We start from the raw sequence: 144,179 nt of genomic DNA, 5'->3' as shown, positions 1-144,179 counted from the left end.
TTGGGTTAAATAATAAATATTATTAAATTCCTTTCACATGTTTCTGCTTTTTAAAATGTGACTGCTGGAAAATTTAAAATTATTTATGTATTCCCATTGTATTTATATTGCATTATACTGATTTAGATATTCCACAGAACATTATTTTCACTGTATTTGATAACATCATACTAATAGTATTGAGGGATCAGGAAGTGAAAAGTACTTTGGATGTAGTGTTAAAATATATGTGCTCCAGGAAGTAAGACATATTATATTAATACTTAGAGACCTGCTACAATGATGACTTATATAGAGGTCCAGTGTCCTGTGGCTTTGTGGTAGGCTTTTAAAAACAGATGATAGAAGTGGAAAATTCCTGGCCCTGGTTTATGGATAAGTTAGCTAAGATAGGGGCATGTCTGTAAGCAATACACTTGGTTTGGTTTAGACAGAGAACTGGCATGAGATAAAAAATATATATGGAATATTTGGCTATGACAAATGCTTGTCTAGTCAGAAGTCTAGAATAAAAAAAAATTGGGATATTTGAGAGAGACAGTTTATCAAAGGATGGCCTATGGGAATGGGCTCAGACTGTGAAGTATTTTGCATCCACAACAATGCTCATGACAGACATTCAAAATAGAGGTGGTGCTGAACAATCAGCTGTACATGATGTTTTGTCCAGTCTCTGTCCTTGCATATCCCAATGTCTGTGTTATAGGACCTTGAATGGAGTGATTATGATTAAGGTTGGAAATGTTTCCTAGGCTCTAAAGCATGAGTCTCCTATCACAAGGTTAATTTAGCCTATTTCTGTAGCCGAATGCTGGACCTGTCAGCACTAGAGACCAGTAGTGAGTTTAGGACACCAGTCAGCCTTCTGTGATATTGAGACCTTGCTTACATTAGAGGAAGCAGATATTTGTCTTGTTTGTGATTGACATATTTTCTGGCATAAGTTTAGTTTCTTTGCCTTCAGCACCTCAACCAGTACTGCTAGCTGAGGGCTCAGACATTCAGAAGGCGTTATTTTAACGTTTTGAGTCTACACATGACACTGCTTCAGATCAAGTGACCCACTTTGCAATAAAAGTCTAACAAAAACTTATGACCATTTTCGCATTACTTAGGAGTTTCAGAACTGATAAAATATTGGAATGACCCCTGAAAGGTATAGAGAAGGATCCAGCTTAGGCATATATTTTGAAATAACAGCCATATAGGGTGCTGTGCCTTTAACAGGTAAAATACATTTGTCCAGGTACCAAAGGGTGGAAGTAGGAATCTACACCAAATAAGTGAATACCGTAACTTAGAATCCACATATGTGAGGACTTTATCAGATCACTGTTCTAGTGATACCCTTGCAGAATTTGTGTTTCACATCCCTGAAAATTTCAGCTCAATAAAACAGAAGTTTCCCAGGGAAGGATGCATTTGCCAGCAGACATAATAAAATTACAGTTTGTCCCTTTCCTGTAAATACAGGCAAAGAAACAAGGAAAGGGATCATTCTATAATGCCAATGGTTATAATTCAAAATCAATATTTCAAAAACTGATGCATTTAAAATGTGGCATAAATATTTATAAAGTATCATCTATTGGAATATATTATTTAAAAAGCTGACTCCAGAAGAAATGGAAAATACAGACATTATCATAAGAAAGAAGTTTTAATTTTTATTAAAAAATGTTGAATCTGAATTCTCTCATTGGTTTGACAATAGAAACTAGTTTGGCATTTTAGTATATGTGGAAAATATTTTTGAAAAACTGAGTCAAATAATTTTATAGTTTCAAAGGTTTGACAAAAATATTTAAATTATATAAGATACTTTTAAAAATAAAATCTATTGTATTTGCAAAGGAATAATGAACCATGAAATACTTTGATTTTCCCAATTCTTCATTAATGTCAGATAAAATTAGATATCTATAAAGGAATATAGAACAAGTATAGTTAATAGTTATCTAATAGAGCTTATCCTCTTTTTGTATTTCAGAAATTGTGATAGCAGAGGAGTCATGCCTGAACAACTAATTCATTTACCCTACAAGTAGAGTATTTCTGTCAGTCTTGGATTGTCTATGTAGAGATGGCTAGTCAATTAGATGATATGATAAAAAATTTTATGACGGAAAGGGAATAAGCAAAGAGTCAAAGATTTTTTTTTCCATACTCCTCTTTCTCCCAGTATTAGTAGTAAAATCAAGTTATTTAGACCCAGTTTAAAAATACTACAGTTCAGTTTGAAATAGGCTTAACCTGCTTTTTAAATAAAAATGTATGAGGTTTAAACTTCTTTTGGAGAAAACGCATAAAAATATAGTAAGACTTCAATACTTGTAATTCTCAGTGTTAAAAATTTTGATGCCTATGTTGTAATTTAAAACAACCATAATTTACCAGAAAATTTTATGAGCAAATATGTAGTAAAGGCCACATTTGATTTAAGGAGATTATTTTTCAGAGCAGTTAAAACTAATCTCACAAGGATAAATCCTTCAGTTTTATAGCTATGTCTTTAATATATGATTTTATAATTATTCTATTAGATAAAATTACTCCTTTAAGCCACATGAATTTTAAATTTATATTAATAAAGGGTAGACTACTTACTAATTATGCCATGAGACAGTTGTTTTCTGGGATATTTGTGTATCACCCTTCTGAGATTGAGTTATGAAAGAGTTATTGAAATGAACATAGATAATAAAGGAAAAAATATAAACAATCATTTTAGTACAGAACCTACAGAAAGAAGATGGTATTTTGTGTTTAGTGTTGAAGGCAGGAACATTCATTCTCCACTCCTCATGGAAAGAAGAGGAAATCCCTTTTTTTTTTTCCTTGGGACAGGCAAGTATGAGGAAAATATTTCCAGCCTCTTGCAGCTCCTTCTCCTACTGTGAACCAGAAAGGGAGAAGTAATATTTTTGGCTGATGAGTTAACAGAAGGAACTGAGATGCTGAAATCCATAGGCAGATGGATATAATATTAATACAAAGATGGCTAGAAGTGTGGCCACTACTAGTTATCTTTGCATTAATCTGCCTACTGGGAATGTACTATGGTCAGTACTCTACCTTTATACAAAATGCCTTTTTTTTTTTTTTTTTTTTTGAGACAAGGTCTTGCTTTGTTACCCAGGCTGAGTGCAGTGGCATGATCACAGCTCACTGCAGCCTTGTCCCCCGGAGCTCAATGATCCTCCCACTTCATCCTCCCAAGTAGCTGGGACCATCGGCATGCACCATCATGCCTGGCTAATTTTTTTTTAATGGGGTTCTCATTATGTTGCTCAGCTGGTCTTGAACTCCTGGATGCAAGAGATCTTCCTGCCTCAGCCTCCCAAAATGCAGGGATTATGGATGTGAGCCACTGCACCCAGCCTTGATTGCCTTACATTATGCTAGGCACTGGGAGTGTGAAGGGAGGGTGAAGCATTAGTAAGCCCTTTGTTACCACTAAACATGCTTGCCATTTTCATCTTTGATACATATATTTCTCATTGTTTCTAAACTTGGAAAATAAATAGTGTTATTTATTGACTGTGAATCCTTCATTGTGGAGCATGCTTCACTGTCCCACTAAGAACGTTGTTTTTTACAAGAAATAAGTGATGACTATAACTTGGACTCCATGTATCTGGGTATTTTGCAAGATTACTGTTCTAATGTGATTTGGGGTGTGATTTTATGTTTATTCTCAGTTGAAAGGGTTAATTGATTTTAGTGCATTTGGGGACCTTCAATCTGATCTAGTAAATCATTGTCTGATAAAAAGGTGAAAATAGGAAAAATAAAAAAAAACTCACTGCAAATGGAAAAATACTGCAGTAATCTGACTGACTCATAATGGGTCAGCAGTGTCATCTTCAGGATCAGGACATTGCATTACTTTAGTATTTGTAGAGCTACTTCAGGGCAGAAGAATGGATGTCCTACTTTCTTAAGATTTCTTTTAGTCCTTGATTAAAGGAAGAATGATATTCACATTCATATCATATCTAAATAATTGACTGTAGGACTTTGAATTTTCTTGTTTCCACAGCTTCCAGCTGGGATATTAAGTAACAAAACAACAAATCTCATAACATTATTAAATATTAATTGGCAGGTTAAATTATCTAAAATATATGTTTTAGTCTAATGGCTAATGTTCATTTGTATATTAATTCATCATTTTTATAGTTATGATTTTAACATTTACCTTTCTATGGTGCAGATTTCTTCCTCAAGCAACTTATAAATAGAAGAGCTTGTTATATAGCATGACTTTGAATCAAATAGTATGAATACACTGTAATTATTTTCCAGACAAATGTACATTTCAGAGAGTATGTTGGAAAATACAAGAGCTAGTGATATGGCAGTGGTGAGTGTGAGGTTGCCCTAATACAATAGTTAACGCTGTCTTTACAGAGTATCATAGTAATGGATGGATAAAGATATGCTGAGAATGGATTCAGGAATTTGGGCATACATTAATTTCAATATTAATTAAAAGGAAAAAGACTCGATCCAAGTTTCTTATTTCATAGAATGATGATCTAAACTATAATGTTAATAACTATATAATCTCTTTAATTTAGACAATTTCAGTTATTTCTATAGCATTGGTGGGGTAGGGATTCCTCGTGGCTTATTTTAATAGAACTTAAAGATCTACAAAAAAAACCTCACTTTGAAGAAATAGACATGAAGTCCACAAACTTGATCTTGACACTGTCTTTAGGAATTGGAGGAGAGGAATGGTGAAATGTATTGTACAATATATATCACTCAAATCAGTGTTAAAATTATTCCAACAAACTACAACCTGAACCCTCAGGAAGGGATATAGTAAACATATAAACACATACATTTCTGAAAGACAGGAATCCAAAGTTAATACTATTTTATAACTCCTGCTTAAAAGTTGAGCATGTTGTTATTGAGAAAAGAGGGAGAAATTGTGACAGGTATTTCCCCCCTTTGTCATCGCTGCTAAAACCCAGAATGGATAATAATTTTACGAGCATAAGGCTTAACCATAATCTTTGGACATGATAAATAGTAGTAATTGTAGAAATAGTAGTAGTAGTATCATTTGTAGTCACTAACTCTTTTATGACACGTTCCATATACAGACTCAGCTCTAAGCTGTTCGGTAAAGCATATTTTTATGGACAAGCCTCAGAGCATTAAAAGAAAATAGTTTTGGCAGCCTTCAAATGACTGGAGGACTCAATGGCTTGGAGTTACTTTAGGCACTTAACACCTCACCAGAAGATACAGATTAAGTAAAAGGAAAATGGTGGAATCATGATGTAGCTGAGTGAACTATGTGCATGAGCATAAGTAAAACATTTCCTGAAAACTTTTAAAAGCAGTTATTGATAGTGACTCTGAAGAGATGGGTCAGAGATGCTATTAGGGTGAGTGAACATTATTTACCCTTATGTTTTTAAGACTGAGAGATAAACATTATGTGAAGAAAAATGCTAGAAAAATCTTAAGAGCCAGACACCAACACTCCATTTCACTTGTCTACAATGTCCATTTCTCTATCCTTGATTTAGATCTGGAAATGTTACAACACAGGTTGAGGATTTCATCTAGGTTGCTTTAGCCTTGTCATTTTCTAGCTCTAAGTAAAATAATGATAATTTTTATGATAAAGGAAAATAAGTAGTTCACATTTATTTTTATTTACATTAAATATTCAATAACAAGTGTCAAATACTAATGCTGATAATTACCTTTTTGGCATCTCACAGTGATCAGCACTCTAGAAGTCATCTGCTATTTTTGAGATGTCTTCCAGAACCTCCCAAAGTCTTATTTCAATGTACTGTGTAGTTTATATTTAAGATAACATATTTGAAACTTAAACTCTAATTGGAAATAATCTGAACCATTTCCTAGTAACAGTTTAATGCATAATAGAAAATAATTTATATATTAACTACATATAAAACTTTATAAAATTAGATGACTTACAGAATTACACGAATTTACAGGATGAATTAAGCATTAGAAACCTGGATTTCTTGAAATATCTGAAGAGATGTCAGCAACATGGTTGACTAGAGTTCCCTAGTGCTAATCCCTACCACGCCAAGGAAAGAGATCAAAACAATGAATAACCAACTCTCTGTGCAGCAAAGAATCTCTGGATAGCACCATAGAGATGGAAGTGAGGCGCTCAACCTCTGCCACACTGTCTCCCCAACCGGGATGGGCACAGAGTTGGGGGTACTTCTCACAGGGGAAAAATTAAGCTGAAGATCCTCAGTAGTGCCTGTTGCTGCCACAAATACCAGCAACACCTGCTACAAGAGAGTTACCCAAGTCCTCACAGGCTCCAAGACAGTTTGTTATTAGTTGGGAGTTCATGCAGCTGCACAGCCTCAGAGTAGGAGCTATGGCTTGGCAACATCCTGCAACTGCATTTATTAGCAGAGTGCATCTAATCCTGAGGAATAGTAGCAATGGATTCTCTCAATCCCTGAGACACATGATGATTTTATCACATTCACATTAGTGCCTGCAGCACTATAACCCCAGTTGCCTGAAGTCTATGTCATACCAAACAACTGAAATCCCAATGTCCAAACCCATACAGCAGCTGCCAACCCAGGAAATAGATAGACCAGCACAGCAGCAAAGCCACTGATCAGCTGGCCACCTGCCTTACCTGTGTGTGCATGTGCTGCACAGCCAAATGGCTGGTCTAGCCTACATGTGTCCATACCTGGTCTAACAGCTGGTCCTGCAGTACCTCCACTTCCCAGACACACTGCCATAGAGCTGCCTTGCCATACTGCAATCATATACAACTAGTCCAACATCCAGTCCAGTGGCAGTCCCACCTCCCGAGAGAGAGACAGCTACACAGATGCCCAGCCAGCTATGCCCATGCATAGCACATGTCTCTCTATGCACATGCCTGTTTGCACCTGAGCCTGGCCTGACATCCGGCCCAAGAGTGGCCACTTGCCTCCCAGGAGAGCTCACCAGACTGCCTGACAACTCTTTGCCTCTGTATGTGCTTGGCCCAACAATCATCCGAGTGCCCACACCCACAGCAAGACGGTGCCAATGCTATCTCAAGCTTCCATATCCTAGGCCACTGAAGCAATCACAGGTATTGCTGATAAGGATTTCAGGCAAAGACACTTTAGGAAGACTATGCTACTGAGGCCACCCAGAACCAAAGCTAATACACTATAGATTCTGACACCCTGACAAACTGACACATAGGAAAACTGTTAAAAGAGATAAAGAAGATTATATAATAACAATGATCAATTTAATTAGAGGTTATAACAATTGTAGATATATATGCACTCGACACTGGGGAATGCAGATATATAAAGCAACTATTACAGACCTGAAAAGAGAGATGGACTGCAATAAAATAACAGTAGGGAACTTTAATATCCTACTTTCACTAATGGACAGATCATCTAGAAAACCACATGTAAATATTGGACTTAAACTTCACCATATACCAAATGGAATGAATAGAAACTTACAGAACATTTTATCCAGCAGCTGCAAAATACACATTCTTCTCAATTGCACATAAAACATTTTCCAGGATAGATCATATTGTAGACTACAAAATAATTCTCAACAAATTTAAGAAGAGAGGCTAATCAAGTATCTTTTCTGACAACAGTTGTACACAACTAGAAATTAGCAACATGAAAAACTTTGAAAACTTTACAAATACATGAAGATTAAAAAACATGCTCCTGAACGACCAATAGGTCAGTGGATAAATTAAAAATTAAAGAAAAATTTTATTGAGACAAATGCAAATGGAAATAGATAATAACAAAACCTAAGAGACAAAGCAAAAGCAGTTGTAAGAGGGAAGCTTATAACAATAAGCACCGCATCAAAAAAAAAAAAAAGATTTCCAATAATATAATGATACACTTTAAGGAAGATAAAACCCCAGAACAAATTAAAATTCAACACTGGTATAAACAATAAAACTCAGAGCAGAAATTAAAGACTACAATATTTCAAAAATTAATAAAACATAGCTGGCTTTTTGAAAAACAAAATGAATGTGTTTTTAGCTAGACTAAGAAGAAAAGAGAAGACTCAAAGCCAGAGATAAAAAAGGAGACAACGATATCACAGAAATACAATCATAAGAGCCTATTATGAACATCTATAGGTTAACCAATTTGATAACATAGAAGAAATGAAAAATTTTGGAACACATACAACCTGCCAAGATAATTATGAAGAAAATCTAAATAGACCAATAGTGAGGAAATTGAATCAGTAATAAAAAGTCTTCCATCAAAGAAAAGCCCAGAACCCAATGACTTCTGACTTCTACCAAACATTTAAAGAAGAACTAATACTAATTATCATAAAATATTCCTAAAAATTGAAGAAAATGGAGAACTTGCAAACTTGTTTTTTTGAGGCCAGTATCGCCTTGCTTCTAACACCAGAAAATAAGAAAGAAAATTACTTGTCAATAATCTTGATAAACCTAGATGCAATAGTTCTCAACAAGATGTTACCAAACTAATCCCAACAGCACATTCAAAAGATCATTCACTATGATCAAGTGGGATTCATTCCAGGAATGCACAGTTGGTTTCACATATGCAAATCAATAAATCTGACACATCACATTAACAGAAAGACAAAACCATATGATTATATCAATAGACACAGAAAAAAACATTTGACAAAGTTCAACATCCCTTTATGATAAAAACTCTCACAATAGGTATAGAAGTTATGTACCTCAGCATCACAAAGCCAATATATGACAAGCTCACAGTTAATATACTGAACAGAGAAAAGATAAAAACACTTTTCCTTTAAGATCAGGAACAAGACAGAGATGTCTAGTTTCACCACTTCTATTGAATGTACTAAGTAGAAATACACCTAGAGGAATTAGGCATGAAAAAGAAGTATAAGGCATCCAAATTGGAAAGGAAGAGGTTAAATTGTCCTTGTGTACACATGAAATGAACATGTATGTATGTATGTGTGTGTGTGTGTGTGTGTGTGTATCCCTAACCAAAAATAGAATTAATAAACAAATGCAATAAAGTTGTAGAATATAAAATCAACACACAAGAAGCAATTGCATTTATATACACTCATAGTGAACTAACTAAAGAATAAATGATAAAAAGACTTTCACTTACAATAGCTTCATTTAAAAAAGAATTCCTAGGAATAAATTTAACCAAGGAGGGGAAAGATTTCTACATGGAAAAGTATGAAACTTTGATAAAGAAAACTGAAGAAAACAGAAATAAATGGGAAAATATCTCATGTTCGTGGATCAAAAAAACTAATATTGTTAAAACAGCCATACCACCCAAGGGGATCTCCAGATTTAATGCAATCTCTGTCAAACTACCAATGACCTTCTTCACAGAAATAGAAAAAGCAATCCTAAATTTCATATTGAAACACAAAAGGCCCCAAAGAGCCAAAAAAATTCTGAACAAAAAGACCAAGTGGGAGTTCCTGACTTCAACAAACACTACAACGCAAGAGTAACCAAAACAGCATGGTGCTAGCATAAAAACGAACATATAGACCAAAGGGACAAAATAAAGAATCCAGAGATAAATTCACACACCTATAGCCAACTAATTTTAGACCCAGATGCTGAAAAGACACAGGGAGAAAACACAGTCTCTTCAGTAAATGGTGCTGGGAAAATTAACAATCTACCTGCAAAAGAATGGAACTAGACCTCTCCCTCTTACCATATACAACAATCAACTGAAAATGGATTAATGGCTTAAATGGAAAAAACCCAAATTATAGAACTACTAGGAGAAAACATAGGGGAAACACTTCATGACATTGGCCTGGGCAAGCATTTTTAAAATAAGACGGGGGCATGGATGCAGCAAACCACCATGGCATGTGTATACCTATGTAACAAACGTGCACCTTCTGCACATGTACCCCAGAACTTAAAGTATAATTTAAAAAAGATTAAAAATAAATAAAATAAGCCTTCAAAAGCACAGACAACTAAAACTAAAACAAACAAATGAGATCACATCAAACTAGAAAGCTTTTGCAAGGCAAGGGAAACTAACAGTGAAGAGACAAGTGACAAAATGGGAGAAAATATTTGTACACTATACATCTTTACAATATGTAAGAAACTTAACTCAATGACAGAAAAAAAAAAACATTTAAAAGTGAGCAAAATACCTTAATAGACATTTCTCAAAAGAAGACTTAATAAATGTCCAACATCACTAACCATCAGGGACAAATCAAAATCACAATGAGATACTAAAGAGGGAAGAAAACAAATGTTGGTAAAGAAGTGATGTGTAGAAAAAGAACACTTACACACTTTCTGTGGGGTTGTAAACTAGTACATCTGTTATGAAAAACTATGAAAATTTCTCAAAAAATTAAAAATAGAGCTACAATACAATCCATCAGTCTCACTACTGGGTTTACATAAAAAAGAAAGAAGTATGTCAAAGAGGTATCTGTGCTCCCATGTTTATTGCAGCACTGTTTATAATAGCCAAGATATGGACTACATCGAATGAATGGATCCAAAAAGTATGGCATATATACACAATGAAATGCTATTCAGTCATGAAATAGAATGAATCCTGTCACTTGTGACAACATGGATGAGCCTGGAGGTTATCACGTTAAGTGAAATAAACCAGACCACAGAAAGACAAATACCACATGATCTCATTCTTATGTGGAATCTCTGAAAAGATTAAGGTGATATTGTAGAAGCAGAGAGTAGAACAGTAATGACCAGAGACTAAGGTAAAGAGAGGGGAAGATGAGGACAAGTTGGTCAGTGACTACAAAGTTGTAATTAGAGAGAAGAAATAATTTCTGGTGTTCTATTACATAGGAGGGTGGCTGCAGTTAATGACAAGATATTGTGCATTAAAAAATAGAGGCTTTTGAATATTGTCACTACAAAGAAATAATGTATAAAGTGATGAATACATCAACTACCCTCACTATAGAACATAGATGTGTATCAAAACATCAAATTGTACCCCCTAAACATGTACAATTACAATGTGTCAGTTTAAAATAAATTAAAAACTAAGAAGAACTGAAAAAGAAGTCCATCAAATCAAGTTACTACAGATCTAGTCAGGATGAAGTATAATGCAGCTCTTAGAACAGGATGGTAGATTTAAAACATTTAATTTTTTTCAGTCCTAATATTTTTGCTGAAAAACTTGCCGAAATTATATTTTTAGTAGTCAAAAAACCCTGAATTTCCTTGTTCTTTAGAAATTTTTGTTAAATTTGCATAAATGACAATATATAAAAACATTTTTAGAATTATCATTCTGAGACTTAGAGGTTTCTTATTAAAAAAAAAAAAAAAAAAAGCAACTCCAGTGTGACATTAACCTTCTCATTTGCCTCTTAGGTTAAGAAAATGATTCTTAGAAAAAGTATAATGAAATGATGAGTAGAAATGAAGTACTACATTAGAGAGAAAATAAATTAATGAAAATAAAATTATACTCATATTAAGGTGCAACTTAAATGAATGTTCAGTTTACAAAATTATAATGCTAATGACCTTCTTAACTAGAAGGTATTTAAGCTCATAAGTGAGCATTAACTATGTTTCCTATCATTCTCACAAAGAAAGATTATTTGTAATTTTAGGGAAGTATTTGAATAAAATATTTTCTGCTTGTGTTAAAGGACTCCTCCTAAAGTATAATTGTTTGTAGCATCATTGGTTTAATAGTTGGACAGGTTGATTTGCTCTGCTTATACGTGAACTTCGCCCCAGCCACAGGGGGACACATAAAATCTTCAATCTTTTCTCTTGTCACTTTCCTTATTCAAAATTCTCTTTTCCTTAATCTTCAAGAGGCTGCCTCCATCTCATCATTCAGCTTTCAACTCAAACATCAGCTTCTCTGCCAGGCTTCTAACTCTTCCATCAAAAGTAGCAATTCTAGTCATTCCATTTCTTTAAACTATCTTGGTTTCCTTCATTTCATCAACTACTATTAATATTTAGTTAGCAAATAATTTTTTTCAGTACCTACAATGTTTCAGGCATTGTTGAAGGGGCTAAAAGTAATGTAATGGTAAAAGGAGAGAAATCTCTGCTTTTATGGAACTTACATTCTGATACCCTTTTTAGTTTGTTTACTTTTACTGTACACATAACTAGAATGTAAGCTCCATAAGAGCAGAGAGAGACCTTGTCTTTCTTGTTCTCCATTGCACAGCCAGTTTCTAGGATTGTGTAAATTAGTAGGTGCTCAATACACTTTTGTATGAATGAGCTCATTTTGTAAAGTGCCTGCAACTTCAGTATGCCTCTACCTCATGAACTTACCAGAATTCAATGCTGTCCTTTTACTCTGAAAGAAACAATTACTGAGGGTTCTGATTGCACCATGGTAATGAATTAGTCCCTGGTGTATCAGGCTACTCTGCCTTTGTTAGTTGAACTTATCCAGACAGCTTCCTTAAGAGTTACTGAAATGTGGACCTTGGTTTCTAGCTGGCTATTGGATGGAGTCCACTCTTATTTCATTTGCCATGTTTGTGTCTCCAACATGGCAGCTAGCTTCATCAAATCACATAAACCAAGAAGGCAATGGCATCTGAAAGCAAGACAGAAGTCATTATTTTACATATATTAATACATAAGTGACATCCCATCTCCTTTGTCATGTTCTATTGATTAGAAGCAAGACACTAAATAGCTCAGACTCAAGGGGAAAAAATTATAGAAGTAATGAATCCTAGGAGACTGGAATAATTGAAGGCACTAAGTCTGCCGGTCACGACAGTTGTATACACACTAATTTAATCATTTGGATTAATAATGAAAAAGGATAATATATAAGTGGAAAAAGAGTTGTTGGCATAAAAACTGTATATGCTTTGTAAAGACATGCAACAGTCAATTTACTATAAAAACATTTTTGAATTACGTGGTCTTAGAGCACTATAAAAACAACATTCTCTAATTCCATATAGAGGTTTCTTATGAGTGTCTAATTTTTTGTACTGCTTTAAAGAAATGCAAACTGAAATTATAACTGATTCATTATAGTTGTGACTTATGCAACGGAGACAATGCAAAAATTTTATCAATCATATTCACAAAGGCCCTGCCATGGCAACAAAAATATGGCCTAGATGTTAACAAATTGAGTTTGATATAGATGCTGGGAAAAAACAAAACACATGGAATTCACATATAAAATGCTAACTGGGGGCAATTATCTGCTGATATGTATGCTGCTCAGAGACTTACAGAAGACTTAAAGTCATTCATCAATAGAGAAAATTGGATTAGAGAGCAACTCTACAAAATTGAAGAAATGAGTCTAAATGAGAATGTGCCACATTTTCTTACAAAAATAATGGCACAAAATCAGTTTATGCAATATTTAGATTCAGAAATTTGAAGACGAAATCATAGCAACCACTTGTAGCAATGTAGCTTGTATCCAAAATTGCTATCTTTTTTAAGTCAGCAAATTCTAGAACTTCAAAAACATAAACATTTTATATTTACCGGCTGATCATAGCTCACAAAAATCGGCATGGGTGGATTCTGAATTATTCAAAGAAACATGAAAAAAATTTACATAAAAAGCCAAAGCCTTTTTAGATCAACACACTTTCACTACTCAATGTCAAAGCTTTGAAGGCACCAAGAAAATTTTTTATTTGTCTCATCAATGTTACATTTTAAATTCAGCTCATATAATAAAGAGTTCTAGATTGTTTTAAAAGGTGATACAGGCAAAAATTGCCAGTTTTGAAAAAAAAAGACAAGAATACAGGGCTTAGAGAATCATTAATATTAATTAAACAAAGATTTTCATAGTGTATATTATGAGCTTAAACTACTAGTTTAGCCTTTGATATAGGTGAAAAATATCAGTTGGGAGTGACAGTGCTATGGTCAACAAAAAGCTAGGTAACACTGCAGAATATTAACTAATTTTGAGTCAGAGATTGTAAAAGTTTTCTGAAGATAACACATATAAAAGAATTATAGTCACTATTCTGAAAAATAGAATTCCTATTATGTATTGACAGAAAAAAGTTAAATATAAAGAAGGCATAAAATTGAATCCAGAGCCAAATATTGCTCATGCATTACTCAAATAAATCATAGATATAATTACATGTTATACATTTTTATGACTTAGAGTTGAATGAACCAATAGTATTTTGAAAAAAAAGTTTGGAAACTTCTCAAGAAATATATTTCTTCTTCTCAATAACTTAAAGTAATTAATATCATTAAGTAAGTCAAATAAATATTAAGTTAAAACACAATATTCTAAATGTTTTTAAAACATATACCCTTTTAACCAATAGTTTCCATTATCTGAACAAGTACTACTCTAAATAGTACTAGATCTTAGAACTTTTATTGATGTAGCTTATAGTCAAACTGGAAAGCTGGCTCAGCTAGAGCCTTAACGACTGTTATGAAAACCCTGCCTCTGTGTTTATCCTAGTGGTGGTGATTCGCTGCATAAAATACAAGGAAATGACACTTTTGATAGGAATAGGAATCTCAGACCTGGCTCCATAATAGTGGCTAACTAAAACAGTACTGTTATGAAAACCCTGCCTCTGTATTTATCCTAGTGGTGGTGATTTGCTGCATAAAATACAAGGAAATGACACTTTTGATAGGAATAGGAATCTCAGACCTGGCTCCATAATAGTGGCTAACTAAAACAGTAATGCTAAAGTTATAACATTCATTGATTGATGGAGAAAAAGGGGAACATATTTGGGGGAGATGTACTACTTTTTAATATCCAGTGATTAGTTAGAATCTGAATTTACAACAGATTTAAAATATTTAATATTTGATATATAATGCCAAGCAAAGAAGTGTAAATGCAATTAAACTGGAAATGACACCATTCATGTAAAGAAAATTAAACAGATGATTATAGTGCTCATGATTTGTTGCCTTCTTATAATTTATCCTATCTTTGTCCTACTGTGTAGTAGTCACAACCAGTCAGTGAAATCACATCCTTTTTTTTCTGAGTAGTTAATCAGAGATGAACATGTGATCCAAAATGGTCCTGTGAAGCTCAGAGCTTTTAATTCATGGTTGGAAAGGGAAGTTATCTAGATAGTTCTGTATGGTGGTAGCACCTGATACTGTTTCAGACATCTCATTACCATGATCAACACTAGACTGAAAGTCACATGTACATAGATGAGGCTGGAACAGACGGAATTTAAGAGAGATGGAGCTAAAGGTGTGACAAGGCATACCTGAAGTTAATCCTACCCTTAAGTGTTTTACTAATAACATGCATAAACAATGTAAATTACATTTTCTGTTATTTGCAAAATATTAACTTTATATAATACAGGTATTGATTGACTTACGACCTATGCAACTTACAACCATTCGACTTTATGACCACAATCGCTAGCCACGACTGCTACACATCTGGCAGCACAAACGTTGCCCAGCTGGGCGTCCGACAGTGCGGACCAGCTTCCGGCAGCACTACCATCTCCACGTGCACCATTTCAACTGTTATCCCAGACTCGGTACAGCAATTTGTGTTTTGTGTCTTGGATATTTTTCATCAAACCCCTCCCAATAAACTTCTTACGTATACATTTCGAAGCAATGGACCCAAACATCTAACGATTTGCAAGGATTGAACGGATGGCACACGATGTGTTTAGTCCCTATGGTGAAATTTATGAAGAAAAAAAGAAACATACAATTCAGACAAAGCTCACCATGTTTATGAAAAAACCAACTCCGGTAACCCCAACTGCTGCCTCAGATGACGACATCAACGATCCGCAGCCAAGCACCAGCGGCCAATAAAATGTTTCGTACATGTTTATATATTTTGATATGTTTTGCAATTGGGAAAATGTTTCCTATGGTATTTTTTACACCTGTATTTTGTATTTTTGTATGCACCTGTATTTTGTAATTTTGTATGTTTTGCAAATATTAAATCAGTTGTACTGGTAATGCAATGTTTTACTTAAACCTGACGAATGTAAAAGTAAGAAACAAAATGGTGTAGAGATGATACAAATGGCAAAAAATGAACAAAGAAAATTATGGTATATAACAATAATGATAGAAAATTATGATAAAATACGACTTAAAGATTTTTATAACATCATTTCACAGTACTGTACATATAGCCTACTCAACTTATGACCAAATCGTGTTACGACCAGTCTGTCAGAACCAATCGTGGTCGTAAGTCAAGCACTAGCTGTAAGTCTTTTTAAAATTTTAAATTCAGGGGTATACATGCAGGATGTGCAGTTTTGTTACATACGTAAACATGTGCTGTCATGATTTGCTGCACAGACTGTATCCCGTCAGCCATGTATTAAGCCCGGCATCCTTTAGCTTTTCTTCTTGATGCTCTCCTTCCTTTCCACTCCTGCCCTCTGACATACCCAGTGTGTGTTGTTCCCTGCCATGTGTTCATGTGTTCTCATCATTGAGCTCCCACTTATAAATGAGAACATGCAGTTTAAGACATTGAAATAACCTTATAGGGTTGAAAATCAGCACCCAGAATTTTCCATAGTGACTTTAAAGATGAGAAGGTGGCTGTGTGAACAGAAAAGGCTACTTTGCAAGTGAGCATCACCACACTGAGTGCCTGGCAATGGCACTGTTAACAGAATCATATCTCTGATGGTGCTCAGGCAATTTAAAGCTGATTGCCTTATGGTATTTAATGGTTCATTCTGCTGGAAACATGGAGAAGTTTTTACTTTGAAATAAACTGTACTTCTATTTGCCAATGATATTTTCCTCCCCACCCTGATCATCTCTGGCTAACGACATTAAATATTTAATGGAGTTACATATAACTGGGAATTATTAGTAATTGACTACAGCTATAACTCATAAAATATTCATTATATCTTTAAATTATTGATTGATATTATGAATGTACAGGCACCATAATAGAACAAAAGTTTAGCATTGTTTCATGTTGACAAGGATTAATTATAAATGCTTTACCCACATTCTTTTGTCTCACTCTAGAAAGCTGATAACATTAGTAAGCTATATGTTTTCATTTCTTTTGATAATGTCTTACCATATGTCTGGAATCATACCTCAAAGATGGATAGATAGGTAAAATAATGCTAATAACTACAAATAATGCTAATAACTACAAATAATAAAAATAATAGCTAAAACTTATGTAATACCATAAACCAGTTTTTTTTTTTTTTCGCACTTTACATATGCAAGCTCATATACTCTTTAGGATAACCTCAAGAAGTAGATACTATTATTACCTCCTCTTTATGTATAGGAAAGTTGAAGTATACAAAATCAAGTCACTTGCCCAAGATCACAAAGCTTGAAGATGAAAGGCTTGGATTTTGAACCCAGACAGTTTGGCTTCAGAGCACATGCACTCAACCACAAATTGTACACTAGACTAGTAATCATAAATATCAATGAATATTGGAGAACAGATGCTTACCCAAGGCTGGATTTTTTTTTTTTAAGAATTAATCCAAGGGATTTCTGCACAGAAATGTAAAAGACTCAAACTACACATTAGTCCCTAGAGAGAAGTTTTTCCTCATACTGGGTGAGACTCACCATAGAACAGCATCATATGAAAATATTCTGGATAGCTGGTGGTTGATTACAGTAACTGAGGACTACTTCATACTGGGAGACTCTCAGAGGATGTTAATTCTATAGTCAATTTTTAGAACTATTGTTGCAGGTTTGACAAAAATGTGGTGGATGATTTTTGTTTTCTAAACACTTGGCATTTTAAACAAATTATGGGAAGCCAGGGCTGTGTGAGTATTTTGTGAATCATGGAGAAGGAAATTGACATTATGATTTTTCTGGCTCCAGATGTAACAAGAGCAAATAAACTATTACCGTATTTTTAACTTTGACCCACAGGAAGTTTGTGGTATAGCAGTGAATTGATGTTTATAAGAAAATGACCAAGTCATTTTAAAAATTACAAGAGATGAAGAAGGTAAATTTTGGAGTATTCAGACATGGATACAATTTTTATTAAAGTAGGTATGCTCCAGAATGGATGCTGTGAGGAGTAGAAGTCTGACACTCAGTTGACAATAATGCCAATGAGAAAGCAGATGGAAAGGCATTAAAAAGCACCAATCTGACTTCACAGGAAGTAATCCATCTTCAGATTTTACAAGATCATGCGGCTTCAACTGCCAACTTACATAATTTTAGTAACTGTGTATGAAATATGAGCCAAGATTTCACTCCAAGCCCTGGCCTATATATCCAGGTGCCTATTCAATATCTACTTATGATGATGTGGATTTATTCTCTTGGTAAATGACATCACATATTTCAATTTCTACTTAAAATTTTAAGGCTTTAAATGGCTAAGTTAAAATAAATTTGTTTTCCTTTAAATGTGCTTATTCTTATTACAATCATTTTATAATTTATAGTATGAATTTATAGTATGAATATCTGTTTTCTATAAACATTTTGCTTTCAGTAAAATGCTTTTTAGCTGTTTCAGATACTAATTACCAGGGGATTAATACGATTGCTTTTGTTGACTAGTGAAACTTATCGCCTTTGCTGATTAGCTTAGCCTTGCAAAATTAAACATTACTAGCCTTTCTCAGGAAAAAAAAAAAGAAGCCTGACTTAGTCCTAATGCTTCTGCTTCCCTCACATCAAATTTGACTCCAATTATATATGTATACCTCCCAATTCTGACCTTTTTCTACAAGTTCACCACCTGAGATTAGCATGTTGTCATTTTGATGCTTGCAACAATCTCCCAATGAATCCCCCCCACCAATTGTTTTGCCACCATTCAAACCATATTTTTCCCAGCCATCAGAGTGAGACTTATATATATCAGTCTTATCCAGACAGTCTCCTGTGTATGGCTTCTGAACAGAGTCAGTACTCCTGAGGATAACACACGGGACCCTTCAAGATCTGGCTCTTTTTCACTGACCAGACTTACCTGCCACTGTTCTGCAAACTATCCTCCTTTTCTGAAAGTTATCTTCCTGCTAATTCCAAAACATTTATTCTTCCTATAAGCCACTTCATTCTCCATTTTTTTTCACAATGAATGTGCATGTGTACATATCTAAGACTGCATTAAGGATTTTATTGTGATGGTTATATGGTATGGTGAAATTTATGACTATTTGTGGGGGTCCAGCATACATTTTCTGTAAAAGCTGTCCTTCTGGTGTGACCATATCTGAAGTAATCTTTAGTTTTCGGTGCCAAATTTTAAGGAATAATCAACAAAGCAGAGCATGAAAAAAAAAAAAAAAAAAAAAAAAAGAGAGAGAAGCCTAAAAAAGATTAGTCTTATTTTGCTCACAATAACTCAAGAAATAGTTGAAGGCCTGTTTTATGGATTAAAGCTTTGGCTAAATTGCATCTCTCTTTTGTACAACTTGGGAGAAGTCATTGGAAAGAATGCAGAAAGGCATTTTTACTTAATAGGTTGGCATGTGAGAAAGTGTTTAAATACAAACTCTTACCTAAAGGAAAGGGAGGTAGTGAGGTAGCAGGCAGGGTTTGGACACTGGACCAGACTGAGGACTAGCTAAACAGAGCCAGGGCAAAAGCAGCTTTCAGTCAGATACCCCAGCCAGTGTGCCATGTCAATTTACCATTGCCATGGCAACACCCAGAGTTACCACCTCTTTTCATGGCAATGACCCAATGACCCCAAAATTACAACTCCTTCCCTAGAAATTTCTGCATAAGCCACCCCTTAATCTGCATGCAATTGAAAGTGAGTATAAATATGATGGCAAAACTGCCCTGAGGGGCTACTCTCTGCCTATAGGGTATCCCTGCTCTGCAGAAGCAGTCACAGAGCTGTAACACTGCAGAAGCTGTAAGACTGTCTCTTCAATAAAGCAGACTTTATCTACCTCTGGCTTGCCCTTGAATTATTTCCTGGGCAAAGCCAAGAAACCTTGAGCCAAGCTCTACTTTGGGAGTCACCTGCCCTGCATCAGTAGGACTAAAGCAATTCCCCACATTACCTTTCATTCTGATTATTATTTTACATCTGTTTCACTTTGCACCTTAAAATGGTATAATAGGCTGGGCCCAGTGGCTCATGCTTATAATCTCAACACTTTGGAAGGCAAAGGTAGTTGGATCACAAGGTCAGGAGTTTGAGAGCAGTCTGGCCAATGTAGTGAAACCCCATCTCTACTAAAGACACAAAAAATTAGCCTGGTGTGGTGGCATGTGCCTTTAATCCCAGCTACTCAGGAGGCTGAGGCAGGAGAATCACTTGAAACTGGGAGGCGGATGTTGCAGTGACCCAAGATTCACGCCAGCCTGGGCAATAGGGCAAGACTCCATTTCAAAAAAAAAAAAAAAAAAAAAAAAAGGCTGCCTCAGTGCATTAGTCAAGGCCTCATTTTAGGAACCATCAGTGATCAATTAGAAACAGGTGAGTTTTCATCAACGTGTTTGAGAAGCAGATCTCTAGACCTTACACAATTTTCTGTGTGTTTCGATTTTGATCTCACAAACTGTACATTTTCCCCTCATTTAATGTGACTAATAGTATCTATAAAAAGATAATTAAAAAGTGAAGTGTCTTCATTAAATTCTAGTATACCCTATTGACTGCTTCATTTGTTTTTAAGTGGTATTGATTTTTAATCTTTAAGTTCGGCATGTCTAAATAAGTCTTTTGTCATAGTTTGGTCTAGGGCTGTTAGCTTATATTTTCTTATTTTAGCTTTATTTTACATCCCTAATTGTATATACTTTTAGTACTGCTATATTAATGAACAGCTAGTGTTTGTGTCTGTGTTTGAAATAGGCATTTCAGAAAAAGGGAAATAATACAGAAGTAGTTTAAAAATCATGGCTGGGCATGGTGGCTCACGCCTGTATTCTTAGAACTTTTTGTGGCCTAGGAGGGTGGTTCAAAAGGTCAGGGGTTCAAGACCAGCCTGGCCAACATGGTGAAACCTCATATCTACTAAAAATACAAAACCTAGCTGGGTATGGTGGCACATGCCTGTAATCTTAGCTACTCGGGAGCCTACGGCAGGAGAAATGCTTGAATGGGGACCCAGGAGGTGGAGGTTGCAGTGAGCTGAGATTGCACCACTGCACTCCAGGCTTGGCTATAGGGTGAGACTCCATCTCAAAATAAATAAATAAAGTAAAATAAAATAATCACATTTAATTCTTATTACTCAGAGTCACTTTTTAACAACCACTAATTTTAGTATGTTTATTTCCAGTCAGTTTCCCAGATGTATACATTTAACTTTATTAAAATGTTTAAATTTTTAAATTAAAAAAAAATTTAAAGACAGAGTCTTGCTGTGTCACCTGGGCTAGAGTGTGGTGGCACAATCATTGCTCACTGTAACTTCAGACTCCTGGGCTCAAGCAATCCTTTTGCTTCAGCATGCTGAGCAGCTGAGACTAAAGGTGTGCATCATCATACCTGGCTAATTTTTACATTTATTTTGTAGAAACAGGGGTCTTGCTATGTTGCACATGCTGGTCTTGAACTCCTCGACTTGAGCATTCCTCTTGCTTCCACCTCCCAAAGTGCTGGGATTACAGGCATAAGCCACTGTACCCAGTCATTTATTTGTAAATAGTTGTGATTTCACCTTATTTATAACTTTGTATTCCACTCACATGCCATTAAAAACCTTCCTAAATATGTTTTTCTTAACCCACAATTATTAAGGACAGGATTTTCTGAGCAATTAGATTTTGGAGATTTATGCATAAATGTCTTTTATCCAAAAGAATTAATGCAAATTGACTGTCAGTAACCATCTTTCTAACTAACTTGGATCGACATAATTGCAGCAAGAAATTTAAGCGAGAAATCTTAGTGGGCTCTGAACCATGCAGGATGTCTCTGATGAAATGTCTAACATCCCTTAATTTCTTCTACTTCATTTACATCAATTTTACTTCTCTCTCTCACCTTTAAACCTCCTTTGTCATTATCCTACAGCTCTTTCTTAAAAATCAAATTACTTGACCTATTTTTGTTCTAAATGCTAATTATATTTCATGTTATTAAGCCAAGTTTTTCTTAATTATGAGGCCTTAAATTAAGAATTTATTAAACAACATTTTTTCTATTACTTTATAAAAATAGAGAAATCATTAGTGATTTAAAAATCACTTCATTCTTATCTACCATATAGACTGTAAAAGAAGAAAGGAGGCATAAATTATTTCTCATATGTTAGGAGCTTAGCACATGTCAGGCACTTATCCAGTAGTATTTAATAAAGTGCAAAAATTAAAATTTGTTGTTTAGCATGTGATTAAAAATGAAAGAAAAGCAAAGAAGAAAAAGAGATGAGAAATGTTAGCAAATGGGTAGACAAAAATGAAAGTTGGCACATGGATGTTTTGCTGCATCTTCTTGAACATATTTGTCTTCCTGGGTTCTGCAAATGTGTGAATCCAACCAAGATGCATAAGCCAAATCAACTCAACTTACATCATGTCTCCTAAAGTAAAAATAGGCAAAAACATTTCTCTTCTAATTTGAGAATTTAACAATTAGAAAATTATAGGTAAAATAAGTAATTTTACATTATTCTTAAAATGAAAAGAATATATTTTTAGAAAGCAAACCTAATATAAAACTTGTAAATGACTTATTTGGCTTATGAAGCTAGTTAGGAAGTAATCTGGCTTCCAAGTTAATATAGTTTTCATTGAGGGAAAATTTGGAAAGTACAGATAACATCATTTGCATTCATCACCTAGAAATAAGTCATGTAAACATTTCATTTTCGGTTCTTTGTCTTTTGCCCACGTATATAGATGCACAGTTTCCCAGTAAAACTGTGATTATACATATATTTCAACTAAAAATTTGAACTTCATATGTTTTTATTTTGTTCTCATATTTTTAAAAATCACTAGTCTTCTACATTATTTTAAGCATACTATTGTTTCAATATATGAAACCAAAGCATGTCAGCCTGGAAATGATCTATGTTTTAATTTTAATTAAAATGTGTTATGTCTTCAAGTTTTAGATATTTCAGGCAACATATTCAAAAACCATTCCAGATAAATTTTATGAATGCCTAACAACAAGTCAAGGGCATGTTCAGCTCTTCTTTCTTACTAATATTTTGTGGCAGGGACAATTTAGATATATAAGGGAAAATTTGACTGTGATTGCAAGCAACATCAATCCTGAGACAGACTGATGTGAACAGTGAAACTTTCAGAAATTTGTATTTATTGCTAATGGTAAAGACAAGAAAATGGACAAAGGAATCCCAACACACACACACCCCTACCCCCTCACCAATGAGCAGGTTAGGACAACTTACACAGCAGGGTTGAAATAATTGAAGCTATTCAAGTGATAAGCCGATCTAACGACAATACAACAATTTGCCTGTATAGAGCTGATGTCTCTTTCCTATAAAATAAGCACCTCAACCTTGGCAAGGTGTAGAATAACTAGGGAGTTTTTAAAACAAAGGTTAGGGCTGGGTGCGGTGGCTCATGCCTGTAATCCCAGCACTTTGGAAGGCCAAAATGGGTGGATCACCAGGTTAGGAGTTCAAGACCATCCTGGCCAACATGGTGAAACCTTGTCTCTACAAAAAATACAAAAATTAACCGGGTGTGGTAGCACACACCTGTAGTCCCAGCTACTCAGGAGGCTGAGGCAGAGGAATCCCTTGAACCTGGGATGCAGAGGTTATAGTGAGCCGAGATCATGCCACCGCACTCCAGCCTGGCTACAGAGTGAGACTCTGTCTCAAAAACAACCACTGCCACCAAAGAGTAATCCAGCTTTACCCCTTAAATTGGTCTGTGGGGGGGGGCCTGAGCACTGGTGTGTTTTAAAAAGTTCCCTGATGATCTTTTGTTTAGCCAGGAATAAGGAGTATTGCTTACATGAATATAAAATTGCAAATTTGGATTTTGAGAAAGTAAAATCTGGTCTTCTTTTTCTAATAAGAGTAAACAATGGAATAAGATGAAGGTAATTAACAAGCTAAAATGTATTTTTAATTTTTTTATATTCACCTGGGAAGATATTATTTGTACAACACTTAAACACAGAGTGTTTATAAAACTTTACATTTAACCTGCAAACTTTTAAAAACAATATGCTCTTTATTGACAGAAAAAATCCAAAATTCATGTAATTCACTTTTCATATTAAAAAATAAATGTTTTTTAAATTTTTTTCTCACAGAATCTCATATTTATCTATGGCAAACAAAATAGCCGTTCACTTTTGTGATGTTGTAAATGTATTTCAAAATAATTATTTTTACCATTTACATTTTATGTTTTGTACCAAAAGATCTATTTCAAATTTGTGAACAATAGACAGAGGTAATGTCAAATTTAAAAAAATACCTTTTTGGGGTTAAATTTTGATTAAACCGACTATCTGTTTTTAAATTGGGTTGATTTAAATTAAATCCTTTCTTAAATCAAGATAATAAAAGTGTTCCAGAATAAGTCTAAATCCATTCTGAGAAATAATGGTAAACCCCTCTGCAATTAACTTACCTAAAACAACTTCAGAATGAAATTTGCTTTCTGGCTTCTCTACCACTGCCAAGAAATACAGCCTCAAATTTAATTAATGAAATGTCGTTTGCCTATGTTTTATATTAAGCCTTTTACCTGTCATAATTTCCATGTGTTTTATTTAGTTAATAATTCTTAGGCATTGGTGTTAATAAGAAATCATTTAGGGGTGTTGCTTACAAAGTCAGATTATTGGGCTCCAACCTAGACATTCCTAGGGAGGAAATCTAGGAATCTGCCTATTTGAAACAAACTTCTCCATTTATTCTAATGTAAACAATAAATGTTCACACTTGAGAAAATGTTCATCTCGTTGTTCTTATTTCCAGAAATTTTGGGGAAAAAAATGCTGTGAGCTATACTTCACAGATGTTTGGAGGAAGGCTGATTGGCTGTTACTGTTTTTCTCCTTGCGGACCCACAGCTATCCTTAACAAGGCGTAGGCCATCCCCTGTGCCCTGTGGTTCTTAGGATACTTCCGACTTTTTTCTTTTTCCACAAGCATTTGCACTGCCTTCCTTTGTTGAGGTAATTTATGTCCAAAGGGTGAAGCCATAAATGTGTACCAATACTAAGGTTTAACTTAGAAATATTTGTGAGAAAAATGTATCTATTTAAATTCAAACTTAGGTGTAAATGAATGGAATCTTTTCTGGTAAAAGAAGTGCAGTAGGAATAGGAATGTTAAGGGCATTACTATGGGATGTTGAGGAGGAGTGGGGCACCACACAGACTGGAAAACCAGCTCAGAATGCAGTCTGTGACCACTGAAGAAACTGTGCCAGTCTAACAAATTTGGCTCTGTCTTAGTTTTAGCATTCTCTACCTATCTACCTGTTCACTGCCTATCTGTCAGTTCTTTGAAGACAATTTCTCTTTTATATTTCTTTTTTCTCTTTTTCTTTTTTTTTGGGGGGAGGGGATGGTGTCTTGCACTTTCGCCTGTCCTGAAGTGCAATGGTGTGATCTCAATTCCCTGCAACCTCTGCCTCCAGAGTTCAAGTGATTCTCCTGCCTCAGCTTCCGAGTAGCTGGGATTACAGGTGCCCGCCATGATGCCTGACTAATTTTTCGCATTTTTGGTAGAGACAGGGTTTCACTATGTTGGCCAGGCTGGTCTTGAACTCCTGACCTCATGATAGGCCTGCCTTGGCCTCCCAAAGTGCTGGGATTACAGGCGTGAGCCATCCTGCCTGGCCTGTTTCTTTGAATTTGTCTGAACTTTCTTTTGTGTGTTTGACACATTAAAGGCAGAGAGCAAGCACTTGCTCTGTGATAAATGATAAAGCCCCTAGATAACTTTACACTCTGTTCCCTCCCTCTTAGTCCACCTTCTGCCTCCTAATGATTTTATTATTGACATACTCCTACCATTTCCTTACTTAGTGGTCAAGTTATTTTCTGCCCCATCTCCTTGACTAGTTTTTTATCCCTCCATTGCCTAAATAATATTTTCTGAACTGTGTTCCTGGGAATACTTATTTCCAGAAAATGGAATTCCATTGGAATTTCACAATTCAAGTGAGTTTGAAAAATAGTTTCATTGTTATTTCTTAGAGCCTTTATATGTAATGTACTCTCCAAGGGGATGTTCTATTCAGCATTTCCCAAGCTTGTTTGACCAGCAATCCATTTTTTGTGAAATACCTTTTGGCTTACAAGAAGAACTATACATTTCTCACCGTAGTACACAGCCTTTTCAAGACCCTCCCCACTGCCTTTCTTTCTGGATTCTTTTCCATCACTTTTTCCCCTACATTCCACTAACAGCAACTCTGAGCTTTTCTGTTTCTGCCATGCCACACGTGTGTGTTTGTCCGTGCTTTTGTAGAGCATGATTGTTCTGCCCTGAATGCCTCTCGACCACACGTTTCACTCCAGCCTTTACTCTTTTATGTCCTTAGGTTTTGATTTCTTTTGAGAGGTCTGTATTTATTATCCCAGGTATCGTATCCTTCTCCTTTTATTACACTATCATTACATTGGCTGTATGTCTTCAATAGTGTACCGAATACAGTTTGATTTCTATGCATACTTTGTTCTTCCTCTAGAACGAGTTTCTTGAAGCCAGCAACTATTCTTCTTGGTTTCCAAAGAACTAGATTTCAATACATGCCAAATTAATGAATAAATACAGAAGTAAGGCCGGGCGCGGTGGCTCAAGCCTGTAATCCCAGCACTTTGGGAGGCCGAGGCAGGTGGATCACGAGGTCAAGAGATCGAGACCATCCTGGTCAACATGGTGAAACCCCGTCTCTACTAAAAATACAAAACATTAGCTGGGCATGGTGGTGCGTGCCTGTAATCCCAGCTACTCAGGAGGCTGAGGCAGGAGAATTGCCTGAACCCAGGAGGCGGAGGTTGCGGTGAGCCGAGATCGCGCCATTGCACTCCAGCCTGGGTAACATGAGTGAAACTCCGTCTCAAAAAAAAAAAAAAAAAAATACAGAAGTAAGTTTTCAGTTCAACTGGTATTTGCTTACTGGCTAGAAATCCTGAATTAAAGTTTGCCTTTTTACAATCTCCAATTTTTATATATACCAAATTATTACATTAGAGCATAGTAGGTTTGATTCTGATTTATTCACATCATTCATTCAAGCATCCACCTGCTTCAACCACTGTTATCTCCAGGGAAGTGCTGGAGTGCCCACTGTGTTTCTCTTGGACATGTTCTTGGAAGAGTGTCCTATATTTGAGAACAGATTTTTTTTTTTTTTAAATAAGACCCTGAGACAGAACACGTGATTATCAGTAGCTCTTCTTTCTTTTTTGTGGTTCACTTTCCTTGAAAGAATTCATCTAAGAGAGCTTTAAATCTCACTATTTTATTCTTATTTAACAAACACATATGGTATTTACTATGTACCATATTGTAAGTAATTTCGTGATATTAACTCATCTAATCATTATGAAAACTCTACCAGGCTGATATTCCTGTTATCTGCATTTTGCAGATGAGAAAACATAGGCAAGAGGGGGGAAATAAATTGCTACGGTGGCACTATTAAAAAATAAGAATAGTATTTGATTCTGAGCAGTGTGTCTCTCAGAGTTTGCCCTCATAAGCACTTAGCCATGCATCTTTTCATTGCGTCCAGCTTTATGTGGAAGAATCCCTGAGCAGTTTTTAGGTACACATGCCACTTTATCAAAATTCCTTAAATTCTCTGTGAAAAAGAGTTTTTAAAATTTCTTTCTGTTTAGCTAGCTGGTAGATAATATAAATCCAGGAAAAACTTAAAGATTATTGATTGGATAGGATTTATCTTTCCGAATGTAATCATGTGGATTTCTAATGTTGAGAAAGTAAATAGATTTTAAAATGAAGGGGAGTATTACAAGTCAGTTATATTTATTTTTTAAAAAATGGAATATAACTGTAATAGGTTTTTACCTAAGACTTAGTGAAATCTTAAAGAGATTAAGCCATAGTAGGAGCTCTTATGTGAGAAAGATTGACGTAGCTATGGGACACGACTATTTCTACGTACCATAACTCTTTTTAATGATAAAATAATCAAGGCAATGGAGCTTCAAAAATGTAAGCTGCAGGTGATGAGGAAGAATGGCAGAGGACAAAACAATTAAAGAAAGGGAGAGAATTACATAGCATGAGAGCATTGATCTACATCTGCTCATTTACCTTATAACCTAATGTCTATTATAATGTTGCCTTATCCATTTTTCTTTCTGTAAAGAAGTCCTTGAGGCTGGGTAATTTATAAAGGAAAGACCCTTATTTGGCTCATGGTGTTTCTGCAGGCTGTAGAGAAAGCATGGTGCCAACATTTGCTTTGGATGAGGGTGTCAGGAAGCTTTCACTCATGGAGAAAGGCAATGAGGTTTCAGCATCATGTGCACATCACATGGTGAGAGAGGAAGGGGATTGGGAGTGAGTCAGGCTCTTTCAAACAACCAGCTCTTGCAGAAACTAAGAGAGTAAGGGCTCACTCATTACCGTCCACACACCACTCAGGAATATGCCCTCATGACCCGAACACTTCCCATTAGGCCTTGCCTACAGCACTGGGGATCAAATTTCAACATGAGACTTGGCAGGGCCAAATAAACCGTATTCAAACTGTAGCAGATGTTTTGCAAATAGTAGAAATTCAATGAATATTTCTTGAAAGGGTTCTTAAAGCCATGAGAAAATAAAGGAATATAAAACAAAGAGGAGAAAGGAGAAGTGAAATATAGAATGTAAATGTAGAGAGATAAAGAGGGGATAATAAGCAGCTACACTGACAGGCTATTACGTATCTGTAAGGAACTTTATCGCCTCATCTACTCATCACTACCACAGCCTTACTGGGTAAGATGCTATTACCACCATATCATTATCTGTAAGGGTGAGAGCAGCAATCCCCTTGCAGATGTTTGCCTTCAGAGTCAGCGCTTTTGCCCACTGTGCTAGATCACCTCAGAGGAGACAAAAGAGCCTAGAAGGCAACAACATGAACACAAGGAATCAAATAATGACACCTGTTTTAGATTTTATTATTGTGCTAGTTACAAATTACTAGTAGCAAATTGCTCCAAAGTTCTCAGCTTAAAGCAACAAACATTTGTTATCTCACAAAAATCCGTAAATTAGGAATCTAAGTGTGGTTCAGCTAGGTGCTTCTGGTTCAGTCTCAAGTGAAGTTGCAGTTATGATCAAACTGTATTCTTAAAAATATAGGTCCAAAACACATTGATAAATGGTTGATAATTGTGTGCACCCAGCTTTACAACTTCAGTCAGCTAAAAAGCTGCTACAGACAACCTACGTCTTTTGATGAGATCAGTCAAAATCTGTGATCATCTCCACCCTATATGCAGTCACCCAAAGGGTTGAGATCTTGAGAAATTTTACCTTTCATATACCGTCATATTTGGAAGAAGTTTCAATGTTTTTATGTACACACAATGCTTGTGCATAGTCAACACTGTGATAGTGCACTTTCATGGAGTCAAAATTTGCAAAAAATACGTAAAACAAATTAGAACTCTAAAATTATACAATTTATACCTCCAATATTGAAAACGTTGGAAATGATGTGAAGATGAAATACATAGCACAGGGAATTGTAAAAATAATGTTGTCAATTTAAAATAGTGGGGGAAAACCTGAAAAGTGAAAAAAAAATCTGACATGAAAAAGTATGTAAAAGGCATAGCTTATGGGCAGTTGCAAGGAGGTCATCCAAAAGAGCTCCCAACTTTCGCAATCATTAACTGTATTTTGAAGTCTTTCATGGCAGTAAATAACTGCTTTTTTTTTTCTTTGGGGCATGGCTCTCCTTGGAGAATATGTTTACATTAATTTTCTACATGGCATTACTTTCATTGAATCTCATCTATGATTTAATCTACATCATCACTAATATTTCCTCTTAATTTTTCCCATTTTCTGTGCCATGCTTCAGTGTTTCTTTGGGTATGCTGAAATGTATTCCACATGTACTCATATACGGACCACAAATTTGGCAGAAGCAATGCTGATGATTAAACAGCAACATGATTGTATAAGTGTCTTCTTATCCTACCATGTGCATAATTATTTTCTAACCAGTTAGTAACTTCACTGTCTTCTTCAGGCAAATGCAGCTTGAATTCGTTAAAAGCTCCTGGAATTTGATTGGCTGGAAGAAATGCCAATGCAAATGCATTTTGGTACTGAAACTTTTATCATGCCATATTGCATGACCAATCCACAAGTGTAATTTTCTGCCAAATACAAATAAAGACAATCACAAGGTAAATTTCCACTTAATTTGATGCAACTAACACAAACAACTATCCAGCATTTAACTGAAAATGCACTAATCCTTTTCCCAGAGTTTTGCTTTTAGGATTTTAATATTTGGGATCTTTAATCTTTTGGGATTGTGATTTTCAGGACTGTGGACATGAGGAATTTTAGTTTAGGAATTTTGATTTTCAGGAATTTTAATCTTTTGCAATTTCAACATTCAGGATTATGGCATTTGGGATTGTGTCTTTTGAGATTATGATAGGTACCACTTTTCCTAGTCAATTCCTGAAAGTGACATTCAATCACTTTTGCATATTTCATTTGTTAGACTGAGTTAATAGGCCCATCCCACAGCCAAAAGAAAGGGATGCCAGGAGGGGGAGGACTTAGGGGCCACATTAGGGTTTGCCTACCTCAGTTGTGATGGACTTATTAGATACTGTTTAATTTGCTTGAATAATGTTTCTGGTAGTTTCGGCATTCTAATATAGAAGATGTGGAATTGAAGAAGTTGGTGTTTATTAAATTCAACTTCATTACTTTTAAAATTAAATTGTCTGAGAAGTATTCCATGTTCTCTGTGGTGTCATTTTAAAATTTTGTCACAATGAAAAAATGCAAGAATTTGTGAAGATAGCTCAAGATTAAAAATAAGATGAAAAATTACAAAACTTAGATGTACTATTCTATCAGGTTGACAGGTTCAAAAGGCAAAATTTTTCTCTCTCTTTTAGTTAGTACAGTGGCATCTTGCACCAAATAATTTACTGAACCATTTTTGCAAAAAAATGAATAGCAACAAATCAAATCAATACTGGAAACATAGTCACATTTCATGGTAGCTTGTGGAGAAAACGAAATGGAATAAAATAATTATTGATTCATTTTGACAGATACAATAGTAATATCTAACTCATGTTCACGTAGGATGAGTCACATAGTTTGACATTTGAGTAAAGTGTGATATCATTCATTTTAGGGGATTATTGATCAATAATTATTATTTGAGTCCTTGCTGTATGTAAGACATTGTGGAAATATAAAGAAGTGGGAATTTTCATGGGTTGCAGGTCTTTTATTCATACACTTATTCATCAGTATGTGCACAGAGAGCCTACTATTTGCACAGGATGACTGCTGGAGTAATAGTAACAGGAAAAAAGAGAAAACATTTGTCAGTCTGATTCCTTCTTTCAAGGATATCATGCTCTCAGATTTCAATCTGAGCCTATGTATGTTTAATAGCTCAATTAGAGCTCTTAGTTTTTAGTGCAATTTTAGTAGACTCATGCTAAGTTATCTATTAAACTTTTAAAAATTCATCATTATGCTGAGCTCCTGTCACCTTTCCCTTGGAAGATGCCTACTCAGTTTTACTCTCAGTTTACAAATCATTTCAGCTGAAGAGTATTCTCTGATTACTTCAGGCTGGGTTTCTTGCCCTTTGTGCTCTTCTAGCCATGTAGACCACTATTCTCCCATTGTACAGTGCCTCCCTTTAAAAACAAAAACAAACTATATACCCCATTCAAGGGTAAGCTGCCTGACATCAGAGACCTGTTCATTTTGTTGTTATTACATCCCCATCTGTTTAATATTTATTTAGTCCCTGTTATATACCAGGCACATCTTGAGGCTCTGGTAACATGCCAGTGAAGCTTATGTTCAGTGGAAAGAGACTGACAATAGATAAATACACTTGTACTCACTCAGATACTACTAAGTGCTATGAACACAAAGAAGGGCAAGATGATGAAGCAAGTAGATTGGTTGGAAGGCAAGGTTCTTTTAGACAAAGTCCTCTTTGAAGTGGTGATATTTGAGCTGAGAACTAGAGGAACTGAGGGAAGAAGACACAGGGGCAGCCTGTTCCTGGGAAAGTAGATAGTGAGTGCAAAGGCTCTAAGCTGGAGTTTGTTTCATGTAGTGAAGAAGCAACAAGGTAGCCTTTGAGGTTGGAGAGTAGTGGTGGTGGGCGTGTGAAGTAGAGGATTAAGAGATAAGATAAGGAAGATTTCCAGGAGTCAGATCACAGAGTATTTTGCAGATCGGTGTACTGCTAGCACCTAGCACACACAACTGGTGTTTAATGAGCATATGTCGAATATTGTTAGATTCGATTTGAAGTATAAAATCAATATTGCCTATTGTATATTATTAGTATTATCACTAATGAAATACTTTGATAAGTAGATCAACATGTTATAATCACCTACAGATTTTTTTTTTAAAGGTCACGTGGCAGACACATGACATCCGAATCTCTGGATGGCATCTGTGTTTTTATTAGAGTTTTCAGGTGATTTCAGACAAGTATGAAAATCACTGAGTTAGATTAATATTTCTCAAAGTGTGGTCACCAACTTGCAGCATTGGAGGTAATTAGAAATACTCATTCTTGACCTCATATCTATTGAATCAGAAACTCTGGGAGTAAAACTAAGATATCTGTATTTTGTTGCCCAGAACATTCGAGTGTGTGCTAAAATTGGAGGATCACTGTCTTAAAAGTATGAGCCCCTTTCACAGGAGGCCTACACGCTGCCGCTTGTGCTGCCGCCATGTCTCTAGTGATCCCTGAAAAGTTCCAGTATATTTTGCGAGTACTCAACACCAGCCTCGATGGGCGGTGGAAAATAGCCTTTGCCATCACTGCCATTAGTGTGTGGGCAGAAGACATGCTCATGTGGTGTTGAGGAAAGCAGACACTGACCTCACCAAGAGGACGGGAGAACTCACTGAGGATGAGGTGGAATGTGTGATCACCATTATGTAGAATCCACACCAGTACAAGATCCCAGACTGGTTTCTGAACAGACAGAAGGATGGAAAGGATGGAAAATACAGCCAGGTCTTAGCCAATAGTCTGGACAATAAGCTCTATGAAGAACTGGAGCGAATGAAGAAGATTCGAGCCCATAGAGGGCTGTGTCACTTCTGTGGCCTTCATGTCTGAGGCCAGCACACCAAGACCACTGGCCGCCGTGGCTGCACCATGGGTGTTTCCAAGAACAAATAAGTCTGTAGGCCTTGTCTGTTAATAAATAGTTTATACACCAAAAAAAAAAAAAAAAAAATTATGAGCCCACATGTAGACAAAATAGGTGATAAACTTTGTGATGTTAATTGTAGAAGTCCATGTTTCTATAATATGTGTATAGTAGCAAAAATGTCTAAAATTAGCATCTGAGAATTGTTTCTTTGCATTAAAACACTCCCTCTCTTATAGTCTTTTGTTTAGCTAAAACTTTCCTGTAAGTAAAATATTGAGCCATTGTTAGTAGTACTTTAATATAAATGTGTTGACTGGAATAATTTCACTGACTGAGGATGGACCACATTGAATATTAACAATGGTTTAAGTCAAAAAGATTTCTAGAGAATAAGAAGATGAAATGAAAGCATAATTTTCCTTTAGTCTCAAAATCATTGGTATTTAATAAAATTCCAATTAATAATCATTAGCACTTGATAAAATTGAAAACTGATAAGATTTAAAAAAAATCTGACTATATTTTTTCATATTTTGGTGGGCATATTTTCAAAAATGTATTTACTTCTAAGTTAATTGTGCACCTGATTCTACATTTGCCATGTCTGTAAATGACAATTTTGACATTTGCAAGTCTAAAATAAAGTCAATATTTTAAATAATTTAAAAAGGGAAAATTTCTCCAAATGCTTTTCTTTTTCTTTAAGAAATCAGTCTTGCTGTTTAGGTTTCTATCTGACATCACTCTTCAAAAGATTTCCACATGGAAAACCTTATCACCATTTACCCTCCTAGAGAAAGTTACATTTTCTTTCACAAAACCTGAATATTAATATGTACATTGCAGTTTATTTTTCCTTTCCCCTTATCTGGGAATAATAATGAATGAGATAAAGTGAGTTATATATATAGCTCAGGGGCACTGCTGCAAGGCTGACTTAGAGCAATATGATAATTCTAGTTTTAGCCTTCTTATCAATGCAGCAGGTTCATTCAGGTTTAAGAATGAACTGTGAAAGTCTTTTGTTGTCTTGCTACACAAGTTTTCTGTTATATAGAAAACTCAGCTTTTTTTTCATGGTTTGTGGCTTAACCAGAGGCGATACCCAATATTGTCTGCAAAGTACAAGCAATATAGAGTTGAAGCACTTGAATAATATTAGTATCTTGGCTGAGAAAGGAGAAAACATAATCTATAAAAATAAGGATAATACAATTTGAAAAGGGAACTTTCACATGCCATAGGATTTCAGTCAGCTTGCTGACAAAGGACTTCAGAAATAAGGAGAGCTTGAGATGGAGAAAATGTAAATGCACAGTGTGTCTTGATATCTCCAGTTTGTGTCTTCATATGTTGCTGTATATTTGACTGATCAAAGTCTTGCTCAGATTTGCAAGCAAGCATCAAACAATCTGTAGAATTTTTAAATGAATGATTCCCTCTATGTCACTCAACCAACCAAATATGCGTTCTTAATTTTTCATTATACATATATTTTTTCAAGATAAATCCACACCCTTGCTGAAGAGGTGAACATAACCTTTGCAATATTTTATTGTCCTCCTGGGAACCTTTCTTCTGACAAAACAATGTTTTCTTAAATGTCAAATTTCTCCCATCTACTATTTTCGCATCAGAAGCCAACTTCAGAAAAACTAGAAAGTCTTTTTTCCCCCTTTTTCCTTTCAATCCAAATAAAATAGTGCCATTGAATATAGCACTACATACTTTGCAGTCAAATCTGAATTCTCCAACTCGAAGTGGCATGAAACTGTCAAGTGTCTTTTCTCCTTTGCATATTTAAATGCCTTTTAAAATTATACGTTGCTACTCCCTGGCATTTATTAAAAACCATCAGTGCCCTAGTACTCTTTGTTACTGGATCACAACAGACAGTGTGAATATGCCCATTTGCTAATGACTCCCCACAAAGCTCATGCATGGCATCTAAAAAGCTAATAAAAAAGTAATTGATATCTAATAAAAATAAAATTATTGTATAATTGATTAGAATTACAGAGTTAATGAATTGGTGAAACAACCATATTAAATCATAATTTAAAATTACATATTGGCTTTCTATGAAGGATCAGATACATATGCTCTCAGAAATGGAACACATAAAATATAGGCATGATATGTCTATGTACAAACTTTTCTTCTTACTATTATTCTTTCATATACATTTTGAATAAAGTGTATCAGGTCTTAAGGTCTGTCATGTATTATCGAGCTATTTACTAATCATTTCTTGATTCAACAAGTGCTTAGAGAAGGCAGGGTTCTAGCTGTGCATATAGATAAAGTCTGTACATACAGATAAAGTAGTTCTGCTCAGGGACCCTATTTTCTTGTGGGTGTGCTAGAAAGTAACCAAGCAAATAAACAAGATAATAAGAGGTTCTTAAGTGGTAGGTAGAAAACAACAGGATAATGAATTGGAGATTGCTTGTGGATGATACTTTAAATAAGTAGATGCATGTATGTCTGCTAAATGATAAGACATTTGAGTGAGCTTCTAAGGATGAGAATGAACTGGTGATGAGAAGGCTTGGCAGAAGAGGTAAGGCGTGCAAAGCCTGTAGGTGGGGAAGGGCTAGGCATATTCAAGGAAAAGAAATGCCATTGTGGCTAATGTGGTGAACAAGATGAAAGCTGCTATGAGATGATGGTGAAGAGGTAGTAGGAGCAAGATTTTGAAGGCCTTCTGCCAAACAGAACCTAGGTTTTATTCCATGAGCAACAGTGAATATTTGAAGGTGTCCATATAAGTTCCTCAGTGATGGAAGTCAAAGATTTGGGCAAGAATTTTGTGGAGCAGACATACCAAAGATATGTTTTAAAGGTAGAACAAGATGGACTATTTACAGTTCTTACACTGATTTACTTAAGTATATTCATTAGATACTTTAAACATAGCACAATGGATGCTCCCTTGAATGTCTAAAATATTACCTTAGAACAAATATTACTTAACACTCAAAAAAATCTTTTTTATAAAACCAGTTAGTTAATAAGGATAGTGACATATATCCAAAAAGTCTTTAATAAGAGCAGATATTTCAACATATACATATTAAGTTAATTTTCTGTGTCATGGCAGAGCTGAAATATTGCATCGGGAAAGAATCATTTTACACACATATACACCATGTTTTATATCCACCACATCATAAGGAATAGAAGCATCACCACCTGGCACTTTGGCAATTTCAGAAAATCCTGACAATTTTGCCTCTATAGTCACTGGGACATGTGCAGCACCAAGAAAAAGTTAACCACTGTCACCATGTAATTACTTCAACTTTTGAGTTGACAGGAAGAAAGAGCAGCACACTGTGATGCGACGGGAAATGGTGCAGAGGGTAGAATCTGGGACATAAGCTTCCTGATAAGATACTTATTAGTCTTTCCCAACAGAGTTCAGTCCTACTCCATCCTGAGTTCTTTGAAAGTTTGTGCTACTTGTTAAAAGATCAGCAAGTTAGAAACTGGTTTGAACTTTCCATAGTCGTAGAAAATAGCACATATCTAGTTTAACTCAGAGATGTTGGTCAAAGGATACAAAATTGAAATATTAGAAGGAATAAGTTTAAAATCTACTCTACAACATGGTGACTAGAGTTAATAACATAGTGTATTATATTCTTGAAAAATGCTAAGACAGAGAGTGGTAAATGTTCTCACCAATTTGGTCACTAAAATGCTTTTTATTAACAAAGAGGCACTGACTGTGGTTGGAGGAAATAATTTACCATGTTCAAATTCATGACAAAGATTAGAAAAACAAATGAAGTGATTCAGTGTCTAACACAGTACTGGCCATTTAGGAGGCTCCCAATATGCACTATTGAGTGTGAATTAATTTCAGAATGTCTTAATTACCTCAAATGAAAAACAGTTCAAGGTAGTAAACATTATTTAAGAAAACCTACCTTTATCAGTGGATTAAAACAGGTTCTTTTTGCAACTTCAGAAACTAGGTACAGAGATTCACATTAAACAAATAGGTACACATGTTCTGTTTAATTTTTATTGTGCTTACTCTTGCATTTTATATTATTGTTTATTTGCTTAAATATTCTTTCATTAAAATGGATGCTGAGGTAATAATGCCATGTCATACGAGTATTGGACAAGTAGTTATTTGAGCTTCAGCATTGGAAAGCCACCTTGAAGTGGCATCAAAAATCTTAGATTGAGGTCACTGCTCAGCTTATTTGATAGGAGCTATAATCCAGTGACCCTGAAGAAATATGCTGGACCATTTATTATTAGAACTGGAAAAAATTAATGAGACAGTAAAGGGGAAGTACCCTAAGAAAAGGACATTTATACTGAAAAAAATTAATTTATCTAAGGGTGAAACTGAAGTACAGTTTTAGAGACCCTTTTAATTTTACATTTCTTTTTAATTGGTGCAAAACTTGTATGATACATATATGCCACAATATTTGCCTTAATGTTGCATAGGCTGGATCTGATATTCAAGTTCAACTCTAAAGCATGTATCAGCTGTAAATGGACATTATCTTTTTCTAGTGTCTAGAAAATAACATTCAAAGAAAAAACTTCTGCAGCATGAAAGGTTACATTAGATTAAAAATACATATTTTGTTCTTTAATGTGTTTAACTTTTTTCAGATTTATTAGTTGATTGGAACTGATCTCCACCTTCACATCTGCAAGACAATGGCCCTTGCATATTGAAGGCTTAATGCTTGATTTTATTTTATTTCAATAAATATTGAGCAGAGCACTTATTAGAATCTGTGTAGACTATAAGGGGAAGTGAGTTACAAACTCTTTCCTCCAAAAACTTACAATTTAGTGGATCTAAAAATCAAAAGAGGCTGCAAAGTTTCACAGGTGGGAGATATTATTTACCTGGTCACCAGGCAGTGCTTAAAGGGAGCAGCTGAATTTACAGTACACCTTGAAAGAGACCATGTGCTTGTCAAGTCAGATGGGGGAAGAGAGAGGCATTGGAAGGTCAAGGCCAAAGTACCCTAATAAGCACAAGACTTAAAAGAGTTTAAGTGGTTCTGTTTTGGAGGGTATGCTGAAATACAATACAGAGTTTCAAACTTACTTTAAAATCTGAAGAATCCATTTACAGTTTAACTTTTTTGTTTTAAAATAATTGTGGACTCAGGAAGTATACAGTACAAAGAGTCTAATGTACCCATCACCCAACCTCCCCCAGTGCTGATATCTTGTATAGCTATTGCACATCAAAACCAGAAAATTGACATTACTATTATCTAGAATGCAGACTTTATTTTCACCATTTTTTAAAAACCTGCGCTCATTTGTGTGTGTGTGTTTGTGTGATAGTACTTTCACTCTTTAATCAGCAGAATTACATAATTGGAGGTAGGATTTAAGATTATTTGGGAACACTGAATAGGCAAGACTGGAAGTAAGAAGACCAAATGAAAAATTCTCACAGTAGTACAGAAGAGGAACAGTTACAAACTGGGATGGATGGTGCCCAGCACAGCACTGAACCCTGCAAAAGTACTTAGTGAGTAAGAATTTCTATTTTCAAATGGCATGTTTTTCAAATGTAAAGGAAAAAAGACTATCTATTTTCAATTTCACAATGTGTATACAATGGCAGGAGTTAAAAGAGTGGTAAGACATAGTCAGAACCCAGTGAAATTCTCAGTTCAGCCTGCTGAACTATATACTGCAGAAGCCCAATAGAAGGAGATTGGTGAAAGACGACAATTCTCAATTTGAATGAAGTAAGCTGTACAGGTCAGAGAAAGGTCAGATTCAGACTCCAGGGCATACACAGGCAATTAGAGCACTATTGGGAGAAAAGTGAAAGGCATCTGCTTCTTGCCCTAACTGCTAGTAGACAGGTTATTATTGTTTCTACGTAGCTCACTGCTAGTTGAAATATCAAAAACAAAAATCTGCTTTTTAAATTCAAAACCTTTGAAAAATTTCAATGTCCTGGGAGAAAGTTCTAAATATTTTTTAGGATTTTTAAAATTAAATGCTAAGAAAATTTTCTAAGACAGCAGTTATCCTCTTTTATTCAGTACACTGATTGCATAACTTTATTCCCTGTATGTCTCAAAATCTCTTATAAAGGTCAGTATTTGCTGGGTAGACACACTCAGAATTGCAGAACTTAGATACATGATTTTCTGGCTGAGGGATTATAAGCAAGGTGTTTAAACATTTTCTAAAACTTGATAACCTCATCAGTTACATAAGAGTGTTGGAGTCAACAGGTGCCTCCCATTCTAACACTCTCAATATAAATCTTAATTCTCACATACCTTTTTATTATTGTTCTTTTTTTTTTTTTTTTTTTTTTTTTTTTTTTTTTTTTTTTTTTTTTTTGCATCAGGACAGTGTCTGTCACACAGTTAGCATTCAGTGCAGGTTTTCTGAATGAATTTTTTGTAGAATTTTAATTCCAAAAGCTTTCAAGTATTTTAAAGTAGTTTTTAGATCTTAATACAGTAAAATTGCTTAAGCATAACATGTTGCAAATTTGCCTTTTTATCCTTTATATTTTATGTATTGTAAAAATATGTAAGTCACTTAGTCTCTTTTGGACTCAGTGATTTTATATGTAAATATGGGAACTAAACTTCTAAAACTGATTCTATTTTTTAAAAAAATGAATAACATTAATTAGTAGAAAAATTATACATATCTGATATAGCAGTATTTCACATCATAGTTTCTTAACTTCTTATATAAGTTGCAAATTTGCTCTTTATAAAATGTATAAGATATATTTAAACTAAATTGGTAGGCATTTAATAAAACTGCTCATACTAAATGTAAATGTAATGAGCCAAAAATAAGAGATAACATCTAGTGAGTCTAAAAAGTTACAGCCATTGAGATATCATTATTATGCCAATTTTATAGAATAGAAATCATAGGCCATAAAGGTGATATAGCCAATAAAAAAGGAAGTCAGGATTTGAACATACGTAGCTTGGATTCCAGAGCTATGTGTTTAACCAATACTTTATACAGTGTGTCACTCTGTATCACTTCCAAGGTAGAGAAAAATCCCTGAACCATATTTTTTTTTAGCTAGGGAGCAGGACAATGTTTATACATTGCTTGCTACAGTAGCTTCAGGTCTGAAATTTTATGGACAAAGTCTCTAATGACTGCCTGTAGAATATCCACCTTGTGCTATAAATGCAGTTAGCACTTGGGGACAGTCCAGACATGGAATGTAGATAATCATAAGTTTCTTTTCAATAGATACAAAATTTTTCAAATAGCATATGATCCATATAATTTGCTATTTAGGAAGGTAGATTTCTGCAGAGAGGACAGAGGAAAATAGTTTATATATGAACAAGTCTTCTAGAAAATATGGACATAAATTTCATAATTTTTCAGATATTGCCTGCCTTCACAATATAAGTATATAAAATGAACAGATAAAATTTCATTTATGCCACTGAGTCATTATATGATTTTTTATAGCCAAGCCCGTCCCAGTTTTTTATTTAATAAAGAAATTCTGCTTTGGGGTCTCATTTTTTTGGTCTCTCCTCAAATTATAATTATACTGTATTGACAACTTTATTTTTATTATGTGTAGTTGTACAATACTGAATAGATTGCCTTGCATCTTAATTTTAATCACTTGAAATGTCCCACTTCAACAGATAGTTTAATAGGAAAACAAAAATGTTTTAAAAAGCATTAGAGTGAAAAAATAAATAAAATAAGTGCCATTACACTCCAACATTTTCCTCCCAAGAACACTCAATTCCAGATGACTTACATAGAGAAATGACTACTTAGGCCCTTAGTGGATGTTACACCAAGAAGTTTGAGAAGCTAGTTAAATAGGGTGAACAGATTTCTCTGTTACAGAGCTTTTTACTCTCTTTAACCTCTAATGTATTTAATTAAATACTTTCCAAACCTAATCTGATCATTATTGAACATTTCATGGTGATAATGTTTCACGAAACTCTGTGAATATTTACATCAGTAGACTTTAAAGGAAGCTAGACATTAGAATCACCTAGCCAGTTTTTGAAACATACCCCTGAAAGAGCAATCCAATCTTAGTCTTTGGAGGGTGGGAGCCTGCAGTAGCAGGAAGCTATAATGGCTTCCCAAAGATGCTTTTGTTCTAATTCCTGAAACGTGGGACTATGTTACATGGCAAAAAGGAATTAAGGTTACTAATCAGCTGATCTTAAAATTGAAAGATTATTCTGAGATATCCAGGCGGGCCCAATATAATGACAGAAGTCTTTAAATGTAGTAGAGGAAGAAGAGGCAGTGTCAGAGTGATGCACAGGAGAAAGACTCTGCCAGCCATTGCTGGCTTTAAAGCTGGAAGAAGAGGCCACCAGCCAAGGAATGCAGGTGGCATCTGGAAGCCACAAAGGCAAGAAAATGCATTCTCCCTGGGAACCTCTGTAAAAGAACACAGCCCTGCTGACATCTTGAGGCTGGTCAAGGAGACTCATTTTGGACTTCTGAGCTCCAGAGCTCTAAAATAACAATTGTGTTGTTATGAGCTACAAGATTTATGGTAAATTGTTTCAGTAAAAATAGGAAATGAATAGAGGGCCCAAGCATTAGTCATTTCTTTTTTCTTTTTCTTTTTTTGAGACAGAGTCTTGTTTTGTCACCAGGTGCCAGGCTGCAGTGCAGTGGCGTGATCTCGGCTCACTGCAACCTCATTCTCCCGGGTTCAAGCAATTCTCCTGCCTCAGCCTCCCGAGTACCTGGGATTACAGGTGTGTGCCACCATGCCCAGCTAATTTTTGTATTTTTAGTAGAGATGGGGTTTCACCATGTTGGCCAGGATGGTCTCGATCTCTTCACCTCGTGATCTGCCCACCTCGGCCTCTCAAAGTGCTAGGATCACAGTCGTGAGCCACCGTGCCCGGCCAGCATTAGTTATTTTAAGAGTACCAGATAATTCTAATATGCAGTCAGACTGAGAACCTCTAATTCTGATGAACGGCTGCTCCTTAGAATCCCATAAGAAGTTTTTGATATGTCTTTCATCTACCACCAGGGATCCAAATTCACTTTCCAAGTATCGACTTATTTAATCACCAGAAGCACAATTTTATTTAATTAGTTAATTAATTAATTTTTTTGAGATGGAGTTTCACTCTTGCTGCTTAGGCTGGAGTATAATGGCAACATCTTGGCTCACCGCAATCTCTGCTGCCCCAGTGCAAGAGATTCTTCTGCCTCAGCCTCCCTAGTAGCTAGGATTAAAGACGTGCACCACCATGCCCAGCTAATTCTGTACTTTTAGTAGAGATGTGGTTTCTTCATGTTGGTCAGGCTGGTCTCAAACTCCCAACCTTGGGTTTTCAGTCTGCCTCAGCCTCCCAAAGTGCTGTGATTATAGGTATGAGCCACCATGCCTGTCCCAGAGGCACAATTTTTTTTAAAGGAAGTTGTCCAGTGTTACCTAACTACTAAGCTATAAGCTTTAAACCTGCACAGGCTGGTTCGTATAACCACCATCATGATTTAAATGCTTATGTAGAGCCTGTTTAGTTCTGGTTTTAAACATCATTACAATTACTGGTTATTTTCTGAGTTCCTTTTTTACAAGAAAAGCAGGAAGTTAGAAATGAAAGGTGCCAGTAGAAATAAAAACACTGATGGTAGTATACTTATGATTCTGAGGGATAAGAATTAAAAATGTAATATCCTCCCATGTTCAAAAATCATGAAAATCTGAGAACTTTGTGGGAGTTGTGTTACCAAATGCAGCAATGTTTAGTGCTATTGAGAGTACTAGTGTATTTGAATAGAGTTGAATTAATAACTGATTTGTCAAGAAAAATTCATTTTTCTTTTGTAGACCACTCATGAGAGGGGGTATATATTTATAATTTCTTAATAGTAATTTATATAAGTAAAAATGCTTCAGAGAGAAAGAAGCATCCATCGTCTGAATATTTTAATAGATGGGCCATGAATTTTCAAAACAATTCAATAAAATATATTATGATATGTGCATATGTTATGTTCCATATGGAAAACCTCCCAGTTTGCATATCAGCCCTATTCTATTCCCTTTTATAAATAAAAGGCCATTCTAAACCAACTGAAATGTCAACACTCTTTGACATTTTGGTGACATACTTAGGAAAGGCACAAAGATGCCAAAACAAATCTATAAAATCCAGTAGATTTATTTATGAAACATTCAGATTTTAAGAGTTAGGAAGACAAACAGCAAAACCAAATTCCCTTGTGTTCAAGTACTCGCCATTTTGTTCGCCCACATTAAAGACCATAATCCCAGTATATGATAGGTCTTTCAAATTTCCAGCCTTCCTTTCCTTTGGGTGTTGTAATCAAAAGAGCACCTAACGAAACTCAAAACACTAGCTAGTTGTGTGACACTGAGCATAAGCCATAAAACCACAGCAATTTCTCCTGATCTGTAAAATGCACATTGTACCTGCTTTTTCTACCCCACAGGATTTTGAAAAATCAAATGACAATTTTTGGGAAAGTTTTTTTGAAATAGTAAAGCACCACGTAACTAATGATTCCATGTTATAATATGGATTCCAAGGGTTACCTATCCCTTGCATAACAAATTACCCCAAAATTTAGCATCTTAAAACAATTCATTTAAAGTTTCTTAGGACAGCAATTTGAGCATAGTTTAACTAAGTCCTCTGCTTCAGAGTCCCTCACAGGCTGCAGTCAGTGTGTCTGCTGTGGCTATCATCATCTCAATGCTCAAGTGGAGGAAGTTCTGCTTCCAAGATTACTAACATTGTTCTTGTCAGGATCCATTTCTTGCTGGTTGCTGGAATACAAGCCTGAGATTATTACTTGCTGTTGACTGAATGCAGTCTTCAGTTCTTTGGCTCATGGCCTTTCCAGGATGGTAGTTTGCTTACTTCATCAAAGTTTGCAAGCCAAGAAGGCAACAGAAAGAACACAGCAAGATACAAGTAATTCTTTTATAATCTAACCATGGAAACAACATCTCATCACTTCTGCCTTATTCTTCTTCACTAGAGGCAAGTTACTAGGGTCATCCCACACTGAAAAGGAGGAACAACACACTGGTGTAAATATCAGGAGGGGAGCTCCTTGGCGGTCATCTTGAAAGCTGCCTAACATATGGACCATTCCCTACATCCTACACATATCCTGGGCTTGGCTCCCTCTCAGTTGTCATCTCAGGATTTCCTTCTTTCTATAAATCCTCTCACAAAGGCACCTCAGCCTTCAATGCACAATTCAATTAAGATCTCCTTTTGTGAATTTTCTTATGAATCCTTCAGTTAGATGGAATCTTCCCAATGTTTAAGTTCCCAATCATTTGGCACACATTTTAGGTCATATGTCACCTCCTTCTTTTTGTTGTCATGTTCATAGCCTTCAGACCTATTCACTGATCAGGGCCTGGAAGTCAGGAATGGGGCCTTACACCTCTTCATATTCTCCCATGGTATGAATGACAATGTAGGCTACAAAATGAGCAATCTACATAGTTATTGAAGTGAGACAGTTTTTCATGCAAATATTAAAACATTATAATCTCTTTTCTGCTAAAGGGTTTACTGGAAGACACTAAAAATGAATCAATAATTTCAGTGCTGAAATAGTCTTATTTTAGGGAATCCTACCAGTTTTTTGCTTTTTAAGGGATGTCTACTGTCTGCTCTTCTAAGGGCTTTATTCATTGAGAGAATGAACTTGCAGAAAACGTTGGAACAATGTGACCTCAACAGTAAGGTACTAGATTTTCATATGCCTATGCTTGATAAGTGCATATTTTTGCTCCAGGAGGTTTTTTGTGGCCACGAACTTCCTGTTATTAAAATGTTCTAGAACAGGCTTAATTTTAAGACAAATTTTCCCTTGAGTATAAAATCTTAATGAGAAATCGCTCATTTATATTAACTTATTTAAAAGGCCCTATGATATGAATGATTCTTTTTCAGCTCTACGGCGTCCATGTGTAAATAGACCTATAGTCCCATGAAGTCACTTAGATAATAACCTGGGTATAAAGAGTGTCTGGGGACCTATAAATTAAATTTGCATGGTAGAACCTCAGCCAAGAATTCTACTTCTTTGGGGTATTTATTTTTATAAGGTTGGGCCCAATGTATTAATATTATAATATCTTAGAAACTTACAGATTAATTCATTTCAGTTGAAAAGATTTCAAAGGTTCCATTGGCTTTTACTCAAGAATATTTATATGGTTGATAATCTGTTGAAACTTCCCCCTACGGGTTTTGGTTCAGACTCAGTCTACTTTTAGTTCTCTTTACTAAACTAAATCCCCAAAAGGCCTGGGGAGAGCACCTTTCAGGGCAGCTGACTATGTTCTTACAAATCCCCCAAGTCTACTTTCTACTCATCATTGCCATTTATTCTGAGGAGAATCTCAGAGATATGGAGTGAATTTGGCTTCTCCTCAGGGCTCCTTCCCATCAGTATTCCCTGTATAGGAAATGGCCAATGTTCAAAGTTAAATTTTTGGCTAAGTAAATGGGACTTATTCTACTTGTTCAGTGGTCCATGTGCTTCAAAACATCATGGGGCTTGATTCGAGATGCTGAGTGCCAAGTCACAGGAAATAGATAGTTCACTGCATTTTATGCCTCAATGTGAGAGAGGTGGGAACAGTGAATTTATGAAAAAAATAAAATTGGGCAAAAAATGGGGAGATATGATTGGAATTTGAAAACTAGCTCATTTATATAGTTTTTATTTCCATAGGTAAGTTATTATTCTTTCATTCATTTGGCAAATAATTTTTTGAGAATTACTCTGAGTCTAGAATTGTTTTAGGCAATAGGAACAAGCAGTGAACCAAAAGAAGTGTTCCTGCTCTCATGGGCCTCACATTTAGTCAGGGAATAGATAATGAATAATTAAGTAGGCATACATTATGCCACCTGGTAATAAGTTCTAGGAAATGAAATATTGTAAAGAAGCAGAGATTAACAGCTGGAGGTAGGGTGTGTGCTATTATCGATTAGACAGCATTTGAGTAGTGACCTGAAGAAAATGAGTGAATTTATATGAGTATTTGGGTAGGGCAACATCCTAAAAGGAGCAGAAAGTACTTAGACATTCAGGTGAAAAAAATCTGTGTGTTGAAAGAACATTGATGCTAGTGTGGGGTACAGGGAGAAGAGTGAGAAATGAAACCCAATAGATCGGGGTGTGTGTGGTTCATATTGGGACTGATAGGCCATTGTGAGGACTTTGAATTAGATACAAATAAGGTTAGTAAACCATCAGAGGGTTGTAAGCAAAGATGTAATCCATCCTATATTTTAAGAGGATCAATCTGCCTGCCATATAGAGACTTCCAGAGAGTAGGGATGGACACAGGGTGCTACAGGTGAGGTGCCAGTGATAACCCCAAAACCACAGTTGAAATAGTGAAGTTGTTGTTAATATAGACTGTAAAACTGTGGGAGGAACAATTTATGGGGAAGATTGGGAGGCTCAGTTTTATACATTTTAGTGATGACATATTCTTAATGTGAAGATTATCTTAGTATGTAAAGTGAAGATTCATAATTGAATATATGAGTCTAAAGGTTAAGAGACAGGTTCAGGCTAAAAGAATAAATATGGGCATCCTCAGTATTTAGATTATTTAATGTCAAGAGACTGGTTTAAATCATTGAAGAAGCAAGTCAATAAAGGTAAAGGAAGTGTAACGGCCTGAGCTCTGGGGCATTTGACATTTAGAGATAAGGTAGTTATGGAAGGCTCCATGCAATAGGAGAAATGAGACAATGTATAGAAAATTTACTGAAACCCTAATATACACGAGGCACTGTGATAGGTCTGTTTTCAATGATGAATAAAGCTGTTCCTGCCTCTGAGGATTTCATAGTTTACTGGTGCTTTAATAGAGTTATTTACATAGACAGTTATATAGAATGTGCTCTAGGCGCAGGGAAGACAAAGCTGCTATCTCTGCCTTGATATCAAAAATACTTTAGAAAAGAGGTGATATTTGAGTGGAAGAGAAACATGAGAGTGAGTTTTCCATGTACAGAAGAAGTGAAGGGCATTCTAGGAGCAATATATTGCGTGTACAAAAATGTAGAATTGGAACACATGAACTGCTGGTGGAAATACAAGGAAGCAGCATCACCGTAGGATAAACAGAGTGGTGGAGTTGGAGTCACAGTGAACTGGCATCTGTCAACTAGTGACTGTGAAGTTACCTTAGTTACCTTTCTTCATCCTTTGGTTCCTTATTTATAAATCATAGTAATAATATCTAATAAGCACAGAAGAGAAAAGAAGTAAAAAGTATTGGGTTTGTGTGTTACGTGCCATCCATTATGCAAAGTAACAATATACAACACCAGTTAATCCTCACAGTTCGATGAAATAGACAGTATTACACCCATTTTACATCACTGATTATTAAAGAAATGCAAATCAAAACCACTATGAGATACCATTCCATGCCAGTCAGAATGCCAATTATTAAAAAGTCAAGAAACAATGTGTGCTGGCAAGGCTGTGGAGTAATGGGAACACTTTTACACTGTTGGTGGGAATGTAAATTAGTTAGATTGTGAAAGACAATATGGCAATTCCTCAAGGATCTAGAACCAGAAATAGCATTTGATCCAGCAATCTCATTACTGGGTATATACACAAAAGAATATAAATTATTCTATCATAAAGACACAGACACATGTATTAATTGCAGCACTGTTTACAATAGCAGTGTAATGGAACCAACCCAAATGCCCATCGGTGTAGACTGAATAAAGAAAATGTAGTACATATACACCATGGAATACTAGGTAGTCATAAAAGGAAAGAGATTATGTTCTTTTCAGGGACATGGATGAAGCTGGAAGCAATTATCCTCAGTAAGCTAACATAGAAACATAACGAAACACTGCATGTTCTTACTCATAAGTGGGAGTTGAGCAATAAGAACACATGGACACAGGGAATGGAACAACACATACCAGGACCTGCTGTGGGGTGGAAGGCGAGGGGAGAGAATTTAGAGGACTAGTCAATTGGTGCAACAAACCACCATGACACACATACACTGACATAACAAACTTGCACATTCTGCACATGTATCCTGGAACTAAAAGTAAAATAAAATTTAAAAAATATAAAGATACTGTCTAACAGTTTTCAACAGTGCTTCGCTTTACACACCCAAATATGAGACACCTAATTTCTGATTTTTATGACATATAATTTCTCTACATCCTCTCCAATATTTGGTGTTGTCCATCTTTTTCATTTCATTAGCATAATATTATAGTGACTGTTTAGGGATAATGCTAGTGATTTTAATTGCATTTCCTTGATGACTTATAATGTTGGGCAAATTTTGTTCTTGTTTGTGAAGTGTCTGTTCAACACATTGCTCATGATAAATTATTTATTTTTATTATTGAGTTGGAAGAGTCCATTATATATCCTGGAATCAAGCACTTTTTTAGACATATATGTTGTAAACGTTTCTCCCTATCTGTGACATGCCTATTTATTTACTTAATGGTGGATTTTGTTGTGCAGAAGTACTTAATTTGATAAAATACAATTGCCAATCTTGAAATTTTTCTGTTATTTCTGTGGAATCTTTGTTTATTGCAAATTTGCAAAGATTATGTCCAATATTTTCTTATAGAAGCTTTCTAGTTTTGGTTTTATATTTGGCACAATGATTGATTTCAAATTAACAGTCATGTGTGGTGTAAGGTAGGGGTCATACTTCATTTTTGTTATTTTGTTTTTATGCAAGATAGATACATAATTATACCAGTATCATTTACTGAGGGATTATTCTATTTTTAATGAATCACTTTGGCAAGTTTATTGAATTTTTAGCTGTTTTTGTGTAGATATATGTCTTGACCCTCTATTGGGTGTTAATGATCTATTTGTCTGTTTTTTCCCTTAAACAACAGTGGTTTCATTACTGTAGCTATAAAGTAAGTATTTAAGTAAAGTTCTGTTAGATCAACTTTGTTCTTATTTTCAAGATCACTTTGTTTCTTTTAGGTCATTTGGGTTTTTAGATATTTTAGCACCATGTTATCAAATCTATTAAAAGGTCTATTGAAAGAGACTTCTTTCTACAGGTCAAGTGTTGGCAACAACTGCTCAAAGGTCAAATTTGATTTCAGTGTTCATAAGTAAAGTTTTATTGAAACACAACTATGCCTTCTTACTACATTGGCATGATTGATTTCAAATTAATAGTCATGTGTGGTGTAAGGTAGGGGTCAAACTTCATTTTTTAAAAAATTTTGTTTTTATGCAAGATAGATACGTAACTATACCAGTATCACTTACTGAGGGATTATTCTATTTTTAATGAATCACCGGTTTTGTGCTACATATAGCTGGTTTTGTGCCACACATGTGTGGTTTGGCGCTACAATGGTTTAGGGGAATAATTGTGACAGAAACCAAATGGCTTGTAAAGCCTAAAATATTTATTATCTTTTACTTTACCGAAAAAAAATATTACTGGAAACTGTTTTAAGTTAATTTGGAGAAATACACATCCTAAATTAGCTTTCAAATCCAATACTTTTACATTTCATTTCCTTACTCTAATTAACTTTATTAAAGTTTCATAATTTCCAAAGTAGAATTTTTGAATGACATTTGTTGAATGTAACCATATATATATATATATATATATATATATATATGTACATTTATATTTATACATTTATATATGTAGGAATATTTTGTTTTATACATGCTTTTGTTATATTTTAGTTTCTAGCTATTTGTATCTACTATGCAAAGATACAATTAAATTTTATATTTTGATTATGCACCTACAGTGTGTCTAAGTTCACTAATTCTAGTTGTGTTTTGGGGTGTTTGTAGGTTTTCTTTTTTTAATAATTAGGATATCTAAAAATAAAGATATTCTTATTTCTTTCTAATTCATTTATCTTTTTTTTTTCTTTTTTTCTGTCTTCTTGTACTAACCAGGTCTTCAAAAAAATACTGAATTACCCTTGTAAGACTGGAACACTTTGTCTTCTTCCTTATCCTTGAGGAAAAGTGGTCTATATTTCACTATTAAATATAATGCTAGCTGTAGGATCTTTTGGATTTCTCTTATGTTTTATATTTAATTTATAATGTTGAAAAAATATATCAGCATTCCTACTTTATTGATTTTTATCATGAATGTTTGGTGAATATTCTCAAATGTCTTTCTGCTTCTTTTGTGGCTGTCATATAATGTTCCTCCTTTTTATTAAGGGAATAAATTAACTCATTTATATAGAAGGTTTTTTTTTTTCATGTTAAGACAAGTTTGTCTTCTCTGGGTTTAACTTGTTTTTCTTTATGTAGCTTGTGAGAGAGAGAGAGAGAGAGAGTGTGTGTGTGTGTGTGTGTGTGTGTCAGACAGAGAGAGAGAGAGAGAGAGAGAGAGAGAGAGACAGACTTGCTCTGTTACCCATACTGCAGCACAGTGGTGTGATCATAGCTCAGTGCAGCCTCAAATTCCTGGGCTCAAGTGATCCAGTTACTCCAGCCTTTGGGGTAGCTAGGATTGGAGGCACATACCACTATGTCAAGCTAATTTTTAATTTTTTTTTGTAGAGACAGTGTTTCACCATGTTGCCCAGGTTTGTCATGCAGTTTTAGAATGTGTAAATTGAAATCTTTGAATTTACATATTTCTCCTTTACTATTATTGCATTTAATGCTATAAAACTAAGCACCAATTAACTCATGACACAAATTTCAATAAGTTGTGTTTTCATCATTCAGTTCCAAATATTTTCTTAATTGTATTAAAATGTTTTTCCTTAACCTATAATCTATTTAGATGAGTATTGCATGATCTTCAAGCATGTGGAAATTTTCTGATATATCAATCATAGTTATTAATAATTTAATATTGTTCTTCAAAAACATACTCTGTACAGCTTCTACTGTAACAACATATTTGACTTATTTTATGTTCTAGTATATTATTTATGTCATTGAATGTTTTATTTACATTTGAGAAGAAATAATATTCTACAACCAATACATGTGATTTTTATAAATATCAATTAGATCAAATTGGTTGGATTTGTAGTGTTCTTCAAATCTTCTCTACAGATCTCTCTAATTTTTTGGCCTAACTCTTTTATCAGTTACTAAATTGTCATACTAAAGACTCTTCAATTACTAATTTATAACTAGGTTTTCTTAAAAAAAGAATTGTTATCTTTGCTACATATTTAATCTTTCATGCATTTTCCATTACTTTCTCCAGAATCAGTTTTCTACATATTAACCCTTCTCTTCAGTCAAAGAAAAACTTTTAACATGTTTTTATTTGGCAGGTCTGCTGCGTTAAATTATTTTAGATTTTTCATGAAATGTCATCATTTATTGATTCTTCCTTTGGTGTTTCTGAATAAATCTCCATGTCTAATATGTGATCATTTTTATAGTATCTTTTCCAACCAGCATTTTGAAAATGTTCATATCTGCTGAAAAACATCATCTCTTCTTACTTGTGATCCACCATTTTTCTAGATTCTTTAAGACATTTACGATAGTTACTTTAAAATCCATTTCTGGTAATTTTAACTGCTGGTCATTTCTATATCTGATACTATTGGCTACTTTTTCTCTTAACAATTATAATATGGTCTTGCATTTTATAAAGCTTCATTGAATGTCAGATATTATGTGCAAAAGAAAATAGAAGTGTTGTAAATAATAGCATTTTTTATAAAAATGCAGTCCTCTGCATAGTCAGGTAATTAATATAGGATTCAGGGGTAAAAGGCCACTGCCTGGTGCTCTGTATAAGTCTCAGACTGCTTGTTAGCTTTCTCTTTGCTTTTTCACATACTATCTGAGAATTCATCAGACTAAATGGTGCCTCACTGGTAGCAAGCTTCTCTAATTTCCCCTGTTTCAATTCCGACAACAGATAATCACTTCCTTCGTTAAAATTGCAGCTGTTTTTTTTTCTTATAAGCATTGTATTTGTCCATTCTTACACTGCTATTAAGAACTTTCTGAGACTGAGTAATTAATAAAGATAAGAAAGATATTTAATTGACTCGTAGTTCCACACGCCATACAGGAGGAATGATTGGGATGGCCTCAGGAGACTTACAATCATGGCAGAAGGGTTAAGGGGAAGCAAACACATCATCATATGGCAGCAGGAGAGAGAGAGTGTGTGTGAAAGGGGAAGTGCTATACACTTAAACAACCAGATCTCATGAGAACTCACTCAGTCACCTCAGTCATGAGAAGAGCAAGGGGGAAATCTGCCCCCATGAGCCAATCACCTCCCACCAGGCCCCTTCTCTGACACTTGGGATTACAATTCAACACAAGATTTGGGTGGGGACACAGAACCAAAGAATATCAAGCATCTAAGATAGCTTCTTTCTCCTCCCACTGTTCATTCAAAGACTAAATCACCATGGAACTTATTTAGCAAAGGCTTATCACATTTTTAGATTTTAGTTCATTAGGTTTAAATTCCAGCCTCAGTTTTGTAATGGCTTAAATTAACGACGGTTTTCAGTAATATTTGTTTTGTAGTCATTATTTGTTTCAAGTGATATTTTTCTACTTATTTTTCACCAGTCTGGTACTATTTCAACATGGCACTTAGAAATCAGATCTGAAGTTAGCCTTTCTCACATATCAATTAAAATGTTTGTGAAATCATGAGAATAAAAGCTGCAATTAACACTACAGTGAAAATCAATTTATCAATATTTCTGCTAGAGAAGTCACTGTGGGGAACAACTTATTGTGTCCTGACATTTAGACTTTTCGTGGGTAAAGTGATAGAAATTTGAGAGAAAAAAGAAAAGTCTGTGTAGCATGTAGTATATCGAGGATTATAGCTTTACACTTTTCAGAGAGCCAGACAAAATGGATTCCAAACTGAGTACAATAGACATTGGTAAGAATACTTTAGTTAAGAAGTGGGATAGTTTATGTAAACACATACTCTGCTTTAGAAGTGCAAATAGGAAGGAATATGATGGAATTTACATATTGGAGGTTATTTTATGAAAAATTCTTACATTTTGTCAAATACATGTTAATCTAGCTATCCTTATTATATACTACGTAAATAAGAAAGCAGAGAAACAATAAATTAAACAAATAAAATGTCTTGGGGATCCAGGCTATAGGTTGCATAAATAATTTGCTATAATAATCAGAAGATAACTTAGAAAGTGGATTTAAATTTTGTAATAAAAACAAATAAATTAATCCATAATATTCAAGCAGAAAATTACAAGGAGAAAAAAGAGAGAAAAAGAAAAATAATATGAAAGATAGTTCATTATAATAAAGAAGAAGGAAAATTATTTAGAAATAAATAACTGTATTAAAGTCTGTATTGGAGAAAGTTGGAAGCAGCATCTTAGCTATAAAAATTAAATCATATATACACTGACCACTGGAAACAGAAAATGAGAAAACAAAATGATTGCCATGGAGATAATTAAGCAAATATTAACTTTTAAGATAAAATTTTTCTTAAAGGTAAAAGATAAAATAATTGGAATACAAAGAAAATAAATCATAATTTAAGTAAATTGAAATAAGTTCATGTAAAGTTTATAAAACTTTTTATTATGTATAATAAAACCATACTTTATTTTAGAAAAAAGTATTAAAACTACAAACGGAGAAAATAAGAATTATTATTGTTCTCATTACACCTAATTATTGTAACTCTTTTCAGACAAACATATTTGAAAAATTATAATCATATCAAATACTTTATTTACAAATATAGTTATTGCTTCTTGTAATTCTAAAATAAATATGCTCCATGATAAAAACATTATTTTGCAACTATTTAGAACCTAAAACAATAACTTTTATATACTAGATGTTCCCTAAACATTTTTTTTTCTAAACACTTCTGAATGAGTAAATTAATACTAATTCATCGGTTAAAAAAATTGTGAGAAATACATGAAAACACACACAAAAAAACTCTTCTATAGTCACTTTGTAGTGATAACCAATGTCAATTTTTGATATATATCTGCTCATATTTTTATTACATGTATGTATGTATTTAAATTAAGATATCATGTATACACCAAAATACATATTTTACATGGTTTCAGTTTTTATTCAGTCTTTTTTTGTAAGCACAATTTTTCAAAAATTCTCAAAGCCAAGCCTGGATTTCAGAAGGGAGATGTGTATACTATAACTATGACAAAGGCAAGGCCACAAAATCTGAGGAGCCAATCAAAAATGGGCTTATCCATCTTCCTCTAATCTTATACGTACATGCTTGAAAAAGATCTCTGGTGTTTTCTTAAGATCAAAACTGAAATTTTTTTTCAAAAGAAAAGTACAAACAGGAGAGTGTTGCAGCAACTACGAATTATGTATTAAATAGGTTATTTTGTTTATAAATATATTACTTTATATTTATAACACCTGCTAGTATATAATAAATTCATTTTATTAGATAAAAGCTTTACCTTGCACACCTCAAATAATTGTTAAACAATATGATGTAATGCTTTATTTGAAATACATGAACATTTAATTCAATTTTAAATAATGGGTATTTCTTCCAAGAAAGGGACTTTATAAGATTTTCCATACAAAATGACTTATGCATTCTACATGATCTAATGACCTATTTTTTATGTTTTCCTAGTGTAATAATCTATGTAGTGATCATAAAATATGTTGTAGTAAATATTCTTTATTGTAAAGAATTTTTCTTGAGCTCTAGATCCACATAGTACCTAAAGCATCTGATGATAACACAGCGAACTGACTGAATCTGATCGGAATTACAGTATTATGATCAAATGCACTGTGCATCTGACAAGTACACTACGAACTGCATCTCAATGTGAACTAGAAGAGATATTAAATCCATGATTTAACTATGTACAATTTATGCTTTTAAGATTTATATTTTAACTATCCTTAAATAAAAATAGCCATACTGATGGTAGTAAAAAGTGTTTCCTATTTAAGCATGAATCAGAGAAGACAGTAAAATGAAGCAGGAATCATTTCATCTCTTTTCTCACACTACATCACCTTGAGAGGTAAGGTCATGATTTTCATGAAGTACCAGAATGTTTTATATGTAGTGTCTCTAGAAATCGAACTATTAAATCATGTATGGCTAAATTAACTCTAATTAATTAATTCCATAGAACATTAATCAAAAACATCCACATGTATCAACTGGTCTGTATCTCTAAAATAAAACAGAATGAAAAGTGCAATCCGGAAAAACAACAAGTTTAACTAGTATACATAAAACAAGATGAAAACATAAATAATGTGGATGTTTCTTTTGTAGATAAACACATTACAGTAAACATATAAACACCAATTTCAAGACGCTGTTTATATCTGAGTTTGGTAAGAAGGATTTTACCTTCCATTAAGGGAAAGTCTATAAATCATAAAGATGTAAAATAAGCTCTCTTAGGTAACTCAGGAAGGTCACAGAGAATTAGCATACTTGTATTTCAAATTTAAATCTGATAATAGTATATGGTAGTCTGTATTAGTCCTTTGTTAGCAAAGAATGAGTTTTTGAGCTATTTTCTGAGTATATGTGTTATGTGAAGTTCAGTTGAAAAGAAAATATAGAAGGACAAGAATTTTTTTCTCTAAGTAAACGAAATAACATCTGTGCCGAGTAAATGGCCTTTGTTAAATTAATGAGAATAAGAGATTGTACAGGGATGTATCCATCAAGGAACATAATTTAGACTCAAACATTGTTTTGAGAAACAAGAAGAACAAACTAGAATATGTTTGTTCCTTATTTTCTATATAACGCATACATATACATATGCCTACTTGTAGATGCACATATACACATACATACATATATGTGCTGGCTTTCTAAAGGTCATCTAAAATTATTCTACCTAAATATATAAAATAAAGGACAGTGACACTCAGTGGGGGGTCTGACTGTTTTATGTGTTTATCAATTAAAATGTTGAGTGTTTCTTTACATCAGAATATAACTTTAAGCCTCTGTTAAATTATTATTCAAAAATGAAAAAAAAACACTTTAAAAGCTGATATTCATACATGAATTACTCTATCATTAGTTCATGCATAGACAATTATACTTAAGATTTTCAATACTTATTTGTAGTTACTCTTTTTAAGGAACATTTTGTTTTTTGTCACCTGACTTTTAGTTTTACATTTCTTATCTATTCCAGTTTTCTAAATTATAATATGAATGTGTGTGTGTGTGTGTGTGTAATGTATTGTCTCTGCTCCACCACCCCTGAAAAATGCAAGTTCCATGTTTGTTGGAAGTGTCTTTTTTTTTTTTTTCTCTCTCTCTTTCTATTTCTCTATAGGGCCTAAAATAAAGGGTTGGTAAATAGGGGCCACTTAGAAAACATATGTTGAAAGGTTGAAAGAGTAAAAAATGAATATTAATGGCTTATTTTTATTTGCACTATATCTCAAATACATCTTGATCTCTCTAAAAGATATAAGATCTATTTTTATATGCAATTATACATGCATCTTTCATATTTCTAGAAAGATACATATTAGATGTCAATGAAACATTTGTATATCATTAGGAAATGATAAAATTTGACTAAACTTTAATAAAATATGTATATTTTTGTCAATCTAAAATATCAGGTGTTAATGAAATGCTTTTGATTTTAGAAATTTTTCCCAACATCTATACAGTCACATCACTGAAAATGCATACTGTGGCCCTGTGAAGACATTAAAATATGATGAGGTAATCCAGCCAATGTGAAAAAGAGTTAGTGAATATATAAAACAGACTTTGATAGTTGATGCTTAAACTCATGATGTAGAAGTCTTGTCACTTTTATAAAATTTCTGTAGAAAAAAATACCATGAAAATAAACATATATAAAAAAATACTCAAAAAACTAGCACCTTTGGGCCAGATGGATAATGATATGAAAGTAATTTAAGACCACATCTTAAGGTTTCAAATTTTACCACCATTAATTTTGTAGGAAATTTTCATTTTTCTTAGTAGTACTAGTCTGTATCTCACTGAAATAATATTCTAAAAAATAAATCAGGCAGTGCCCTGTAACATCTATTTGTGTGTTAATGAGTCATATTGAAAGGGTGCAGATAAGAGAAATCTCTGGATTGTGTGCTCACAAGACAAAACCAATAGCTCTATATTATTCTCAAGATAAAGCAAACCTGTGCAGAGACAAATAGTATTGTTGACTCAAGAAATCTTTACCTCTCAGAGTTGTCCTCAATTTTCTAAATGTGATTTTAGGTTAGTGATTGGCTAATATTATTAACAAAGTAATTTTAGGTTGTATAGTATACCCTGAAAAATGTAGTTTTGTTTATAAAATTCCTCCACAAAGCTGTGATGTCATATTCACCAGTTTTATTTATGCCCAGTTTTTTACTATGTATTAGAATGGATTCATCACCACCTAAGACAGTTATAATTGGCTCTAGACAAGATGGTGAGCACATTTGTAGATAGCTTCCCTTCCTTCCAAGGCTCAATCTATGAACAGAAATAACCACGAATGAGTATGTTTTTTAGGAATGATGCATTCTAGGATATGACCCATCCCTTTATCATATTAGGATTATTTCCTAGTAATCTGACTAGTCACCTGCATGCATAAACTATAAGGTTAGACAAGTAGCAGGGAAGCCTCTTACTGAGACATTGAGTGCATGTATACTATTTATATAGTACATTTATAAATATGGTATATATGAAGTCTTGTTAGATCTCCAAACATATTTAATTTACCCAACAACAGTGTTTTTCACATTTTGTAAAACTGAAACTCAGAAAATTTAAGCCATCTGTTGAAAAGTCACACTGACAGTAAAGGCCAAAACCATTCTACTCTAAGCCTGACAGTGTTAACCGAATGTTACAATGGAAGTTCTACTTTAATAATTCTAAATTGGCTTGAATGGAAAATAAAATCTAGTAGTAGCTTTACAGGGAAGATAAATTGTTTTCTTGATACTTTTATGAATAAGAATAATTACACAGTGAATAATTAAGGAGTTTATATTATTAAAATCAGGGTTTTGTATGAATTAAAATGCCCCTAGGTTTCAAGCAAAATGTATAAACCCAGAAGAATCAAAGAAAATGGGAGAGCTGATAAAAACCACGCAATTTAAGATGGGAAGCACCTTATCAGTGGAACAAGGCTGAATCGAGATCAGGAATAAGAAAATTCAAGAAACAACCAATTTTAAGGAAGAATACTCAAGAGCCTTAGAAGTTTATATAATCAAGTACTTCTGCAAGTGAGGTTGAGGATGGCTGAAACAAGAGAACATTTTGAGATTCTATTTAGATATAAATTTGTGTGTGTGTGCGTGCGCGCACATGTGAACACACGTGTGTGAGATGTATGTTTACAATTGAATATAGTCTGTTTATGAGATGCAAATAATGTCATTCATGACTGGTAAATAGAGGATGATGTCACCATAAGACAGAATGCATGTTGGTTTACATGAGAATTTTCTGAGAGTTTTCATATTTTATGCAAAGTGCCAGTGGCTCAACACAATGCACAGTGTCAGCAGAGGGCAACAAACCAAAGACGTGCTGTATGTACAAGATGCAAATTTACCCCACATTCTTCCCCTTTGCCACAGGCTTTGTGCTGGAAGTGTCACTGAGTTGTCTTTTCAAATCTTTCCACAACTCAACAGTCCCAACTCTTCTTTACATTCCCTCCTATGGAGGTAGCTTTATAATATTTTAGGTAAAACATATGTTTATTATAGTACTTCCTTATTTGGTAATTTACAAAGTATTTAACTGTACTTGTAGCTTTCCTTAAAAATTGTTATTATTGTTAGCATTCTGGTTATTTTCATTATTATTATGTAGGCTTTTCTTAATTTTACTTTTTCTTCATAACTCTAATTTTGCATGATGTGAAAAATTATACCAGCATATAAATTACATTGTATATATAACAAATAACATATTAAGCTATTGTAGGAAGATTTTCAAAATAAACATAAAATTTTAAAAGAGTGATAAATACAAAATAGTATACATAGTATGATTCAATTTCTATATGAAGGAAGCAAAATGAAACTATATATAGATTTGCTTTCGTATCACAGAATATACATTTTTAAGAAACGGCCAGGTAGATAAGACAATGGCAGAAACCTATTAATAGTTCTGCATATTTCAACATTTTCTCCTAAAACAAAATAGAAAAAGAAATTTAAAAATTTCCTGAAACTATGCATTCAGCTTACATTGAAAGTAGAGAATGCCCGAACTTAAAAATAACTGAAATAAAATTTGGGGGGAAAAAGGAGAGAAGTCACCAAATCTTAGTGCACAATGTCTCTTGCTCCTGCCCTACTGCAAAACTTTATAGTGTAAGGGGCAGTCCACATGAGAGAGGGGAGTGTGGGGAAAGAAAGAAAGAATGAAAGAAAGAAGAAAGAAAGAAAGAAAGAAAGAAAGAAAGAAAGAAAGAAAGAAAGAAAGAAAGAGAGAGAGAGAGAGAGAGAGAGAGAGAGAGAGAAAGAAAGAAAGAGAGAGAGAGAGAGAGAGAGAGAGAGAGAAAAGAAAAGAAAAGAAAAGAAAAGAAAAGAAAAGAAAAGAAAAGAAAAGTTCTAGGAAGAGAGCAGAGCTACCAACAGGCCTTAAAGGTATTTTGAAACTAATGTCATTATCAGAGCATTAACTATACTGGTGAATAATTTTAAAAGGTGTCCTGGAAAGATCATAGCATTATTTATATAGAAGAAATTTAAAGTTCTCCCTATATGAAGTGGCAGTCTGAAACACCCTACATCTGAGAAAGGAAAAAAAAAAAAAAGAAAAAAAAAAAAGCAGAGGTACCAATTATGGAAGAATAGTGAAATATAACAAGCATTTTTAAGATCTATTCCTAAATATCTTCCTGAAAAAGGTGAAGACCTAAATCTACAAATTGAAAAGGCAGAAAGGATTGGGATCCAAGATGGCCGTTTAGAAACAGCTCAGGATCGCAGCTCCCAGTGAAAGCGCAGAGGGTGAGTGGGCGCCACATTTTTATTGCCCACAGACTAGGAAATTCCCGGGCAGAGGAGCTCCACAGTCGCCAGTGTGGCTGTTTCGGCCAGCACGGCTGTGCCAGCCGGTGCCGCTGCTTTGCCCCGCGTGGCTGCTTTGTCAGCGCCCCGGAGCAGCGGTTCTCCATACAAAATACACTGGTCCGGGTGCCCTTTTGGCTGATGATTGGAGCCACGGGAAGTCGCCCATTCATCTGTTTAAAAAGGGGACTGAGCAGGGAACCAGGACAGTAGATTCCAAGGCAAAAAAAAAAAAAAAAAAAATGCCACAAACCTCAGTGCCGCTGTTTAAGCCAGCGCAGTGAGTGGCCGCAGGGGAAAACAAACAGACCCCGGCACCTCTTCAACAGGCGACTGGAACACAAACTTAAAAAAGGCTCTGAGGCAGGGAGCCAGGCGATCAGGCTTGGCTGGTCCCACCCCCACAAAAGAACAGCAACCAGAAACACTGGATTGAGACTTTCACAGCAAGCGCAGCTGAACCCGGGATGGTCCAGCTCTGTGGGGGAGGGGCGTCCGCCATTACCGAGGCAGCCCGCCAGGACTGAGGTAGTCGACCAATGCTGAGGCAGCCTGCCGTTGCCAAGGCAACCCGCCATTGCTGAGGCAGCCCGCTGTTGCCAAGGCAACCCTCCATTGCTGAGGCAGCCCGCCGTTGCCAAGGCAACCTGCCACAGCAGAGAGACTCCGCCTCAATGGAGGCGGGCCACCATCGCCAAAGCAGTTCCAACTACACCCATATAAACAGGACTGCAGGGAAGTTCACTCGGCAGCGGGGCGGAGCCCACAGCAGCTCAGCAAAGCCTCTATAGGCTGACAGTGACTAGGCTGCCTCCTTGTTGGGCAGGGCAGGTCTGAAGGAAAAAAAAAAAGAAGGCGGCAGCATGACGGAAACTCATAAATAAAGCCCTAAATCCCTGGGACAGAGCACCTGGGAACAAAAAGCAGTTTATGAGTTCTGCTGCAGCAGACCTAAATGTACCTGCCCAGCAGCTCTGAATGAACTACAACAGAGCTCACAGCTCACCATTTGAGCTCCTATAAAGAAGAGACAATCTCCTCAAGCAGCTCCCTGACCCCTATATATCCAAAGAGACACCTCATAAAAGAGAGATCAGATTGACACTAGGCAGGTATCCTTCTGGGACAAAGATAGCAGAAGAAGAAAACTGGTAACAACCGTTACTGTTCAGCAGCTGCTGCAGGTGAACCCCAGGCAAGCAGGGCCTGGAGTAACCTCAGCAGACCTACAGCAGAGGGGCCACGCTGTCAGAAGGAAAACCAAGAAACAGAAATAACCTTATCATCAACAAACAGAACGTCAATCTGAAAGATTTGAGACCCAATCTGAAAGCCAGCAACTACAAAGTCGACAGCTGGATAAATCCTTAAAGATGGGAAGAAACCAGCGCAAAAAAATGAAAACACCCGAAACCAGAACACCTCTCCTCCTACAAGGGATCACAACTCCTCACCAGCAAGGGAACAAGGTTGGAGGGAGAACGAGTGTGATGAAATGACAGAATCAGACTTCAGAAGGTGGGTAGTAAGAGACTTCTGTGAACTTAAAGAACATGTTCTAACCAAATGCAAAGAAACTAAGAACCTTGAAAAAAGATTTGACGAAATGCTAACGAGAATGGACAAAATAGAACGGAATATAAGTGAATTGATGGAGCTATAAAACGCAACACGAGAACTTCGTGAAGCATGCACAAGTATCAACAGCCGAATTGACCAAGCAGAAGAAAGGATGTCAGAGGTTGAAGATCAACTCAATGAAATAAAAGGGGAAGGCAAGACTGGAGAAAAAAGGGTAAAAAGGAATGAACAAAGTCTCCAAGAAATGTGGGACAATGTGAAAAGACCTAATCTACGTTTGATAGGCGTACCTGAATGCGAAAAAGAGAATGAATCCAAGCTGGAAAATACTCTTCAGGATATTATCCAGGAAAACTTCCCCAACCTAGCAAGGCTGGCAAACATTCAAGTCCAGGAAATACAGAGAACACCACAAAGATATTCATCAAGAAGAGCAACCCAAGGCACATAATCGTCAGATTCACCAGGGTTGAAATGAAGGAGAAAATACTAAGGGCAGCCAGAGAGAAAGGTCGGGTTACCCACAAAGGGAAGCCCATCAGACTCACGGCAGATCTCTTAGCAGAAACCCTACAAGCCAGAAGACAGTGGGGGCCAATATTCAACATCCTTAAAGAAAAGAACTTTCAACCCAGAATCTCCTATCCAGCCAAACTTAGCTTCATAAGTGAAGGAAAAATAAAATCCTTTGGGAACATGCAAGTACTCAGAGATTTCATCACCACCAGGCCAGCTCTACAAGAGCTCCTGAAAGAGGCTCTACACATATAAAGGAACACCAAGTACCAGCTCAACTAAAGGGCAAAACACCCAGCTAGCACCAAAATGGCAGTATCAAATTCACACATAACAATATTAACCCTAAATGTAAATGGACTAAATGCCCCAATCAAAAGACACAGACTGGCAAACTGGATAAAAAGACAAAACCCATCGGTGTGCTGTATCCAGGAAACCCATCTCACATTCAAGGATACACAAAGGCTCAAAATAAATGGATGAAGATTTACCAAGCAAATGGAGAGCAAAAAAAAGCAGGAGTTGCAATTCTCATCTCTGATAAATTAGACTTTAAAGCAACAAAGATCATAAGACACAAAGAAGGACATTACATAATGGTAAAAGGATCAATGCAACAAGAAGAGCTAACGATCCTAAATATATACGCACCCAATACAGGAGCACCCAGATACATAAGGCAAGCTCTTAATGACTTACAAAGAGACTTAGGCTCCCACACAATAATAGTGGGAGACTTTAATACCCCATTGTCAATATTAGACAGATCAACCAGACAGAAAATTAACAAGGATATCCAGGACTTGAACTCAGACCTCGACCAAGCAAACCTAATAGACATTTACAGAACTCTCCACCCCAAAGCCACAGAATATACATTCTTCTCAGCACCACATCACACCTACTCTAAAATTGACCACATAATTGGGAGTAAATCACTCCTCAGCAAATGCCAAAGAACGGAAATCGTAACAGTCTCTCAGACCACAGTGCAATCAAGTTAGAACTCAGAATTCAAAAACTAACCCAGAACCGCACAGCTTCATGGAAACTGAACAACTTGCTCTTGAATGTTGACTGGATAAACAATGAAATGAAGACAGAAATAAAGATGTTCTTCGAAACCAATGAGAATGAAGACACAACATACCAGAATCTCTGGGACACATTTAAAGCAGTCTCTAGAGGAAAATATATAGCAATAAGTGCCCACATGAGAAGCCAGGAGACATCAAAAATTCACACCCTATCGTCAAAACTGAAAGAGCTAGAGGAGCATGATCAAAAAAACTAAAAGTCTAGCAGAAGACAAGAAATAGCTAAGATCAGAGCAGAACTGAAGGAGATAGAGACACAAAAAACCCTTCAAAAAATCAATAAATCCAGGAGCTGGTTTTTTGAAAACAAAATAGACAGACCACTAGCCAGATTAATAAAAAAGAAAAGAGAGAATAACCAAATTGATGCAATAAAAAATGATAAAGGGGATATCACCACAGATTCCACAGAAATTCAAACCATCATCAGAGATTATTAAAAACAACTCTATGCACACAAGCTAATAAACCTGGAAGAAATAGATAAATTCCTGGACACTTGCCTCCTCCCAAGCCTAAACCAGGAAGAAGCTGAAACCCTGAACAGACCCATAACAAGGTCTGAAGTTGAGGCAGCAATTAAGAGCTTACCACCCAAAAAAAGCCCAGGACCAGACGGGTTCACAGCTGAATTATACCAGACATACAAAGAGGAGCTGGTACCATTCCTTCTGAATCTATTCCAAACAATACAAAAAGAGGGAATTCTTCCCATATCATTTTATGAGACCACCATCATCCTGATTCCAAAACCCGGCAGAGACTCAACAAGAAAAGAAAACTTCAGGCCAATATCCATGATGAATATAGATGCAAAAATCTTCAATAAAATACTGACAAGCCGATTGCAACAGCACATCAAAAAGCTTGTCCACCATGATCAAGTAGGCTTCATCCCAGTGATGCAAGTCTGGTTCAACATACGCAAGTCTATAAACATAATTCACCACATAAACAGAACCAAAGACAAAAACCACATGATTATCTCAATTGATGCAGAGAAGGCCTTTGACAAAATTCAACAGCCCTTTATGCTAAAAACCCTCAATAAGCTAGGTATCGATGGAACGTATCTCAAAATAATAAAAGCTATTTATGACAAACCAACAGCCAATATCATACTGAATGGGCAAAAACTGGAAGCATTCCCCTTGAAATGTGGTACCAGACAAGGATGCCCTCTCTTACCACTGCTGTTCAATATAGTATTAGAAGTTCTAGCCAGAGCAATCAGGCAAGAAAAAGAAATAAAGGGCATTCAAATAGGAAAGGAGGAAGTCAAATTGTCTCTATTTGCAGACGACATGATTGTATATCTAGAAGACCCCATCATCTCAGCCCCAAACCTCCTGAAACTGATAAGCAAGTTCAGCAAAGTCTCAGGATACAAAATCAATGTGCAAAAATCACATGCATTCCTATACACCAATAACAGACTTAAAGAGAGCCAAATCAAGAACAAACTTCCATTCACAATTGCCACAAAGAGAATAAAATACCTAGGAATACAACTAACAAGGAACATAAAGGACCTCTTCAAGGAGAACTACAAGCCACTGCTCAACGAAATAAGAGAGGACACAAACAGATGGAGAAACATTCCATGTTCATGGTTAGGAAGAATCAATATCGTGAAAATGGCCATACTGCCCAAAGTAATTTACAGGTTCAATGCTATCCCCTTCAAGCTACCAATGAACTTCTTCGCAGAACTGGAAAAAACCACCTTAAACTTCATATGGAACCAAAAGAGAGCCCGCATAGCCAAGTCAATTCTAAGCAAAAAGAACAAAGTGGGGGGCATCACACTACCAGACTTCAAACTATACTACAAGGCTACAGTAATCAAAACAGCATGGTACCAAAACAGAGATATAGACCAATGGAACAGAACAGAGGTCTCGGAGGCAACACAACACATCTACAACCATCTGATCTTTGACAAACCAGACAAAAACAAGCAATGGGGAAAGGATTCCCTGTTCAATAAATGGTGTTGGGAAAGCTGGCTAGCCATGTGCAGAAAGCAGAAACTGGACCCCTTCCTGACATCTTACACTAAAATTAACTCCAGATGGATTAAAGACTTAAACATAAGACCTGACACCATAAAAACCCTAGAAGAAAATCTAGGCAAAACCATTCAGGACATAGGTGTAGGCAAGGACTTCATGGCCAAAACACCAAAAGCATTGACAACAAAAGCCAAAATAGACAAATGGGACCTAATCAAACTCCACAGCTTCTGCACAGCAAAAGAAACAATCATTAGAGTGAATCGGCAACCAACAGAATGGGAAAAATTTTTTTCAGTTTACCCATCTGACAAAGGGCTGATATCCAGAATTTACAAAGAACTAAAGCAGATTTACAAGAAAAAAACTAACAATCCCATTCAAAAGTGGGCAAAGGATATGAACAGACACTTTACAAAAGAAGATATACATGAGGCCAACAAACATATGAAAAAATGCTCATCATCACTGGTCATCAGAGAAATGCAAATCAAAACCACATTGAGATACCATCTCACGCCAGTTAGAATGGCGATCATTAAAAAATCTGGAGACAACAGATGCTGGAGAGGATGTGGAGAAATAGGAACATTTTTACACTGTTGGTGGGAGTGTAAATTAGTTCAACCATTGTGGAAGACAGTGTGGCGGTTCCTCAAGGACCTAGAAATAGAAATTCCATTTGACCCAGCAATCCCATTACTGGGTATATATCCAAAGGATTACAAATCGTTCTACTATAAGGACACGTGCACACGAATGTTCATTGCAGCACTGTTTACAATAGCAAAGACCTGGAACCAACCCAATTGCCCATCGATGATAGACCGGATAGGGAAAATGTGGCACTTATACACCATGGAATATTATGCAGCCATCAGAAACGATGAGTTTGGGTCCTTTGTAGGGACATGGATGAACCTGGAAACCATCATTCTCAGCAAACTGACAGAAGAGCAGAAGATCAAACACCGCATGTTCTCATTCATAGGTGGGTGTTGAACAATGAGAACACATGGACACAGGGAGGGGAGCACTACACACTGGGGTCAGTTGGGGGGAAATAAGGGAGGGACGGTGTGGGGTGGGGAGCTGGGGAGAGATAGATAGCAAGGGGAGAAATGCCAGATGTATGTGATGGGGAGGAAGACAGCAAATCACACTGCCATGTGTGTACCAATGCAACAATTTTGCATGTTCTTCACATGTACCCCAAAACCTAAAATGCAATAAAATAAGTGGGAAAAAATAAAATAATAAAATTAATAAAAAAAAGAAAAGGCAAAAAGAAGAAAATTAATTGGAATAATTAGTACTTTTAAGTATCCTAGGAAAGAAATTAAATGTGGAGACATAGATTAAAAAATATTCCAAGCTTTTCAGTTAAAATGATCAAATAATTTACAAGGCAGAAATAATTAGATTGATATTCAATTTTTTAAAAGCGACATTCAAAGCAATCCTATAATGTACCAGGATTTTCAAAAAATTAGTAAAATAAAGTGTGAACCAAGTATTTTATATCTAGTTGGCATTCCTTAAATAGAAAGATTATAGAAAAAGTTTAAGCACACATGAATTTAGGGAATTCTCTACTAATGAAGCCTTTTAGAAAAACTAGAACAAGCTACATCTTAACAAGAGATGCTTGAGGAAAACTCAGCTAGGGAACTAATAGTGAGCATTTTAATGTATGCAATTTAAATTTAATGCTAAAATAGAAGTAAGGATGATGGTGGGCTACTAATGTACAAGTTCTTTCTGTTATGATAAAGTACAATTTTTTAACAGAAAGAGAAAGGAAATATAAAGAAGAAATCTAAAAACACACTGATTGTTGTACAGACAGTGGGAGATAAAGCAAACCGTTGAAAACCGACAAACCAGTTAGTAAAAAATAAGCATGACATTGGGCACTAAAGACATTAAAACGGCATACATCTAAAGGTAATAACTAGAACAAAGTTCAATGCTTCAAATATACATAAAAGAAAATTTGATCTTATATGGAAAAAGTAACATAAAATTATAATATAAAACATATAATTGTAAAGCATTATAACAGAAATGAGATCAAACATATCAGTCATGTCAATACATGTTAATAGCCTTAGTTCACCTATTAAAAAATATTTTCAATTTGCTCACAAACGGAGACTTAGCTATGTGAATACATTGTATTCAAGAGGCAAATCGTTAAAAACTGCCTTACAAATGGTGAAATATTAAGGAATGGACAAATATATATGAGGCAAATAAAAACAAGATAGAAAAGATAATTATTTTATCAGACCTAGTATAATTGAAGCCCACAAGCTTTAAAAGTAAAAGGAGACATTTTTAGAGCTAAAAGTTCAATTGACACAAAGATGTTAATAAACCACAATAATGGGGTTAAAGGAGAAAATAACCCAAGGAAACATTTATCTTTTGACCATCTAAATAGGCATACAAAATTGCTGTAATTTAATTATTTAAGGCTTTTTCTTCCACATGGATATGGTACAATAATTGTGAGAAGCTGCATATTTGAGGATTGAGCAAATAAATACTTACATTTTAATGATGAAAGTAAAAGTTATTATCATTGAAGAATGTAGTTGCACATAAATAAAAGTCCCTGTTACTGATTTGCCAATGGCCAGTACCAGGGAAAAATTGCTATTTTCTATGTCAATGACACCGTAGGGAAAAAGATCACAACTATTTTCTTGATGCTGGTTTCTAAACATAGGCTCAAGTAAGAGAAACCAAGGCTACTTACCAAAATGGCTGACTCCAAGACTGGGGCAAGGAAAGCACAAGTCTGGAACATCTTCTGCAAGAAAGTAGAGAGGGGTCAAAATAAATAGGGGACAGTTCCAAGAAACAAAACATCATCTTTGTGAGATTCATATATGTTTGTACTTGTATATATTTATAAAAGGGAATGCTAGGGCAGAGAAAGTAAGTATATTCAGTTTTGATAGGTACAAGTAAATAATTTTCTAAAGAGGTTTTACCCATTTACTTTCCTGACATCAGTGTATGAATTCTAATTCCTCTGTATTCTATCCAAACCTTACACTTTTGTGCCTTTTTATATTACCTATTCTGATTTTTAAAGAAGTCAGTAAATTGAAATAGGTTATCTCGAGGAATGACTGTTAGTTGGCAGCTGATCTCAGCACAATTATACTCTGCAAGTCAGAAGATAGGAGAAAATGTATCTTTAAAAAGTTCTTCCAGCTTCTGTTCCAGCCTTCTTATAACCTATCATCAGCATAACCAATGATTTTATCAAAGCATTGTCAGATCATGTAACTTCTTACTTCAAAACTGTCCAACAGTTTTCTATCTTATTCTAAATAAAGCAAACAACCCACCCCACAAATTCTTAATGTTGTATAATGAGACCGTATGAATTTGTACTCTCTTATATGCCTTCTTCCCACCTCCTAGTGGTCCCATCACCTAGACCTTTTCTCTGTTCCTTGACCACACACAAAGCATTCTCCTGTCTCATGTTCTTTGCAGTCTGTTTCTTGGCATGAAAAATATTTTCCCCAGATGTTCACATGGCTTCCTCATCAGGTCTTCTCTAAAACATATCAAAAGTCAATCTTCCTATCACTTCCTACCCTTTTTTTTTTTTTTTTTTTTTTTTTGAGACAGGCTATCACTCTGTCACCCAGGCTACGGTACAAAGGAGTGATTAGTGCTCACAGCAGCCTCCATGTTTTCAGTCTTCTGGGCTCAGGCAATCCTCCCGCCTCAGCCTTCCAATTTACTGGGACCACAGGCACATACCACTCCATCTGGCTAATTTTTAAACAACTTTTGTAGAGGCAGGGTCCTTATGTTGCCCAAGCTGATCTTCAACTGCTGGTCTCAAGCAATCCTCCTGCCTCCACCTCACCAAGTGCTGAAATTACAGACGTGAGTCACCAGGCTCAGCTACCTTCTATCTTCTTTGGTGTATTATTCTATTGCTTAGAATGTATCTCCATGTAACATCTAAACTTCACTTCTTGATATTATGTGTCTGTCTCCTTTTATTAGAACATACAGTCCATTAAGCAATTTTTTTTCAATATTTAAAATAAACTACTGTATAGCTATGGGTTAGAACGACAGTGTACAAAAATATTGAATAAATTAACATATTAATAAGTTAAAACCTAAAAAATAGTTGGTCTTTAATGTTTTAATATTACTTGTATAGTTTTACTTTTTCTTTGGATTTATACTACTTTGTGTTCATATTGATTTTTGGCTTGATGAATTTCATAAATTTTGGAAATTTTTCAGCTTATATTTCTTAACACATAAATTTTTCTTTTTCTCTTTATTTTCTTCTGGAACTAGAGTTACACATGGTTTAAATTTTTCTGTCATATTCCTTATGTCTCTTTCATGCTTTTTTATGAATTTTATTTCTATACTTTCTCTGTATTTCTACCTGGATATTTTCTATTTCTCAGTCTTCAAATTCATGAATCTTTTCTTCTGTTATCCCTTAAACATCAACTTATATTCGCTATATTTTTCATTTCTAGGAATCATTTGCCTCCTTTTTTGTGGATTCAAATAACCTAGTGAAATTATCTTCTTACCTATTTTATTAAAGTTGTTATATTTAAATTGTGTTTTGCAAATTTCAGTGTTTTGATCATTTGTGGGTTTGCTGCTTTATTTATGTTCTTGATTTTTGTTATTCTGTCCTTATTTCATCTTAATTCTGATAAGCGTTTTAATTTAATGTTCATGAATAATAGCGAAGACCCTAGATAATACATTTTTTTCCTCCATAGTGGATTTAATTATTTGTCCTATAGGCAGATAAATTACAAGAAGATTATCTTATCCCAGATAAGGTATGCCGTTTTTTTTATCAACCTAGAGTTTAGCACTTTTGAAGTGAAACTCAAGTAAAATCTTGAATTCTAACTATAGTTCTTCATTCTTGTAATGCTGGGATATCATCAGTTGGTCTTCCAGCTGCACTAAGTATTCTGGAAACAGAGATTATTATTATGGTCTTTTTGGAATCTGTTTTATGCTTTCTGAGCCTCTCACCTAATGAGCTCTTTAAGAGTTAGTAAATAATTAAAGATAAAATTATGTGGATAATTTTGAGGTTACTTAATTTTACTTTCCCAATACTGACATTCCTGTAGTACCTGATGCCTTTCTTTTCCCCTGGTATATTTCAATACATTTTTAAAAATTTTAATTAACTGCTGTAGTTCATGCCAGGACAGTTAGTTTAAAACAAGTTAATATTCTTGCTGAATGTAAAACTTTCTCTGAAGATATATGTTGGATTAACATCTGCAGCTATTTCAAATCAAAGAAAGCCGTGGTTCTGAAAAATGGGAAGATAAATTTCTCCTTTCATTTCTAGGCCAAGAAATATGAATAAGCAAATATTCTTCTTTCATTGTTAGATTTTTAAATTTAATAACACAAAAGGTAGTGATACACAGTGAGTATCATGTAAATTTAAAGGTCTTTTAACAAAACTTTAATAAAAAAATTTATATTTTTTCTCACTATAGATATGTATATATATATATATATATATATATATATTTTTTTTTTTTTTTTTCCCAGAGTCTCATTCTGTTACCTAGGCTGGAGTGCAATGGCTCCATCTCAGCTGACTACAACTTCCACCTCCTGGGTTCAAGTGATTTTCCTGCCTCAGCCTCCAGAATGGATGCGCATGAGACACTATGCCCGGCTAATTTTTGTATTTTTAGTAGAGATGGGGTTTCGCTGTGTTGGCCAGGTTGGTCTCAAACACCTGGCCTCAGATGATCCACGTGCCTTGACCTCCCAAAGTGCTGGGATTATAGGTATGAGATATCTATATATATACAGATATATATGTATATGTGTGTGTGTGTGTGTGTGTGTGTGTGTGTGTGTGTGTGTATATATACACACATACAGATATATATATATATACACACACACACACATATGTGTGTGTGTGTGTGTGTGTAACTAGATAGATATCTATCTGTATCTATATATCTATATATACACATATATATATATATAGATAGATACCTTTATCTTTATAGTAAGAAGAATAGAATATTTCTAAAAAGAAAACAAAACAAAAAAACACAACAAAAATAGTTCTCTGTATGAACAAAGGTAACACAAAAAGGAAGAGGGGGTTCGATCCAAGATGGCTGAATAGAAACAACTCCAGTGTGCAACACCCAGTGAGAGAGATGCAGAAAGCAAGAGATCTCCGCAGCTCCAACCGTGGTATTAGGTTCATTTCAATTGAATTTGTTAGATAGTAGGCATAGCCCAAACAGGGCAAACAGAGGCTGGGAGGGGTGCTGCTTCACCGAGAAAGTGCATCTGACTGGATAATCAAGAGTTCCCACCCTGTACCCAGGTCCAGATACAGCACTTCCCCCAAAGCCTCTGCAACCCACAGAACAGGGGACCTTTGTCAGTCAAGTGCCAGGAGTTACAAGTGCAGAGTTGAATAATAATCCGGGTCTGTGCCGTGAATTGCCAGCACAGATCTAAGTGGATGCATAAGTTGGCCAGGAGAGCCTATGAATCCAGCTACCACAAACCCCTCCCCAGAGAGAGGGAGCTGAAAGTAGGGAGACAGACGATATGCCCAGGTGGGTCCCTCCCCAACAAAGCCCAGCAGGCTGAAGCCCTCTTGCTTGAGGGTTCCACAACCAGCATCTCAGTCCGAGTTTAACCCTGAATGATGGAGCTCAGTGGAGGCAAGGAACCTGCCATTAAAGAGGCAGGCCTTATCTTCCTGTGAAAAGAAAAGACACAGGAAGTCTTCATAGTAACTGAACTGAGTCCTTGGCAACCCAGAAGTGCTTTGACAGGCAGACAACTGACCTTATCAAGCAGCTCCCTGAGATCAAAACTAGATAAATCCGCGAAGATGGGAAGAAACCAGCATAAAAAGGATGAAATCATGAGAGACCAGAATGCCTCTTCTCCTTCAAGGAATCATAATTCCTCATAGTAAGGGAACAAAACAGGATGGAGAATGAGTTCAATGAACTGACAGAAGCAGGCTTCAGAAGGTGAATAATAACAAACTTTTCTGAGCTAAAGGAACATGTTCTAACCCAATGCAAAGAAACTAAAAACCTGGAAAAAGGTTATACAAAATGCCAACTAGAATAACCAGCTTAGAAAGGAACATAAATGACTTGATGGTGCTGAAACACACAGCATGAGAATGTGACAAGGCAAACACAAGTTTGAATAGCCGAATGGATCAAGCAGAAGCAAGGATATCAGAGATCGAAGATAAATTCAATAAAATAAAGTGAGAAGGCAAGATTGGAGAAAAAGAGTGAAAACAAATGAAAAAAGCATCCACAAAATATGGGATTATGTGAAAAGACCTAATCTATACTTGATCGATGTCCCTGAATGTGACTGGGAGAATGAATCCAAACTGAAAAACACTCTCCAGGCTACTATCCTGGAGAACTTATCCAATGTAGCAAGGCAGGCCAATATTCAAATCCAAGAAATACAGAGAACTCCACAAAGATATTCCTCAAAAAGAGCAACCCCAAGGCACATAATCGTCAGATTCATCAGGGTTGAAGTGAAGGAAAAAATGCTAGGGGCAGCCAGAATGAAAAGTCCAGTTCCCCACAAAGGGAAGTCCTTTGTGGTCTGAGATCAGACTCACAGCAGATCTCTCGGCAGAAATCCTACAAGTCAGAAGAGAGTGGGGGCCAAGATTCAACATCCTTAACGAAAATAACTTTCAACCTAGAATCTCATATCCAGCCAAACTAAGCTTCATAAGTGAAAGAGAAATAAAATCCTTTACATACAAGCAATTACTGAGAGATTTTGTTACCACCAGACCTGCATTACAAGAGCTCCTGAAGGAAAAACTAAACACGGAAAGGAAAGACCAGTACCAGCCACTGCAAAAATGTATCAAATGGCAAAGCCCAACCATGCAATGAAGAAACTGAGTAAACTAATCTGGAAAAAAAACCAGCCAGTAACAAAATGGGAAGATCAAATTCACACAAAACAATATTAATATTGAATGTAAATGTCCTAAATGCCCCAATCAAAAGACACAGACTGGCAAACTGGATAAAAAGTCAAGACCCATTGGGATGCTTTATTCAGAAAACCCATCTCACATGCAAAGACACATATAAACTCAAAGGGATGGAAGAAGATATACTAAGCAAAAAAAAAAAAAAAAAAAAAAACAGGGGTTGCAATCTTAGTCTCTGAAAAAAAAAAAAAAAAAAAAAAAAAAACGACTTCAAACCAACAAAGATCGAAAGAGACAAAGAAGGGCATTACATAAGATAAAAGGATCAATGCAACAAGAAGAGCGAATTATCCTGAATATATATGCACCCAACACAGGAGCACCCAGATACACAAAGCAAGTTCTTAACGACCTATAAGGAGACTTAGACTCCCACACAATAATAGTGGGAGACTTTAACACTCCACTGTCAATATTACATCAATGAGACAAAAAATCAACAAGGACATCTAGCACTTGAATGCAGAGCTGGACAAAGTGGATCTTACAGACACATACAGAACTCTCCACCCCAAATCCACAGATTATACATTCTTCTCAGCACTACATCATACTTACTCTAAAATTGACCACATAATTGGAAGTAAATAACTCCTCAGCTAATGCAAAAGAATATAAATCATAATGAACAGTCTATCAGACTACAGTGCAATCAAAATAGAACTGAGGATTAAGAAACTCACTCAAAACCACACAACTACATGGAAACTGAACAACGTGTTTCTGGATGTTGACTGGATGAACAATGAAATGAAGGCAGAAATAAGGATGATATTCAAAACCAATAAGAATGAAGACACAACATACCAGAATCTCTGGGACACATTTAAAGCAATGTCGAGAAGGAAATTTATAGCAACAAATGCATACATGAGAAGTGAGGAAAGATCTAAAATTGACATCCTATCATCAAAATGGAAAGAGCTAGAAAAGCAAGATCAAAAACATTTAAAAGCTAGCAGAAGACAAGAAATAAGTAAGATCAGAGCACAACTGAAGGGGACAGAAAAACAAAAAACCCTTCAAAAAAATCAATGAAACCAGGAGCTGGTACTTGGAAAAAAATCAATAGAATAGACAGACCACTAGCCAGGCTAATAAGAAAGAAAAGAGAGAAGAATTGAATAGATGCAATAAAAAATGATAAAGAGGACATCACCACAGAAGACACAGAAAAATAAACCACCATCAGAGATTACTACAAACAACTCTATGCACATACACCAACAAATCTGAAAGAAATGTATAAATTCCTGGACAGTTACACCCTCCCAAGACTAAACCAGGAAGAAGTTGAAACCCTGAATAGACCAATAACAAGATCTGAAGTTGAGGCAGCAATTAATAGCCTACCAGCCAAAAAAAAGTCCAGGCCCAGATGGGTTTACAGCCAAATTCTACCAGGCATACAAAGAGGAGCTGGTACCATTCCTTCTGAAACTATTCCAAGCAATACAAAAAGAGGGAATCCTTCCTAACTCTTTTTATGAGATCAACATCATTCTGATACCAAAACCTGGCAGAGACTCAACTAAAAAAGAAAACTTCAGGCCAATATCCATGATGAACATTGATGCAAAAATCTTCAGTAAAATACTGGAAAGCCGAATGCAACACCGCATCAAAAAGAGTATCCACCACAATTAAGTAGGCTTCATCCCAGGGATGCAAGGCTGGTTCAACATACACAAATCTATAAATGTAATCGATCAAACAGAACCAAAGACAAAAACCACATGATCCTCTCAATAGATGCAGAGAAGGCCTTCAACGAAATTCAACAGCCCTTTATGCTAAAATCCCTCAATAAACTAGGTATTATTGGAACATATCTCAAAATAATAAAAGCTATTTATGACAGACCCACAGTCAATATCATACTGAAGGGGCAAAAACTGGAAGCATTCCCTTTGAAATCTGGCACTAGACAAGGATGCCCTCTTTCACCATTCCTATTCAGTATAATATTGGAAGCTCTAGCCAGAGCAATCAGGCAAGAAAAATAAATAAAGCGTACACAAGTGGAAAAAGAGGTAGTCAAATTGTCTCTATTTGCAGATGACATGATTATATATTTAGAAGACCCCATCATCTCAGCCCAAATCTCCTTAAGCTGATAAGCAACTTCAGCCCAAAGTCTCTGGATACAAAACCAATGTGCAGAAATCACAAGTATTCCAATACACCAATAACAGACAAACAGAGAGCCAAATTATGAGTGAACTCCTATTCACAATTGCTACAAAGAGAATAAAATACCCAGGAATACAACTAACAAAGAATGCAAAGGATCTCTTCAAAGAGAACTATAAAACACTGCTCAAGGAAATAAGAGAGGACACAAACAGATGGAAAAACATTCCATGCTCATGCTTAGGAAGAATTAATATTGTGAAAATTGCCATACTGCCCAAAGTCATTAATAGATTCAATGCAATACCCATCAAGCTACCACTGACCTTCTTCACAAAACTAGAAAAAACCACTTTAAACTTCATATAGAAGCAAAGGAGAGCCCACATAGCCAAGACAATTTTAAGCAAAAGGAACAAAGCTGGAGGCATCATGCTACCTGAGTTCAAACTATACTACAAGACTATTGTAATCAAAACAGCATTGTACTGGTACCAAAACAGACATATAGACCACTGGAACAGAACAGAGGCCTCAGAGGCAACGCCACACATCTCCAAACATCTGCTCTTTGAAAAACCTGACAAAAATAAGCAAGGGGGAAAGGATTCCCTGTTTTATTAATGGTGTTGGGAAAACTGGCTAGCCATGTGCAGAAAACAGAAACTGGACCCCTTCCTGACACCTTACACTAAAATTAACTCCAGATGGATTAAACATAAGTTAAACATAAGACCTAACACCATAAAAACTCTAGAAGAAAACCTAAACAAAACCATTCAGGATATAGGCATAGGCAAAGACTTCATGACTAAAACACCAAAAGCAATGGCAACAAAAGCCAAAATAGATAAATGAGATCTAATTAAACTTAAGAGTTTCTGCATAGCCAAAGAAACAATCATTAGCGTGAACTGGCAACCAACAGAATGGGAAAAATATTTGCAATCTACCCATCTGACAAAGTGCTAATATCCAGAAACTACAATGAACTAAAGCAGATTAAAAAAAAAATTCAAAAGTTGACAAAGGATACAAACAGACACTTTTCAAAAGAAGACGTTTACAAGGTCAAGAAACATGAAAATATATTCATCATCACTGGTCATCACAGAAATGCAAATCAAAACTACATTGAGATACCATCTCATGACAGTTAGAATGGCAATCATTAAAAAATAAGGAGACAACTGATGCTGGAAAGGATGTGGAGAAAAAGGAACACTTATTCACTGTTGGTGGGAGTGTAAACTTGTGCAACCATTGTGGAAGACAGTGTGGCAATTCCTCAAGGATCTAGAAATAGAAATTCCATTTGACCCAGCAATCCCATTACTGAGTATCTGCCCAAAGGATTATTAAATTGTTCTATTATAAAGACACACGCACACATATGTTCATTGCGGCAATGTTTACAATAGCAAATACCCGGAACCAACCCAACTGCCCATCAATGATAGACTGGACAAAGAAAATGTAGTACATATACACCACAGAATACTATGCAGCCATAAAAATAGATGAGTTCATGTCTTTTTTAGGGACATGGATGAATCTGGAAACCATCATTGTCAGCAAACTGACACAAGAACAGAAAACCAAACACCACATGTTCTTCCTCAGGTGGTTGTTGAACAATGAGAATACATGGACACAAGAAGGGGAGCATTACACACTGGGGTTGGTAATGGGGGGCTAAGGGAGGGACAGCAGGGGGTGGGTAGGCTGGGAGGGATAACATGGGGAGAAATGCCAGTTACAGGTGTCGGAGGATGGAGGAAGCAAACCACCTTGCCAAGTATCTATCTAAATGCAACAATCCTGCATGATCAGCACATGTACCCCAGAACCTAAAGTACAATTAAAAAAACAAAACAAAAAAAACCCCAAAAACAAACAAAAAGACTGGCTACATAATTTTCAGGACTCAGAGCAAAATAAAAAAGCAGGTCCAATTTTTAGAACTAAGAATTTCAAAATAACTATAGCAGAATATTAAACATATTTTAGAGACCAGTAAATATCCCTCCTTTATTTCTAAAACTTAGAAATAGAAAACAACTTCAAAATTTACCTCGTTGTGATGTCTAACTGATTTGTATGGTACACAGTATGTATACATGCAGTAACACATTGTCCACTGGGTAAAGCATTCTACACAGTAAGAATGTGTACGTGAAGCACTATCTTTTTAAAAGGATATATATTAGGTGTTTAGAAAACTCACATCTCTCAATATAGCAAAAAGAAAAATGTATTTTCAGTAGTAAATATAATATAAATCTTTTTTTTTTTTTTTTTTGGTGGGGGGGACGGAGTTTCGCTCTTGTTACCCAGGCTGGAGTGCAATGGCGCGATCCCGGCTCATCGCAACCTCCGCCTCCTGGGTTCAGGCAATTCTCCTGCCTCAGCCTCCTGAGTAGCTGGGATTACAGGCACGCATCACTATGCCCAGCTAATTTTTTGTATTTTTAGTAGAGACGGGGTTTCACCGTGTTGACCAGGATGGTCTCTATCTCTTGACCTCGTGATCCACCCGCCTCGGCCTCCCAAAGTGCTGGGATTACAGGCTTGAGCCCCCGCGCCTGGCCCTATAATATAAATCTTGAGAGCTCTTCTGACAGCTGCCATTTTATGCATGGAGCCATTGTTTCATTCTGCTATTAATGCTTTATTCTGAGCCCAAACATTTGCCAATTTTATCATGTCTTTTTCATGGCACGATACATTTTCTTGGTAAAAATTAAGTTAAATGTAAAATCAGACAATGGAGCATTAAGTCTTCTTCAATTGGAAACAAATTTGACAAAAATAGGTTTCAACTACTGCTTAATGATTTTAAAAATAGCTGATTACTTAACTTTCTTCCCATTCATCATGCTCTCTCATACTTTTGAAACTGATTGTTCCATTCCCTTGGCATGGAATGCTTTTATCATCCTCATCTAACTGTCAGTTCCTTGGCTGTATTTTAGGATTTGGTTCAGACATAAATTCATAAAGTTGGAACTTGCTGGATGAGTTCTGGCTGATTCCCTTGTTCCATAGCACCTAGCATCAAGCATTGATGGACCATTTGATATAGAATACTAGACTAATGTGTCTTATATTATCAGTACATCTGTTCCTCATGGCAGATCCCTGCTTTTGTAATTTTTGTACTTCTAGCATATAATAGGTGTTCAACAAATAACAGTTTGACAAAAATGACATGAAATACACCAGTTTTGTTTGGTTCCAAGTCTTTGCTATTGTAAACAGTGCTACAATGAACATTCGTGTGCATGTGTCCTTATAATAGAATGATTTATAATCCTTTGAATGTATACCCAGTAATGGGATTGCTGGGTCAAATGAAATTTCTATTTCTAGGTCTTGAGGAATTCAAATCTGACTTTATTAACACACATAAGTTGCTCATTTTTACTACTAGGGCATAATTTTTATTAAAAACTGTCATCCTCATATGTAAAAGGAGCATACACTATCTTGAATACCAATGATTACAGAATGGAAATAGCATCTTGGCGGACATGTTAAATGGGAAATAGTGGTTTTTGTTTTCTACACCTATTATTCTTTGTCATCTTATACTACTCAAACACGGGTTGCATAGCCATGAGTAATTTTAGTAACTCAATCTCACTTATTTTGGAGAAAATGCTAGTCAGCTTTGGAAAAATAACTTTTTTTCATCAGCCATATTGCTTGAGAGGGGGACACGTTTTCATCTTCATGAAGAAAATACTTGGACACAACCTATGCATTATTATCTTCCAAGTACAAGGTTACAAGTTATAGTAAATTATTAACTAGTTACAAATTATAGTGAAGCAAAGTCCTCCAAGAAAAGGAAAAAAATTCTAATTTTTAGCTACAATAAGATGATCCACATTTGTTGGGCTACCTTCTGTGCAATCCTGTAAGTGTTTTCTATGAGTCAGTAGTTAGCTAATTAATTATTAGTAATTACTAGTTATGATACTAGTTATTAGTAGTTACTTGTTAACTAACCAGAGAGTTGTGGTCTTGGGATTACCTTAAAGTCTTCAAATTCCAATACTTAAATTTACTTCAAATTTGGACGACTAAGTTGTTTATTTTTTAGTAGCTACTATGAACAACTTATTCATTACTTTTTCTTAGCTTTCTTAAAAGACTGAGACCGCAGATGAATAATTTCCTCTCCCCTACCCACTGGAGGAGGTAGAAAACTACCAAATGTGCATACATACTCTGGCCTTTGATCCTGGAACACTAGGACACAATTAGTTTAGAAAAAGAAATATATTTCAAACAGGTTACAATTATTGCTTCCTGAGAGCATATGAATAATATAGCAAGTTAGGTTTTCTACATTAATTTAAAAGCCTGTATGGGCATGAATATCAAATGACATGTCTGTGCTAAAATTTTAAATATGTGACAAAATCTTCTTAACTGATAAAACATAAAAATACTTCAGTTTTTAACCTCAAAAGAACTTGCTTACACGTGGATATATTAGTCGCTATACCCCTATCTGAGCTAAAAAAGAGTGCCAAAAAGTGGATTCTATAAATAAAATAGAACCAAGATAAAAAAAAAGAAACTAAACAAAAATGTAAACTATTTATAAAACAGCATGTTCTAATATATCATAAAAATTTAAGACCTCTAGAAATTATTATTCATATCAATTTTGCTTTCAGTCTTCAGAGACAGAAAAAATAAAAATTACAGAAAAAATAACCTCGATATAAAGTTTAGATTTCCGGAGGAGAAAATTAATACTTGATTTTCTCCCAGAAATTTGTACTTGCATTTTCTTTCTAAACATATCTACTGGTTGAAATCAACACTTACACATAGATCTGTCTATATAATTTTCAGGGCTCAGTGCAAAATAAAACCTCCATGTTAAAGAATTATTAATAGTGACAAGACAGCAACAGCAGAGTGTTAATCCAAGCATGGTGCCATCTTAGTGTTGGGCCCTGTGTGATTCTGAGGTTACATGCCTGAGAAGTTGGCCGTGCTTATACTTTCTTTCCATAGTGGCTTCTCATTCTATAATTGCTTCACATTTATTCCCATATTTCCATTTCAAAATCATGTTGGGGCTTATTATAAAGTATATGAATATGTATTTAAAATATTGAACGTGGTCATAATTTTTAATGTGAAAAAATATATTCTAATACATTGGTAAGTGAATTGTTGTTTAGCATGTATAGTCAAGAAAAGTATCCTTGGCTGATTCCCTATAAATACTGTGGGAAATAAAACCAATGAAAATCTTTTCCGGTTAATTGGTATCAATTGCCTTTGTTTTGATTTATTTAGATGAAATAATTTATTGTTTGTAGCATGTATTATCTTGAATAAATTATTTGTATCTAATGCTGTTATAGTGTGGGCTAAGCTTTGCTAAGTACCCATTGAGAAATTGAGACCAATAAAAAGCAATGAAGAAGTGAGCACTACCACTCAAATTTGATTACAAGCGGAACATTTAAGAAAATTGCCATTTAAAGTTCCCTATTAAAAATTACATTTTTCTTATTTTAAAATTCTGAAATTCACATAGGAAAGCTATTATAGTGTAGTCTCGTAATTAAAATATCAAAAAAGATGGATATGTATCATGCATTAATTTGATTTTGCAATATTTAAAATATAGCAATGTGTATATGCATAGTAGAAAATATAACAGTACTAAGGAAACCATAATTGAATGGAATAGTTTCACCCCTGGACAGTGCCATATTCCAGAAAACCTTTTTATTACCGCCAGATCATTAAATAGCATGATCTGTGGGTCTTTAAATGTATCATCATTAGAAGTTATCTCCTGACTTATTGTTAAAACAGCTGAGACTTTGGATCATATTCTTCATCCCTTAAATCTACTAATTCTTCAATCTGTATTTGTTTGTACTGTTTCAGATCGTATCTCTTTGACTTTCAGATGTTAATTTCCCTCTTCCCCACCTTCCTTTTTCTGAGAGGTACACCTTTGCCTTTATGTTGTCTAGGTTGATATAATTTATGTGGGTGAATATTGAAGTTTTCAAACAAGGTGAAAACTAATAAATAACTGACTTTTAACCAAGCCACTTGCATAGCTAGCAGTATGCTGATGTCAAACTTCCTTCCCTGTAGGTTCAATTTCATATCTCTGACCTACTGAAGAATGCAATCCACATCTTGTTGATATTGATTCTATTTTTACACTTTACTAAGAGCTAAAAAGTATGGCTTCCTATGGCTATTTTATATTTGGATCAGGTTTGTCTTATTTTTATTTTCCCAGGATTTCTAATTTCCTTTGCTTTGCCCTTATTGAGTGAAGTGGTGTGAGCTTCTTTAGCATAGCCACATTCTATTTCATGTATTCCTTTTTATCCAATTTTTTTTTTTCTGAAGATTATCTTTTAGCAGTCACCCAACTTCTTTTCTAATTTGGACCTCTTTTTTAAGTTCTGCTTCTTTGCTCACATAACAAGTTGCCATTTCATTCTCCTGGAATCCCAGATGAATTTCACTATTGCTCATATAGCCATCTTTTATTTTTACTTTTAACACATCTTTTCCTTGTTTATATTTACAAACTCAATTTTCCAAAAAATGACAGTAATAAAGAAAAGGGAAAGAAAGAAGGAAGACAGAAAAGAAGAGAAGGAAATAGAAAGGAGGAATAATACAGAAAATGTGGAAGGGAAATGAGGAAGATAGAAATCATTTGGGAGGTAAACTTTTTCTAAGTCTAATGATTACATAGAAGCAGAATCCTAGGGTCCAATCATATTTTATAATCAAATAATTGAATATATTGTACATTTTTGTATATTCTACCGTGATTGATGGTAATCTGATGAAATTGGCTTTTCACTCTGGAAACTCAGTGCTGTTCAAATTGAAAGTCATGTATCCAGTTATAGTCTTATTTATTTTTATTTTCTACCTTTTCAAAAGGGGATGTAGCAGGCCCTTCCTATTTTGATATTTTTTTGTTTATTTTCAGCTTTTATAAGTTACTTCTCTTCCAACCATGGTTATTTACTCTTCTCTGTATTTTTTCCTATTCCCTCCTATCAAGTTCTGTAATTCATATATTGACATGCTTGGAATGTTACATTATCCCTCTTTTCTCTCAGAATCAACTTTTTAAAGTTTTTTTTTTAACTCCTCTAAGAAGATTCCCTTTCCTTAATTTCTAATATTTAGGGCTTTTTTTTTCTTTTGACTAATAAATGCTAAGTTTTGTTTATGTTGTCATTAATGTGTGAGACAGAGTCTCACCCTGTTGCCCAGGCTTGTGGTACAATGGTGCCGTCAAAAGCTCACTGCAGCCGTGAAATCCCAGGCTCAGTTTATCCTCCTGCCTCACACTCTCAAACATTTAGGACTACAGGTACGCACCTGGCTCTAATTGCTTAGTTTTAAAACTCACTTTTGCCTTCTCCTCTCCACCCATTCCCAATCTTTATTTTTCTCATTTTATAACATCATGTTCAGGCTTTATGTAATCAACATGTTTTTAAATCTTTCTGAAAATATACATTTAAAATGGTTAAATTTTTAAGGCCTTTAATTCTGTCTTCATTCTTTTATTTCTGCTTGTTCTTTTTGCTTTTTTTATCTGCTGCTGATTTTCATTATATGTATAGCAATCAGTATAGATATTCACATTTAAGTATATGGACTGGGACATTTTCCAAGTAGCTAGAATAGATTTCCCCTATTGATGAAAGGAGGAGAACACAATAGACATATGTAAGGATGCTGACTGGCTCAATTCTTTTTAGGATGAATAAACCAAAATTCTGAATTTAAGCCAAGGGTCTCTGAAGGGTCAGAGGAATTTAAACATTGGAGCCAGCATCTACCCTAGGATCTCTAATTCTTTTAGGATGTTTGGTAAATCTTTCATGAGTCCTGTAGTTCTCCACTGATCCAGATACAGTGTAAGGTACTTAAGCTCCCTGTGTAATCTAAAGTGACCAGATATAAGACAAAGGGTATAAATAGAGTGGAGTCAACTCTTCCAGTTGTTCCATGTATGGACCATCTGTTAATCATCCATAACCCCCTCCCTCTTTCTACAGTGTCATATCCCATCTGAGTCTCCTGCAGACCCAATCCAGGTACCGTTTTGGTCCTGTGCTGACCAGACAGGTTCACTGAGTGCAATAACTCGCTGCATATTTTCTTTTGCCACTTTCTCTCCTCCTTAATCAGTAGAGATGTGTCAATAATCTCTTTATTTTTTCAAAAAGAGTTAAATGTGTTACCCAGTCAGTGTTGCCCATTCCCAAACGATCCATGCATCTCCCTATTTCTTGGCTGGCAGAAGTCCATTTGCTTACCCTCATTGTAAATGGCTCTTAGGAAGGGAAAAATACAGTATATATGCTCAGAGCACTCTTTGATGATTATCTTTGTTTCTATTTTATGCATTCCTCTAGGAAAGTTACATTTTTCTATTTATTCCCTTCACAGTTACTCTTAAAATTAACAAAAATATATGTTCTCACCACCCATCAAAAATGTATCTAATTCAATTTTTTATAAACTTCACTTTTATAAAGTCATTGCTTATTTATGAACATTGCAGTAATGTTCACTCTATAAAAGTTATCATTAGCTCTGTCATTTCTTGTGAAATTCCTTTTCTTCTAGCATTTGTTATCTTCATAACAGAAAATTGTTTATAATTCTGACAACCACAGTCTGCAAGTAGTTAACTTTCTCATTTATTCTTTTGTCTAAAAATGTTCTTTTTAATTTTGAATGATACCTTAGCAGCATATGAATATCTAAGTGTCGGTTATTATCACTGAGCAAATAGAAAATGTTTTCAAGTGTCTGAACTCTATTGAAAATATAAATACTTTCATTGGTCTAAATTTTATCTCATTTTTATGTCTGCCTTTTATTCCTGTTTTAAAATTCCTCGTTTTGATTTTCTGAATTCTGCACTTTGACTATAATGTTACATATGTTAAGATCTATGTATCTATCTAGCATTGTATATACACTGTGTGTGTGGCTATATATACACATAACATATATACAATATACATGTCTATATACATATAACTATACACAACTTCATATATGTATACATTTATGCTTCTTCAATTTGATGATCAATATCTTTTAACAATTCAAGAAAATTATCAGTTACCTGTTCTAATATCGCTTCTCACAAGGTTCTCAAATTTCTTAAAGTTTTATTACATTTATACTGTACCTTTCATCCTATTTTAATAGCTCTTCATTTTTCCTGTTTTTCATTTTCTTTTAACACCTATTGGTTATGTTTAAGTTAATCTATTAATAGTTGTTATTTATTTACTTTTCATTGTTTATGAATATTTTCTTCAGTTATAATGTTTTTAAAAGTTTTTCTGCTAACATTATAGCATCTATATTTTCATTTCTAGAGATTTCACTGGCTTTATTACAAATCATTTGGCAATTTTCTTGGGGACTAATTTTTGAATTACCTTTCTCCCTTTATACCTTAAATAGTATTCTGAAATATACTGTCTCAGATTTTTCTATTTCTTAAATTCCAGGGATACTATTCCTCTGGCTTTATGGGTGTATCTTCTTACTTAGTGTCATTGTGGATTATTTCATTATTATTATCATTACTTTAGATGTGAACTAATCTTCAGCAGAAATGCCTAATGTTTGGAAAGCATGTAAGACCTGGATTGTGAATAACAAAATAAAAAATTGTTTAGCAGGTTTATTTCATTTTATTAATATGTGAGCTTGGCAATTTAAATTCATATTCTGAATTTTCATAACCTAGATGAGAACTTTAATTCACAAGTAAAAAAATGTTCTTGTTTTTATATTTCCCTCTGAAGAACCTTGGCCCTAGGTAGAGATTAGCATCCTGGGTGTCTTCATAATCAGTACATAGAGAGTTCTAGTCTCTTGCAACTAGGGGTAGCCTCATGAGAATCTGTGTAGGAGTCTCACTTGCAGTTCCTTGCTATGTGCAGAGGCATGGCCTCGATTCGTAATTTGCTTTTATATTATCCAGTATTTTAGGATCTTATAGCAAAAACAACGTTTTGTATTAATTCAGTTCACCATGTTGCCACATGGTTCTCTATAGTAGCTAATATCCTATTTAAACTTTATAAAAATGTTTATCATGTAAAGAAAAGTGTGGTTCTAGATTCTGGGTCAGCAAACACTTTTCTTTGAATGGCCAGATAGCAAATATTTGAGGCTCTATTAATCATATAGTCTCTGTTACAACTATTCAACTCAGCCATTATAACATGAAAATAGGCATAAGTAATACGAAAACAACTGAGTATGACTGTTCTAATAAAATTTTATCTATTAGAAGAGATAGGCTAAATCTGGGCCATGGATCATTGTGCTTACCTCTGATTAAATCACAGATTGCTATTATTTTTTTTTTGATTCGTATTAGTGTTGGTGTCATTTGCTTGTCCTTTTTTTATTTAAAAAACTTTAGGGGTAGACATGGTTTTTGATTACATGGATGGATTGTCTGATGGTATGAAGACAGGGCTTTTATTATACCCATCAGCCAGTGTTCATTGTGCAAATCACTGATTCTTATTCTGATTTCATATTCAGAATTCAGTAATGTCCATAAACCTCACTGAAAATGTTCACCATATAGCTATGTAAGAGTTTTTGTAAATGTGTGAGTCTGCATGTATGTAAATATGTGTGAGTCTGAATATATGCAAATGTTAGTATGTGTGTATAGGTATGTTTGGTGTGTGAATACACAGATGTAGGCTACAGCATGGGATCATTCATATTCACATGTAATTTTTTTTCCTGTGGAAAAAGGCTACATTTTTAAACATTTAAAAGATCCAAGGCTCTGAAAACATTAGTTAAATCATGCAAATATTCCTAAATGCTAAAGCTCTAGAATTCTCTAAGTTTTCCTCTTAACACGTTCCCTTGCTAGCATAAAATAAATCTACTAAATTTTAAATAAATTTAACGTAATATTCTGGGACCCTTTTTTTATTTCAATGTGAGCCCAGTAGAGAAAAAAAAAAACAGATAGGAGATGAGGGAGCGGGCAGCTGATAAAGCTTAATAATACCATTTCTTTAAGATAATTCTAGAACTGTGCCATGCCATTTAAATAATTTAAGGTCAACTTATTTAACAAAGTACTTCCTCTCCCACTAATTTGAACTGCTAATTTTAACCTCCTATCAGCAAACTACATACTTGATGTTCAACTGCCGATGGAGAAACTAATCTCCACCCATCTGGATGCACTCATTATTTCCATATATTTGTTGGCTCCAAAAGTTCAAATATAGTACAACCATAGATTTACCTCCTGAATAGAATATAGATCTGATGATTTTATAAGAAGAAACCCTTTCATTTGGTTCTCATTCTTTCCTGTCTGCTGCCATCTATGATGTGCCTCTCACCTTCTGCCATGATTGTGTAGCCTCCCCAGCCAGGTGAAACTGTGAATCAATCCTCTTTTTCTTTATAAATTACTCAGTCCCAGGTGTGTCTTTATCAGCAGCATGAAAACAGACATATACAAATGGTATGCAGGAAAATGCATCCTTTTGGCCCAGGACTGTGAACCATTTAGTTCCCTCAGGTATGTGGGTTAGCAGAGTATAGGGAATGGAAACCACCAGGTGAATTGAAACCACAGCTTGATTAATGAGATGGAGGTTCTGAACCCTATTTTTTTCCCTATTTTTTGTACCCCCAAAATTACCCTGAGTAGTAAATGTACTCTTTCAGATTAGATATTTTTTTGCTGGATAAGGAAACAGAGAGGTGTGCTTTACAAAGGCCCTTCCAGTCTTTTGAAGAAGGAAGTGGGATTCTCATCTACTTCCAATTCTATCATGGATAACTTGAACTAATTCAGAGGTTTATTCTAGTCCTTTTTAAGCCCTCCAAAATATACACACCTGAAAGTGTTTCCTCTTCCATTCTCCCATTTCATCATAAGGCTCCACCCATTCCCTGGAACTACATGCGGTAAAAAGCTCATTCCCCACCAACTTTGCTGTTTGCAGGGTGGCCTGCTTTTCAATGGTAGTCTGTAGGAGATCAATCAGGATGGTGGAAAAAATTATAGGAAAGATGCAAACCTTCTTGGAAGGCTGTAAGGTTTTGTAAAAGCTTTGGAAAAGGGTTATGGTTTAAGGCAGGCTAATCCACTTAGCTTGAGCTAATAGCAAAGAGCACATAACAAGGGAATGTAGAAGAGTTTATCTAAACAGCTTGTTTATTCATGTTGTCCTAAAACTGACCTTTGATCATTCATGTACATTACTGCTCTCTACTCAGGGGATTGACAATGTTAATCACTCACAAATGTTGTTTTCACCAGTCCTTTGTCATTAAATCAGTACAAAATCATTAAGGCTTATCGGGGATGCTGCTGACTCTGGCAGGAGCACCCTGGCCATGCTGACCGTCAAGCCTATGTCTGCGAACTCCTTTCATCCTTCACTTATGACCCCGTATGAGGAATGCTGCAATGGATCATGACAGAACCCTCATAAATGAAGGTGAAGAGACTGTGCAGTCAGTAAGTTACTGGTGCCTGCTAGGGATTTTGAAATTTGAGGGAATCGTTCTAGCTAGGGTTTCATCATAGGACAACAGTTATTAGAACAACAGAAAAAGTATATGAAAGTATCAAAACAGCTGCTAAATGCAAGTAGAGCCTCAGTTTCACAGGCTCAGTTAAGGGACCTAATGCAAACTGTTGTTTCCCATAACCCATGGTGCCCAGAAGAAGGCATGCTAGAGCTCTGGGAACAAGTGGGGAGAAATCTTAAATGAATCAAGCACAAGGGCAACGGGTCCCAGTAACTAACATCTTTAATGTTAAGGGCCTTAGTCAGGGCCGCTTTGGCCCCATTCTATACCGAAGAGCCTAAAAAGGGAAGGGAAGAGGAATCATCACCTACCTCAGCACCTCCTACTTCTCCATCAGCCCTACCATTATTGAGTAGAAGTGCCACAGAGGAAAGGGTTCCCCTGAGCCCTCTCTCCCAATAAATTTGAAAAAAATTACAAGGGAGATACTACAGCTAGGGGACCCTGTCTTAGGTAAGCAGCATTACAAGGGGAGTTCTTGGCCTGCCCAGTAATGCAGGATCGACAAGGCAATCAGACATATCAAACCATTTCATTAGATGCCTATAAGGAAATAAGAGAAAGCATTAGAGAAAATGAAGCTGCTAGACCATTTACGAAAGGATTAATTGAAACCATAGCAGAAAACTTCCATATGACTCCATGGGACTGGTCAGAGGTAGCTAAAACAACTTTAGGCACCAGTCAACACTGCCTCTGTAGGGCAAGAATTTGAAGAATCATGTGAACAGCAAACTGTTTTCTAATATTGGCCACTGTTATTCCTCCCCTACCCCTAATGTGGCTCTCTCAAAATCCTATTTGGATAGAACAGTGGCCTTTAAATGGAGAGAAATTACAGTGAGCCCATGAATTACTTGAGGAACAATTAAACATCAGCCATAAAGAACCATCTAACAGCCCTTGGAATTTACCCATTGTCATCATTCCCAAAAAGTCTGGAAAATGGAGACTTTTGTATGACCTATGGGCTATTAATGCTAATCTGCAACCTATGTGGCCTCTTCAACAGGAGCTTCCTTCTGCCATGGCAATTTCTCAAGATTGGCCTATAGTCATTATTGACTTAAAAGACCACTTTTATACTTGATTGGAAAAGAATGTTACTGATTATACTCACTTTTGCCTTATGTTATTTACTAATTTTAGGATGCAAATGCAAATCCACAACACGACTTATACCTGCTGTGCCTGACAAACCTGTTGCTGTACACATCTGTACTCTGCAAATCAACAAAATTTGATGCAAAAAAACGGAAAAGGGGGAGATGTAGGGTATTGGTCAGGGTGGTGGGAAAAATTATATGAAAGATGCAAACCTTCTTGGAAGGCTGGAAGGTTTTGCAAAAGCTTTTGGAAAGGGTTATGGCTGAAGGCAGCCTAATTATCTTACCCTGAGCTAATAGCAAAGAAAGATAACAAGGGACTGTAGAGAAGTTTAAATAAATATCTTGTTTACTCATATTGTGCTAAAACCAACCTTTGATCATTCATGCACAGGACTGCTCTCTACTCAGGGGGTTGACAATGTTAATTACCCACAAAAGGTGTTTGCACTAGACCTTTGTCATTAAATATGTACTCAATAAATGTGAGTGTTGCTGGCTTATTGTGGCTGCTGTGTACTCTGGCAGGAGCCCCCTAGCCACATGGACAGGTAAGCCTGTGTCTGCAAACTCCTTTCATCCATCACTAGGCCAGAATCTGTGGGGCAGACTCAACAGTAGTCAGGGTCTGATTCAAAAGTATCATAATATCCTTCCATGAGAGTTCAAATACTTGGGTTAAATTCTGGATAGCCTCTATATACCTGTCAGCCTCATCTGAAAACATGCCAAGATCTCCTTTAATTTGCCTGAAATCCTAAAGAGAAAAGGGGTCTTGGACCTTAATGTGGCCATATTCACGAGGCATCTATTGCAAGGGCAGGAGTGAGACTGGGGCCTGCTTAGACAAACATTTCTAGGACATGAAAAGTTTGAGAGAGAACTTGGATAGAGAGAACCTGGATAGGGAGAAGCAGAGGGAGTTGCCTCCCCTGCTGGAGGTACCTCTGGGATTTGCTTCTCTAGTTCCCTGGGAATTCCCTTGCAGCCTCTCCCTAGTTGGCCATCAGGAAGGCAGAATTAATCCTACAATGTTGACAAAGGTCCAGCATTCCTTGCAAGGCAAAGAAATCCTGCAAATATGAGAACTTGGAGAATTTGCCCTCATGTTTACAGAAAAGGACCAGCTGCAGGGTGGTATTGAAATTAATGTTTCTATCCTGAGAAAATGCTTCTCCTTCCTGAAGAACAAAATTTGGCCATACCTTTGTGCAAAGGAATATGAGGTGCCTTTTATCCAGAGCCTGCAAGGCCAAGAAGTATAGGCTGAAAAAAGTATAGGCAAAGACGTATAGGCAGAATACAGGCTGAAAATATTTGGTTTCCCATTTTGAAGAGAGGAGAGAGGAGGAAAAAGACATTTTTTTTCTCTCCAGTGTCTGAGGGTGAAAAGTGTCCCAATAATTCAGCATGCACTTGAGAGGAGTGCAGGTGGAAGTTAATTTGTTACTCATCTGGAGAAAGGGGAAAAACGTATCTCTTTGTCCATTTGTCTTCCCAGTGAATAACTGGGCTATGTGACAGAGAGGAAAAAAATCATCCTCTTTTTACTTCTGACCTTATATCCCATATCCAGGTGACCTTTGCAGGTGAGTGCAAGTGTAGCCTTCACTCATGAAGCAGGGAGGCATAGTCAGCAGGAATATTTGCACTCACCTATGCAGTGCTTAAAATTCCCACCGTCAGTAACCTTTGAATTCCCTAGACCCTATCTATGCCATGAATGCAAGCATGACCTCCATCTATAAAATGGGAGGACCTAATTGGCAGGAATTAGTCGTGCTCACTTGTATACTGTGCCCCTAGACTTCCATGGATATCTGCTTCTAGACACCTTAGATCTAGTTTTCCTTTCTAGGGTCTCAAACCAAAGATTGGAATTGTCTCAGGAGGGTGTATGTACTAATTAATAAGTGCCAGGTGGCCCTCATGAAATTGCAGAGAGCAACTGGTGGAGCAGCCCCTCTGTTGCTTCCCTAGCATAAGCAGGTAAAACTGCGACCCAGTCCTCCTCAAACAAGGGAGAGAAAGGGATTCTAGGTAATTGGGGACCTGGCCTAACAAGATGCTTCTCAAGAGGAAAAACAAATAAGCCTCTCACATAGAAAAATTCCCTGTATTTTTCAGGACTATGTTAACTCCTGACATGGTGAAGAAAAGAGAAGAAACCAACTTAAGTGCAAGGAAAGGAAGGGTGCTTGGAGAAAAAAGTGTCTTGCCCTATGCAAATGGGTTCTTCAGCAAGAGAAAGAAAACTCTGAATTGTTATATGCTCCATGCTCCTAACAATAGACAGATACCACAGTGTTCTCATTTACATTCCTGATGACTAAGCCAAAAATGCTCACTCTATTCAGTAATATTTATGTGGTTTGCAACAATACCCATAACATTGTATATAAAGAAGAGATAGGAGCTATGACAACCAGGAAAGGAGGGAAGGGGAGGAGATGTGGGGGAGGGGAAGGGAGGGAGGGAAAGAAAGAGTGAAGAAGAGGGAGAGAAAGAAGGAGTGGAAGAAAAGAAAGAAAGAGAGAAAGAAAGAAAAAGGAAGAAAGAAAGAAGGAAGGAAGGAAAGAAAAGAAAGAGAGAAAGGGAGGGAGAGAAAGAAAAAGGAAAGAAGGGAGGAAGGGAGGGAGGGAGGATGGGACAGAGGGAGGGAGGACAGGATAGAGGGAGGGAGGAAGAGAGGGACTGGGGGTCTTAGTGTTGACATTCTAACAAGTGGCTGGGGATTAAAGTTAGTCCAGGGGCCTTTGGATAACACTGAGGTGTAGCCTCAGCCAGCTACCCTCAGCTGCCCCAGGACCTCCTTCGGATTCCATGCGATGTCTAGAACTCTGTGAAGGGAGCCAGCATTCCCAACACTGGAAGATGATTGGAGATTAATGGTTTTGTCCTAAGCAAGCCTGTCCTCCATGTCTTAAGTCCCACAGCCACAACAGTTACTTCTCACTGGCTAACAGAAGTCCAGTGTTTTTGATTTTGGCTATTTTGGAGTTTAGAGACTCAGAGAAAAGGAGAGAAACCAGCAAGTCCACTTTCATTCAACCTTCCACAGATCCCAGGGAAGCCCCCCAAAAATGTCATGGGATCCTTAGGGTGTCACTTTCCCAGCCAGAAAACTCTGTGGCCAGTGGCACCTTTGCCTTAGTTTTGTTTGAGCCCACTGGGTTCATCCTGTTCACTTGGACAGGTAGTCTGGGCTTGGCTTTTGCTACCGGCCTGAGTCCCATGCATTTCAAGGTGGAGCCAGGCATGGAGTGGTGAGGAGAGTATGAGCAAGTGAGCGAGCATGGAGTCTGGCTACTACGTACAGCCTGGCATACCAGCTGCGGTGGGGTGGTCAGCTACAGTGCTGGGCACAGCTACTGGCTTCCTTGGCGATGGAACCAGGCATACCACAAGCCTCTTCCTCAGTGGGCACTGGGGGAAATGGTGGCACCCAGAACCTTGGAGACACCAGGAACTGCAGAGCCCCAAAGAGGCTGTCACAGCCCTGGCTCAGGGAGCTCCTAAGTCTGAGATCCCTGAAGGGCCACAGCTCTTCCCTCTTCTCTCATCTATAACGTGGTGGGCAGTGGGCATATTTCAGCTTTGTTTTTATTGCGGTTCTTTCAGTCCTTTCATTTGGCAGGTCCTGAGTTACTGTATTGTATCCAGGAAAAATGAAGTACACAGACAAGTGGAGCAAGGCAAAGAAGTACTTTACTGAGTGACAGCTCAGCTCCCAGGAAACCTGGAGTGGGTAGCTTTTCTCCACAGGCAGTTCATCCTCATGTGTGTGCACATCTCAGTAGAGAAGAGACCCAGAGTGGGAAACTGCTCTTTTCAGGCAGGTCATCCCAAAATCTCTGCAGCCCTCAGTGGAGAGGTGACCTGGAGTGGGTAGCTCCTACCCACAGGGAGGTCATCCTGATGACTGTACAGCTCTCAGCAGAGAGGAGACCCACAGCACGTAGGTCCTATCCACAGTCAGATCCTCTCATCATCTGCCCAAGTCTGGCTGAATCCAGGATTTTTGTGGGCTTCAGAAGGGAAGAAGTGCCTGCTGATTGGTCCATGGGCAGCCATGGGCTGGCCTGGAAAAAGCACTGTAAGTTGTCATTCTGGTCCTCAGAAGTAGCACCCTGGCCCTCAGGCTTCAGACCATCTCTGGTTTGAAGGTAGGGTATCACTCGGGACCTGTCCCTTTCCACTCAGGAGCCTGTCTGCCTCCTGCCACTGCTCATGGTGCCCAGGCTGTCCTGCCAAGGGGTGTCTGCAGTCCCATGCCAAGCCACCCTCAGACCCCTACTTGGCCTTCTTCCTGTGCTGTTCAGCACCCAAACGGGACCAAGGTGGGGGACCAAGAGGGGACCAAGGTGGAGTCCCCACGGAGGGGACCAAGGTGGCAGGGCTGGCATGTCAGCACCACGCTGAGCATGTGCACACCCAGCCAGGTTGTGACAGTGCTTGGGTTTGAAGACAGCTTTACTCTGAAAATGGAGTGGGCATCATGAGCAGGGAGAGGCCAGGCAGGAGCAGGCATTTCTCAGCCTGCAAGGCAGTTGGGCTTACTGGGTTTCTAAGAGCTCAGGGATGCTTGGGTTCCTGGCTGCCGCTGGCTAGCTGCAGTTGTGCCTGAGAGGGCAGGGCTCCTGTCCCACCAACTCGGAAGTGGGTGGAGCTCCTGCCTGTTCCTGGCTCCCACCAGCTCTGAGTAGATAGCCGCCCTGGCCTCAAGCCGCGCCCCCACCTCCCCCACAGCTGGTGTCTTTGCTGCAGCATCTACAGATGGGCCACTTCTGCCATCAGTTATACATTTCAATCACTGAATGTAACCAGACAATGTAAAGAAATCATAAATAATTTTCAGCTGGAGATAATGGTATTGTTTTGTTTTAAAAGAAACAAATTCAAACATTAACTTGTTTTGCTTGAATCTGGGTTTTATAAATTTGTAAAACATGCAAAAATCTAAGGCTTACACATACAGAATTTCATGCACAATGATAGCTAAATGCTGAGATGCAAAATAAGCAGTAGGAAATAAAATCTGGCAGCTTTAAATGTCCCAGCTGCATCAACACCAACACCATTTACTTATAATATCTTATGGAAAGACAAGTCCCCACTCAGAGGGCTCAGGACATCATTAGTCACAGGGCAGTCCACAATTAAAAATCAAAAAGATTTGTAACAAAACTGTATACTACTTTAGTGCCTTTTAAATATTAAAATGAAAAGGGGTATGAATTGTAACTAAATTTTCTGTAGATAAATAATATATAAAATCTGTATGTTAAACATCAGCTTAGATTTCTATTGAAAGATAAAGCATTTTCTCTCGATTAAAACTATTGACCCATATATATGTCATTTGAACCAGACATCAAGTACATTTTTCCTTTCTGAAGATATCTTTGTTTGATATCACCTACCAAAGATGACGTGATCATTAGCAATAAATTTGAATCACAAGCTTATTGTATTTATATTTTCCCTTAAATCTTCATGCACTTTATAAGTTTTGGAAAGTGAGGATGGTGGCAGCTAAGTGGAGGAAAAAATGAAAGGAAAGTGTCTATTACTATTTAGATACATTTGAAAACCTGTCCTCTTAGTCAATGTTTCAGGAATTAAGATTAAGAGATATTCAAAGGAAGGTGGTCTAGCAAACAAAGCATGAAATGATTGAAAGGTTTGAAATAAATGGAAAGTGTTCAACTTAACCACAACCCTCCATTGTTCATTCATTCATCTGTTCATTAATTCATTTGACTAATGCTTCTTTATTACCTACAGAATTCTAGAATCTATTCTAGGAAGTGAAAATTAATAAGTGAATGAAAAAGACAAAAATCTCTAATATTACAAAGCTTATATTGAAAGAAGTCAAATCAAGAGGTAATAACATTCATGAATACTAGTCAAATGATCATGAGTGTTCTGGGGAAAAACATAACAGAGAAGGAGGATAGATTGTATGTATCAGGAGGGCCCAGGAGAGACAGAGACAGTCACATAGGTATTAAAGCAAAGGCATCGAGGAATGGTGTGAGAATTCTGGTTTCTTTGTGATGACCTGCAGAAACAGGGTAGATAATGTAATAATACTAGGCCTGGTGGCCTCAGGGCTGATAAGGCCAGTAACCTTCAAGACATAAGGAAAGCCCTTTGCAAATATTTGCTTCTCTTTTGTCCTTCAGAATTTCCCAGTGACTTGAGGGAACTCTTTTTTTTTTTTTTTTTTCCTTCCCTTCAACTCTGCTTTAGAATTTTTATTTCAGTTCTTGGCTAGCATAGGCCCTATCATACCACTTACTTACTGGGCATCACACATTCAGTTCTCGACATTTTGCATATCACATACTGCCATAAAGCCTGTAGAAAGGTCTGCTGTTTTTTTCTACTTGTAAGCTAACAATTTAGCCTGCCTCAATTTTATAGATGCTAGCAGGAGACAGAGACTCTAGGCCAGAGATGAAGGTCATTATTACTCACAGCACAGCAGGCAACACGATGTGGTTAGGATTGGTTAGGAAACCATCAGCTTTATAAGGGGGAGGCTAGAAGACCTTCCCTATCTTTCCCCTTGAAGGAGACATTATTTTTATTACCCTGGTAAAGAAATTAATCTACCCCCTGCACAGGAAGGAAACACTATTTCTCTTTTCAAAGGCTGTTTGCTATATAAAAATTCTTGAAAAAATAATTCAGAACACAGCTGTCAATGGCTTTTTACAAGATGTATAGAATCACAAGAAACTCGTGGAGAATTGTTTCCAAGTGGCTACGTGATTGCTCACTCAATAATCTTACACAAATTACCAAACTTTTCATGCTTACCATTGAGATTTGCAATTCTGACTCTCTTCTCTCCTGGTCAAATTGTGCCGACTCCTGATTCCAATTTCCTAAATCTATAGTTCATCTAAATGCAGTAGCCTATATATCATATTCCTATTATAAAATTTAATTACAATTATGTTAAGATAACAGATAATCTCAATCTTATAGAAATTGTGAAGTAGCCAAAATTTTTATTTCAATATCCTCAAATTTTCCTACTATGTATTTTTTCTTTGTATCTTAATATTTTATTATCTGCTTTCTTGCCTTAAGGGATAGGATGTAAAAACAATTTATTCTAGTGTTAATAAAATAATAGATTGACTTAATTACCCCTTCAAGAGCATTTACATTTTAACAAGTGTATAGTCATAACCAAAGAGTTATTGCTATTATTTGTAAAGTAATAAAGGTTACTTGAAAAGCTGTGTTGAGGCAGAACAGCCCTTTTGTGTCTCTGTCTAATTCAGAATAAGATTCCATTCTGTGTGTGGCCTCAGGTGCATTAAGTAGTCCCAAGAGACCAAGACCTGCTTTCTCCTGAGCAGCTCTGCTTTTATCTGTGTTATATATTGGATCAGCACCAGAGATTTCACTGAATGAAGAGCTTTGTAGCTGAAGAAAGAAAAACACCATCAACAACAAAACAAATCTGAAGGTCACTGGTCTAATTTATTTATGACTTGGAACTCTCCATACCTTGAGTTCTTTCATTTATATTCCTGTCATTTGTTTAAACATTATTAATTAAGAGGGCAGCATTTGGTACAGATTTCCTATCTATGATTTCTCTTAACCAAGGAGCTATTCTCTAATCTGAACTTGCCTTGGTAAAACTTGAAAAAAAATTATTAGTTCATGGTGATTAATGATTCTATATTCTAAAGAACAAATGTTGGTGTTTAAATAGTGTGTAATTATATTTTAGGATATTCAGATTACCTGAGGAAAATATGTCTTTCGACTTGCTTAAGGGGCATTTACTTCTAATTTCTATATAATTAGAGTAGATGCATTTTCTATTTGATGTAACAAAATATAGTGCACATGCATACTTAAAACTTGTGACAATCTAAGAGTGTGACTTTTGATTTGTAGAACAGTGTTAATTATCATGGCCATTATTAGTGGGAATTTGTATTATGGTTTTCCAGAAAATAACTGTCCTTTCTATGACTGTATTCCCAGAATACCCAATTACTTCAGCTCAACAAGAAATACCAAAGACTTCTATCTTAGTGACTCAATCTTTAAAACTACATGACAGAAACTTTCTTAAAATATGCAACACGGAATTAATATTTCTTCAGAATTAAAATAGTGCTTGTTGGCCGGGCTCGGTGGCTCACACCTGTAATTCCAGCACTTTGGGAGGCCGAGGCGGGTGGATCAAGAGGTCAAGAGATCGAGACCATCCTGGCCAACATGGTGAAACCCTGTCTCTACTAAAAATACAAAACAATTAGCCGGGCATGGTGGCACGCACCTGTGGTCCCAGCTACTTAGGAGGCTGAGGAAGAAGAATCACTTGAACCCAGGAGGTGGAGGTTGCAGTGAGTTGAGATTGTGCCACTGCAGTGACAGGGCAAGCCTGGTGACAGAGCAAGACTCTGTCCCCCCCTCCCCCCCCAAATATATATTGCTTATCTTTTCTTTGGAGTTTTATTTTGATTTTCTAAAAAACGCATTAAAAGTATATTTTTCCCAAGCAATTATGTTTATAAAATTCAAAACTAATATAATTTGATTACTTTTTTTAAAGAGAAGAAATGTTTAAAAATAATTAAAACGGGCCGGGCGCGGTGGCTCAAGCCTGTAATCCCAGCACTTTGGGAGGCCGAGGCGGGTGGATCACGAGGTCAAGAGATCGAGACCATCCTGGTCAACACGGTGAAACCCCGTCTCTACTAAAAATACAAAAAATTAGCTGGGCATAGTGGCGCGTGCCTGTAATCCCAGCTACTCAGGAGGCTGAGGCAGGAGAATTGCCTGAACCCAGGAGGCGGAGGTTGCGGTGAGCCGAGATCGCGCCATTGCACTCCAGCCTGGGTAACAAGAGCGAAACTCCGTCTCAAAAAAAAAAAAAAAAAAAAAAAAAAAATTATTAAAACGATGTCAATATTTTTGATGTTCACAGACATTTAATTATTCACAATCTACAGCAAATTCTCCCCATTCAGGCTTTACCACTGTTCCTCACCTTAGGGCATGTTTGGCTTTAGTCTGCATGATCATTTGCTAAACACATTGTGGATATCCATCTACCTTGGTTGACAGCCTTGAGTCCTGTCTAAGGCTAGGCTGCATTCCTCCAGGAGTTTCAGAAGTAAATCACTGTCACTTCTTCTACTGCCTATTAATCCTAGGAAATCAATATGCTTCTCTCTATTTGTGAGCTTTCAGGAAGATTTCTTATAAAAATTGTCAAATAAGTACTGCCTGATAACTGAACTACATCTTATTTCAAGCCCGTAAAGCTGCCATTCTGGAATATACGGTAAAGTAAATGAGAATGCAAATTTAATCTGTACATTTAAAAAACACTGTATGTTCTTCATAGAAATGCCCTTCTAGTAAGGCCTTTATGCCCTAAAAAGTGTGTAGCATTCTTAATTTTGTCTAATGAGTTTTCTGACACTTATTCTGTGTATGTCTAAGATTTCACTTCAAAAATTTTAGCAAGTGTTTTGTGTTTATTTGCTTATATTTTTAATTGTCTCTATTTCATCTTTATTATGTAGTACTGAAATAATCTGTTTTGTAATTATTTAATCTTTAATAAAAATATAAATTTTTGAAATGTAATTTATTTGTATATTTTATGTCTATAGCTCAAAAATTTACTAGTATAAATTTTATTTATAAAACTTGTTAACTTTTAAAATTAACTTTCTGTAGTTTTTGTTTATAAATTTTATTACCAGTTTGCCAAAGATTTGACCATTTAACCACCCTTTTAATAGAGATTACTCTTCATTAAATTTTTTCTGGATTATTAATTTGTGTTTTGTTTCTATTTTTAAAAATTTAAGCAGAAAACTAATGAATTTTTAAAACTTGTGAAATGTAGCTATACTTAAAGAAAATTCACAATTTTAAGTTTGTGTATTAGAAGAAAATAAATGCTGAAACTAAATTATTTAAATTTATTTAAATAAAACAACCAGTTGATTCTTTACTAATAAAACTATTACAAAATAAAACTACTAAAAATGAAAAGTATCAAGAATTTTAAAAGATGTAATTGCTGTTTGTAGTCTGTACTATTATAAAAATTACGAAAAAGTATTGCATGCCATAACCATAAAAATAGACCATGTACAAATTTCTAGAAAAAATACATTTCACTGAAACTAACTCAAGAAGACTTGAAATCTCCTATTTCTATAACTATTAAAAATGTAATGCATAATATCAAATCTTCTCCCAGAAGAACTGTTGACTCAGATGGTATTACTTGTGAATAAATAATATTAATCTTACATACACTACTGCAGAGAATAAAGCTTTGGTAAGACCAGAATAAACTTGTTATCTAAACATAATTCAATTTATAAAAGTGTAAACACTCTTCAAGTTACTCTGTAGATTCAATATTATCAGAATGATTCAAACTTTTTTGTGTTTTTATGTGCAACTCGACAAATGATTTTAAATTTATATGAAATTTCAAAGGTCAAGAGTAGGGATTAAAAAAAAAGATTAATGAGAAAAATGTGCTTTACTGGACATTAAGATTTGTAAACTAGTAATTAATCTTGGTTCTTATTGGACATAAATGTGTGAGAGAGAGAGAGAGAGAAGGGAAGGGAAGGGGAGGGGAGGGGAGGGGAGGGGAGGGAAAAGAGAAGAGAAAATAGGTTAGTGAAACTGAAAATGGAGTGGAAAAAGAGATCTAGGGCCTGATTTAGAAAAAAATTGATGACAAAAGCAATGGGATGGAATGGTCCTTTTTAGTAAATGGTACTAGATCAATTGGATAACTGTGTGGAAAAAAAATGAAATAAAACCTGATGAACACCACACCACATACACAAAAATAAATTATGGAAGTGTTGTAGGCCAGTGTATAAGATGCAAAATAATACATTTTCAGAAGTTAATATTACAGATTATCTTTATGGCCTTGTGGTAGACAATGATTAAATAGGACATTTTAAAAAGTGCTGAACATAAAGGTGTTGACTGATAAACTGATCTACCTCACAGGCAAGAATTGCTGTATATCAAAAGAATCCATTAAGGGAATGAAAATGCCAGACACCGAATTAAAAAACAAATGCATTTGAAACACCTGTGAAAGTTTGTGTCTAGAATATTTAATGAATAATAAAGTAATATATAATTAATAAGTAACTACAGTCTATTAAGAATAAGTGCAAAAGACTTGAAAAGGAACTTCACTAAGAGATATTCATGAAATTATTTAATATTTCAAAATTGCTTAACTCAGTTATTAAGGCAATAAAAATTAAAACTGCAATGAGATACAAATGCAAAAGACACCAGAATGTCTAAAATTAGAAATCTAACTAAACACACCAGATGTTGGCAAATATGTGGAGTGAGGGAAACTCTCAAACGTTACTGTGGAGTGTGTAAATGGATTCAACTTCTTTGGAAAAAGTATTTTCCTGCTAAAATTGAACTTAACACCCAGTCATTTCACCCATGGTTTTACATCCAAGAGAACCATGTGCAGAAGAGAAGTTCCAACTTATACATAACTGCCTTCTGTAATAATAAAAATTAGAAACAACTCAACTTCCTCTCAAAAGTAGATGGATAAATAACTTGTGTTTTATTTATAGATTGGGATACTATTCATCATTAAAAATTAGGAATTGCAGTTACATGCAACAACACAAATTAATCTTTAAAATAATGAGTTTAAGTGAAAGAAACCTTATCCAAAAATATACATCCTGTATGATTTCACTTATATAAAATAAAGCACGAAGCTAAAAATGGTGTTTAGAAATTAGAAAGCAATTGTTACAAACCTCAGTAAAAGGTATAATATTAAATGGGATAAGGATAATAAATGAGCAAAGTTTTTAGAGGAACTAAGGCGGACTGGACATCTTCTGTATGGTGCACTACACATAATTATTTTGGGATATATTATGAAGCTGTACAGCATTCTTTTGTCCTCTTTTTAGTTTATTGTATGTAACACACAATAGGTTAAGAGAGAAAGGATTTAATAGGAGAGAGGAGAAAGACAGACTACTAGGATATATAGTTGGTGTTTCCTTTTAACTGTCTTAAAATATGTGTGATTTATTACTTTTAATATGCTTAAATTAGGTTTTTCAGATCCTAACTTAATCCAGGTTCATCTTTAGCAATACAGTATTCACAAAACTCTAGAACATGGCTTAGTAGTCTTATCTCTTAATAACATAGATTTATTAAAAAGAAAACTGCAAAACTGATCATCAGCACCAAATATATACTATTTACAGCTTTGGCTGGTTACTATCATTTTTTACTTCATAAATGTCTATGTTTCTTTTTGATTTTCCAAGAGAATCCTGAAGATATGAGTTAAAATATGTTAACAAGATACACTGTGTAATTTTTATCAAGTGTAATTTTAAAAGAGAAAACATCTTATAGTCTTTGTTACTGGGTCTTGTCTCTGAACCCAAATGAAACAATGATGGACAATTGACACTATTGTAAGTCCTCGGTTTTAATTTATAATATTTTTACATTATTAAAGCCAAAATAAGTGATGCCAAATAAAATTTGACAGCTTAATGACTATTTTCTAATTCTAATTAGATATTATTAGACATGTAATAATATTTTACATTTTAAGTCTTTCTAATAATATTTTATATTAAAAGGCCTTTGAAAGAAAGAATGCATGCACCAGCACCATGGTGGGCATTTGCAGTTTTTTGGGAACCTGAACCCAGACTTTGAGTCCAGCCTGGAAGCCCTATCTCTAAAAAAATTAAAAATAAACAAAAGTAAGTAAATACAAAAGAACGAACACTTACACAGAAGCCTAATAAGTAGAATGGACTGCAACAATGCTGTTTTTCATTTTGGTGGCAATGAGCAATAGTCAGAACCTCAGCTTCGCCTTCCATGATGCAGAGTGACACAGTTCAAAAACAATTTCATTAATGCATTTTCTAACTGTTAGAAGTTCCAAAAATTAAAATTATAATATACTCTTAAAATTCCAATATACTCTTAATAAGCTAAAATTCCAATCCTTCACTTGGAAATAGAAACATAATTTTGAGTGACACATCAGCTTTTGGATGATGGCAACTGTTTTATTTAGCTTTTCTTTACATTTGATTTGTGACATGACCTTCTGGGGTTTGAAGCTGCTTTTAAGAACTAACTAGTGACAAATAGCAGCTGCATGAAAACCTAAAAGTGACTTCTAAAACGGAAAAATCTGATTAACTAAAGATAATGACAATGAGAACTATCTTTCATAGAAAGTAAAGTTTGCTATTTATTTGATTTAGATGTATCCAAGAGCTAGCAAAACATATTATTTCGTATTTAATTATCTTACAAACTGGCAGTATAAAGCAAACAAAATCTGGCAGAGTATTTCAAGACCATAAAAACCTTGGATTTCATTGAAAGTTTTTTTTGTTTGTTTATTTATTTATTTATTTTTTTAAGTTGGCTTTGCTTTTATTATTTATGTTGTCTTGATTCATTTGAGTAGCACAAGCTGTGATGTACTGAAGGGTTTGGTCAGCATTCTTGGCAGGCTGCATGTCTAGATTTAAAGAATCTTTACCATGTTACTGTTTCCACTCTCCCAATCCTGCTCTCTCACCTGGTTTAAAGCAATATTTTATCTAGCACCAGTGTAAAGGTGATGAAAAAGCAAATAAACAGTGTGAGACCTAACTATAATTTTGTTTTAAGCCAGTGCTTTACAACACATTTAGAGAAGTTAAAAACATTTCTCATCTTCTTCCAATATTCTGATCATTTGGCATATTCTGATCGTTAGTTATTATCTATTGCAAAATAATTAGACAAAAACAATAGAGCTGACTGGTATTTTGTGTATTCATATGTAATCAAAAAGACTTAATTTCTTTTTCAGGTTTTGTTCATCATTTCAACTGTTGTATTTTTTTATTCCTTACAAGTCACAGTATTTTCAAATTTGTAATCATCTCATATTTAACTAATAACCAATACTCATATAGTTATAATTATAAAAATTAATTTGAATTTGTTGAGTGAAAATGATTTGTTTTAATAAGCAATTACTTGATAAAGAAACGGTACAATTTATACAGCAAAGTTCCTGTGACGAGTACACGTTTTTGTTCCCCATTATTTTATTTTTATATACTTCATTAATATTTCCAGAAGAATCCCTAGAAAATGTCCAAACTTGAAAAAGATGATAGTCATGTAATTTTTTTTTCCACTTTGGTATGTACTGAAAACAGGTTTGTCACTTCCTATATTAGAGTGAGAATTTTAATATTTTTGTATTTCTATACATTACTTTTCCTGCTCTTAAAGCTCAAACATCATAAAAGTAACTCTACAAAGTATCACAATTATAAAAATAAAAATATATTTATTGCAGCATGATAGTTCTCTTCTTTTTCTTACATTTTCTCTATTATTTCAGAACACTAGTCATTGAACTCAAATTCTGAAATTACAGAAGGTATCAAGCTCTGTATGTAAAAATAAGAACTGATGGGAGTAACCTTTAAAGCAAATTACTACAAAATTCAGCAAACAAAAGTCCACAATTAAACTATATGATGATGCTCTGGGAATGAGGCCTCAAGTGAAGATGAAATACTGAACAAGATTCAGCACTTAGACTTATATTCGCCAAGCAGATGATTGCTGAGGGATGTAGACATTTCAATTTATGGCTCTTGTAAAAAATTGTAGTTAAATGCATGTATCACACTTTTTTTTTGCAGTGAGAATAATGTGAAGCAACATTGAAAGGAAACAACCTCCCTTCATTTGCCATTTCTGTCTTTGGAAATCTTGCAGTAAATAAAACACCTTAAAAATTTATGTAGATTGAGGCAGTTTTGCTTTGTGCAATGAGGTTTAAGCTCTGTATCACCTATACACACACTCACATATTTCCACTTATCTTTTAATCAATTTATTTTTAAATTATATTTTAATTTCTGGGGCACATGTGCAGATTGTGCAGGATGGTTACATAGGTATATACATACAATGGTGGTTTGCTGCATCGATCCCCCCGTCATCTTCATTGGGTATTTCTCCTGTTATCCCTCCCCAATCCCCCATCTCCTCCTATCTCTCCCCTATCCCCCCAACCCCTCAACAGGCCCTGGAGTGTGATGTTCCCCTCCCTGTGTCCATGTGTTCTCCTTGTTCAACACCCACTTATGAGAACATGCAGTGTTTGGTTTTCTGTTCTTGTGTTAGTTTGCTGAGAATGAAGTTTTCCAGCTTCATCCATGTCGCTGCAAAGGACATGAACTCAACTGTTTTTATGGCTGCATAGTATTCCATGGTGTATATGTGCCACATTTTTTTGTATCCAGTCTATCATTGATGCGCATTTGGGTTGGTTCCAAGTGTTTGCTATTATAAACAGTGCCGCAATGAATGCACATGTGCATGTGTCTTTATAGAATGATTTTTAATCCTTGGCTATATACCCAGTAATGGTATTGCTGAGTTAAATGGTATTTGTAGTTCTAGATCCTTGAGGAATCACCACACTGTCTTCCACAATGGTGGAACTAATTTACTCTTCCACCAACAATGTAAAAGCATTCCTATTTCTCCACATCCTCTCCAGCATCTGTTGTCTCCAGATTTTTTAATGATAGCCATTCTAACTGGTGTGATATGGTATCTCAATGTGGTTTTGATTTTCACTTCTCTAATGACCCTTGATGATGAGTTTTTTCATGTTTGTTGGCTGCATAATTGTCTTCTTTTGAAAAGTGTTCATTTCCTTCGCCCACTTTTGAATTTTTTTTTTCCTTGTAAATCTGCTTCAGTTCTTTGTAGATTCTCCATATCAGCCGTTTGTCAGATGGGTAAATTGCAAAAATTGTTTCCCATTCTCTTGGTTGCTGGTTCACTCTAATGATTGTTTCTTTTGCTGTACAAAAGTTCTGTAATTAGACTCCATTTGTCTATTTTGGCTTTTGTGCCATTGTTTTTGGTGTTTTAGTCACGAAGTCCTTGCCTATGCCTATATTCTTAATGGTATTGCTTAGGTTTTCTTCTAGGGATTTTTATGGTTGTACATCTTATATTTAAATCTTTAATCCACCTGGAGTTAATTTTTGTATAAGGAATAAGGAAGGGGTACAGTTTCAGCTTTCTGCATATGGCTAGCCAGTTTTCCCAACACCATTTATTATACAGGGACTCCTTTTCCCATTGCCTGTTGATGTCAGGTTTGTCAAAGATCAGATGGTTGTAGATGTGTGGCATTACTTCAGAGGCCTCTATTCTGTTCCACTGGTTTCTCTTTCTGTTTTGGTATCAGTACCATACTGTTTTGATTACTGTAGACTTGTAGTATAGTTTGAAGAGTCAGGTAGCCCAATGCCTCCAGCTTTCTTTCTTTGTTGTTTTTGCTTGGGATTATCTTGGCTATGTGGGCCTTTTTTTTGTTCCATATGAAGTTTAAGTTGTTTTTTTCCAGTTCTGTGAAGAAGGTCAGTGGTAGCTTGTTGGTGATAGCATTAAATCAATAAATTACTTTGGGCAGGATGGCCATTTTCACAATATTGATTCTATCTAACCATGAACATGGAATGTTTCTTCATCTGTTTGTGTCCTCTCCTATTTCCTTAAGCAGTGGTTTGTAGTTCTCCTTGAAGAGGTCCTTGACATCCCTTGTTAGTTGTATTCCTGGATATTTAATTCGCTTTGTAGCAATTGTGAATGGGAGTTCACTCATGATTTGGCTGTTTGTCTGTTTTTGGTGTATAGGAATGCTTGTTATTTTTGCACATTGATTTTGTATCCTGAGACTTTGCTGAAGTTTCTCATCAGTTTAAGAAGATTTTTGGCTGAGATGATGGGGTTTTCTAAATATACAATCATGTCATCTGCAAGTAAAGACAATTTGATTTCCTCCTTTCCTAACTGAATACCCTTTATTTCTTTTTCTTGCCTGATTTCTCTGGCCAGAACTTCCAATTTTATTTTGAATAGGAGTGATGAGAGATGCACTCTTGTCTTGTGTCAGTTTTTAAAGGGAATGCTTCTAGTTTTTGTCCATTCAATATGATATTGGCTGTGGGTTTGTCATAAACAGCTTTTATTATTTTGAGTAATGTTCCGCTGATACCTAGTTTATTGAGAGGTTTTAGCATAAAGGGCTGCTGAATTTTGTTGAAGGTCTTCTCTGCATCTATTGAGATATTCATGTGGTTTTTAGTCTTTGGTTCTGTTTCTTTGTTGGATTATGTTTATAGATTTGATTTTTTAACTTTTATTTTATCAATTCCAGCTTCTCTGACATTTATGGGCCAATAAGTAGGTTCCCTGTTGGCAAATTTAACATGTGCATATTGGGCTTAGTATAAACATAAAATCTGAGTAACTTATATGGTTAAAATTTCTTACACTGGTTTAGAAGATTCTACTTAGCTGTTTATTACAACCAGGAGCTCACATAGTAAATTCCAAATTGAACAAATGAGACAAACTAATTGTCGTCATGTGGTGGTTTTTAGGAATCACTGTACCTTTTATATTCTAAAATTTTGACTTTGACAATACTATTTCTGTATACTTAAATTTATTCATTTTAATTTTTTTTACGAGGAGAACACCAAACATCCTTTATTAGCAGAAAAAAGTAGCCACAACAAGGCATATCAAGCAGAAACGTGCCTTACTAGTAAAAAGGTCAGTGTTGTATACAAATACAGCTCTTGTGTTTTGCAGGGATGTAAAATCACATTTTGTAGCAGCAAGTTTAGAAACTATGGAGCACTCACCAGTAGTAGAGAGCACAGTCACAAAAAGACATAAGAATGGATTTGGCTATTTTACTGACAAATATCTAGAAAAGAACTGTAAATTCAGTTCTGTTACTTTGAAGCAAACACTAGAACTTGAAAAAACTTCAAGAACAGCTCACTCAAGTAGTAATACATATTATTCTAAACGACAAAAAGGAGCTAAATAATTTATGGATACAATGGTTATGCAGTACCTTTTAAATCTAAATTTTAGATTTCAGATTTCCCATTAAGAATTAACTGCACTGCAATTCTATAAATAATACTTAATTCAGCTATAAGAGTTTACCACAAAGAGATAAGTACTGCCATCCAAATTATTAATTATAGTTTAACAATAATCTCAGCATCAGCAACCACGGAAGTTCCTATTTTCTGACTTGTTTGTGTATCTTCTGGTTTCCTTTTCTTCATGTTCACAAACCCATTATGGGCATAGGAAAATATCCAACTTTTATGAAATAGCAATTAGACTGCATGTCAACTTAAAAAATCACATGGAAGAATATATTGTAGCAGCTATTCCAAATACCTGTTTTAAATTAAAGCACTCATTAAAAATATCAGTACTTACGGCCTTTAAAAAAATTATACTACCAACTTTTTAAGGCTGAAATGTTAAGAATGGCTCTTCAGAAAAGCTGGTTTACTTGCCAGTGCCTTTTGCAGATGAGAAAAGGAGCGTAACTATAATTTATGTCAACACTTAATTGAACTGCACTCTGCCCTTTGGGCCAGAAACTTGCATTTTTTTTTTTTTCTTAAATGAAAGGCAGTCTTTTTTTTTTTTTTTTTTTTTAACTCTCAAAGCTTGAATTATAGTAACTACAAACATCACTAATTTTGGAAGATTACAGAAAAATTCTTAGACAAAATAATTTCAAACGGTCACAATGCTGAAATATGCATCCAATATTAAGCATTTGTCCTTCAGAAAGAAATAGAATTCTTTATACAAATGCCCCAGCATTGCCTCACTGAATTACTACAGCCACTAAAAACCGTTAGTTAAATTAGCTACAAAAAAATATTTTTGTAGCCTTACTGAATACGTATAGTTCTATTCTTTCGTTTCAATAGGGACCACGTTTATCTAAATAAGTAACAGCAGATTGCATCTGACAGATACTAACACTAAGCTTACACACTGTACAAAAATGGCCACCATTGATATGTGTGTTGCTATAGGTGTGCTATCTCATCCACGTGAAAGCAGACCTAGTTAATACCTCTAAGTACAGGAGAGCTTATTTGGCTTGACCGGTCCTCATTTTAACTTGTGAATCCTAACGTTTTGTTTATAATAATACTTCAAAAAATTGCTGTAACACTGATGGTAAAAGAAGCGAATTGATCCATCATATTTAGTACATACACCTGCAGATTACTGCATGGAAGATATATTGCAGGCTAAAAGGAAAAGTCCCATGTAATGATAGGAAGCAACAGTTTTAAAAAACATGCAAGACCTGAGATCTTCATAATGTTCTAAAGTTCTCTCTTACTTTAGAGAAAATCCACATAGGTCATGGGCATCAAAACTAAAAGTGTGAATCCACTGCTTAATTTGTATATAAAGAGATCTGTTGTCATGGCAAAAGCTCGGAGAAGAGGTTGTCCTTGTGCTCAGAGTCCATGAGCAAAAATGTGCCTTCAGGTTTCCCTCGGGGGAGGTCTATCACTTCCCAGGGATTCCCTGTAATCTGTAGCAAACAGGACAGGAGGAAGTGTATGTAATCAGTGTGTGGACTTTCCATGCTCCCTGTCTGGTCACATGGGCATGGCTGTCTCCAGATACCTGAGGCTGCTTCTGCTTCCATGACTGCAAACACAGGGTGGTCCTGTTCTTTTCCAAGTCACAATTACCTTGCAGGACTGCAGAGCGGTCCCCACTTATTTCAGTCATTCTGTAGCTGGATCTGGAGCTTGGACTCCGTTCACAGTTTCTTGGCTTCCCTTGCTCGAAGAATTGAGCAGCGAGCCTTACCCACATGGTGAGTATTCGAGGTCCAGACAAGAGTTCTTGGACCCAGAGTGTGAGCAGCAGTGCAGTTTATTGAGCAAGTGAAGCTAAAGATTCCACAGCCTGGAAGGGGACCTGAGCGGGTTGCTGTTGCTGGCCAGGTCTGCCTGGGCTTATGTCCCTAAGTCATTCTGAGTTGCTCAGTGTTTGCCCCCTAGTCCTGTGTCAGGAGGGAGCTGGTGACCATGAGTTACCTAATCTCTCCTTTTGGTGGTTGATTCCTAGTTTCTATTGAACTTGCAAGCAGTATTGGAAGACGGTTGAACAGCCAAATGATACTTTGAACAGAGCCTACTGATATGGTTGAAGTATGTGTGTTGATCTTTTCCCATGCTAGGATTTCCAAAAGGTTCCTCATTGACCCAAAAGGTTTTATTCTCTCAATTCCAGGAGTTAGCTTTGGTCTCACCTTATATAATGGATTAATTATCCTGTGCAGTAGCTTCAAATGTATGTATTAATGCATTGGGAGGGGAATCAATTTTTCAATACAAAGCCATCTTCTCTATCTTCTTCATCTTCTGTAGAAACTAAAGATGGATCAAACGTATCAAAAATGTTGAATGTGGACTCACAGGAACTGTATGCTGTTTAATCAAATGCCATTTTGGGGCTAAATGTAAAGCAGTAGGAAAAGGACATTTCTCAAGCATTAATCCAGAAAGATAGATTTTTCTTTTATAAAAGACAATTGACTGCAATATTTTAAATAATTTTGTATGTGAAAGAAATTTTGTGTACATTAAATTGTCACAAAGCAAAGGTGTATGTGTGGGATGTTCTACCTCTGGTGTCAGTTCTCAAAGAGTTTATATTTAGTAGCATTTTGGAGTTTTGGATTAGCAATGCTCAATCATGATGGTTTTAACCCATATTTACCACATGATTAGAGAAATTTTTCATATTTCCTATAGTGCTATGTTTCTAGATATTGTTCATATATCCTGTCTATCAGTATTATGTCAAAGGATTATTGGAAACATAGTTCTCCACTTTGCCTATTGACTTATAAGCTCTTAGTTGTTTAGTTCATAAACAAAAATAATTATTTTACTATAATTCTCTACTGATTAGTGCTTTTTTGCATGATGTACCTAAATCTTGGCCAACACTAGTGTCACAAAGATGTTAAGTTTTCCTGTGAAAGTTTTACTTGTTTTTAGATACATAGATAGAAACAACGTTAAATATTTTTATCTTCTCTATATATGACTTTAAATATATCGTGACACAACTGTGAATTCATGGTGTCATCTTGTGACTTGGCACACAGTTTATAAATTATAGAGTTATTGACATATGTCTTCTTTTGTCACTTGAAAAACTGTTGTTTCAAAGAAATTTGTCCAAGTCATTCTAATATTCAAATTTATTAGCAAATATAGAAGTTGAAAACTACTTCTTATTACCTCCTCTTTAATCTATCATGATGTTCCCTATTCAATCCTAATAATTATAGCTTTTGTTATTTTTCTTTCCCTCTTATTTCTTTTTGTACAGATTATCCAAAGCCTTATCAAATATATTATACCTTTTGAAAAAACAAACTTTAAACATCATTGAATGTTCCTATTATACACTTGTTTTAATTTAATTAATTTTAAAAAGCATTTTCAAGTGAAAATACAGAAAAAAAATTAAATGTATTTGCCTTAAAATTACAAATGTGCTTATTCATTTTTGCGTTTCTTCCAGTTTTTCATTTACAAATGTACTTTTCATTAATTTTAAAAAATATATATATTTTATTGCATTTTAGGTTTTGGGGTACATGTGAAGAACATGCAAGATTGTTGAATAGGTACACACATGGCAATGTGGTTTGTTGCCTTCCTCCCCATCACCTATATCTTGCATTTCTGAAGCACTCTCATGTAATTTTTTGAGATTTTCATTTGGAAATAGTAAACTACAGGATTTACCTGCTTTGTAAGCATGCATCTAAGCCATACTTTTATCATATATAGGAATGTTATTGTTCTTTCTTATAATAGTTTTAGATGAGTTAGACCTAAACATTTTCTGTTGCTCAATTTTATATTACATTAGCTTTCCTAAAACATTAAGAATGAGACAGAGTTCAGAATAATTTGTCAAACAAAAAAAGTTTTTGCAATAAAGGTCTTCCTACAATTTTTAAATATTTTATAATTTTAGGTTTGAAATGGTAGCCCTCTTTTATTCTCACAATTTTAATTTGCCATCCTTTCATTGTCTTTCTCTCTTTTATTAATTCCTCCTACTAGAGGTTTAACAAACTATTTTATATATTAATACACCATATGTCCATTTCCTGTGTCATTTATTGCTTTTCTTATCTTTATTAATTCTCTTCTTCTACATGCTTTGCATTTAATTAGCTTGTTGTGTTCTAGCTTTGTATGTGGAACATTGAGATAATTGGTTTTAGGACATTCTTCCTTTCTTTCTTAAGAATAAAAATCTATACATTTTTCTCTAAGCATAATTTTAGTTCCCTCCCACAAACATTGATGTTGATATGTTCATTCTGATTTATTCAAAATATTTTCAATTTTTACCTGTGATGTCTTTGTTGATCTACTGGTTATTTAAATGTGAGTTTTTTGTTTTTTTTTTTTTTTTTTTTTTTTTTTTTTTTTTTTTTTTTTGGCCAGTAGCAGCGTTTCTACATTTCTCTGAGGTGGAGCTCCCAGAGACAACCAAAGACTCCATTGCTACTACCACTGCATTGATACTGCCCTTGCTGGCCTCAAACTTTGTAAGGAGCAAACAACCTGAGTGCTTTAATGATACCTCAAGCAAGCCACAGCTGCCCTAAAGAGAAGAGGTCACTTTGCTCCCCACCAAGCTCCCTGTGACCCTGGTCATCACCGGGAAGGACCCCTCAGCTTGGGCCCACAACATAGCCACCCCATTCCAGGTTGATCACACCAAGAAGCTCCGCATTCTTTGAGGGTAGAGTCCCAAGATACAGGTGGAAGTCCTTCTGCCACAGCTATGGCCATGTTTCCTTCCCCTGCTTCCTGTAGCATGAGGAAGAAAAAGCCTGAGTTCTCCCAAGGACTGTGGTGTGTAGCCTGGGAGTGCCAGGCTGAGATCTGCAGTTAGCACTTGAACAGGAGAGAAGCCCACACTTTCAAAGCACTGAGAGGGGCATGGTGCAAACATGAGGAAATACAGAGGAGCCACATGGCTGAGCAAGAGCCTATCTACTAGCCATTATGCTTAAAAGTCATGAATCACAATCCAAACTTCAGTAAAAATACTTTGTTATTATACCACTCTGTGAAATCAGGGACCAAAACTCAGATACAAATGGAGAACCTGCACAAAGCATTAGCCCCCTGGAAACAACCAGAAAAGTAGTCAACCAACTGCACTAAAATTATACCACATTAAAGGAACATCAAACCACATAGAAAAGAAGGAATCAGCTCAAAAACTCTGGCAACTCAAATGGTCAGAAGGTCCCCTGTTGTCAAAACAGCCACACTAGTTCCCCAGCAAGGGTTCTTAAGCAGACTGAAATGGCTGAAATGACAGAAACAGAATTCATAATATAGGTAACAATAAAGATCATTGAGATTCAGAAGAAAATTGAAACACAATTTAAGGAATCTAGGGAAAATAATAAAACAATACATGAGCTGACATGAAATGGCAGTTATAAGAAACAACCAAACTGAGCTGACAGATCACACAACAAACATTTTATGAAGCAACTGCAAGTATTAAGAGCAAAATAAACCAAGCTGAGGAAAGCATTTCAAAGCTTGAAGACTGGTTCAATGAACTAAGTCAGTCAGACAAAAATAAAGAAAAAAAATGAACAAACGAAAACTTCCAGAAATACTGTATTATGTAGAGAGAACAAATCTATGACATACTGGTGTCCCGGAAGAAGATGGAGAGAAAGGAAGCGAATTGGGTAATATATTTCAGGGTATCATCTGTGAAAATTTCCCCAACTTCGAGAAGTCATCCTTCAAATTCAAGAATGTAAATAACACCTACAAGATACTACACAAAAAGGGCATCCATAAGACACACAGTCATCAGATTTGCCAAGATCGAAAATGAAAGAAAAAAATTAAAGGCAGCTTGAGGCAAAGGATAGGTCACCTACAAAGGGAACCCATCAAGCTGACAGGGGACCTTTCAACAGAAACTCTACAAATAAATGTTCAACATTCTCAAAAAAAAGAAACTCCAACCATGTATTCATATCTAGCCAAACTAAGCTTCATAAGCAAAGGAGAAATAAGATCCTTTTGAGATAAACAAATGGTAAAGGAATTCATTACCACAAGACTTGTCTTACAAGAGGTCCTGAAGGAAACACTAAAAAGACAACACTGTTACCAGCTACTAGAAAAAAACACACTGAAGTACACTGACCAGTGACCCTATAAAGCAATCACACAAACAGGCCTGCATAATAACCAGATAAAAACAGGTTGACAGGATCAAATCCACACATATTAGTATTAACATTGAATAAAAACAGGCTGAATGTCCCATTCTGAAGGCACAGAGCGACAAGCTGGGTAAAGAGGCAAGACCTAATGGTATGCTGCCTTCAAAAGACCCATCTCACAAGCAATGACACCTATAGTCTCAAAGCAAAGGGATGGAGAAAAGTCTAAAAAGCAAATGAAAAACAGAAAAAAAAATCAAAAATTACCATCTGAACTAGACAAAAGAGACTTTAAATCAACAAAGATCAAAAAAGACAAAGATGGGCATGATATAATTAATAGTAAAGTGTTGAATTCCAAACAAGAAGACTTAACTCTACTAAAAATATATGTAAGCAACAAAAAAGCACCCAGATTCATAAAGCAAGCTCTTAGAGATCTATGAGGAGACTAAGGTTTCCACACGATAATAGTGTGAGATTTTAACACCCAACAGACAGTATTAGACAGATCATCCCAGCAGAAAACTAACAAAGATATTCAGGAGTAAATTAACACTTAACCAAACAGACCTAATAGACATTTACAGACCTTTCTACCTCCAAAAAAACAAAATGCATGTTCTTCTCATTCACTCATGTCACATACCAATCCACAGCAAAAGTGATGAAAAAAATTACACCAACCACACTCTTAGACAACACTGTAATAAAAATGTAAATCAGTACTATGAAAATTACTCCAAACCATACAAACACATGGAAATTAGACAAACTGTTCCTGAATTACCTTTGTGTAAACCATGAAATTAAAGCAGAAATTAAGTTCTTTGAAATTAATGAAAACAAAGATAAAATCTACCAGAATCTCTATGACACAGCTAGAGCAGTGTTAAGAGGGATGTTTACAGCATTCAACGCTCTTATCAAAAAGTCAGAAAGATGTTAACTTAACAAGCTAACATCTGAACTAAGGAAACTAGAGAAGCAAGAGCAAACCAACCTAAATGCTAGCAGAAGACAAGGAATAACCAAAATCAGAGCTAAACTGAAGACAACTAAAACACATACACACAGATACAAAAGGTCAATAAATCCATGAGTTGATTCTTTGAAAGAATTAATAAGACACATCACTAACAAGACTAATTTAAAAAAGAGAAGATTCAAATAAGCAGAATAGGAGATGACAAAAGATACACTACCACTGACCCCACAAAAATAGAAAAAACCCTTTGAGACTACTAGCTCCTCTATGGACTCCAGCTAGAAAATATGGAACAAATGGATGAATCCCTGGAAATATACAGCCTCCTAATATTGAAGCAGGAAGAAATGAAATCCTTGAACAGACTAATAATGAATTCCAAAATGCAAAAAGGAATAAAGTTTCCACCAACCAGAAAAAGACCAGGAACAGATAGATTCACAGCTGAATTTTCCTAGATGTATAATGATGAGCTGGTATCATTCCTACCAAAATTATACCAAAAAATGAGAAGGAGAGCCTCCACACTAGCTCATTCAATGAGGCTAACATCATTCTGATGTCAAATCTGGCAGAAACACAACAGAAAAAGAAAATTTCAGGTCAATACCCTTGATGAACATAGATGAAAAAATCCTTAACAAATTACTAGCAAACTGAATCCAGCAGGACAACAAAAAGCTAATATGCCATGATCAAGTAGGCTTTATCCCTGGGAAGCAAGATTGGTTAACATACACAAATCAATAAGTGGGACTCATCATATAAACAGAACTACAAATAAAAACCACAAGATTATCTCAATAGATGCAGAAAAGGCTTTATTTTCATAAAATTTAACATCCTTTCATATTAAAAACCCGCAACCAAGTAGGCATTGGAGAAACATACTTCAAAATAATAAGAGCCATCTATGAAAACCCACAGCCCAATATAGCGGCAACCAGGTAAATAAAGCAAGTTATTAATGATCTACAAAGAGACTTAGACTCCCACAAAATAATAGTGGGAGACATTAACACTCTACTGCCAATATTAGGCAGATCAACGAGACAGAAAATTAACAAGGAGATCTAGGACTTGAACTCAGATCTGGACCAAGCAGACCTAATAGACATCAACAGAAATCTCCACCCCAAATCCACAGAATATACATTTTCTCAGCACTGCATTGCACCTACTCTAAAATTGACCACATAATTGGAAGTAAATCACTCCTCAGCAAATGGAAAAGAACGGAAATCATAACAGTCTCTCAGACCACAGCACAATCAAATTAGAACTCGGAATTAAGAAACTAACTCAGGCCGGGCGCGGTGGCTCAAGCCTGTAATCCCAGCACTTTGGGAGGCCGAGGCGGGTGGATCACGAGGTCAAGAGATCCAGACCATCCTGGTCAACATGGTGAAACCCCGTCTCTACTAAAAATACAAAAAATTAGCTGGGCATGGTGGCGCGTGCCTGTAATCCCAGCTACTCAGGAGGCTGAGGCAGGAGAATTGCCTGAACCCAGGAGACGGAGGTTGTGGTGAGCCGAGATCGCGCCATTGCACTCCAGCCTGGGTAACAAGAGCGAAACTCCGTCTCAAAAAAAAAAAAAAAAGCTAACTCAGAACTACACAGCTTCATAGAAACTGAACAACTGGCTTTTGAATGTCAACTGGATAAACAATGAAATCAAGGGAGAAATAAAGATGTTTTTTGAAAACAATGAGAACAAAGACACAATGTACCAGAGTCTCTGGGACACATTTAAAGCAGGATCTAGATGGAAATTTATAGCAATAAATACCCACATGAGAAGCAAGGAAAGATCTAAAATCTATACCCTATCATCAAAATTGAAAGAGCTATAGGAGCAAGATCAAAAAAATTCAAAAGCTAGCAGAATACAAGAAATAACTAACGTCAGAGCAGAACTGAAGGAGATAAAGAAAAAAAAAACATACAAAAAATCAATATATCCAGGAGCTGGTTTTTTGAAAAGATCAACAAAATAGACTGCTAACCACATTAATCAAAAATAAATGGGAGAATAACCAAGTAGATGCAATAAAAAACGATAAAGGGGATGTCACCACAGATTCCACTAAAATACAAACTACAATCAGACTACAAACAACTCTATGCACATAAACCAGTAAACCTGGAAGAAATGAATAAATTCCTAGACACTTGCACCCTCCTAAGCCTGAACCAGGAAGAAGTTGAATCCCTGAGTAGACCAATAACAAGGGCTGAAGTTGAGGCAGCAATTCAGAGCCTACCAACAAAAAAAGTCCAGGTGTAGACAGGTTCACAGCTGAATTCTACCAGACTTACAAAGAGGAGCTGGAGCTGGTACCATTCCTTCTGAAACTATTGCAAACAATACAAAAAGAAGGAATCCTTCCATAATCATTTTATGAGACCAACATCATCCTGATACCAAAACCCAGCAGACACTCAACAAAAAAACAAAACTTCAGGCCAATATCCATGATGAACATAGATGCAAAAATCTTCAATAAAACACTGGCAAACCAATTGAAACAGCACATGGAAAAGCTTATCCATCACGATCAAGTAGGCTTCATTCCAGGGATGCAAGGCTGGTTCAACATACCCAAGTCTACAAACATAATCCACCACATAAACAGAACCGAAGAAAAAAACCACATGATTATCTCAATAGATGAAGAGAAGGGCGTCAACAAAATTCAACAGCCCTTTATGCTAAAAACTCTCAATAAACTAGGTATTAAAGGAACATATCTCAAAACAATAAAAAATATTTACAACAAACCTACAGCCAGTATCACACTGAATGAGCAAAAACTGGAAGCATTTCCTTTGAAATCCAGCACTGGACAGGATGCCCTCTATCACCACCCCTGTTCAATATAGTTTTGGAAGTTCTAGCCAGAGCAATTAGGCAAGCAAAAATAAATAAATAAAGGGTATTCAATTAGGAAGAGAGGAAGTCAAATTGTCTCTATTTGCAAATGACATGATTCCATATTTAGAATACCCTATCATCTCAGCCCAAATCTCCTTAAACTGATAAGCAACTTCAGCAAAGTCTCAGGATACAAAATGAATGTGCAGAAATCACAAGCATTTCTATACACCAATAACAGACTAACAGAGAGCCAGATCATGAGCAAACTTTCATTCACAATTGCTACAAAGAGAATAAAACACCTAGAAATACAACTAACAAAGGATGTAAAGGACTTCTTCAAGGAGAACTACAAAACACTGCTCAAGGAAATAAGAGGACACAAACAGATGAAGAAACATTCCATGCTCACGGTTAGGAAGAATCAATATCATGAAAATGCCCATACTGCCCAAAGTAATTTACAGATTCAATGTTATCCCCATCAAGCTACCAATGACCTTCTTCACAGAACTGGAAAAAAACACCTTATACTTCATATGGAACCAAAAGAGAGCCTGCAGAGCCAAGACAATCCTAAACAAAAAGAACAAAGCTGGAGGCATCACGCTACCTGATTTCAAACTATACTACAAGACTACAGTAATCAAAACAGCATGGTATTGGTACCAAAACAGACGTATAGACCAATGGAACAGAACAGAGGCCCGGGAGGCAATGCCACACATCTACAACCATCTGATCTTTGACGAACCTGACAAAAACAAGCAATGGGGAAAGGATTCCCTTTTTAATAAATGGTGTTGGGAAAACTGGCTAGCAGTGTGCAGAAAACAGAAACTGGACCTCTTCCTGACACCTTACACTAAAATTAACTCCAGATGGATTAAAGACTTAAACATAAGACCTAACACCATAAAACCCTAGAAGAAAACATAGGCAAAACCATTCAGGACATAGGCCTAGGCAAGGACTCCATGACTATAACACCAAAACCATTGGCAACAAAAGCCAAAACAGACAAATGGGACCTAATTAAACTCCAGAGCTTCTGTACAGCGAAAGAAACAATCATTAGAATGAATCTGCAACCAACAGAATGGGACAAAATTTTTGTAATCTACCCATCTGACAAAAGGTTAATATCCAGAATCTATGAAGAACTAAAACAGATTTCCAAGAAACAAACAAACAAATCCATCAAAAAGTGGGAGAAGGATATGAACAGACACTTTTCAAAAGAAGACATATATGAGGCCAACAAACATATGAAAAAATGCTCATTATCATTGATTATTAGGGAAATGCAAATCAAAACCACATTGAGATACCACCTCACACCAGGTAGAATGGCGATCATTAAAAAACCTGGAGACAACAGATGCTGGACAAGATTTGGAGAAATAGGAACACTTATACACTTTTAGTGGGAGTGTAAACTAGTTCAATCATTGTGGAAGAGAGTGTGGCACTTACTCAAGGACCTAGAAATAGAAATACCATTTGACCCAGCAATCCCATTACCAGGTATACACCCAAAGTATGACAAATCATTCTATTATAAAGTCACATGCACACAAATGTTCATAGCAGCACTGTTTACAACAGCAAAGACCTGGAACCAACCCAAATGCCCATCAATGATAGACTGGACAGGGAAAATGTGGCACATATACATCATGGAATACCATGCAGCCATAAAAAATGAGTTTGTGTGCTTCATAGGGACATGGATGAATGTGGAAACCATAATTCCCAGCAATCTGACACGAGAACAGAAAATCAAACACAGCATGTTCTCACTCATAGGCAGGTGATGAACAATGAGAACACATGGAAATAGGGAGGGGAGCATCACATGCTGGGGTCTGTTGGGGGGAAATAATAGAGGGACAGCAGGTGAGGGGTAGTAAGGTTGGGGAGGGATAACGTGGGGAGAGCTGCCAGATGTAGGTGATGGGGGGATGGAGGCAGCAAACCACATTGCCATGTCTGTACTTATGCAACAATTTTGCATGATCTGCACATGTATCCCAGAACCTAAAGTACAATTAAAAAGCAAAAAAAATTTAAAATTCTGAACCACAAAAAAAAGAAAAAGAAAATCCACAGACAAAATCATACTAAATGGGCAAAAGCTGAAAACATTCCCTTTGAAAACTGGGACAAGATGATAGTGCCCTCTCTCATCAATCCTACTGAACATAGTACTGGAAACCCTGACCAGAGCAATAAGGCTAGAGAAAGAAATTAAAAGTGCCCAAATAGGAAGAGATTAAGTAAAACTATCCCTGTTTGCAGATAATATAATTCTACACTAGAAAACCATAGAGTCTTTACATAAAAGCTCCTTGATCTAACAAACAACTTTAGTAAAGTTTCAGGGTACAAAATCAGTCTACAAAAATCAGTAGAATTCCTATAAATCAATAACGTTCAAGCTGATTGCAGATAAACTATGTAATCCCATTCACAATAGCAAAAAAAAGAATAAAGTACCTAGGAATACAGCTCACAAGGGAAGGTGAAAGATCTCTACAACAAGGACTACAAAACATTCCTCAAAGAAATCAAAGATGACACACACAAATGGAAAATATTCCATGGTCATGAATAGAAAGAATCAATACTGTTAAAATGACCATATTACTCAAAGGAATTTATAAATTCATTTCTATCAAACTACCAATAACCTTTTTCACTGAACCATAAAACAGTATTTTCAGTCACATGTAAACAAAATAGAATTTGTGTAGCCAAGGCAATCCTAAGAAAAAAGAGCAGAGATGAAGGAATCACAATCCCCAACTTTAACCTATGCTACATGGCTCCAGTAAGAAAAACAGAAGGACATTGGTACAAAAACAGACATGTAGGCCAATGGAACAGAATAGAAAGCCCAGAAATAATGCCTCACATGTACAAGCACTTAATTTCCAACAAAGCTGATAAATACAAGCAACTGGGAAAGGATTCCTCATCCAATCAATGGTGCTGATATAACTAGCTAGCCATGTTCAGAAGATGGAAACTGGACCCCTACTTTACACCATATACAAAAATTGATGCAAGACAAATTAAAGACATAAATGTAAAACCTAAAACTGTAAAAACCCTGGAAGATTACCTAGGAAACAACACTCTGGACATGGTACTTGGCAAATATTTAATGACAAAGATGCCAAAAGCAATTTTGACAAAAACAAAAATTGACAAAAGAGACCTAATTAAAGTAAAAAAAACAGATAAAAAGAAACTCTCAACAGAGTAAACAGAAAAGATGCAGAATGAGAGAAAATATTTTCAAACTACCACCATGCCCAGCTAATTTTTATTTATTTATTTTTTTGCAGACAGGGTTTCACCAAGTTTCCCAGGCTGGTCTCAAACTCCTGAGCTCAAACTACCCACCTCAGCCTCCCAAAGTGCTGCTATTACAGGTATGAGCCACCATGCCCTGCCTGTGCCACACTTCTTATATAGCCTGCAGAACCATGAGCCTAATAAACCTCTTTTCTTTATAAATTAATTGTTCAGCCTCTGATATTCTTTCATAGCAATGAAAATGGACAAAGCCATTAGGGTATTATATTAGTCTGTTTTTATGGTGCTGATAAAAACATGCCCACGTCTGGATAATTTATAAAGAAAAAGCAGTTTAATGAACTCAGTTCCATATGGCTAGGGAGGCCTCACAATCACTATGGAAAGTGAAAGGCAAGTCTTATGTGGTGGCAGGTAGGAGAGAATAAAAGCCAAGCAAAAAGGGAAACTTCCTATAAAACCATCATATCTGGTGAAACTTATTCACTGACAAGAGAACAGCACAAGGGAAACTACCCACATGATACAATTATCTCCCATTGGGTCCCTCTTATAACAAGTGAGAATTATGGAAGCTGCAATTCAAGATGAGATTTGGGTGGGGACATAGACAAATCACATCGTTCCACTCCTGGCCCTTCCCAAATCTCATGTCTTCACATTTCAAAACCAATCATGCTTTCCAACAGTCCCAGAAGTCCTAACTTATTTCAGCATTAACTCAAAAGTCCACAATCCAAAGTTTCCTCTGAGACAAGGCAAGTCTCTTCCACCTATGTGCCTGTAAAATTATAAGCAAGTTAGTTACTTCCTGGATACATTGGGGATACAGGCATTGGGTAAATACAGCTATTCCAAATGGGAGAAACTGGCCAAAACAAAGAGTAATATGCTCCACGCAAGTCAAAAATCAAGCAGGGCAGTCAAATATTAAAGCTCTAAAATGATCTCTTTGACTCCATGTCTCAAAGCCAGGTCAAGCTCATGCAAGAGGTGGGTTCCAATGAACTTGGGAAGCTCTGCTCCTGTGCCTTTGCAGAGTACAGCCTCCCTCCCAGCTTCTTTCGCAGGCTGATGTTGAGTGCCTGTGGCTTTTCCAGGTGCACAGTGCAAGCTGTCACCGAATCTAATATTCTGGACTCTGGAGGACGATGGCCCTCTCATCACAGTTCATTAGGCACTACTTCAGTGGGGATTACGTGTGGGGGCTTCAATCCCACATTTCCCTTCTGCACTGTCCCAGCAGAAGTTTTCCATTAGGGTTCTGCATCTATAGCAGAATTCTGCCAGAACACCCAGGTGTTTCCACATATCTTCTGAAATATATAGAGAGGTTTCCAAACCTCAATTCTTGACTTCTGTGCACCCACAAGCTCAACACAACATGAGAGCTGCCACAGCTTGGGGCTTGTACCCTGCGAATCCATGGCCTGAGCTGCAACTTGGCCCCTTTTAGCCATGGCTAGACTGGCTGGGATGCAGAGCCAAGTCACTAGTCTGCACAAAGTAGGGGTCCCTGGCCATGGCCCACAAAACCATTTTTTTTCTCCTGAGCCTCTGGTCATGTGATGGGAGTAGCTGCTGTGAAGGTCTCTGACATGCCCTGGAGACAGTTTTCCCATTGTCTTGGTGATTAATATTTGGCTCCCCATTACTTATGCAAATTTCTGCAGCCAGCTTTAATTTCTCCTCAGAATATGAGGTTGTTGTTTTTTTTTCCATCATATCATCAGGCTGCAAAGTTTCTGAACTTTTATGCTCTGTTTCCCTTTTAAAACTGAACACTTTTAACAATACCCAAATCACATCTTGAATGCTTTGATTCTTAGAAATGTCTTCTGCCTGATAATCTAAATAATTTCCCTTAAGTACAAAGTTCCACAATACTCTAGGGAAGATGCAAAATGCCACCAGTCTCTTTGTCAAAACATAGCAAGAGATACCTTTACTCTAGTTCCCAACAAGTTCATCATCTCCATGTGAGACCACTTCAGCCTGAATTTTATTGTCCATATTATTACCAGCATTCTGGTTAAAGCTATTCAATAAGTCTCTAGGAAGTTCCAAACTTTCCCACATTTTCCTGTCTTCTTCTGAGCCCTCCAAACTGTTCCAGCCTCTACCTGTTAACTAGTTCCAAAGTTGCCTCCACATTTTTTAGTATCTTTACAGCAGTAACCCACTCTACTGGTAACAATTTACTGTTAGTTTTACTGAAAACAATTAGTCTGTTTTCATGCTGCATAGACATATCCAAGGTTGAGTAACTCATTTAAAAAAGAGATTTAATTGACTCACAGTTCCACACACTTGGAGAGGGCTCAGAATCATGGCAGAAGGCTAAAGGCACATCTTAACATGGCAGCAGGCAAGAGAGAATGAAAACCAAGGAAACGGGGAAACCCCCTATAAAAACCATCAGATCTCATAAGACTTATTCACTCCCATGAGAACAGCATATGGGAAACCACTCCCATGATTAAATTATCTCTCATTAGTTCCCTCCTACAACAGGTGGGAATCATGAGAGCTATAATTCAAGATAAGATTTGGGTAGAGACACAAACCAAACCAAATTAGATATCAGGCATCCAATTTTATGAATTTCTAATTTACTTCTGTTGTGAGAGAACATAATATGTAAGAGTTCTCTCTGAGCTTGAATGACACTTGTTTTATGGTATAGTTCAAGATCTATCAGTAAATGTTCCATGTTTAATTCAGAAGAATTTGTATTCTCCAGGTGTTAAATATAGTGTTTTATAAATATTATGGGATATAGTGATCAATAGTGACATTCAGATCTTCCATATTCTTTTCTAAGGTTTTGTCTAGTTGGCCTGACAGTGATGTTAAAGATTTCAGTTATACTTGTACATTTTCCCTGTAGCTTGCCAGATCATATTTTACTTATTTTGTGGTTCTATTATTATTTATATATCTAGGGAATGCACATATATAAATATTATGTTCTCCTGATATATTGATCCTGTAATTATTATGAAATGTCACTTGCCTCTGGTAATATTCCTTGTCTAAAATTTCGTTTATTTTTTTATTAGTCATCTTAGTCCCTCTGTCTTTATTTACTATTATTCATGTGTGCATGTACAGAACATATATACAGTATCATACAGAATAGTTTCACCACCCTAAAAATCCTGTGCTTTACATATTTCTCCCAAACTACCTCCTCCCATTTCTCTAGCAAAAATTCTTTTCAGCCTCCATAGTTTTACAAATCCGAAAACAAACATTTATGTCCTTTTTTACTCCTGTGTTTTAAGGTACCTCAGTTATTGTTTCTGTTGTATCAGTGGGTCCAATTTAGTAATTAAAACTTCATTATTTTTTACCCTTGTAATCATCTTCTATTTTCATTTAGACCTTTTATCTGGAAGGACTGTATGCAAGACAGACTAAAGTATTTTAACAAAAAGAAATTTTTTATATTGTTTAACCAGAAAGATATACTATGTTTAAAAATCATTCAGCACAAAATTTGAAAATTTTAAAGTATCTTAAAATGTGCTTACATAATCTCCCACCCCTTGCTCTTTAACAGTCATTTTCTTCTCCAATCTCTTTGAGTGTTCTGAAAAATACAAAGTGTCACAGGATCCTTAAGGCATCACTTTTCCAGCTGGAAGCCTCTCTGGCTGGTGGCTCTCTTACCCATGTTTTGCTTGGGCCACTGGACTTGCTCCACCCACTCAATCTGTCAGGCTGTGCTTAACTTGTGCTACTGGCCTAAATCTCCTGCCTGCCAAGGGTAAGCCCAGTGTTGAGCAGTGAGATGAGCATGAGTGAGCAAGTGTGAGGTCTGGCTACTGCACACAGCCAGGCACACTAGCTTCTGCAGCACAGTGGGCAGCTTCAGGTGCCAGCATAAGCACCAGCTCTGTGGGAGGCTGTTGCTGGACCAGGAATGCCTCAAGTAGCTTCCACTACAGGCTCTGGGGAACACAGTGGTGCCCAGAAGCTTAGAGATGCCAGGAACTGCAGAGCCCCAAAGAGGGTGTCACAGCCATGGATCAGTGAAGCCTTAGGTCAGGGTATCCCCAAGGGCTGCAGCTCTTCTTTCATTCTCACTGTTTATAACATGGTGAGCATGGGGCAAAGGGACATGTTTTACCCGTTTGTGTTGCAGTTCTTTCAGTTCTACCATTCAGTGGGTCCCAAGATTTTATCCTACATCTATAAGGAATGAAGTATGTGGACAACTAGAGGGTGAACAAGGCAAAGAGGTGCTTTATTGAGCAATAGTACAGCTCTGAGGAAACCCAACTTGGGAGCTCCATTCTGCAGGCAGGGGTTGTCCTATCAAGTCTGCAGCCCTCAATGGAGAGGATACCCAGAGTGGGTAGCTCCTCTCTGCAGGCAGGTTGTCTTGATGTCTGCAACCCTCAATGGAAGGGAGACCTGGGATAGGTAGCTCTCCTCTGCAGGCAGGTTGTCCTGATGTCTGCAGCCCTCAGCAGAAAGGAGACCTGGAGTGGGTAGCTCTTATCTCCAGGCAGGCCATCCTGACATCTCTGTACGTTTGGCTGAGTCTGGGGATTTTAGGGGCCTCAGAAGGGAGAAAGTACACAAGTACATGTTGATTGGTCCATAGATGGTCATGGGCAGGTTTGGGAAATGCACCATGAGTTCTCATTCTGGACCATAGACCCAACACAGAATTAACAACCTTGCCCTCATGCTTTAGGCTGTCCCTGGCTTGAAGATGGGGCTTCACTGGGCATCTGCCCCTTTCCACCCAGGAGCCTGACTGCCTCCTGTCGCCATCTAAATGTGATCTACAGTGCCCAGGCTGTTTGTGCCAAGAGGCACCTGCAAGTTCATGCCAAGCTGCCCTCAGCCCTTCCCTCAGCCTCCTTCCCATGCTTGTTGACTCATGCTTAAAGTCCAGAGGCAGCTGAGGCTGTAGGGGGCTCGTGTATCAGCACTGCCCTACGCATGCACACACCTGGCTGTACCATGGCAGCACCCCGGCTTGGCCACAACTTTGCTGCAAAATTGGAGCAGGCACCATGAATGGGAAGAGGCCTGGCAGTGGGAGCAGGCACTTCTGAGCCTGCAGGGGCATGGGGGCTTCCAAGACCCTGAGAGTGCAGGGACACCTAGGTCCACAGCCACTTCCTGGCAGCTGATGCTGTGGCCAGGAATGCAGGGCTCCCACCCTGCCAACCTGAAAGGGAGCTGGGCTCTCACCTGTTCCTAGCTCCATCTGGCTCCATGGAGCGTGCAGCCCTGGGCAACCTATCCTGTTTTAGCTGGCATCTTCATAGTGGCCACTTCATCTTGCTACTCCAGATGGGCTGCCACTGCTTTTAAAAGGATAGAAGATGATTGGGAGTTCCCTTGTGGAGACTGAATGGCAAAAAATGCCAAAGAAGAATGTACAAATGGAAGAAGAGAGAAGACATTTTGATCAGATTTGTAAATGAGAAGTTCCTTTTCAGGGAATCAGTGCTTTGAGGCTCCAAACAGCTCACCTGGAATGAGTTTCCAGGCTAGGGTCATCTTGTCACCACACATAAGCAGTTTAAGTATGTTCTTTAATTGTCCATTAAAATGCTCAATCTCCCTTGTAACTTGTGGATGTGGAATACAGAGAATCTAGCTTATGTTTCATGATTTGTTTGTCCTACTAATGTACAGCTTAGGTCACAAATTTGGGGCCTTATCAGATGCAATGTGCTCAGAAATCGTAAACAGAAAACAAACGTAATCTTATATGGTCTGAGCATTTTTGCAAAACCTACATGTATGGCTAGGCTAAACACAGAGAAACTGTTCCCTGAAGTCAGAATCCAGGGAACCCCTCTAGACAGGATGACAGAACCCAATATTTTGGCCCATTGAATCAGATCTGTCCTTGGCAAGCTTCTGGCAAGAAGAGTAACTTTTGTATGGTGTCTCAAAATCTTCTGACAATAGTAGCAGTGTATATCAGCAGGCCAAACCAAGGATGATGTCTGTGTTTCAATGGGCCACCGTATGGTGAATCCAGGTGGCAATCAACCGAACACCTACTTGTTCTAGGGCGGAGACAGACAGTTCAGTCAATCTCCACATTTAGTTGACAAGCACAATTTGCTCATAGGTTATATTTCCCTTAGTCAGCAAAAAGAAAGCTTTTAATAATAAATCCATAGAGGTAACAAAGAACGTTTTAGAAGGGGAATAGATTTGTATTAAAAATTTTTCTCCCCACATGGCAGTTTGTTTATATGTCAGTTTTAGGCTTGCCAGTGGCCTGATCTCATGGCCAATTAGCTATTGCCTATGAGTCAGGTAGATTCATGGCTTTCCATATGTCCCACCAAGACATCACTAACTAGAGCAATTCCCATTAGGGCTTGGACATAAAGGCTATCAGGAGTGCAAATAAACTGTAGGTCAATACGAATAATGTATTCAGCAGTGGCGAACAAAATATCTTTCTGACGGTGGAGTATAGATATCTTAAATTGAAACTGATATTAATCATAGAGGAAAACAGTGATACACAAAATTCCATTAAAATTTAAAGTATCCTTTCCTTACCAGTAGGAAAGTGTCAAGGCAAACCACAGTGTTCCCGATGCAAATATCAAAGGTCTAATATCCATATATTAAAAATTCCACAAATTGATAAGATAAAGACATGCTACCTACCCGACTATGAAAAACACACATAAAATCCTGAAATAGAGACCTTCAAATTATACATATTTAAGCGGCCAACATACATATGAAAAGATGTTCAACATAATAATCACCAGGGAATTAAAAGTTGCATCTAGAATGAGCTACCACTACAGAATGAGGTACTTAATAAAATGGTTACAAGGAGAAAGATAAACTATCAAAGAAGATAAAATAACTGAAACTCTTGTACACTGTTTTTGGGAGTATAAATTAACATCATCACTTAAAAATGTATTCCATTATATAGATGATTATGTACATTCCCTATGACTCTGAAATTCAACTCCTACGTTTATACTCAACAGAATATACATATATTTTAAAAGCAACATTATAATCAATAGCCCTAAACTGAAAACAAAGCAAATGCTATCAAAAAACTATAATTCTATGCAGTAATAGAATGAATGAATGAATTATCAATACATGTAATAGGGATGAATGTCATAAATAAAATGTCAATAAAAAGAAATGAGACTTAGGTCAATATGAATACTATGATTTGATTTGTATAACACAAAACAGACAATATTCTATACTGTTCACAAACAAATTAAATAAAGACTTTTCTGTTGAGAAGAAGAATGGGATATTCATGACTGTAAAAAAAATGATAAAAGGAACTCAGAAAATAAGTGATTTCTCTATCGGATAGTAATATATTTCCATTTGTAAAAAATGCATGATGATGCCATATTAAGACTTTTCTGTAAACACAATTATATTTCAATAATAAAAAAATGAGAATGGGTAAAATGATGGTATAAAAAAGGCATATTTCCCATGAGTGGGGAGTGATAAATGGTAGCAATTCATGATGTACTAGTTAAAATCTGTTTCTTAGTTGGGATGCTGACTTCACTGCTTTTGCCCTCTTGGGGGTGATAAATGCATTTATTTCCTTATTTGTGGTGGTAATTTCACTGATGTGTACATAAACCCAAATAAGAAGACTGGCAGCATCAAATTTGGTGACAATTTGGCAAAGAAAATGGGAAAATCTATTGAAAAGTAATTAGAGGTTTTTTTTTTTTTTTAAAAATAAGGTTAAACATATACCTACTCGTATGTTAGCTATTCAAAATATATGCAATATATGTCAAACCTTTCCTTTCTTCCCATATTTTCCAATATGCCCTTCCATCATTTTTTGCCTTCCATCCCTTTTTTCCTCTCCTATGCAGAGTCATCTATAATATTCAAGAAGGCAGGTAGAAAGGAGGAGGAGGTTCCTTCAGGAATCTACACTCAGATACCCAAGGACACTGAAGTGGAGTGTTACATGTCCCAGTGACTATGATACTGACAGGGAGCAGGAGGCCAAAGAACGAGCCACAGCATGACCTGACATCGTAGGCAGTAAGGTGGTAAAAGAAAAATCAGGTGGAGGAGGCACAATGATTGGAAATTTGATTCGATGGATCAAATAAATTTGTTGATTAAGCAAGTAAGTTAATACATCAAGAATAATTACATTTAAGATTCTTTTACTTGCTGAGAAATGATTTTCAAATGTGGAAAGAGAGAAGGCTAGTTAAAACCGTGATGTATTAGTTTAGAACTGTACGTATCTGTTTGATTTTTTTCATATATTGTCAGTCCTTATTTATGTATTCCATATGTGCGAGTTCACCTACTTACTAAAATGTATTTGTAATCCCAACAAGGGAGTGTTCTGCTTTTTTGTTTCAATCCTTGTAGTATAAACGACTGTTGTTTTTCTGGTCTATTTAGTTCCAAAGCTCATTTTTATACTTTTAGTTGATACGTTTGCTGTTTAAAATGGTCCCTAAGGATAGTGCTGAAGTGCTGTCTAGCGCTCCTAAGTGTGCGAAGGATTTGGCGTGCCTTACAGGGAAAGTGCCTGTTAGATAAGCTTTGTTCAAGGAAGAGTTACGGTGCTATTGGCTGTGAGTTCGATGTTAACCAAAATTATATATAAATAAGGTGGCTTTAAACAGAAACACATATAACGGCATATATGTTAGTTAATTGATGAAAATATTATGACCAGAGGAATACTGTATTATCAGAAAGTGAGGGCATGATCAAAGTATAGAGACATCTCCAAAAAACTAGTGAGAGGCTGCTTGAAGGCTCTTTTCATTGAGAAAATCTAGGGCAGTTTGAGCATCAAAATAAGCAATGACAGTATCCCACTATACACCGTTTAATAAAAAAGAAGGTCATGAGTGTATACATAAATAAATGATGAAGAAAGAAAGCTTTTTTTCTATTAATTAAAGACAAAAAAGGATTGACAGATAATCGTAATTTGTAAATCATAAGTTTTGATTGAAGTTTTGCTAAGGAACAGTATACTGGTATGATATTGAAATATCTTTCCACATAATGATGGCTTTCACACGGAAAGACCTGGACCTAGGTATGGGAAAATATCCTCTAGATCTAGGTAGATGGTCATTTTACAGGATGAAAAGGCTGCAAATCTTCCAGGCTATTGGGAACAACAACATAATACTATTAAGAACATAAGAGACAGGGACAGATAAAGTGACTAACTGCTCCAGATTGAAGGAGAGACTAATAAAACATAAAAATTAAAAGCAACAGTGCTTCCTGGACAGGTATCTGGATGTGAAATGAAACAGATACATTGATGCAATGATTGATACAATTAAAATGGAATGTGTGCATTGGAAAACAGCTTTTCCGAAATGGAGGCGGTATGTAGGAGAGTATTCTTGTTTTTAGAAGTTGCACACTACAGTATTTTAGAGGTGATGGAGCATCAAATTAGAAAAAGACAATTTTCATCTATCTTTCTGTTTGTATGTCTGTTTATTTATCTATGTAATCTATAAGATAAAACAGTATTTCTCAATCTTTTTACCTTTGGAAACCTTTAAAATAATTTGTAGGTTTCCCACAAAAAATATGATACCCACAGTTCTTAGTAAATTAATGAGGTCAGTAAATTTAGATATAATATTACAATAATAACTTTCAATGTTATTTTTAAGTAGAGAATGCTTGTTTTGTTTCTGTTTTTGGTGCATGTGCTTATTTTGGACATATTATTAGTCAACTCTCTTTGCATAGTTCCCCTTCTCCATGAAGTACACACTTTCAATGTAAGTCAGTAAGGCAGGTAAAGGAAATGAGAGATTTTCTATTTTTAATAAATCCTTTCTTTTTTGGCCTTTTCCAAGTAGGTCTTATATTCCTAACCCAAATTTTCAGTATAAAAAATGTTAATAAAGGAGGTATATTATAGATGACTTGTTTACAGTTTCAATGCCTCTGCCCATTAAAACTAGATCCAACCATTCTTGAAAAAAAATAAACATAGCATATCTTTCTTAAATTTAATTTCTTTGCATAAATTTTAAAAACACATAAGGGAAACAATGTTTTTTGTTAAATTAACAAAAGAAAAAACGTAAGGAAACATAAGGAAAAATGACATTTAATAATTTAAAGGAAAGCTAAATATATTTAATTTAAATAAAGGGTATATGTTGATTTTCATTAATGTTACTGTGTTGAGTAGAAAATGTACTCAACCATAATTTAAACAATGTGAACACAAATCAGTCTAAGACACATATTTATACAAGACTTTGAAAATATAAATTTATATTTTTTACTGAGTGACATACAAATAGGAGCTACTCTGTGAGTGTAGCATAGTAATTACAAAGTTATCATATATAGTTATTAGTTTTTTTAATCTCTTTATAGAGCCTATGCATACATGAAGTGTGCTACTGTTGATACCAATAATAAAAGATGTAATTTCTTTAATGTGAAATCTGAGCCTGATTTTTGCTACACAAAATACTCAATTCCTCATCAAAACTGAGATAAATACAAGGGATTTATTTTCAATTGAAAGTAAATATATTCTGCTTTTGCTCAAAATATTTGTTAAACAAACAAAGCAGCTTGCTCACACATGAAGTTAGAAGCAGTAGTAAAACATTCACTGTTTTCTTATGAATGGCAAAATATTCTTCTTTTATATAAATTGTAAAAGAAATTCACTTCTTGCTTAGGAAGAAGCAGTAAACCCTGACCGAAGTACAATTATACCAGAGCTCACCTACTTCCTCTTCTTCAAAGTCAAGTCCTCTAGCTGAGCAGAAAATTCAAAAAAAGGGTGACAGTCACCAAGTCTTGAAATTGAGACCGAATGTCATTCAGTTTTGTTCTGCAGGTCTTCCAGGTAGTTTTCAAAAAGACTTAAAACCTGCTGATTTCCTTTGCACACTCAAACCCAAGGAGCAGTGGAAAACATCACACACGAACCCACCGCCACTCCTGCACAACCACTTTTTAAACTTTTTTTGGCAACATGATTTTCCCAAAGATTTAGTTTCTTTTTACATCCTAGGATCTTTTCACTTAATGTCAAACTATTTTCTCCAGGGCCTTGCAGAGATTAGTTCAACCGGTTTATGTGGTGAAAAATATCTCTTAAGTAGACTAGTTTTTGAACTCATTCTTAATCTTCAAAGCACTAAGCAAAACCTGGCCTACTATTTCCTTGAAAAAAAATTCCCGTGGTAAGATGAATAAGTTCTGGGGATCTAATGTACAGCAGCATGACTACAGTTAATAATATTGTATTGTTTACTTAAGTTTGCTAAGAGAATAGATATTAATTATCCTCATCGCACACGTATATAGGCCAAGATAGCCAGGCGCAGACCTGTGTTACTTATAGTTAAATGATTACAAACTTGCTTTGCTTTTTATACACTGAGATTTGCACCACGGATCAACCATTGAATTAAGAAAACTCCAAACTATGGTGCAGTAAGAAAAAAGCAGAGATCAAGCGGTAACAGGAGGCCTTTAGTAAAGACCATCTGAGAGCGCTTTATAACTGCAGAATGCCGCGGTGTGGTTGCAGGCAGCAAAGACTGCTTTGATCCCACAATCTCTTCCCAACATGGGGTTTGCATGAGGTCTCATAAAGAGGGCTTGTGCAAGAACTCTGGGAAGGAATGCAGCCTCTGCTTGCAAGACTGGGGAGGGTCTTTGCAGATGGGAGCTTGCAGGACAAGAAAGTCTTGCAGGGCAGAAATAACCAGAATGTCACAGGCTCTGCCTATGTTCTCAGAATATGGAATAATTCTTATTGCTCTGTGTCTGCAATGCTCGGGAGATAAAAGCCCCTTGATGCAATGTGTGTGGTCAGACCTTATGGCACCTTATCCTCTGTGCCTCTTTGCAGATGCACCTGGATAGACAATGGGTGGTAAAACTCAATGTCTTTAGGTTTCTTAGAAAGGCTACATTTGCTATTGAATACTGCAGACACATGCTCTTCCCCTGGCCATCCTCCTTCTCAAGTCCCCTCCCCACAGTCTGAAAGATTAATAAGATAATACACCCTATAAGAGCATGTGGAGCCCAGAGCTCAGTGCCAGCCTGGCTCACCCCCGCTCAAGAGTGTGTTGGCCCCCTGGACCCACACTGTGAACTTCCACTCTTGTCTTCGTCTTACTTCTTTTCTCACTTCCTTGTCACCACTGGGACTTGGGGTACCCACGTACAGGGTTGGGCTGGATCCCAACACACACACCCCCCCCAAACACTGGTAACTGTGTGTGGTGAACATGTTAATTGTGGATCATTACACCATATATGAGGGTGTATACACATGTCAAATCATCACATTGTATACCTGGAACACATATAATTTTTAATTTGTCAATTATACCTCAAAATAATTGAAAAAAGTAAAAAAAAAAATCCTACAATTTTTCTTTCAGCTAAATTATGTGGCCTTGAACTATTCCTACATTAAACAATCAGATTTATTTGCTTGGTTGGGGATTTAATGTTCTGTTTGTCCACACTTGTCCTTGAGTGATGAAGTAATAAAGTTATCTATTTTTGTAGTATTATCCAGATTTTATTTTCATTTTATTATTAAAATTGTTGACACATTTTTTTGCAACACAGTGTCTTTCTAAAGAAAAACAGTTCTACATTAAAACACCAGGGTGTTCACTTTTTTTTCTTAGAGAGTTGAAACCTCTTCTGAAGCAAACTATTGATGGGGCACCATAAATGCACATGTCAACATTGTCTTTATAAAACACACTTGTTGTTTAAATGTATAAAGATAAAACTACTAAGTGTATCTCTGCCTTTGCTTGCCTCTAACAGTGTTTTTAGTAGCTTCCATTACAATGAAAAGCTGCTTTTGTGTTTTTTATTGCAATAGTGCATAGCCATACTTGAGAAGTTTGTAACTTTTTACCCTAAAAGAATTTGCCACACACCTAGGTTTAGGATTGTCTTCTTCCATATCAAAAATCATATTTAAAAAGCTCTATAATGAACTGACAATGTGATATAAATTCATGCACTCATAAAATATAAAGCATCAGGACACAAGTAACATGAAAAAAAAAATAAATCACAATAAAATTCATGTCTGACCTAACAATCCTTATTTTGCAATGAGTTAAAAAAAAAACAGCTAAATATAGTGGTAATGGGGATGGCAAGTGAGTTGTGACATGTGAAAATGCACTATGTAGAATCAAATTCCTATTTCTTATTAACTTGTAAAGGTTGTTCCCACGCACAAGTCAATCTAGTGGATTAAGGAAAAATTGAGAAAGGTAATTCTAGAGGGAAAGGCTGACATTATTGGCCCCTCCATGCAATGTACAGCTTACAAACTGTTACTTTGGGAATTTCTCCTTATATCAAACACTGAGAATGGATTTGACTACATGAACACAGTTTTAGTGTACATTTCCATGTGTGATGAATGACTTTCATTAACTTGCTACCCGGGCTGTGTGTTCAATCTCAATCAGTACAAACTTTAACATCACATGGAACTCCAAGTTAAGAAATAAAGAAAGAAGCAAATAACAAATGAAAAGACAACTATCACTATCTTTCACAAAAATTATAGTGACATTTCATGGCAGCTTAGATTTCTTCTAAATCTTATTTGAATACCTTTCTCTGTCTCTAAATATGCATGTACATAATATATTACTATGCGTACTACATAGCAATATATACTATATATTAATTTAGCTATTACTATATAATGTGTATAATACCATATTTATATATGTGTAACACACATCTATGTACATACAGAAAGAAAAGGGAGAAAACTGTAGATTAAATAATACTACTACATCATTGTTAAATTTTGTGATTTATATAATTGTACAGTGGTTAGGTAACAATGTAAGAGAATATCTGAAATTTGGGGGATAACTGAGAATGATATTTTTAAATTTACTCTCCAATGAGTCAAGAGAGAGAAAGAACGCTAAATGCAATGAGAAAAATTGAAACAGTTAAGGAATCTGAGGAAACATATATTGGTATTCTTTATAATACTACTGCAATTTTTCTATAAATTTTATTTAAATCAAAATAAGAGTCAAAAGGAATGAAAAGTCCACATATACATGAAGCCATTCATAGTTCTCTTAAATTTGTAGCATGTTATATCTAGCCACATTAATTCCTAAATTAATGACATACTTAATTTAAAAAGTGACTAACGATATAAAAAACTTCTGCAAACTTTCATGCCAGTCTTTAAAAATAAGTATTTTTGAGTTAATAAATTAAGGGTTACTTCCGGTCTGAACAATATGTAGAATTAAATATTTCCTTTATTATTCCTTAGTGCTCAAGACATATGTTTGCCACACCCTACATAATATTTTATGACATTTTTATAGGTCTTAAGTCAGGCATTGCCATTATACGTCATTATTAAGAACTGAGTCAGATTCAGATGGATGCAGAACACTTAATCAATAAATGCATTAATGGATTTGTGCTTTTCTTTTATCATTTCATATCTAAAGTAATTAAAATTGATTCAATTATTTATTAAAGTTTTGATCAGAGATTATTTATATTTCCATTAATGAATTAAACTGTGATAAATCTGGGAAATGTTTATGTTCTCATGAAGTAAACGTGTATACAATAGAGAAAATATAATTAAAAGTGAAGAAACCAAAGTTTTGGAATAATCATTAATGTCTTTTGAATTGGAGTAGTAAATTTATTCAATATTCACCTTTCTTTTATCACTAATTTAAGGACATAAAGGTAAACAATTATGAAGACTCCTTCATAATTGAAGGCACAGTGGCTCACACCTGTAATCCTAGCACTTTGGGAGGCTGAGGCAGGCAGATCACGAAGTCAAGAGATCTAGACCATCCTGGCCAACATGGTGAAACCCCGTTTCTACTAAAAATACAAAAAATTAGCCAGGCGTGGTGATGCGCACCTATAGTCCCATCTACTTGGGAGGCTGAGGGAGGGGAATGGCTTGAATCTGGGAGGCACAGGTTTCCATGAGCCAAGATCACACCACTGCACTCCAGCCAGGCGACAGAGCGAGACTCGTCTCAAAAATAAATAAATAGATAGCAAACTCATCTCAAAAATAAACAAATAAAATAAAAATAAAATATAAAATATATATACTAAATATTATCAGAAGAACCATAAGCATGGGATGTCCAAAACGTGCATGCACATACACACATGCACACACACACATAAGCAATCATACCTTAACTTTTAAAATAAAGAGCCTATTGCATTTCAGTTCCAGTCATATTTAGTTAATGACTGTGCTTTTAATATTCTCTAAGAACCCAAATATATTTTGATAAGTAAAAATAATTTAGGCAAGTATAATGTTTGATCTGAAAAGTCATAAGTAAACATTCTTCCTGCATCAAACTTTGTACTATTTACAAAATGATAGGTTTGAAAACTCGTTTAAAAAATAAATTGATCACATTTTTTCTGAATATACAATTAAAATGACACTAAATAAAAGAGTACAATTCCACAAGAAATGGAATAAAAGAGGTGCCATCAGGAGGAAAAACATTTCAACAAGTTCTAAGTCCCAGATTGCAGACTAAAGAATATTAAACAAATGTTAAGGACAAAGGAAAATTCAGCCTAAGTTCTTGTAGTAGACAATGGAGCTCAAAGGCATTCTCTCAGTAACCTCAGAGATCAGGATTCAAAACTTCCAGGAATAAGTCAGAAATAATGTGAGATAGGGCAGAAAACATAAATATGAATGAAATGGTATTTGGAACAGTACACTCCCCACCACACCCCCAACATTGAGGGAAACCTCTCATACAGAAAACTAAAATCTGCTCTCCAGGTAAAGTGAAATACAGTGAATAGCCCCTGGGTTGGGGAGAAGGCAAAGAGTTCTTCACGTACTGTAATTTAGACATCCCTTACATAATATCAAGATCCATCTTCAGACTTGGAAGCATTGATTTCCTAATCAATAAGCCACACTAAAGTATACAATGTTTTGAGACCTTTATTTTCTCATTAAATATAAACAGAAAGTCATAATCACCAAACATTTAAGAAAGGCCTGAAACATGGCATAGAAAGAGCAGGATACATGCAGAAATACAGTCTTCCTCAAATGACTATCTTTAGAGAGATTTGAAAAGGCCTATCGTTCACAAAGGTGATGCTATTTAAAATAAAAGAAGTAAGAGAGAGAGGAGTCAAAGAAAGAGGGAGGTAGACAGAAGAGAGAGAGAGAGAGAAGGAGGGAGACAGGCAGCAGTAGCTATTAGAAAGTGAAAATAAGAGAAAATGGTCTCTGAAGACAAATTTGTAAAAAGAGAAAATTGACAATATTCCAAAAAAGCATAAATGGATAACAGATGGAAAATATAAGGGAAGAGATAAAGGACATAAAAAATCAGCATAAGGTGTCCAGCTTATGTTTCAAAAAGGGCAAAAGGAGCAAACATGCCCCTATATAAAAAGGACATTCCAAAGTTCATGAATAAAATGTATCAACCCTGACACTATAAAATACTGTGAACTAGCATAAACCAAAAATAACAAAATTTTTGAATTTTTTGTTTAACAGGAGGAAGAAGAATAAAGAGTTGTAATTATTGAGGAAATAGCAATCTGCAAAGTTATAAGAATTGAATTCGCATCAGTACACTCATCAGCAGCACTAGATTTCAGGTGCCAATGTGGTGGCGTTTGTCAGATTCTGAGGTAGCTTTTAGCCAAGCGTTCAATACTCAATACCTTCAATTAAGTTTTAGCCAGAATAAAAATATTTTCAGACACAAGAAGAATCAGAAAACTTCCTTCTATACATTCTGTCCTAGGAAATTACTTATGGACATGCTTAGCAAAATAGGATATAAACTATGAAAGAGAAGATCACAAAGGAAATGGTATCACAGTTCGTTTCTATAACAGACCTAAATAAGATAGCAATCAGTCCACATTGAACACTGAAACAGTGTGCTACAATCTCCACGACAGTGGTAGGTGTTTGGTAAAAAAGAGAAAGATATTCAAAAAATTTCACTTTTTTTTCTCTTTTTTTTGAGTTTTGGGACAACTTAGGACTGTCAATACAAGGTAAAAAAAAAGAGAAAGGAAGAAATCACAGCGATAAGAAGCTATAAAGGAGATTAATTAAAGTTATAGAAGACTGTAAATTGTCAGAGAAATCATTTACATTCTTATACAAAGTAAACATTTTGTCCTGGTTTAACTAGAAACAGAGACAATTTAATGAAGACAATTTAACTGAAGATGGTGTGAATGAGTTGACAATCATGTTTAATGACAATTTAATTGAAGATGGGTATGAAAGAGTTGAGAATCTTGGAGAAATAAATGTTAATCATAGGAGAAAAAATTAAGAAATCAAAAATTAGTTATATAAGCATTTAGTTTTTAAATATAGACTTCAAAGGGGAATGGAGCAGGAAACTTTTTATTAAAAGTCTTGCTGTTTTCTCAAACATTTATAAGTATTACTTTGATTATTCCCTAAATGAATTTTTCACATGGAACAATCATAACATTATCAATTTGCATTTCTTATTTCATAACAAATTTGTTGACATTTTACAGAGTCAAAAAGTGGCAAATATCATATATAATATAAATGAATAAAACACATGGAATGGGTCCCTGAATCACTTCTCCTGTATTCTTCTCAGACACAATGATATTGTTTTTCTTTATCTAAATTCTTTTTTCATGCATGGTTCTTTAAGATATAATTGCCAACTGTTGTGATGTTTTGATTTTTTTTAAAAAGACTCATTAAAAAACAGTTTATGTCATTCCAACTCCAGCTAGAAGGCATTAACAGTCCTCAAGGTACAGAGCCATAGCATTTCCTTCTGGAACATTCAAAATTTCCTTGAAAAATTAAGGCAATTACTTCTTTAAAATATTTTCAGAAGATACTCTCACAAAAGCAAAGATATTTCATTTGCTTTAGCCTCACAACATTTCTAGCATGCTATTACAGTGTATTTATAAATTCAGACATCCACTGATATATCAATATCAAATTTAAAAACTAAATTCTCATAATCACAAACTGAGGTTAGTCTGCCTAAATTAGCTTTGAAGTTTGCTTATAACCTGTGTTACCTTGAGCAGGTACTTATTCTGTCCATTTTTTATTTCCTTTGTGAGGAACAGGATTAGTTATTTTTATTTCTGTGTACACTGTGAAGATTAGATGTAAATGGTTTTGCGTTGTCTGGCACCGATTACATCTGTAATTCATGGCAGCAGTGTTGTTGCCAACATTGCTGCTGATGGTGCTAATAAAATTTATCTTCATCATTGCAAACTCCAACCTTCCAACAAAGCTTTTTGTGTTTCATAAGTGATAGTTGATGGATATCATCAATTTCCCTTCAAGCTAAAAATACTCATGACTACAGAAATTAGCAGATTGTTATTCTAAAAGAGACAACATTATAGGAAATGCAAGGTATGGCCACAGAGCCATATACCTATGGTCCTCATGGTACCTATAAAATGCCTGTATAGTTAATTCCAAGTGAGTTGCTACTCAAGAGCTATCAGTCATTTAGAACAAGTATCAGGTAGCTGATGCCTTAAAAAGACAATACATAGTTGATTACGTAAGTTCTGATCTATGTTAGAAAATGTTTCTTTTATACTCATTTTACTGATGTCCACACGGTACAGAGACTTTTATGTATTAAAGAGAACATATATATTAATAGCAAAGTTTCTAGTTTACTTACAATACTCCTTATACATGCACAGAACGTTTAATTCTTATTTTCCATAAAAGATATAAACTTATAACATTCCACCTTGCTAGGTTTGAAGGGGAAATATTAATATAAAAGAGTATAATCTGTCAATATATGATTTCATAGTCCTCACAATTATGAAGCTCTATTTTCAATGATTTAGTTACTTTCAATGACATATTCTGCCATTCAAATGCCTCATTCTGTATTAAGATTCATCAAGATATGTCAGGACATACTGAGTCCTTTAGCATTCTCATAGTAGCAGGGGACGAGGTGATAAGAGGATCTTCAATCTCCTTTTGTTTTTCAGCTCCCCTCTCATCCATGCTGTGTTGTTGGCGTAGTCTGGATCCCATGATGTTGACATTAAGATGTGACTTCCTGGTTAGTCTATGTAGGGCAATGTCCTGACATCTACTTCCAGAGGCCATGGTGCAAAAACTACTTGTCCCCAGTCAGGATGTACTTTGTCAAATGCGTGTCAGACTGTCTACAGTGCATGTTTGTTTTCCACTTCCACACTGACAGTCTAGATTCCCCATTTCCTTCTCTGTAAACATTTTTCTGGGATTCAGGACAAAGGCCTTAGGCTCACCTGTTAAGCCACCTCCACTGGCATGCTGCCCTTTTGTTTTGTATCATGCAAATGCTGAATATGAAGCTAAATAAACTATATTTGCCAAAACATGGGAAACTAAATTTTGTAAAGGAAGTCACCATATTTTTCTGCCTCAAATTCTTCAAATCCCAACAACCTAGTATAGTATCTATCAGCAACAATTAGTTAATAATAATTGACTGAATTGGTGGGCGAATCATTTGAGACCAGGGGTTTGAGAACAGCCTGGCCAACATGCCAAAAACCCATCTCTGGGGTGTGTACCTCTAATGCCAGCTACTCAGGGGGCTGAGACAAGACAATCTCTTGAACCTGGAAGGTGGAAGTTGCAGTGAGCAGAGATCTCACCACTGCACTCCACCTGGGCAACAGAGCAAGACTCTATCTCAGAAAACAAAGAGAAGGACTGAATCAAGCATCCAATCAATAAGACCATGTGGCACCAAGCTAATTGAGTAATGAAAAAAAACAGGATAAATCACAATGACAGTAAATAACAGTTTCAATAAGTACCTAATTTTGCTTTGCTCCAAGTATGAGCTCATTGAGATGGGTCATTTCCAACCATGATGAAAAGCACAGCCCATTCTTAGTAGATGGTAAATTAAATGGTGTAAAAATGACATTAATATATGCAGAATTGAATGAGGAAGTCTGACCTCAGGTAGCACAGGGGTCACAGTTGCTGATACTGAAGTTGCCAAGAATTTTGGCAAGATAGGGATGACCACAGGATGAAGTCATTAAGGAGAAGGGATTATATTTTGAATGTTTGTTGTTAGAACCCAAATATAAAGAAGCTGATGTTAAGGTATGGTAAGAATTTTCAAAAAGTGATTGCTGATTAGCAGTGGCCAAAATGTAGGCTATAAGTAGCATGCGAGTCTACAGCAAAGAGGGCTAAAAAAAAAGAAAAATTTCAATTTAAGTAAATAAGTTGAATTTATTGTTTACAGAAATATTTGTGGATACTAAAAAATATATCTTAATAGTATTCTGTTACCTTGAGGTTCATTGGAAAAGTCCAGGAGTAGTTATGAAGATGGAGAATAGTGAAATAAGCAACTTAGTGGAATAATGCTACAAATACTGAATAAAGCATTTGGTAAGTAGAGTTTCCCTATGGTAAATAAGATGAAGAAAGCACAGGTAAGGGAAAAAATTAACAGTGGCATGGGAAAGAAAACAAATGCTAAACAGAAGCTGTATCAGTGGAGAATATTGGAGAAGTAATCAAACCCAGACGGTAAAGATCTCACTTGTGAGCAAAATTGCTCATAACACTTGTAATAAACTATCTCAAATAACTCATGAATGTTTGCATATATTAAAGTATTGTTTTAGGAATAGTCACAAACACCTATGCTGCGATTAGTGCTGCAACATTCATTAATTTGCTATTGTAAATTAAGGGCTAATGAATTAAATGGGCGCAGCTGTCAGTTTTATTGTTTCAAAAGCCAAATATGTGTCAACTCAAACATTTTAAATTATTGTTCAATGACTAAATCACTAAAGTATGTCTTTAATTAACAAATACAAGTAAATTTAAAGTAAATTTATATGTAAACGGACTTAGAGGTGGACCTTAACCACTTGAAACAAATGCTGGTAAAATAAGGATACAATAACTCACAATACAATTAAAGTTATGAAATATATCATATACACAAAAGATAGTCTGGCAAGACCTATGTCTTACTGTAATGATTTTCTAGACTCTAAAGCAATACGATACAATTTTGGTTTTCAAAATTTCTAAACTAAACTCCACATAACTCAGGATAAGTTCAACTTTTAAGATTTCTAAGAAAAATCTTACATTCCATTTTTATTCTTAGTTCACAAAAAGTGTTACTTATCTCTGCCCTATCCTTCATTTAAGCTCCTTTCCCTTTAAAATTTATTGTTTGCAAAATACTTTCTGTTTCAAAACAGCCACAAGAGATTTCTTTATGATCTCCATAATTTCCTTGTGAGATAAGAATGCCATCCTCCCCTTGGATTTTACAGATAAAAATATTATCTGATCAGTTTACATGGCTTATTCACATACATAATTTAGTCAAACTTCATTAATCTAGAAATTAAGATTTCTACTCCAAATCATGACATTATATATTAACTTTTTACTAACTATTCTTCATTTCCTCTCTCCCACAGCCTAAATCTGGCATCATCTTCAAACTGTAATCACTCTGTGCCTCAAGTGTAAATACTTTTCTTCTTCATGCTAACTTGTTATTGACCACATGCAGGGGGATGAAATTAGACCCTTTTCCCACACCATATAAAAATTTCAACTCAACATAAAGATTTAAATGTAAGACCTGAAACTATGAAACTACTAGAAGAAAACATAGGGGAAAAGTCCCATGACATTGGTGTGGGCAATAAATTTTTGATAAGATCCCTAAAACACAGGCAATAAGAGCCAAAATACACAAATAGTATTACATCAAACTAAGACATTTCTGCACATCAGTAAATAAATAATACATAAATAGCAGAGTAAAGAGATAATCTACAGAATTGGAGAAGATATTAATAAACTATACATTTGACAAGGGGTTAGTATCCAAAATATACAAGGAACTCAAACAACACAATAGCAGGCAAACAGATAACCTAATTAAAAAGTGGGCAAATAACTGAATAGAAATCTCTCAAAAGAAGACATATCGTAAGATAGAAGAAATAAATTCAATGTTTGATAGCAGAGCAGGGTGATTGTACTTTAAAAAACCATGTATTTTACTTGGTAATAAACATCCTAGATACTCTGATTTGATCATTACAATTTATATATGTGTAACAAAATATCACATGTAGCCCATAAATTTGTACAGAAACAAATACATACAAATGGCCAATAGGAATGTAAAAAATGTACAGCATTTCTAATTATCAGGAAAATACAAATTAAAACCACAAAGAGTGATTACCACATACTTTCTAAAAAGGCTATTATCAAAAATATAAAAGGTAAATTTTGTTGGTGCGGATGTGTAGAAAAGGAAACCCTTGAATGTTGTTAATGAGAATGTAAATTAGTATAGCCTATATGAAAAATTAGATAGAGATTCTTCTAAATATTAAAATTAGAACTATCATGTGACCTACCAATCTAATTACTGGTTATATAGTCATACGAAATGAGATCGGTATATCTTAAATATATCTATACTCCCATATTTATTGCAACGTTATTCACAATAACCAAAATACAGCATCTAACTGTTTATTGGCAGATGAACGGCTAAAGAACATGTATTATATACACACTGGAATACTACTCAGTCATAGAAAAGAAAAAAATCCTGTCATTTATAATAACACCAGTGAACCTAGAGGGCTTTATACTTAGTGAAATAGACCAGGCATAAAAAGACAAATGCTACATATCCCACTCATATTTGGAATCTAAAAAGGTTGATCTCATAGAAGCAGAGAGTAAAATGGTGGTTTTTGGAGCCGGGGTGGCTGGGAGGTTGAGTTGGATATATGTTGGGCAAATTATACAAAATTCAAGTTAAATATGAGGAATAAGTTCAAGAGATCTATTGTAACCTGGAAATAACAGTTCACAGCATACTGTGAGAAATATGTTTCCTGAGAAATGCTGAGAGTTAACTATAAAGTATTCTCACAACAAAAACAGTAATTATGTGAGGTAATGCACATAGTAATTAGTTAGATTT

The 144,179-nt window shown here is 35.7% G+C and overlaps 1 long non-coding RNA gene and 1 pseudogene across 2 annotated transcripts; both read left to right on the top strand.

Moving 5' to 3' along the window:
- The first annotated feature begins 29,955 nt into the window (after window positions 1-29,955).
- On the top strand, window positions 29,956-92,105 carry LOC116550428. Of its 2 annotated transcripts, none has more exons than XR_004268398.1 (3): window positions 29,956-30,338; window positions 38,690-38,856; window positions 91,747-92,105. It is a non-coding gene; the product is annotated as an uncharacterized LOC116550428 (long non-coding RNA). The 2 variants fall into 2 exon arrangements; XR_004268399.1 differs by lacking the exon at window positions 91,747-92,105 and adding an exon at window positions 50,313-50,710.
- On the top strand, window positions 31,489-33,387 carry LOC116550427 (annotated as a pseudogene).
- Window positions 92,106-144,179: the final 52,074 nt, after the last annotated feature.

Source organism: Sapajus apella, unplaced genomic scaffold (assembly GCF_009761245.1).
Source record: "Sapajus apella isolate SASKATOON/1434 unplaced genomic scaffold, GSC_monkey_1.0 scaffold7, whole genome shotgun sequence".
Classification (NCBI taxonomy): Eukaryota; Metazoa; Chordata; class Mammalia; order Primates; family Cebidae; genus Sapajus; species Sapajus apella.
The sequence above is the reverse complement of the archived record's forward strand: the minus strand, read 5'-3'. Positions and strand labels throughout refer to the sequence as shown.